The 134,803-nt window shown below is 48.9% G+C and overlaps 31 protein-coding genes across 31 annotated transcripts; 18 read left to right on the top strand and 13 right to left on the bottom strand.

Moving 5' to 3' along the window:
• Positions 1-10,823: 10,823 nt before the first annotated feature.
• On the bottom strand, positions 10,824-13,192 carry VC83_01715 (uncharacterized protein). The gene is made up of 8 exons (XM_024465389.1): positions 12,936-13,192; positions 12,434-12,437; positions 12,270-12,375; positions 12,131-12,208; positions 11,826-12,065; positions 11,455-11,776; positions 11,264-11,403; positions 10,824-11,209 (listed from the first exon to the last, which is right to left on the bottom strand). The coding sequence occupies exons 5-8, from the start codon at positions 12,062-12,064 to the stop codon at positions 10,924-10,926; spliced, it is 987 nt and encodes a 328-aa protein (XP_024326998.1). The 5' UTR covers position 12,065; positions 12,131-12,208; positions 12,270-12,375; positions 12,434-12,437; positions 12,936-13,192; the 3' UTR covers positions 10,824-10,923.
• VC83_01714 (uncharacterized protein) lies at positions 12,461-14,470 on the top strand (the record flags this gene model as incomplete). Its single annotated transcript, XM_024465388.1, has 5 exons — positions 12,461-12,653; positions 12,713-12,743; positions 12,798-12,898; positions 12,944-13,012; positions 13,602-14,470. The coding sequence occupies 5 exons, from the start codon at positions 12,461-12,463 to the stop codon at positions 14,468-14,470; spliced, it is 1,263 nt and encodes a 420-aa protein (XP_024326997.1).
• A 3,936-nt stretch (positions 14,471-18,406) lies between these two features.
• Positions 18,407-19,607, top strand: VC83_01713 (uncharacterized protein; the record flags this gene model as incomplete). The annotated part of the gene is made up of 2 exons (XM_024465387.1): positions 18,407-18,515; positions 18,571-19,607. 2 exons carry the CDS (start codon positions 18,407-18,409, stop codon positions 19,605-19,607), a joined length of 1,146 nt encoding a protein of 381 aa, XP_024327000.1.
• A 523-nt stretch (positions 19,608-20,130) lies between these two features.
• On the bottom strand, positions 20,131-21,060 carry VC83_01712 (uncharacterized protein; the record flags this gene model as incomplete). The annotated part of the gene is made up of 2 exons (XM_024465386.1): positions 20,652-21,060; positions 20,131-20,522 (listed from the first exon to the last, which is right to left on the bottom strand). The coding sequence occupies exons 1-2, from the start codon at positions 20,851-20,853 to the stop codon at positions 20,131-20,133; spliced, it is 594 nt and encodes a 197-aa protein (XP_024326999.1). The 5' UTR covers positions 20,854-21,060.
• VC83_01711 (uncharacterized protein) lies at positions 21,061-23,851 on the bottom strand. Its single transcript, XM_024465385.1, has one exon. The coding sequence runs from the start codon at positions 23,731-23,733 to the stop codon at positions 21,232-21,234; it is 2,502 nt and encodes an 833-aa protein (XP_024327002.1). The 5' UTR covers positions 23,734-23,851; the 3' UTR covers positions 21,061-21,231.
• Positions 23,852-23,988: 137 nt separating this feature from the next.
• Positions 23,989-25,148, top strand: CFD1 (cytosolic Fe-S cluster assembly factor cfd1). Its single transcript, XM_024465384.1, has 2 exons — positions 23,989-24,115; positions 24,167-25,148. Exons 1-2 carry the CDS (start codon positions 24,083-24,085, stop codon positions 25,043-25,045), a joined length of 912 nt encoding a protein of 303 aa, XP_024327001.1. The 5' UTR covers positions 23,989-24,082; the 3' UTR covers positions 25,046-25,148.
• VC83_01709 (uncharacterized protein) lies at positions 25,149-26,258 on the bottom strand. Its single transcript, XM_024465383.1, has 3 exons — positions 25,806-26,258; positions 25,510-25,736; positions 25,149-25,450 (listed from the first exon to the last, which is right to left on the bottom strand). The coding sequence occupies exons 1-3, from the start codon at positions 26,203-26,205 to the stop codon at positions 25,304-25,306; spliced, it is 774 nt and encodes a 257-aa protein (XP_024327233.1). The 5' UTR covers positions 26,206-26,258; the 3' UTR covers positions 25,149-25,303.
• Positions 26,259-26,451: 193 nt separating this feature from the next.
• Positions 26,452-28,029, top strand: VC83_01708 (uncharacterized protein; the record flags this gene model as incomplete). Its single annotated transcript, XM_024465382.1, has 1 exon — positions 26,452-28,029. The coding sequence occupies one exon, from the start codon at positions 26,452-26,454 to the stop codon at positions 28,027-28,029; it is 1,578 nt and encodes a 525-aa protein (XP_024327234.1).
• A 404-nt stretch (positions 28,030-28,433) lies between these two features.
• VC83_01707 (uncharacterized protein) lies at positions 28,434-31,053 on the top strand. The gene is made up of 2 exons (XM_024465381.1): positions 28,434-29,579; positions 29,636-31,053. Exons 1-2 carry the CDS (start codon positions 28,771-28,773, stop codon positions 30,396-30,398), a joined length of 1,572 nt encoding a protein of 523 aa, XP_024327227.1. The 5' UTR covers positions 28,434-28,770; the 3' UTR covers positions 30,399-31,053.
• A 6,631-nt stretch (positions 31,054-37,684) lies between these two features.
• VC83_01706 (uncharacterized protein) lies at positions 37,685-38,269 on the bottom strand (the record flags this gene model as incomplete). The annotated part of the gene is made up of 1 exon (XM_024465380.1): positions 37,685-38,269. The coding sequence occupies one exon, from the start codon at positions 38,267-38,269 to the stop codon at positions 37,685-37,687; it is 585 nt and encodes a 194-aa protein (XP_024327228.1).
• An 857-nt stretch (positions 38,270-39,126) lies between these two features.
• On the top strand, positions 39,127-40,650 carry VC83_01705 (uncharacterized protein; the record flags this gene model as incomplete). Its single annotated transcript, XM_024465379.1, has 5 exons — positions 39,127-39,261; positions 39,332-39,373; positions 39,444-39,703; positions 39,750-40,562; positions 40,623-40,650. 5 exons carry the CDS (start codon positions 39,127-39,129, stop codon positions 40,648-40,650), a joined length of 1,278 nt encoding a protein of 425 aa, XP_024327225.1.
• A 7,775-nt stretch (positions 40,651-48,425) lies between these two features.
• VC83_01704 (uncharacterized protein) lies at positions 48,426-49,152 on the bottom strand (the record flags this gene model as incomplete). The annotated part of the gene is made up of 2 exons (XM_024465378.1): positions 48,426-49,039; positions 49,107-49,152. The coding sequence occupies 2 exons, from the start codon at positions 49,150-49,152 to the stop codon at positions 48,426-48,428; spliced, it is 660 nt and encodes a 219-aa protein (XP_024327226.1).
• Positions 49,153-54,229: 5,077 nt separating this feature from the next.
• VC83_01703 (uncharacterized protein) lies at positions 54,230-55,714 on the top strand (the record flags this gene model as incomplete). Its single annotated transcript, XM_024465377.1, has 1 exon — positions 54,230-55,714. One exon carries the CDS (start codon positions 54,230-54,232, stop codon positions 55,712-55,714), a length of 1,485 nt encoding a protein of 494 aa, XP_024327231.1.
• A 456-nt stretch (positions 55,715-56,170) lies between these two features.
• Positions 56,171-56,898, bottom strand: RET3 (Golgi-to-ER vesicle coat component; the record flags this gene model as incomplete). Its single annotated transcript, XM_024465376.1, has 3 exons — positions 56,171-56,414; positions 56,463-56,700; positions 56,775-56,898. The coding sequence occupies 3 exons, from the start codon at positions 56,896-56,898 to the stop codon at positions 56,171-56,173; spliced, it is 606 nt and encodes a 201-aa protein (XP_024327232.1).
• A 253-nt stretch (positions 56,899-57,151) lies between these two features.
• On the top strand, positions 57,152-61,111 carry VC83_01701 (uncharacterized protein). The gene is made up of 4 exons (XM_024465375.1): positions 57,152-57,571; positions 57,619-58,527; positions 58,577-59,835; positions 59,884-61,111. Exons 1-4 carry the CDS (start codon positions 57,238-57,240, stop codon positions 60,463-60,465), a joined length of 3,084 nt encoding a protein of 1,027 aa, XP_024327229.1. The 5' UTR covers positions 57,152-57,237; the 3' UTR covers positions 60,466-61,111.
• Positions 61,090-65,203, bottom strand: MCD1 (sister chromatid cohesion protein 1). Its single transcript, XM_024465372.1, has 3 exons — positions 64,628-65,203; positions 62,523-64,575; positions 61,090-62,453 (listed from the first exon to the last, which is right to left on the bottom strand). The coding sequence occupies exons 1-2, from the start codon at positions 64,889-64,891 to the stop codon at positions 62,869-62,871; spliced, it is 1,971 nt and encodes a 656-aa protein (XP_024327423.1). The 5' UTR covers positions 64,892-65,203; the 3' UTR covers positions 61,090-62,453; positions 62,523-62,868.
• On the top strand, positions 61,439-61,864 carry VC83_01700 (uncharacterized protein; the record flags this gene model as incomplete). Its single annotated transcript, XM_024465374.1, has 2 exons — positions 61,439-61,586; positions 61,695-61,864. 2 exons carry the CDS (start codon positions 61,439-61,441, stop codon positions 61,862-61,864), a joined length of 318 nt encoding a protein of 105 aa, XP_024327230.1.
• Positions 62,015-62,377, top strand: VC83_01699 (uncharacterized protein; the record flags this gene model as incomplete). Its single annotated transcript, XM_024465373.1, has 1 exon — positions 62,015-62,377. The coding sequence occupies one exon, from the start codon at positions 62,015-62,017 to the stop codon at positions 62,375-62,377; it is 363 nt and encodes a 120-aa protein (XP_024327422.1).
• Positions 65,204-65,346: 143 nt separating the features above from the next.
• On the top strand, positions 65,347-69,367 carry PMR1 (High affinity Ca2+/Mn2+ P-type ATPase-like protein). The gene is made up of 4 exons (XM_024465371.1): positions 65,347-66,035; positions 66,097-67,282; positions 67,338-68,693; positions 68,744-69,367. Exons 1-4 carry the CDS (start codon positions 65,871-65,873, stop codon positions 69,277-69,279), a joined length of 3,243 nt encoding a protein of 1,080 aa, XP_024327428.1. The 5' UTR covers positions 65,347-65,870; the 3' UTR covers positions 69,280-69,367.
• A 184-nt stretch (positions 69,368-69,551) lies between these two features.
• On the top strand, positions 69,552-72,243 carry VC83_01696 (uncharacterized protein). The gene is made up of 2 exons (XM_024465370.1): positions 69,552-70,801; positions 70,869-72,243. The coding sequence occupies exons 1-2, from the start codon at positions 69,557-69,559 to the stop codon at positions 72,078-72,080; spliced, it is 2,457 nt and encodes an 818-aa protein (XP_024327429.1). The 5' UTR covers positions 69,552-69,556; the 3' UTR covers positions 72,081-72,243.
• Positions 72,244-83,763: 11,520 nt separating this feature from the next.
• Positions 83,764-86,380, bottom strand: VC83_01695 (uncharacterized protein). The gene is made up of 4 exons (XM_024465369.1): positions 85,422-86,380; positions 84,994-85,366; positions 84,651-84,939; positions 83,764-84,596 (listed from the first exon to the last, which is right to left on the bottom strand). The coding sequence occupies exons 1-4, from the start codon at positions 85,902-85,904 to the stop codon at positions 83,843-83,845; spliced, it is 1,899 nt and encodes a 632-aa protein (XP_024327430.1). The 5' UTR covers positions 85,905-86,380; the 3' UTR covers positions 83,764-83,842.
• Positions 86,381-86,639: 259 nt separating this feature from the next.
• VTC4 (vacuolar transporter chaperone) lies at positions 86,640-89,752 on the top strand. Its single transcript, XM_024465368.1, has 4 exons — positions 86,640-86,774; positions 86,958-87,479; positions 87,539-89,191; positions 89,247-89,752. The coding sequence occupies exons 2-4, from the start codon at positions 87,027-87,029 to the stop codon at positions 89,517-89,519; spliced, it is 2,379 nt and encodes a 792-aa protein (XP_024327431.1). The 5' UTR covers positions 86,640-86,774; positions 86,958-87,026; the 3' UTR covers positions 89,520-89,752.
• A 422-nt stretch (positions 89,753-90,174) lies between these two features.
• Positions 90,175-91,222, top strand: VC83_01693 (uncharacterized protein; the record flags this gene model as incomplete). Its single annotated transcript, XM_024465367.1, has 2 exons — positions 90,175-91,164; positions 91,217-91,222. The coding sequence occupies 2 exons, from the start codon at positions 90,175-90,177 to the stop codon at positions 91,220-91,222; spliced, it is 996 nt and encodes a 331-aa protein (XP_024327424.1).
• A 162-nt stretch (positions 91,223-91,384) lies between these two features.
• VC83_01692 (uncharacterized protein) lies at positions 91,385-94,190 on the top strand (the record flags this gene model as incomplete). Its single annotated transcript, XM_024465366.1, has 2 exons — positions 91,385-91,706; positions 91,756-94,190. The coding sequence occupies 2 exons, from the start codon at positions 91,385-91,387 to the stop codon at positions 94,047-94,049; spliced, it is 2,616 nt and encodes an 871-aa protein (XP_024327425.1). The 3' UTR covers positions 94,050-94,190.
• A 2-nt stretch (positions 94,191-94,192) lies between these two features.
• VC83_01691 (uncharacterized protein) lies at positions 94,193-95,953 on the bottom strand. The gene is made up of 2 exons (XM_024465365.1): positions 95,423-95,953; positions 94,193-95,354 (listed from the first exon to the last, which is right to left on the bottom strand). The coding sequence occupies exons 1-2, from the start codon at positions 95,859-95,861 to the stop codon at positions 94,312-94,314; spliced, it is 1,482 nt and encodes a 493-aa protein (XP_024327426.1). The 5' UTR covers positions 95,862-95,953; the 3' UTR covers positions 94,193-94,311.
• A 449-nt stretch (positions 95,954-96,402) lies between these two features.
• On the bottom strand, positions 96,403-99,075 carry VC83_01690 (uncharacterized protein; the record flags this gene model as incomplete). The annotated part of the gene is made up of 9 exons (XM_024465364.1): positions 96,403-96,881; positions 96,968-97,075; positions 97,204-97,394; positions 97,447-97,647; positions 97,714-97,758; positions 97,877-98,390; positions 98,440-98,756; positions 98,883-98,973; positions 99,027-99,075. The coding sequence occupies 9 exons, from the start codon at positions 99,073-99,075 to the stop codon at positions 96,403-96,405; spliced, it is 1,995 nt and encodes a 664-aa protein (XP_024327427.1).
• Positions 99,076-106,401: 7,326 nt separating this feature from the next.
• On the top strand, positions 106,402-109,359 carry CAS42 (Triose-phosphate Transporter). The gene is made up of 3 exons (XM_024465363.1): positions 106,402-107,564; positions 107,626-107,981; positions 108,046-109,359. Exons 1-3 carry the CDS (start codon positions 106,930-106,932, stop codon positions 108,834-108,836), a joined length of 1,782 nt encoding a protein of 593 aa, XP_024327175.1. The 5' UTR covers positions 106,402-106,929; the 3' UTR covers positions 108,837-109,359.
• VC83_01688 (uncharacterized protein) lies at positions 109,360-112,166 on the top strand. Its single transcript, XM_024465362.1, has 5 exons — positions 109,360-109,832; positions 109,908-110,236; positions 110,316-110,629; positions 110,705-110,855; positions 110,931-112,166. Exons 1-5 carry the CDS (start codon positions 109,654-109,656, stop codon positions 111,128-111,130), a joined length of 1,173 nt encoding a protein of 390 aa, XP_024327174.1. The 5' UTR covers positions 109,360-109,653; the 3' UTR covers positions 111,131-112,166.
• Positions 112,167-121,714: 9,548 nt separating this feature from the next.
• On the bottom strand, positions 121,715-124,317 carry GND1 (phosphogluconate dehydrogenase (decarboxylating) gnd1). The gene is made up of 4 exons (XM_024465361.1): positions 124,164-124,317; positions 123,771-123,907; positions 123,248-123,699; positions 121,715-123,192 (listed from the first exon to the last, which is right to left on the bottom strand). The coding sequence occupies exons 1-4, from the start codon at positions 124,175-124,177 to the stop codon at positions 122,314-122,316; spliced, it is 1,482 nt and encodes a 493-aa protein (XP_024327169.1). The 5' UTR covers positions 124,178-124,317; the 3' UTR covers positions 121,715-122,313.
• Positions 124,318-124,594: 277 nt separating this feature from the next.
• VC83_01686 (uncharacterized protein) lies at positions 124,595-126,284 on the bottom strand. The gene is made up of 2 exons (XM_024465360.1): positions 126,127-126,284; positions 124,595-126,058 (listed from the first exon to the last, which is right to left on the bottom strand). The coding sequence occupies exon 2, from the start codon at positions 125,880-125,882 to the stop codon at positions 125,061-125,063; it is 822 nt and encodes a 273-aa protein (XP_024327168.1). The 5' UTR covers positions 125,883-126,058; positions 126,127-126,284; the 3' UTR covers positions 124,595-125,060.
• A 139-nt stretch (positions 126,285-126,423) lies between these two features.
• VC83_01685 (uncharacterized protein) lies at positions 126,424-128,070 on the top strand (the record flags this gene model as incomplete). The annotated part of the gene is made up of 4 exons (XM_024465359.1): positions 126,424-126,481; positions 127,041-127,369; positions 127,857-127,899; positions 127,952-128,070. 4 exons carry the CDS (start codon positions 126,424-126,426, stop codon positions 128,068-128,070), a joined length of 549 nt encoding a protein of 182 aa, XP_024327167.1.
• Positions 128,071-134,803: the final 6,733 nt, after the last annotated feature.

The following is a 134,803-nucleotide window of genomic DNA, read 5'->3' as shown; positions in this document are numbered from 1 at the left end:
GAGGAGGTCCTACGACAGTATAGAACCAACCGTAGGCAAGAGAGATTCACCCAGAAACCTAGGGGGGAACATGGAGTTTTCGCACTACAAGAGGATGACAATAGCGACCTACAGCCAACGCTCCAAGGCCGTACGAACAACCTACAACAAGGTCAGCAAGGTCAGAGAGGCAGAAAACAGAAAAATCAGGCTCGACTAGACTGCCCTTGCGGAACAACACACAAGTGGCGGGACTGCCTCTATGTGATGAAGTCAAACCGTACGAGGCAATGGCGCCCAAATAAAGAGATTGAAGCTAAAGTAGAGGCCTATATAAGTGACAAACCAGGATTCCAGTACGTTATCCAAAAGGCAGAAGAACAGAACAATTTCAACAACCCGAATGGAGTACAATCCCGTATGAATACAGATCCACCTATGTCTTTCACTACAGTCTTCCAAGTCTTCCAAGGACTAAAGCCGAAAACCTCAGCCTATGAGCTCTCTAAAAGCATAATTCTCGACTCTGGAGCTACAATTCACGTCTGCAATGACCGTAGGAGGTTCTACAATATCCAAGAATGTCAAGATAATAGCTACCTCTTAGCTGGAGACCAAAGGGTGAAGATTGAAGCATTTGGGTCTGTAGATATTACAGTCCAAAACGGGGAGGATAAGAAGACTCTACGGACTATCACCCTTACAGATACAGCTCTTGTTTCATCCTTCCACACTTCAGTCGCTTCTCTTAGACGATTCATCCAAAAGGGAGTTCATTGGAATAACACTATCAACCGTTTGCAACACTCCAATGCTTCATGGACAATGGGTTCTTGAATACATCAAAAATGAGCCTACCCGAGCTGTTTATAGCACTCAGGATCAACAGGACAACATTGTCCTATCTTCGTACGGACCTCGTAAGTGTAATGGTGGGTGCACCAGATGTGAGAATCTAGCCACCCAAGGAAGGGATGATTTTACTAAGACAACACACTGTCTTAGGAAACAGAGCCAAAGGGTTGTAGCTTAGACTATTCCACAACGCAGCAATCAGGTGTGTGATGTAGTGAAGTGGTTCAGACAAGTTGCAACAAATGTTGAGTCTGGGAACTCAGGGGTAAGTCAGAGGTTAACACCTCACTGACTTTTCAGAAACAAGGAGTAACAAGATGAATGCTTGGAAGCTTGGAAAAGACGTGGAAGTATGTGATAGTCGATTTACTGTATTGTCTGCTTGCCCTTTCTTAAGGAAAGGGCAATCCTATTTATGCTAAAGGAGTGTAGTTCTCTCATTTTCCATGACTTTCCATGACTAACCAGGCTTGGTAACTGTAGTCGACATAAGAGAATCCCATAGAACCATCTCTTGGGTTCCTAGCCTATAGGAAGTTAAAAGGAGGTCCAAGGTCAGAGTACCTATAGACAAATTATGTCATAACTTAACCAATCTTGTGGGTAACTAAGGAGCGATGACGTGTAATGAATCATAGAGGGTTGTAGAAGCTTCTAGAGCTATCGTTCATGTTCCTAGGCCTCTAGTTGGTAGAGATATGCCATGTGGTAGTATTGGCCCACCCCCTTAAGGAGGAGATTTTCTTAATAACTTGTTCAATGAGTGTCCAAATGATATGCCGTGATGTATGTAGCATAAACAGATGTAGTAGAAGAGTTTGCAGCAATCGTTGAGTAGTATTGCTTCTGTTGTTGGTGTGATAAGCCAAGATATGTATGGTGACTTGTAGGTTTGAGGAGGAGATTTCTAAGTTTGCTCTTGAGTTTGATAGCAAACTGAGTGCAACGAATGTCAGTATGACAGTAAGGACCTAAAAGGCACTGCAAAGGAATGGCATAACCGCATGGGACACCTAAACCAAAACGCCATTAGAAAACTCCAAGAGAAGACCGCTGGAGTTACCGTCACAGACCTAGACTCGTACGATACTCAGTGCGAAGTATGCCGACTTACGCATGCTACAAGGCAGATTTCTAGAAGATCTACACCACGCTCAAAAGTGCCATATGAGAAGGTCCACCTTGACCTAATCGAAATGCCAGAGGCGTACGATGGCAGCACACAAGCCTTACACTTCCTATGTGATAATTGCCGCATGAACCACGTCTATACTATTAAGGATAAAACACAAGGAACGCTCCTACAGATGATTAAGGACTTTGTGAGCTACGTACGGAGAAGATGGGGGTTCCAAATCTGCATATTCCACCTAGATGGTGAAGCCTCACTTGGAAATGAATGGGAGGGTTGGATTAAGGACGAAGGATATGAAATCCACATCTCTCCACCCTATACAGCAGAGCCGAACGGAGGAATAGAGAGGTCAGGCCGTACGATAATCACACGATCACGCGCACTTAAAGAATCAGCCAACTTACCAGAAGGAATGTGGCCTGAGATTTTCAAAACAGCAGGGTACCTCATAAACCGCTCACCATCATCAGTCATAAACGATGAGACCCCGTACGGACTTCTACTCCAGTCCTTACCTACAGAGAGCCAAAAGCCAGAGTTACTTAAGCCATTACTCTCTCATATTCGCTCTTATGGCTGTAGAGCCTATGCCCTTATTCTAAACAAGCCAAAGCTTGAGAGGATACAGAGGAACGCCCAAATAGGCTACCTAGTTGGCTATAACTCTACAAACATATTCCGCATTTGGGTTCCGCAACTTAAAAGGGTTATAGTTACAAGAGACGTTACCTTTGATGAGACAAAGGCTTATGACCCTTCGTACGAGGCTCAGCTTGTCCAAACAGAGCTCGAAAAGACAGTTCAGGTCATTGAAATACCAGATATTCAAGATCAAGAAGATGAGAAGTTTGAGGGGGAACAACAGCCTCAGAACGGGACAACAATTCCGTACGAATCAGAGGCAACAAACACCTCCTCTCCTTAAGAAGAGCCGCCTACTCAGAAGGACCACGGAGCTACAGAGCTACAGGAACAACTTCAAACGCCTGAAATGACACCGGAACGCCCTGAGGACACCGTACGAAGACACGACGTCTACCTAGCTACAATAGCGATACCAGAAGCAAAGCTAAGCTTACACCAAGCTTTCCTAGTAGGAACGGAGTTCAATTGACAGAGCATACACCGTACGGACCTACCAGCTGCTCCAAAGTTCTGGAATCAACTCCAAACTCATCCACATCGAATAGGATTCCAAGCTGCAGCTGCAAAGGAAATAGGAGACCTTCGAAAGCAAGGAACGTTCACATCTGTCAACGACAGCTCCGTACGGAACTTTGTGATACCCCTTATGTGGGTTTTCACATACAAATTCAATGACAATGGCTACCTTCTTAAATATAAGGCTAGACTTGTTGTAAGAGGTGACCTACAACGCTATTCTATCCATGATGAGACGTACGCAGCTACGCTTGCTTCGAAAACCTTCCGAGCCTTAATGGCAATCACAGCCTACTTTGATTTGGATACACAACAATTAGATGCTATAAACGCATTCACAAACAGCCGTATTGACGAGGAGGTCTACGTACGGTGTGCAGACAGCTACCAGGAGCAAGGAAAATGCTGGAAACTTAACAGGGCACTCTATGGACTTCGAAGGTCCCCCTTACTCTGGCTTCGAGACTTCTCAGAGACACTCAAGGCTCTAGGCCTCGTACAGGTCCCAGAAGCACAGTGCCTATTTGTATCTTCAAAGATTATTGTCTTCTTCTATGTTGACGATATTTGCATCCTTAGCCATCCTAGCCACAAAATGGAGGCAACACAGTTCCGTACGAGACTGATGGAAGCGTATGAGTTTCGAGAAATAGGAGAACTTCAATGGTTCTTAGGCATAAGAATTGTGAGGGACCGCACCCAGAAAACCCTATGGCTGTGCCAGGACTCCTATATCGACAAGATCACAACTACGTACGGAGTAGCCTCTATTCGATCCACCCGAACGCCAATGGTTACAGACAACCTAACCCAATTTGACGGCCAGGCAGATAAGCAACAAATCCATCTTTACCAACAGAAAGTAGGATCAGCAAACTACGCAGCAGTCGTAACGAGACCTGATATAGCCCGTACGACACAGAAACTATCGGAATTTCTCATCAATCCAGGCCCAGACCACATGGCTGCAGTCGACAGACTTCTACTCTACCTTAAGGATACTAAGACCCTAGCTCTTCAGTTTGGACCTAATATTCAAGAGGCTCGCTTTCAATGCTCTAGTGACGCTTCGTACGCAGACTGCGAATCAACAAGAAAGAGCACAGAGGGTTATTTGTTTACCTTATTTGGAGGGGCAATAGACTGGCGCTGCTCAAAGCAGAAGACTGTGTCAACCTCTACAACAGAGGCAGAGCTTCTAGCTTTGTCCCACAGTGCGAAACAGCTCTATTGGTGGCAGCGTTTCTTCAACACAATCAAACTCGATCTAAACGAGCAATACTCACTTAATTGTGATAATTTGCAGACCGTACGGATCTTACTTAAGGAGTCTCCAAAGCTAGTTACAAAGCTGAAGCATATTGACGTCCACTCACATTGGTTAAGCCTTTTGCCTCCACCAAGCTTAATGAAAATGGCGATGCATTGTAGGGAGCGCTGTATGAAGACAATAATATTATGTAGCTTTCTAAGGGCGCCTTTTGAATGCCATTTATCCAATTCTAGTACTGTCACATCAAGTGAGATATTGTATTTGTTGTCATCAAATAGGAAGGCTTGTACAGTAAGATTGATAATATGGCCCATGTAATGAAGCCTATGGTGTTTCCTATCTATTCAATTTGGTGGCTTCTTAGAAGATCTATAAAACAGATTAGACTAGAGAAGATTGATAAAAATAACCCTAAATCAACGTACCTTTTTGTAAATGGCTCATAAAAGTGTCATTATTTAAGGCATTAAGTATGAAGTAACTAAGCTTTGAAGTAATACCAAAATCAACAATAGCTTTCATCACATACCCTGTTCTTTCATCTCATAGAAGATAAAAACAGGCACCTTGGGTTTGCTGTGATGATCGAAATAGTGTGTAATAACACTGATGTATACAACACCACCACTGCTCCAAAGATCAATAGAAAGATGAATGTTCTAGGTGACTAGTCAGAGCTCAAGTAATAGAGTCTTATGCTAGGTATGATATTGCTGAATTGGCAATGTTCTAAGTGTATTTCGAGTAGGTAGAACATTGCTAGCATTCTCATTTAGATATACCAAAAGAGCCTTAAACTACATCGATTCACAACTCTTGAAACTAATAGAATTGACAGCAATCCACTTAATTAAAAGCTCCTCAAAGACCCTTGGATCAAATGAGTCACCTCCATTAATAACTTTGCATCTCTTATGTGAATTTAAGAGTGATCGCACAAAAGCCAGCTTAATGTGCTGCCTAACAGGCCTAACAGCGCCATTAGTAGTGCCTTTGGGTCTTTTTTCCCATGCTTGCAGTTGAGATGACTCGCAACTGTTTATGTACACCTAGTGTATTTGTATTTGGCCAAACAGTGTAGACAACGCCAATAGATATCATTGCCTACACTCTTAGCCCAGTTTGTAGAATGTCAGACTAATAGTCTTAATAGTTTGGGTGTCATACTGACATTCATTGCACTCAGTTTGCTATCAAACTCAAGAGCAAACTTAGAAATCTCCTCCTCAAACCTACAAGTCACCATACATATCTTGGCTTATCACACCAACAACAGAAGCAATACTACTCAACGATTGCTGCAAACTCTTCTACTACATCTGTTTATGCTACATACATCACGGCATATCATTTGGACACTCATTGAACAAGTTATTAAGAAAATCTCCTCCTTAAGGGGGTGGGCCAATACTACCACATGGCATATCTCTACCAACTAGAGGCCTTTACTAAGGCCCTACCCCATCAGAAGCACAAGGAGTTCATTAAACATTTGAACCTTGTAGACATAAAGCATCTCCTATAGGAGTGCATACATACAACACAACCCCGTACGAAGCACTGGCTACCTTTGTACTATGGAAAGCAGCCCCCTAGACCAAAGAGTCTAGTCTTCTACTTCACTAACTGAAAAGTGAGGCAAGACAAGAATAGCTAATGGATGAGTTCCGTACGGAGGTAGAACTCTCAAAAGCACCAAAGCCGCCTACAGTTACACCTAGTTTTACTATGCGTTCTTATTTCAACTTTCCCAATGGAATATCTTGGGAAATAATAAACATACACTCATTTGGAAGACTACACAACTCCGTACGACATAGATGCAATATATGCATGGAGATTTCACATTCATTTTTCGAAATTCCAAACCCATTTCAACAAAGGGGGGAAGGCAGCAAGAGCAGGAGAAATCCCTGACTTTTACTATACAAAAACAGGAGAATCACCCATTTTCCCACACTCACAACTACGTACGGACCTGTCACATTAAAATTGCAGAGAAATCCACTGTCATTTAGGCCTCATTCACAACTGAGAGCACCAGAACCCGAGAGCACCAGAACACTGAGAGCACCAGAACACCGAGAGCACCAGAACACTGAGAGCACTAGAAGTGAGGCGTATGGAGATTACCCACGAAGCTGAGCAGCAGCTTCTTCATCAATAGCTTTCTGTCAGGCGAAGGCACGGGTGCCAGATCTTTTCCCAGCTTTGGGAGATGGCGGAGGTGGTGGCGTGGCAGGTCTCCAAGTTTTCTTGTGGCCTACTATGTGTTAGTGTCGTACGCAGCATAGGAATCAACAGAAAGGTACAAACTTACTCAAGGAACAAGCAGCTGACTTGTGCTTCATTGCACAGTTACCACAGGCTCCTTCCTGCAGCTCGCCATAGTGATGGCAGGCAGAGAAGAAGGGACGAGCCCGAGCACTGCCCCGATCGTGTACACACTGGTCACAGCCAGCATCCATGTCTCCTACAGCCTGGATGTACCAAGCCGTTGTCTGTTGTGGGTGGTCAGACTCCACCACACCAGCAACACCGTACGGACGGGCCAATTCCACGCCAACCACAATTGGGGGTAGGGATGGTATTTTGACCCTCTCATACTCCGGCAAGTCATCATGGAGGTCAGCCCTGATCTCAACCAGAGCCATGTCTTGAGGCTTGATTTCACCAATAACAGTCATTGTGAGTCACGTACGGAGCTGTGCGAGAGTGGAAAGTTGGTGCTTGGTAGTGGCGGGGGTGGGGGTAGAAAAAGGTTGTTGGCCCAGAACTCCAAATTCAGACCCATACGTATTTGCCTGCGAGCCTTCCTACTTAGTATGCAGTACTGGGATACATGGGGGGGTGTGTTGTAATATGTCACATGATCTCAGCACCACTTCCCCACAATTTCAGGCAGCAATAGATAGACAGGAATACACACGCATATTACTCAACATAATATCCATGATATCCAATGTTATCCATCACGTGAGGTTGCAGCTGTAAGCGCTAGCCATAGCACTAGCACTTTTCTAATGCTAAGGGAGCTTATTAAGCATGGAGAATGTTGTAGGAGACAACTAAGCCTGAAAATTCCTTGCAACCACTAGCGAAGAACAGAGAGGTGTAATGGTGGGTGCACCAGATGTGAGAATCTAGCCACCCAAGGAAGGGATGATTTTACTAAGACAACACACTGTCTTAGGAAACAGAGCCAAAGGGTCGTAGCTTAGACTATTCCACAACACAGCAATCAGGTGTATGATATAGTGGAGTGATTTAGACAAGTTGTAACAAATGTTGAGTCTGAGAACTCAGGGATAAGTCAGAGGTTAGCACCTCACTGACTTTTCAGAAACAAGGAGTAACAAGATCAATGCTTGGAAGCTTGGAAAAGACGTGGAAGTATTTGTTAGTCGATTTGCTGTATTGTCTGCTTGCCCTTTCTTAAGGAAAGCGCAATCCTATTTTGCTAAAGGAGTGATGTCATGTAATGAATCATAGAGGGTTGTAGAGATATGCTATGTGGTCATATCGGCCCAGTAACTAAGGAGCAATTGTAATGAATCATAAAGGGTTGTAGCAATCGTTGAGTAGTATTGCTCTTGTTGTTGGTGTGACAAGCCGAAATATGTATAGTGACTTGTAGGTTTGAGGAGGAGATTTCTAAGTTTGCTCTTGAGTTTGATAGCAAACTGAGTGCAACGAATGTCAGTATGACAATCTGGGATGTCGTATAAGGTCTCGTTAAGACGGTCAGCCCTATCTCTTTCTTCACCTTGTTGGTAGCGCATTTGTCGTTCTTCATGTGCGGCTTGTGATAAGTCTTGCTGTTGCTGTGACCGCTGAGGGTTAAACGGAGGATATTGTACCTTTGAATATGTCTCTTGGATATGTGTATTTGATCATAGTTCTTCTTCATCGCTGATATATTGTAACTCGATAGAATTGCACATCCGTTGTCGTTGTGCCTCATACTCTTCTTCTACTTGCTCCTCAGTCATATCAACGACGTCCATCATATCTGCAAGCTTGTCACGATGACATTGACGATTCTTGTATTGTCGAGAGTAATATACAAGCATAATACTCTTAATCGTCTCAGGATTAAGTTGGCCACGTCGGTGGCCACACACATCCCTTGCAGCACTAAAGACTCGCTCAACTCTAGACTCAGCAGCAGGAATACAAAGTATATCACGAGCCATTGCTGATAGACCAGGAAATTGCTCTTCCTTTTGTTGCCAAAATAGCAATATCTTTGTGTACACATGTGCTATACAAGTTAGAATAAGATTACTAGAAGATTACCAGAAACTTACGAGCATCAAGATAGAGATCAGCCTCATTCACATATTCCTCTCTCTGGCCCCGAGTCCCATTTAATGTCTGACTTTGCTGCAATACTAAGGCTAATGGATCCATATCTGCATCTCGTAATCCTAATTGACTCGCAACTCGCACTGTAGAGTATTGCTCTTTATAAAGAGTCTTAAACTGTTGTTCAAACTCTGTCTTCCAGTTTCGTTGAAAAGTCAAGCTTGCAAACCTTTTTGTTAAAGTGTGAGAGCTTCACACTAGGATTTAAGATACTAGCAAATGCGAAGATAGATCCAGTATTTGTGTATAGCTTGTTATAATACTTCTTGATCTTCTTCTCTGCAGCATCGATTGCTAAAGTCATCTTTGCTACCCATGGATATGCCTTATGCCATCGCCGGTGCCGAGTTCCTTCAAGTGTTGATAAGAGTTTTTGATATACTCTGAGTGTATAGCAGACAGTAGGTCCAGCTGACAATCCAATGTTGTTGTAAAGAAGTTGAATGGTCTGGTAAGATCAATGATGTATTCGATGTGCTTCTATTCTACCTCGCCAAGTCTAAACATATGAGCACCATGATCGCCTCGGGTATATTGATTGATTGTTAACTTGAGTTGCTGTGCTCGCAGAAGCATATGGCATGTCGAATCCCATCAATCGAAGAAGTCTCTGAGATGGTTGACCCCAGTTCATGTTTGCCTTTTGCAAAGTCATAAACCTGTTCCTTCGAGTATGACTTGAATTAACAAAGATAGTGAGCTTCCGGAGCTATGAGATATTAGAAAAAGCTACCAGAAGATTACCAGAACTAACAAGAGAATATATACCTTTCCAAGTGTAAATCCTATACCCTTGTCTTTTTGTAACGTTGCAAGGCCCTCCATCTGGTTCTCTTCTTCCCAGTTCATTAAGATCTCTTGATTTGTTGGCGTAATCCGGATTCGGCCAAGGAGAGCACTAAGGGCAAGTTGAATAACATGAGCTAGGCAGGGTATGTTATGTACCTTTCCTCCAATAAAATGCTCGTTGTCCGCAATACTATCAAGCATTATTTCCACATCTCTCATCATCGAAGTGTTGTTTGACGCATTATCAGTCGTAATGGATATAATTCGTCCTTCTAAATGCTGCCTTGTGATAACTTTTTCAAGTATTCCACATAACTCAGCACCAGTATGCTCTGTATATATAGGTTCAAAGCCAATCAAGACCTCTTGCATTTTCCAATGACGGTCGATAAATGATGCAATAACACCCATAAACGAAATTCGAGTAACACTTGACCAACAGTCGAGCGATAATGCAATCTTTGAACCAGGAACAACATCTTGTAGCATCTCTTCTTCGATTTGTGTGAGCTTTGTTGTTAAGAGGTTTCGAATAGTTGTTGCTGAGGGTAGTGGATAGTGAGGATTCTGTAAGATAGCAAGCCTTTTCCATTCAGTATCCTCGACTGAGCGGAACGAGCTATGAGTCGAGATAACTGTGTATAGAACTTGTTCATAAAATGTCTCTTGTGTGAGAATATGATCCTATTATAGATATTAACCTACATGATTCTGGTAATAATCTGGTAATCCTTACTTGTTGAGGTCGCATTTGATTGATTCGCATTTGATAGAGACTATCCTTACCCATCCGTGACTTTTGCAAATGTCCGATGCAAGATGTGTTGTCATAGACTTTGGGCCAGCAGACTTGATTGCAGGATGCGTAAGGGCCTTCCAACAATAAGTACAAATGACACATGGTTCTCCAGAAAGCCGGTCTGCTCCTTGGTGATAACTTCTCCAGTATTGAGAACTCCGGTTCGTTGAATCCCATGCAATCTTCGTAAGGAGTTTTGTAGTATGATCTGAGTGTTGTTCATACCATCGTGATAGCTTCCACCACTCAATGAATACATCGTGTGTATCCTTAGTCCATTTGATGAATTGGTTTAATTTGCCAATATATTCAAGGCCTGCAGGGACTTGATTTAACGAGGATAGTCGTTGAGAAGATGGAAAAGAGTCTGAGAATACATCTGCAATAGGATTGTCAGAATCAAACAACTCTGAGTATTGAGATGACATTTGGCAAATTGCTCGATTATCAGAAGGTTACCAGAAGTCTGGCTACAATGAAGTACTTAAATTTCTCTATAGCCCCTATTTGCGTTGGAAAACCAGGTACTCCGGCGCTATAACTTTAGCAAACTCAAGTTCTCCTCTACTCTAGCTCCAGGAACAACATATCCTGCGCAGCTGATACCTTAGCCCACTTTTTCTTATCAAACTTCTTAGAGTAGACAAGTAAGAATGCCTCTTTGAAGCTAGAACTATGGGTGGAGACTTGCAACCATCCATTGTCGACAAGATTGTAAGACTTTGGGTACCACTGCGCAGGTCCTGGTAATTGGGCCCACTTTCCAAACTTCCAAGCTGTAAAGTTTGTCCAAACTGCCTGCTCGTACAAACAGAAATATTTATGTGGTGGGATAACCTCATGAAAAGTGCTATAATAAACAATTAGTATTGCCAGAAGATTGCTAGGATGATTAGAGACGTACCCTTCCTCTACATCAATCCACAGCATATACTCAAAGAGACGCTCAGGCTTTTTTCTCAGCTTTCCAGTCTTTCTCGTATATGAGCAGATAAATCTATCCCAGAAATGTTGCCACTTGCGGAAATTGGACTCTTCATGGGCCTATCAACTATGAGTATTACCAGAAGATTACCAGACTATGAGGTAGCATACATCAATGCGCGCTTGAGTTAAGAGAGCCTGGATGCTAGCGATCTCTTCATCGGAAAGCTCATCTGGTAGTACAGCCTCGTGATTTAAAATATCGTCGCGCCGTAACATAAGCTCCAACTCCAAATCGTCTTCAACCTCAGTATCCTCCCATTCGCTGTTATGATCGTCATTGATTGGGATACTTGAGATACCCTCAAATGCAGCAAGCTCAGACAGAAGTTGTGGCGGAGTAGATGGTGGTGCTTGTGGAGAAGAAAAAGAGGCGCTAATATTCTTGACTTTCTGATTCGCAATGCAAGATGCATGGGTACCCTTCTCAGTCCTATTTATAGTTAGATTGAGGCTACCAGAGATTACCAGAAGGAACTTACCAAACACGAATACGCTCAACCTTCAATTCATTCTGTAGACCTGTCTTGTCTTCAGTAGAGGCAGCGATATACTTTGCAGACTTATATAACTTCTTTAAGTAGTAGCTCAGATCAGCATGGTCAGCCTTGAGTGCTAAGTGAACAGCTTTCTCATCTTCAGTAAGGTTGGAGATGCAGTTGCGAGTTTTGATAGTATTCACATTAGTGGAGAGTTCTTCAGGTGCCTTGCGTTTCGCCATACTAAACACATGATTAGCAGAAGATCGCCAGAAGTTCTGGCTATAGAATCAAGATAATAAACTTACTTGAAGTCCTAGTGAAGAGGTGAAGGCGCAAAAGGGAAGAAGAATGTGTAGATCGGAGAGTAACCAAGGAAGGTCGTTCTAAGGTCGTGGTTATTTTAAAGTTGCAAACAAAAATATTCGTGAAGGAATATTCACCTACAAAGAATTACTGTTCCAAAAGCAACACCACAACGCGCACCTTCATATAAAACATATACCTTTCAACCTCTATCTCTTTTCTATACTCTTCTTCTGCAATATTCTTCCTACAAACTCACTGTAAGTACACATATATTTTGATCTACTTCTTTGTCTTGTGTTTACTTCACTAACTCACCTTGATATTAGCAAATGGCTCATACCAAGCAAACTGCTAGATCAACTGGCGGCACAGCACCAAGGATGCCACTTGGATTACGGGTTGGCTCTGGGCTTGGTGGAAAGGGAAAGGAAAAGGCCGTTGGCACAGCAAGAAAAGCTCCAGTTCGCTCATCTCAAGCTAGCAAGAATCATGCTCAGAAGGCCACGCGCCGCGCAAAGTCTGGTAAGAGGATTGCCAGAGGATTACCAGAGGATTACCAGAACTCTCTAATAAACATATAGGCACCAAGGCTCTCCGCGATATCAGAAGACAGTAACTCGATACTAGCTTAATTATCCCAAAGCTCCCATTCCAGCATCTTGTTAGGGAAATTGCAGAAGACTTCAAGTCCAATCTTCGCTTCCAGCAATCTGCTATCCTAGCTCTTCAGGAAGCTGCTGAATGTTTCCTCATTCGAGAATTTGAGAGTATGATGTTTAAACATAGTGACAGGGACATACTAACAGTTATAGTGACAAACCTCATTGCTATTCATGCGAAGAGAGTGACAATTCAGGCAAAGGATATGATATGGGTTTGGCGTTTGCGGGATATGATGTTTAATCATGGAGCTGTGGGCTTAATTGATGGAAATGTGTCTCACCCAGGAATGAAGGTCAGATGAGTTCTGGCAACCTTCTGGTAACCTGGTACCTAAAGGCCAAAGGTTATAGTGTGGAATAGGACACCAACAATATGGGAATGGAGTTATGGAGTTATGGAGTTATGGCGTCTTGATCAATGAAGTCGCGCCCCGTTTTTAACATAAGTAATGGCTAATCAAACACGTGATGTAACTGAGTTGCCAAGACCCATACTAGGTACTCAGCAAGTGAGTAATCCTCATTCAACAATACTCGGGACATGAGTGAGTAACTCAGCTGGGTGAGTAAAAATTCTACTACTCGACTCGTGAGTACCCAGTGCGCAGCCTAGTCACCCCACATAACGTACTCCTGGATTTCGTGTCAATTGTTCAATACGACAATCCAAGTATACTTTGAATTACCCCGCAATTTTATCATGTAGCATCTGACTCCATAGTATAGTGTTTATCCAAAGTTGGCTGGAAGCGAATGTAAGCAACATCAGTATCCATGTTTCCATAAGATGTTGGCTTATCATATCTAGAGGATCCCGGTGATGGAGGAGGTGATGGAGAGGGGGGAGTCGTTGTTGTCAGGTGGTTTGAAACCACTCAGCATCTGTTGAATGTCACAAAGACGTTAGAATCCATCCAGCCAGGTGGCCAGCGATGGCTCGACTACGTGCGTGTGCGCCTTCTCCACGCCTCTGTTCGCAGCAGGATTCTCGGCATGGCCAAGACTAGGCCATCATACTACGATGTTGAAAGCTGTGGCATACCTATCAATAACCAGGAGACAATAGCCACGATTGCAACATATTCATCTCAGGCCCTCTGGCTTGCACTGCCGTCGCAGGGGATCTACTTGAAGCAACAGGAAATCGAAGACTACATCCAGCTATCGCGTCTTGTGGGTTACTTTCTGGGCACTCCAACTAATGTGTTCAAGACAGCAGTGACTTCCAAGGCCTATTTCGATAGTGTCCTGGAGGCAGATGTTAAACCGACTGAGATCAGCAAGGTCCTTGCGAACAACATCATCACTTCTTTGACAGACCAACCTCCGCACTACCCCTCGAAAGATTTTCTTCACGCCCAATCGCGCATGTACAATGGAGAAGAGCTCTGCGATGCCCTGGCCATCCCCAAAGCCTCTTACCTTGGCTATGTAAAGGCATATCTGCAGGTTGTTCTTCTCATGACCGTTGGGTACCTTTTCAGGTCCTTCTTATTCTTGGACAAGTGGAGAATTCGACACAACAGGAAAAGCTTTTGGGAGATGGTTATTACAGGTATTCACAGCCTTGGCCGTGAGACAAATTTCAAAATGCAGTATGTGCCCGATTTTGATGCGATTTCCAAGCTGGAGAAGGTGGGTAGCGGAGCGAGCGTCGTTACAATGGCCAATTATTAATCTTGCAGCAAATGCATACATTGCTCCGACTGCCCCCATTGGAATCACAACTGCTAGCATCGTTATGAAATTCTTTGTCGCGAAGACAGTATTGCTTTGTATTATATAGAATATGGCAATCCTCTAAAGCTATACTAATGTTAATATTAATAGTATAAATATAGGAGAGAGTACTAACAAGCTGAAAGGCTATGCATCATTGTCTCATTGTTTTCTGCATTATCCATCATAAAATACCCAACTTTGTTTGCAATACCAAACTCATCAATTACTTTTACAATAAGCTGTGATTGGTTTGTCCCTGTATGCTAACCTTCTGATTCTTATAGTGCTAGACTGACTGTTAAAGCTGACCATCTTTAGCAAAGTAATGTGCTATTATTCCAAGTAGAGTGAGGGAGTTTGTTGACGTCCATAAATCAACTGTGAAATGAACCTTTGAAATAGCCCCATGAACGGCTTGTTGTACTTGACATTTCTCTACATGAAAGGACTCCATAGTCTAGTTACACACAGTTTCATGATTAGCTAGAAGTGCACTCTTAGCTTCTAGGTTTAGAAACATAAGAAGCTCTTGGAATTCTAGCCTTTCTGACTTTGTAGAGGAAGAGAACAGCATGCAATCCATCGTATAAAGAGCTGTTGAAAAGTTGCAATATTCAAAAGACTTATGAACCTTACGATGCTTCGTGTAAAGCAAGGCCTCTTGACCTCATTCAAAAGCCTCTGCAATTGACATGGTTTGTGCAAGCAACTTAGTCTCTTCCTTTGGATCCGTAATAGAGTGATACTTTAACAAGTGCTTCTTTAGGCCTCTCGTTCCACCTGCCTCATGATACTCCTTCTTGCAAATTCCACAACGCCAAACAATCACTTGTTGACCATTGAAATATACTGTATTTGGATCACCTAGCATATGCAACTAGATAAAGGAAGTGCAAGAGCACTTCTGGTTTGGAGTAATGGAGCCGAGTTGTGATGATGAAGCTTGGTTTAATAACAGTATACTAGGAGATAGTAATTGCTCAGTTGAAGCCTATGACGACATTTTAGTGACTTATCAAATATAACAAAAATGCGCCTGTGAGCATCCAAAAGGCCTAGGGAAAAATTAATTTCAGCGCTAAAAGCTATGGTAATATATCATGTCTCATGGGGAACCTAGACCACCGGTTCCCCTAAACCAGACTGGACCATGGTCTGGTCTAGTCCCAAATTCTCAGACCGTGGTCTCCTACGGTCCCCCGCTACTGCCCCTCACCCTGCTTAATATCTTATAGGATATTAAGCAGGGTGAGGGGCAGTAGCCTCTTGTCATACTGACATTCGTTGCACTCAGTTTGCTATCAAACTCAAGAGCAAACTTAGAAATCTCCTCCTCAAACCTACAAGTCACTATACATATTTTGGCTTGTCACACTAGAGGCCTAGGAACATGAACGATAGCTCCAAAAGCTTCTACAACCGTCTATGATTCATTACACATCATCGCTCCTTAGTTACCCACAAGATTGGTTAAGTTATGACATAATTTGTCTATAGGGGTACTCTGACCTTGGACCTCCTTTTACTTCCTATAGGCTAGGAACCTAGGAGATGGTGCTATGGGATTCTCTTATGTCGACTACAGTTACCAAGCCTGGTTAGTCATGGAAAGTCATGGAAAATGAGAGAACTACACTCCTTTAGCATAAATAGGATTGCGCTTTCCTTAAGAAAGGCAAGCAGACAATACAGTAAATTGACTATCACATACTTCCACGTCTTTTCCAAGCTTCCAAGCATTGATCTTGTTACTCCTTGTTTCTGAAAAGTCAGTGAGGTGCTAACCTCTGACTTATCCCTGAGTTCTCAGACTCAACATTTGTTATAACTTGTCTAAACCACTCCACTATATCATACACCTGATTGCTGCGTTGTGGAATAGTCTAAGCTACGACCCTTTGGCTCTTTTTCCTAAGACAGTGTGTTGTCTTAGTAAAATCATCCCTTCCTTGGGTGGCTAGATTCTCACATCTGGTGCACCCACCATTACAATAGCATCCGTTTAGCCTCCGACTCGCACTCTCATATGCTATTACTGTGAGCTGGGTGCCCTGTGTCCTTACAACTCGAGCCCAAAAAACAGTACTCTACGTGAAGATCTCTGAGTAGTACTCTGAGTAGTACTCGGGCAACACTGTCTAGAAGAGGAATTTATAGCTAAATTAATACTCTAAGTAGCATTTAAATAGATTAATATATATTTGGTTTCATTTTCTACTAATACTAGATAATTACTTAGGCCACGTGATTCTAACATCATGTGATAATTATGAATATCCATGATTATCAAGAACTCATAATTATAATAATGAATAATCATGCTTATGTAATATTTGACTATTTGAATAGTCATGGTTATTATGATTATTTGTGCTAACCCTGTATGTGCTTCACCACGGCCGGTCGGGGGCGTGGCGACGTGATTATGATGCAGGGCGTTGTTGGTGCAGACCGGTGATGTGAGGGGGATGATATACGGTGAGGGAGTCAATCAATGCCATAGCCATCGCGCTCAAGTTACTGCAATCTACTGTCCGTCCGATGAATCCCATCCTCCATCCTCGGGGGGTACCTTTATTGAAACCCATCCTGCCGCCCACATTGAAACACCGATCTCCCCCCCCCATCCCAATCCGTTGCACGACAACGGGTGGGCGAGTCAGGGAGGAATACAGCGCTGCAGAGAGACGGAGGAGCCAACGGCCACGACATACATTGCTGCAGAGAGATGGCCGAGCCAACAGGCACGACATCCTCGCGGAATTCTTTACATGTCGTGTTTAAGGACGTGATTCGGTCGCCGATGCATTGGTAAAGGGGGGGGTCGCGAGTGTGACGGCCAGCCACGAGGAGCATGAGGATGAGGATTTGGCGTGCGTGGTAGAAGAGGTTATGTACGTACTGTAATTCTCGGTGAAAGATTGAGAGTGAGAATTGATAATTTAGATTGATCCAACACATTCGCCGTTTGCGTCAGGGGGAGTCCAACAGTTTTTGTTCATCTGGTAATTTTAGTGAGTCGTGGTGGTGTTGAGACAGGATGGGGACGAGTGAGGACGTGCCGCCGCGTCGAAGTGGGATTGAATGACAACCTCACGTAGTAAAACTCTCTCCTGGTTCTTCTTACTCGTACATATACTCCAGTTTCATCGCGTACCCAAAGGCCACGGATACTGGATTTCCGTGCATATCTATACCATCTATACCTCTTTCGCGCCGTGGTCGCGTTGATTGATTGAATTCGGTCCATCTGGTCCTCTATAACGCGTCGCTCCGTCGGCCGTAGGACCGCCTTGCACCACAGAAACACCGCCTAGCACCAAACGAGCACCTTCCCCACGCACCGAGCCACTCAGCGGCCGTGGAGTCTCCGACTCCTAAATGGCGCTGATGCACAGCCAGGTCTACTGGCTGAGACCACTTTACCTGTGAGTGTGAGGAGAATTACTCCCCTGCGTTCATCGGCCTTCATCGGTGGGTAAGCTGCCGCGAGTTCATTGGTAAGGACGCGTCGAACACGCTCACTCTCCAATCCCTCCAACACGATGAGCGAAAGAGGGCTAATTTCTTCCACCCAGACATCAGCCAGACCAGACACCAAGACGCTGTTTTGACCGTGAGGCAGAACCGACGCGAGACATACCCCCTCTTCTCTTCCTTCCTTGGTACGAAATGTGTGAGGGGCCGCAATAATAGGTGCCAATCCCCCCCCAACTCCTACGACTCTTGCTTCTTCTTTCTCCTCACTTCATCATTACACTCATTCTTCTTGTGTTGTGGTCGTGGATTGATATAACTCGGATTGTTTGTTGACGACAAGAAACAGCAAATAACACACATACAATCTCTTGTCCATCGAACTTGTTCGTCCTCGTCAATCAATCCTTCGTGATGGCTTCTACACTCTACCAACCCGCCGTCGGTGCTGTTCGCCAGCCCTTCGCTCCCCTCAACAGTTCGCGTCTGCAGACTCTCACGAGCCTCAAGAACCGCCAAAATGGTAATTCCCTCCTCCCCACGCCCACTCTGCCTTCACCGCGTCTAACACCCAAAAGCCCTCCCCCAATCCCTCGCCTCGTCCACAAAACGCAAGGCAAACTCCTACGACGATGACATCGACGCCGAGAACATCGACCCCACCCTCTCCACCAAACGCTCCAAAGGCAGCGAGTCCTCGATCTCCAAACCATCCGCCTTCATCCTCACCAAATTCCATCTCGAATACACCCCCGCCTCGCCCACCACACGCACAACCCTGACCCCCAAATCCCCGGCCCGCATCCACACCTCCTCCCCGCACCCCGCCCTCTCGACCCCAGCCGGGCGCTCGCCGACACGGAAACGCATCGGGCTTCTCAACCGCCGCAAGACTGGCTCCGCGGGGTTCACTCGCGTCGACCCGCCTAACTTCTCATCCTCGTCATCCTCGTCCCTCCCATTCTCCCTCGCCACAGCACTCAGCAGCACAACCCCCCTCTCACGCCCTACACTCCCGCCGCTGGCGAGACCATCTTACAAGCCGAGCTGGGAATTCGCGATCCACGAGGACACGCAGGAGGAGACGCTGACGAACCTCATGGAGCACAGCACATACACTCTGGATATCAGCAGTGACGAGGAGAGCGCGAAGCGTCCCCGCGATGAGGGGAGGGGGAAGGAGAACGTTCCCCCCACCGAAGATGAGGGAGTTGCGCCTCGTCCACAGCAGGTGTCCGCTCAGGGTGTTGAGGGGAAGACATGCCTTGGACGTCGTAAGAGAGAGGAGAGCGAGATTGAGGTCGATAGACAGGTGTTGGGGGAGGTCCCGATTGGGGATCTGTATGCGGAGGATGCGGCTGGGGAGGTTATCGTCCAAGCTGATGATCTGGTTGAGTTGGGGCCGTCGCCGTTGAGCGCACCGGAGTTTGAGTTCAGCTCTAGTGCTGTGGTGGAACGGAAGGTTGCAGAGGAGGAGGTGGATGTTGTCGCTGCTGCGGAGGAGCTTATGGCTGAGGTGCTGGCGCCTCAGTCGGCCGCGCTGCTGGAGCCTATTGAGAAGGCTGAGGAGGGGTGGTCGGTGTGGGAGAGTGGGAGTGTTGGGGGTGATGAGTAAAGGTGTCTGTCTGTTGCGGGTTGGGATAATACTGGCCTCCGTCCTTCGGAACTAGGATGGAGGGTGGGTGGTATATATTGTTTGGCGTTTTGTTGTTGGGGTTTGGGTATACCAAGGCGGGCGTTTTATGTTTTTGATTTTGATCTGGCTTTGATCTTGGGGATGCAATGTATGTTGCTGCTGCTTTTTGTTTTTGTGCTCGAAGATATGTTTGCTCTGCTTGACTTGCTGTACTTTGCCGTACTTTGCTGTCCTGGCTTTTTGTCTAATCTTCCTGGCATATAGCTTAAAATTGAAGTTGTTTTGAGGAGTTTGATCCTTGTCGAGTATTGAAATGGACGGACACTTCGCCCTAGAAAAAAGCACATGCACCTCCGTGAACTGCTCACCTGATAGGACAGCAAAACTCGTCGAAAAGCCCATAATAGAGCTGTATATACGTAAATTCTCGTCCGTCGCCTCTAATGCCTGCTCTTTTTAAACGCCATAAACTCCCCTCTCCCCCCACAAGCCCACACCCCCCCTACACCTCCTCCTTCTCCTTCCCCTTCCCAACACTCAACCCCTCAACCGCCTCCTTCAACCCCTCCATCCCCTCCGCCTCCCCCCCCATCTCCTCATCCCCCCCCCCCGCCGCCTCCCCAAGCTCCTCCAACCCCTCTCCCCCCTCCTTCAACATCCAATCCACCGCCTCCTTCCTATCATTCACCTCCGCCTCGTAGATCGCGTCATGCCCGACTCCATTCTGTATATACGGGTCCGCGCCGGCCTCGACGAGTACCTGGACCGCGGCGAGATGGCCGTTTAGTGCGGCCCAGTGGAGGGGGGTGTTGCCGGCGCTGTTGCGGGTGTTGAGGAGGGTGGGGAGGGAGGCAGAGGAGGGGGGGAGGGTGGTGAGGAGGTGTTTGAGTATTTCTGTGGGGGGAGGTGTTAGCTGTGTTCATCTCATCCTTGATCCCTCCATTCATCCACCATCCCCCTTCCAGCCACACCAGAAATCCCGTTGAAGGAGGGGGGAGACCAAGAGTAGGGAGGAAAACTAACCACTATGTCCATTTGCAGCCGCCATATGCAACACTCCATTCCCCGACTCCCCATCCACAGCCACCGCCGCCAGAATCTCCTCAACCGCACACCCCTCGCGCTTACACAGCGCCTCGAGCTGCTCGCGGAAATCCGCCAGCTCGCCCGCGCGCGCAAAATAGATCAGGTCATCGGTATCGTCTTCGGAGAGGGTGGGCGCCATTGCGTATGTATGTTGGGTGGGTGTGTATTTGTTTAAAGAGGGAGGATTGGGGAAAGGGAGGTCGGAAAGTTGCTGGCGGGAGGTTTCGCGGGGTTGCTAGTGGGGTTTTTTTGTGGTGGGTTTGGGGCTGCTTATCGGGATGGATCCAGGGCCGGGATTGTTGGTTTATGATGGGAGGAACGCGGAGACTGCAGTGTAAGTATGTATAGTTTGTTATTTGTTATATTCAATTTATGTAGATTGGTTTGGTGGTATATTACATATGTTCATTTGAAACGCCATATATCCCCGTTGGCCAGTACAAATAACCCGGGCGTCAAACCTACTGGTATAGGTCCTCCATTGGCTCCACTTTTACACTTATTACGTTCAACCACATTAACGAAGCATGTATGAAAGGTCCGGTAGACCGTTAATAATGTCCCTGACGATCTGATCCTGCTCTAATTCCACCCTGGACTTCTGGCCGACAGGTGGTTCAGATGGAATCTGTGGCGAGGTGGCTTTGGCCGACTCCGTACTCTTCAATGCTGGTGTAGCCTTCGGTGCCACAGGAATGGGTTTCGATGCAAATGAAGATGGCTTAGAGGTATGCGACAACGGCTTGGATGCTGGTACACCCGGTGGCGCGGTACTTGGAGACTCAAAGAATGAGAAGTCTGCGTTTGCCCAGGGATCTTCCGAGCCAGACGTTAACTTGGACAAATCCCCAAGACTTGATCTATTCGATGCTTTTGGAACGAAATCGTCCATGTCAAACGGTTTCGCAGGGGTAAACCCGCTGGCTTGGCTCCCGAGTGAGGCATTCCTGAAGTGTTTCCCGACGTGATTGTTGCTCATACCAACATGGCTTAAGTCTGGTGTAGTCTTTGGCGGCGCATTGCCCTGACTTGAGGATGGAAAGCTAGACATGACTGGGAAGTTTGAGGTAGTAGGGGATGCCACCATTTCGCCCCATTCGTCATCATCGTCGTTTGCCTTTGGAATGTTTCCCGCCCGCTGCTCTGGTGGGTGCGGCGCAGCTGCTTTGGGTTTCAATGGCTCTATAGGAACGGGCACTGGGCTGGGCGATTCAAAAGCCTTAGAAATAGGAGGTATAACTGGGTCCTGGCGGAAACTTTTAGGGTGAGAATCGCTGGATGCCGAGGTAATGGCCGTAGCTGGGTCTGGAGATTCAGGTTGCGCAGTGCTCCAACTGAAACGCGGGCTCGGTTCCACTGGTGAGCTTACGATGCTCTTGATAGAGCCCATGGAACTCTTCTGCCGATTGTGGACAGGCATAACATCGGGTGCAGTCTGTCGGGGAGGTGAAGTATGCAAGGCTGGTTGCCTTGCCTTGGTCGATTGCGACGCTTTGCGCGGTATATGCAGGGCTTCGGTATTTGGAGCTTGCCCGGGTTTACCCCAGCTGAACATATCCTCGACCCTCCCTCCACCAAGGGCCATGCCAGCACCTAGGCGACCCTCCTCCATCCATTTGTGTACAATATCAAGTGTCTTTTCTCGAACCTTGGAATCTTGCCAACCCATTCTAACATAGGCATCATCGTCCCCAGAGTTGTGTTTTCGCATTGTCCCATATCGAGAGATTCGATACCACACCTTTCGCTGCTCGACGGTTAAAACTGAGTCGGTTATCGGGATGTCAATATTTGACGGCCCATAATTGGTAGACTCTGGTAATGACTCTTTATACGAATAGAGCTGATCCACGATAGACTTGTCGATGTCAAATTTTATCGACCCGCGTTCGAAAGTCCTTCGCTCTTCTGGCCGTGAAATAATAGGCTTTTCTGGAGTTTTCGACGACTGCACTGAAGTCGGAGCATCTGTCGACACTTCCGGCTCGTCAGAACCTGCACTAGCACTGACAAAGGAGACGCCATCTTCAAAATCGCCAAAATCGTCCTCCGTTTCTGCGGGACAAGGCTCTTCGAGCGTCGGCTCTGATGAAGCTAAAGGCAAATCTTCATTGCTGCGACCATCGGGGGTGCTTGGAGATTCCACAGCTAAGCCATCAAATAGCTGAACTAACTCCTTGACCTTTGAAGTGTCCTTAGTTTCAACTGGTATGGGCCGTGATTCTCCATCAGGTGAGGTATGTAGAGAATCATTGGTCGTTTCATGGCGGTGGCTATGTTCCGAGAGTGATAAGGACGGCCGAGAAGACTGGGGCGCATCCTTATCTGGGGTCTCTGAGGAAAGAGGCTGAGAGACGTTATCCCCTGCATCGGACTCTTCATGGCCGGGTGATTCTATAACGGGGGCTTTCTTGCTACTATCTTGAGATGGAGATGTTTCGGGTTGTGGAGACTCCACGACGGACGAGTCAAGCTGGCGTTCTTCTTGTGGAGAAACGTCACCTCCAATCTCACTAGGCTCCCCGTGGGGGTGGTATGAGCCCGCATCGAGGGTTTTGGCTGGTTCTAAAGCTTGTTGTGTCAAATTCGGCGATAACTCGCCTTCTGTTTGAACATCTGGTTGTGCCCAGGGGTCGTCAAAACTCTGTTCCCCTCTTTTTCCTTGTAGATTTTGTTTGAGCGATTCTTCTGCCTCGTGCGAGTGCAGGACCCAGGGCGATTCGACCGTCGTCGCAGCCGCCTTATCCTCTCCAAGAGGCTCGTGTCCGTTGCTCTGATGGTAGCTCCAGCCCTCACCCCCACCCTGTATTATCGACGTACGCTGCGACTGGACTACATTATCAAGATTCGCCGACCACTGTTCATCATCCTCATCATCATCCCAAGGCGATCTTGGCCCCGAGTCGAACGGGAGCTCCTTTTCCGTAGCTATCACAATCGGCATCGGCCTCGCCTCATCTAATTTTGTAGCTGTCCCTGGCGCCTCATCTGCCCATGGCGAGCCCCAGGGGTCATCCATTGCGGCTCGAAGGTAAGCGCGACTTTCATCGTGTCCCGAGCTTGCGAATTGTTGCTCGGATGGCAAAACCACAGCGCCTGGCAGTTACCTGGATTCGAAATTTGGGGCCGGCGTGAGATGCGCGTCTACCTACGTCGATGATGCAGGGGTGCTGCTTCGGAACATCCGGAAGCCGCAAAAACGTGGTGCCGATCGGGTGGGGCCACGGGCGTTGCTTGCTAATCTGTAGCAAGGTATCGATAACATAAACCCCAGGGTCTCTGAATTTATTTCTATGGATCACAATGATATGACTAGACATCAAAGTATATAACAGAGGATTTCTGGCGAGACAGCGGTATAATACACAATGTCTCTAGACAAGATAAAAAATATTGTCCTTGTAAGTTACATTCATCACCACCAGGAACCCCACTAATCTGTTGTGTTACAGGTCCTCTCAGGCAAAGGAGGGGTCGGCAAATCCTCGATCACAACCCAACTTGCGCTCTCCCTCTCCCTCGCCGGATACTCTGTCGGAGTCTTAGACATCGATCTCACCGGCCCATCTATACCCCGCCTCTTCGGCATCGAGTCCGCGAAAGTCACACAAGCCCCAGGCGGATGGGTACCAGTCCCAGTCCACGCCGCGGACCCTGAAGCCGGCATCGGGGAGCTGCGATGTATGAGCTTGGGCTTCCTACTCAGAGAAAGAGGTGATGCGGTGGTATGGAGAGGGCCGAAGAAGACGGCTATGGTGCGTCAGTTCTTGAGCGATGTGCTTTGGGGCGAGGTTGACTACCTCTTGATTGACACGCCACCGGGCACTTCAGATGAGCACATAAGCTTGGCGGAAACACTGCTGAAGAATGCAGCGCCTGGACAAGTCAAGGGGGCTGTTGTTGTCACGACCCCACAAGCTGTGGCTACAGCGGATGTGAAGAAGGAGCTGAACTTCTGCGTCAAGACGGCTATCAACGTGATTGGCGTGGTGGAGAATATGAGCGGATTTGTGTGTCCCAGTTGCTCGGAATGCACAAATGTGTTCAGCTCTGGGGGCGGCGCGGTGATGGCGGAGGAGTTTGGAGTTAAATTCCTCGGAAGCGTTCCGATAGACCCCCAGTTTGTCATGCTGGTGGAGGCGGGCAGGACACCTTCGTACCCAGCGGGCACGTCGATTAATGGCCAGGCAATGGAGAGCGCAGATGGGCAACCAACAAATGGTGGGACTGAAGAGTCTGGGCAGCTGGTTGCGAAGTACCCCAAATGCTCGCTATCCCCAATCTTTAAGGATATTACAGCACAGGTTATCGGGGCTTGTGAAGCGCGCTGATGGCCGTACGAGATTTGAAGTTATTGCATATAGTTATAAAAGGGGCATAGCGAAGGCGTTTATGGTATAAAAATGACGCTCTTCTAGCGCAAATATAGAGCAAAAAGTTAAATATAGTGTCCCGTTTGATGATTCTCCCCATTATCCAGAGTCAAACTAAATCTTTTGAACATTCAATATCTATATTCTAATTTACAATACTCGAACATCCAGACGCCAATAAATGCTCATAAAATGTATAATACACAACCGCTTCGCCTACAACAGACTCAAGGGCTTCAGGACCTTCTCTCTCGCGACCTGGCCGGCGAATTCGCCGCCCTTCTGTAACGCCAGTGCTCCGATTATAGCGTACACGGAAGTCGTCAGGACGACATCGACACCGGATGCTCCTAGTCTCAGCGGCTATTAAGAGTTAGATTTGACTTGTTTGAGGCCATAGGGGGGTATCATGAGGGACATACGTTTCTCGGCTTCCACCTTGTGACCTGGTCGATGCCATATGAGCGCGCGAGTTGTCCTACTCTCTGCTTGGACAGCACGTCCCCAAGGTCGACTGCCTGGACCTTGGCAAGGCCATCGAGGGATGGGTGGTTGAAGGGTTCGCGGTTATAAGTATCTGTCGATGGAGGAGGCGGTGCCTGGGACGTAAGCAGCACCGTCGTGCCCTGAAGCACAAGAATCCTCTTCCCTGTAATCATTGTCAGCCCCATTCCCCCATACGCAGACCGCCACCGGTCCCATGCAAGACATCACATACCCAAAAAAGCCAGCTTATCGTTAAACCCTCTCCTCCCCTGATCAAAGCTCTTATGCGTAACCGCAAGCCACTTCACCTCATCCGTGAGCGCATTCTCCCCACCCACACCCAAAAACTTGGTATACATAGCATCCAACAGCGCCGGATCCTCATTAACCGAAAACGCCATCTGCGGGTTCTTAACACGCGGCTGGAACGGCGCCTTCATCTTCTCCGGCGTAAACGACCATCGCGGCCTCTCGCTCAGCTCCTCCGCGCGCGCGGCGCTCGTGGAGAACAGCTTCTGTGCTTGTGCGGGGGCGACCCGGGACGCGAGGGAGGAGAGGGGCGTGCAAGCGCTGCAGAGGGAAGGGCGTTGGGCAATCGCCTGGAGGGAGCGGAGGGGCGCTTTGGTGGCCATTGTTGTGGTGGAAGGGGCGCACTCTTTTGTTGGTTTGGGGCGGTCGTTCCTGGTTGGTGAGGGTGTTGAATTGGTGGTTTGTCGAAATTCTGGAGTTTGAATTAGCGCTAGGCGATTTTGGGACCTGGCGACCGGGGCGCGTCATTTGGGGCAACCTTATCTGGGCGAGGAGCTCCAGCTGCTGCGCCCGCAGAACACAAGCATTTCTTAGGAGTATGAGGTTATTTTTGGTTTATTGCTATACTTATGGCGGCGCTTAATGGCTTACTTGCTGGAGGGAAGAATGGGAGGAAGTCGCTGGAACAATTGCTGAGTGAAACTCTGCCAAAGGACACAAGCTTCAAGGTATACCATCTATCCACGCCACCAACGTCCACTTCAGCGATCTACTGTGCTCCCCAAGGAAAGCGACCCAACAGGACATACTGCGAGAGTCATTTCCTGTCGGTGTCGATAAATTCAAATGGCAAGGCCACCTCAGGTTCACCCGGCGAAGTGCTCGTCTACGCTATCGAGATCCTCATTTATTCGACCGCGCACTCCACCACGCTATTCGTATCGAAAGCCGATTCCAGCGGATACCTACACCTTCTGAACCTGCCCAAAGGCAGTCCGTCACCGCTCAAGGAGATCAGCTCGGCGTTTTTGTCATACCTAGTGGAGCGACGCAGGAGGCCTGGCATCCAAACTATCGTTTCGCTGTTCGCCCGGGCGCAGGATCAATATCTATTTGCGAGGAGCATTGATAATAAAGGGAAGCATGTCTTGGATGACAGAGGCTTGGTGAAGTGGTGGTGCCGGGTGCTGAACCCGTTACTGGCCAACGAGAAAGACGGAGGGTGGCATAACATTCATGGATACTTGACGGTGCCGGGATTGGATACATATGAGACGAGGGCATTCCTACCACCAAAGCCCGGAGAAATGAAGACTTGGACGGTTGGCCACCCGCTACGAGAGATTGCGCTGTTCCCGGGTGCGCCTCCTCGGTGCCTGATTCCCCACTTCCCAGACGATCCGAAGTCGAGATTTCTTGATGAGTTGGATGATGAGCTTTCTGGATCTCAGGGGAAGGATAATGGGCAGTGGAAGAGTGTGAAGGACTTGGATATGTTTTGGGAAATGATGGCTTTCCGACAGGAATGCAGTGCCGGCCGTCTTGTGGGGTTCATATGGGTTGTCTTTGCGCCCACTCCTCCATCGGAAGCAGAAGATACGGCTAGCAGTCAGGCATTGACGGGTCAGGCGAGCTTTGCAAGCAGTTTCACGGAGCTAGATGATAGTCCTGTCAAACCACAACGACCCTCTAGGCAGCTGAATCAGACTGACGAAACTCTCAAAGACGAAACTAGGTCTCCATCCCGTACAAGACGCCGAAAGGCGAAGAAGGCGCCCACTCTGTCTGGGCGTATTGTTCCCCGGAAACCGCGAGTCAAGGAAAATAACAGTGGCCATCGGCCTTCAAAGCCCGAGAGAACGCTATACTACATATGGCCAGCCGACAGCAGAGGGCAAGTTGTGCTCGAGGAGAAGGACTACCATCGCTTCCACGAACTCCTCTTATCTCTCGACTTCGCGAATCTCGGCCTGGCATGCGAAGCCACGAAACGATGGACCGGCGAGGTCCTGGGAGGCTCTCCGGTTGAGACGCTTGGATGGGGGACTACAGTTGTCGGTACGCGAGCTTTTGAGGCGAGAAACTTGCCGGGTCGCGATACGGTCACGACGCTGAATGTTGGGCTTGTGAGGAAGAAGAGGCGAGCTGGCGATGATGGAGGAGTCTCTGCCGAGGCACACGCCCGAGGAGCGTGTGCAGGCCCCTGAGGTCAATGTTCTGGGTGCTGGGATGGTTCGGCAAAGCCGTGAAGGGTGGCACCAGGGCGGCTGGCGTGGGTTTTATGACGGAGCATTTACTGGTGTTTTGAAAGGCGCGCGGGGTGTTAACGTTTGCAATAGTACTTGTGCCACTCAAAAGTCCGAAGGGGGACTGTGGATGGCAGTAGTGGTTACAGCAAACTATAATTGAAATGAACATTCGCAGTTACTGACGAGTATAATTGCCATATTAGTGCCTTCGGTCGTTAATAGGGCAAGGTTATAGTACAGGGCATCCCCATTGTAGCATCTGTCACTTCAGGCAGTAAACACCTTATTTCTGGGCCACATCGAAGGCTTATATAAAAATGAGATGACGCCGGAAATGACGCTGTAAATACCACTAAATACCACTACAGTAAATCCCATAAAATACCGCTAAAAGTCACTTAATGCCAGTCAAAGGTCCCCTTAATCTCGGATACGTCAGGAACATCAACGCCCCCATTCTCTCCCTCGCACCTCCCCCCTCAAAATAAATCCTGGGGGTCCGAGTTTGGCGTCATCCCAACATACCATACTCCCAGCATACTCGATACCGCCCAGATACTGCCCAGCACCCCTCTCCTCGGACCCGTTTCGAACCTCATGCTTTCTTAATATACCCTCGTTTTTTCACACCGTTTCTCAATAATCTATCTCGATTGACCGAATTTACACCCCGATCAATTACCACACCCTCTATCCGCCATGTTACCCAATCTACGTGGCCTCGTAGGCCTCTCCCTCGTCGCTCTCCTCGGCTTCGCGACAGCCCAAACCACAACAACCTGCGATCCTACGAAGGGGGATTGTCCCGAAGAGCCTGCGCTGGCTATGAGATACAACTTCGACTTCACCCAGGAATCCAACGGCTCTACCTGGAATGTGGAGGCAGGCAACGCCGACTATCAGAAAGACGGCGTTCTTCTCCCAATCAATGCAAGGAAGCAGGCGCCGACGCTTGTATCGCAGTTCACCATCATGTTTGGCAGAGTCGAAGTCCACATGAAGGCTGCCCGTGGGAAGGGAATCGTCTCGGGAATCGTCTTGCTTTCCAAGGATCGCGATGAGATTGACTGGGAATTAATCGGTGGCAACGAAACCCACGTCCAATCGAACTACTTCGGTAAGGGAAACGAGACATTATTCGACAGGGCCTTCTGGCACCCTCTCAACAAGCCCATGGACGAGTTCCACAACTACACGCTTCTATGGACCGCGAAACAATTGGACTTCTTCGTCGACACTGAGAAAGTCCGCACTCTTATGTACAAAGATGCCCTCGATGGCAAGAACTACCCCCAGACACCTATGACCGTCAAACTGGGCGTCTGGGCAGGCGGCGACCCTGGCAACACGAAGGGCGTCATCGAGTGGGCAGGCGGCGAGACCAATTTCGACCAGGTGCCCTTCCACATGTACGTGAAGAGCGCCGACATTGAAGATTTCGGCACCGGCGCCAAAGCATACAAGTACGGCGACCTCACCGGAAGCTGGGAGAGCATCCAATCCATCCCGTAAGTCCATTTCCCACCCTTTATAACCCACCAAAGCAACCCCTAACCCCACCCAGCGGCAACTCCACGCAGCGCCTCCTCCTCCTCGACATCAAGCCCCCCCCAAAGCCCACCATAAGCGACAAATTCAACGCCCTCCCCTCCTCCTCCAAAGTTGCCATCTACGCCTCCGCCGGCGGCGCCTCCTTCCTCCTCGCCGGCGCCTGTCTCATCTCGTGCTGCCGCAAGCGCCGCCAGGGCAGCCGCGAAGCCAAAGCCTTCCGCGCCAAACAAGAAGCCATGGACCGCGAAGACGAGGCCTACCAGATCGAACTCAAGGCCGCAGGTATCAGCCCCGACGCGCTTGGTCCCAGTGGTATGACGGCCCAGGAATTCGCTAGTGGTGGCGTCGTAAAGTCGCCCGGCATCGATCGCTCGATGGACCCGCCTATTCCTACCGTCCCAGCTGTGTATCAAGGTGCAGGCGCGTCTATTAAATCACCCACTGGCTCTCTCCGCCCCGGCGCTGCGCCCTACGGCGATGCAGCTGGATTGCGCAGTCCCGCGCTCGCGTCCCCCGGCTACGCAGGCGGTGGGCAGTTCGACAACCCCCGCTCGCCTGGGCCGGGGGGGTACTCGGTGAACTCGCGGAATGGGAGCGGGGGCGGGTATGTGCCGGCGGCGGCGCCAAATAACTCGACGGAGTATTTTGCGCCGCAGCCGAGGAGCAATACGCAGGGCTCGTGGAATAGTGCGGCGGCGGAGAACATGGGGAGGTCGGGGATCTCGAATTCGCAGAGGCCGAGGGGGAATGGGGGGTATGGTGGGGGTGCGTTTTAGGGGCCCTAAAGCGTGTTGGCCGCAGAGCTGGCGGTTACGAAGATTTGGGAGTGTAGGGGATTAATGACTGGCGTTGGGATGTGATCTTTTTTGTAGGACTGAGGGGTTAGTGGTCGTGCGGTTTTAGTACTCCAGGGCCGGGTGATAGATACCAGACGTGTAGACGTTCGTTCTCGAGTGCCTCGATTAGGCGATGATGGATATTTTCTCATCCATATTTGAAAATGGAGACTTTTATCTCAGTGGTAGTAACTTCCTTCTAAACCGTGATACTTCCTGTGGTGGTTGTGATAACTGGGAAGCTCCAACCACCGACATCACACCCAGAAGATGTCGTAACCCCCAGTCTTGGCCATATTCAAAGCTTTCTCACAAGCAAACAATCATTTACTCTCCATTTAACACCCCCCTCATTTCTGGCAACCCCATATTACCCCGCCCACTACAACCATGATCTAACACCCAACGCGGCTACCCGCCCCAACCGCGCCACAGGCCCAACCGCCGACCGCGATGGGAACGGCACCAACAACACCAGAATCGGGAGGGTAGCGCCAACGAGGGGTAGGCAGCGCCAACACGAGGCAGACTGGGTGGTTGACGTAGGCAGACAGGCAGGTAGGTAGAAACGTGGGACGGGTGTGTTCGGTGGTAGTGCGGGTTGGGCGCCTACAACATGGGAAATTTGGTATAGATTATAACCTTTTATGGGCCCACGGGTCGGTTTAGGTCCATCACTCCAGACTGGACCGTGGTATAAATATACTTATCATGTGACCTTCTCAATATAAACGTACCTGTTATAAAAATGTGATAGCATAGTAAAGCAACCAAGTAGATTTAGAAAATAGATAGCCTCTATCTCTCTACCTTCTCATTTTCCCGTCTTCGTCTTGTGGGTTGCTGTGTTGTTACTGGTGTGGTCTCTAGCACATGTCTGAGTATATCAGAATCACGAAGATTACGAGTATATTTGTACTCGAGCATAAATGTACTCAAGCACATGTCTACTCATACCGAACTCTGCAATGGAACATGGAGCAGTTTCGGTAACGTAGTTCACAAGCGAGTCGCCTACACAAGCTCACCGCCGCCGATTATTCCTTGGCATCGTACGAAATCATAAAATATCTTACAATTAATTAATGGGCAAAAGTTTTATATACCCTGCATTTGACGTGATAAGTTTTATATACCCTACATAATATGAAACCCCCTGCGACCAGTAAAAACCCCCCAATTCCCCCCCCGTAGCCTCCCGTAGCCCCCTCGCCGTCGCCCCCTCGCTGTCGCTCCTTTCGACGGCCTCATTCGGCCCAGTCGTTAAGGACTCAAGGACTCTCGACCAGGCGTCTAGGTCGAGGTAGAGCTGACCGTTCATAGGAACGGTCAGCTCGCCAAGAGAAGCCATCCTCGTGGGCCTGAGCCGAGCTCAGGACTTCCGATGCCTCGCGACGAGGGCTTCCGAAGAGTCGTCGAGTGCCTCACTGAGGGCAGCGGCTAGCGAGTCAGCTGGGACAGCGAGGAGGGCGACGGCGAGGGGGAGCAACCGCGAGGGAGGCAACGCGAGGGAGGGAGGCAACGCGCCGAGCGCGTTGAGTGGTTTCCTGCTTAGTAAGAATCACCATGGTATATAAAACTTTTGCCCTTAATTAATTAAACTATTCTAACTCTTCGGCATTTGAATCATCAGATATATCTACAATATTTGGACAAGTTCGTACGTTGTGACCAATTTGTCCGCAACATCTACAACAACGTTTTTGCGGCTCAGTTTGCTTCATACGACCCCTACTTTCTTGCAAATCAGCTTGTAATTGTATATTAGCCTCTCTTTGAGCCTCTGAGTCTTGGACAGCTTCGACAGTAAGTACTCCCCCTTCTTGCAATCGACGTTTCTTCGTACGACGACGTCGACTAAGTAAGTCATTTGCTTTGCGAAGTGCAGCGTTTTCTTCTCGTAATAACGTCAATTTGTGTATTGCACTCGCTGCACCTTTCGCAACCTGATCAATGCTTCGTAAAAGCAAAGTTGGTGAACTATTCTGATGTCGTATAATCCGGTCTTTAAGGTATGTTGATTGAGATTGTGTCTCAAGTACATTGTGCGTAGTTTTAGGTTCCCAAATCACAGGTAGAGTTGGCGTAGGCGTTGGTGTTGGCGTACGAAGTCGAACATCAAGCTTTGAGATTGCATAGTCTGAATCTGACAGTGCATTGATGTATGTGATGTTGATTAATTGAGGCAAGAGAGCTGCTATATGGAATCTCTACGTGTGGAGGTGCTCGCTAGTCGAGTTGACTCAACCACGTCGTGCGGGCTCAATACCCAGAACCTCCAGAGTTCCTCACACCCCCCAGGCCGCATAAGACGTGCCTCTGTATTGTTATGCTTCGTACGTGCATGGAATTGAATAGGCTGAGTGAGTGAGATAGCTGGTTTGTTGTCTCCATGAATGACAACAGGGTGAAGGTCAGGACCGAAGTATTTAAGCTCTGTGAGCAATTGTTGAATCCAGGCAGCCTCCTTGGCAGCGTAGGTCATGGCAATATACTCAGCCTCTGTTGATGAAGTAGCGGTAAGAGTCTGTTTACCGCTTTTGTATGTTACAATGCCACCTGCAGCTTTGAAAACATATGCATGAGAGCTTGCTCTGTTGTCGGAGTTGTCTGCAAATGCGGCATCGCTGTAGCCCACGAAATCAAGTCCTGGTGGACCAAATCGACCATCTTGAAATTGATCAAGGGTAAGAGTGGTTTGTGGAGCTTGAAAGCAAATTGCAAGGTCTGGAAAGCTCTTAAGGTATCGCAAGACATGTAAGGCGTGATCCATATGTTGCTGGCTTGGATTGTTTGCGAATTGACAGAGCTTATGAGTTGCAAAAGCAATGTCAGCGCGTGTAGTATTTGCAGCATAGCCAAGAGCACCGATCATACTCTGGTATTCCTGACGTAAATTCTCATCTATTGAACCGGTAAAAGGCTTAAGATGAACGCCATCAGGCTGCATAGGGTGAGAAGCTCCTTTGCAGTCTTCCATATAGTACTGCTTGAGAATTTTCTGAATATAGGTCTCCTGCGAAATGTGCATGGTTTTGCGAGTGCGATCACGGGTGATTTTCATTCCGAGGTAATGGTTAAGTGGACCAAGGTCACGGAGTTCGTATTTATCGCAGAGCTGTTGCTTCATCTCTGTGACAGTTTGGAGGTTGCAGTGGATGAGTATAATATCATCAACGTAGATGATGATGATTCCACCGTGCTTATGATGTTGAAAGACACAAGGATCTGCATTAAGAGGCTGGTATCCGAGAGAAACGAGGAATGTAGTGATTTCTTGTTGCCATAAAAGAGGTGCTTGCTTAAGTCCATAAAGAGCCTTAAGAAGACGAGCAACAAGGGCACGGCCGTGTGCATCTGTAGATTGAAATCCAGGTGGAAGGCGAATGTAGATATTATCGTTGTCGATGGGACTATTAATAAAAGCACAGACAACATCGAGCTGAATACATTCGAGGTCATAGATTGTAACAATGGCCATGAGGAGTTTGAAGGTGGCTGCACGTACAACAGCTGCATATGTCTCGAGATAGTCTAATCCCGGACGCTGTTTGTCACCACGGACAACAAGACGAGCTTTGCAAGAAGCTAATTTGCCTTCTGCATCAGCCTTGTATTTGAATACCCATTTCACAGGGAGAACACGTTGGTCTTTATGATGTAGAGTTTGAGTCCAAGTGTGATTTTTGACGTGTTGAGAGATCTCCTTATCCGTAGCTTGCTTCCACTGTTCACTAAAAGGATGGGCCATAGCCTCTTTCCAAGTGCGTGGTTCAAGAGGAAGATCTTGAATGTTTGGTTTATGATCCATTCCTGCAGCAAAGCAATATGCGACTGTAGGTGGAAGAATACAGAGAGCGTGTCCGTGGTTTTGACGCTTCTTTGCAAGATTATCTTTTTGTTGTTGCAAAGCTTGAGTATATTGCTGACCTTTCTCTGTCTGTTTAACTTTGCGTTTTGAGTGAGAGGAAGAGGAGACAGGTTGATCCTGAATATGGAGACGGTGTTCGTGTAAGGCAGGTTGAGGTAGATCAAGTTGTTGCTGTTGAGTAGGAGGTGGATCGATGAAAGACATGTCTTCAAATTCCTGCTCGAGAAGAGTCTGTCGACCAAGTTGTGGGAGTTGAATCTCTTGATTTGCAAGCGGAGTAGGATCTTCATGAGTAGATTCACAGTCTGATCCTGGTGGTGAAGAATCTTGAGGCGAAATCACCCCCCCATATGTTAGAGTGTGAAGATCAAGAGGAAGAACACCCCCCGAATCTACAGGGAGATCTGGATGGAAGTGGTCAGCATTAAGAGTAATATATCCAGAATCATCTTCGTCATCTGTATCCTCGCTGTCGAAAGTTGCAAGCGGGTGCACTGGATTGATTTCGTTCTCATTAAATGTGACGTGAGAGGTGCGGATGACTTTGTTTTGCGTGAGGATGTAGATTCGATAAATGTGATCACCTTCGTAGCCAACGAGTTTGCCCTTCTGAGCTCAGACATGGAACTTCTGTCCTTGAACTCTCTTTTGCTTTGGTATGTAAACATAAGCTGTACAGCCAAATGTACGCCAGTGAGCAATGTTAGGGAGAATATGAGTTTGTTCGCAGAACTCAGAAAGCACTTGATGTGGTGTCTTTGAATTTTCGTTCTTGCGAGTAGGTGTTCTGTTCATGCTTTTGAGAGCTGTTATGAAAGCTTCTGGCCATATCTTGTATGGAAGTCCACTGCCTTGGATCATGGATCTGAGACGGACTTCCGTAGTATGGTTCGCCGTCTCGGCTTTGCCGTTCTGATATGAGTGGTATGGAGCCGATGGTTCATATTTGATTCCATACTTCTGACAAACCTCTTGAAGTTGTTGTTGTGAGAACTCTGTTCCTCCGTCAATGCGAAGTCTCTTGATGTGAGATCCCATCTGGTTGTGGTAGAAGTTGATGAACTTAATCAAAGCAGGAAAGGCATCACTCTTATTATTATAAGCTTCTCCCCATCGGTATCCTGAAAAATCATCTGTAAAAAGAATGAAGTATTTCTCTCCACGGTGTCCAGTGTTTGTAAGTGGGCCAACTGTATCACAGTGGATAAGATCTCCAACTGCAGTTGTCTTCTCTTGTGGTTGGTGAGAGATCTTCTGTTGTGCTTTTGTAAGATGGCATGTTTCACAGAACTGTTGTTCTCCAGTAAGCTTGTAGCCAAGTTGCTTTGCAAGATTATGGATGGAATCCCATCCTGCATGTGCAAGGCGTCGATGAAGGAGATTGATGTTAATGGAGATGATGGTGGGAACAACAGGTAAAGCAAGTGTACCCTGATCGATGTGTTGATCGCCAATGCCCATGACTTGTGGGCAGTAAAGCTGAAGAGTAGGATGGAATGGTGTGTACATGACTTCGATCCCTGTCTCCTTAAGACGGAACGTCATAGTGTCTCCCATCCAGATGATTGCATTCTCTGTTCTAAACTGCAACACCTTGGCTGAGATGATGCTAACAGGAATGGTGGGCGCGTAGTAGACTTCTGTAATCTGACGCGTAACATGGTTGCCATCTGTATCAACAGTGATAAGTTGAACTGTTCCCTTTTGATGTGCAAAGACAGATCCATTTGCGGATTCAACTTGCAATGGGACGATATTTTGTAACGAGATGAAGGCATCTTTGTTGTTGCAAAGATGATAGCATGATCCGGTATCGACGATCCACATCTCCTTATACCATGATTGTGAAGTAGAGAGAACAAGTGAAGGTGTAGATGCAGGAGATGGAAGCATTGCCATAGTTATGATGCCTCTCTTAGAGTTCTTCTTGGCCGTCTTCTGATTGTTGTATTTCTCTACCCATTCTGCCTTTGGTGTGAATCCTGCAATTGTGCTCAACTCGGGGTGGAGATGAAAGCATTTGTCAACTGTATGGGATTTGCCACAGCATGGACACTTGTCACGTGTGTTTTGACAGTGTTGTGGTTTTGACTTTGTATGTTCCTTGTTGTGACCATTAAAGTTGACAAGGTTTCCATCATTCTTCTGCTTTGATTCATCAAGAACAGTGTTGATGCAGTCGTTGATGTCTGGCACTTTGCCATTGCGAAACTCTTGTCTCATAGTAGCAGCCCAAACAGGATAGAAGTTGGAGAGGATGTGGATAAACTGGAGAGTTCTGACGGTGTCGGTAATGTCGCATTTGGCTTCATTTGCTGCAGCCAGGAGTGATGACCATTTGTTGATAAACTTATCCAGTCCCTTGCCATCCCATGTACAGTTGATCCAGTTTGTATAGTGCACTAGCATCTGCACAGGACCTTCTGTATCATAGCGGGTTGTGATGAGGTCGAGCATCTCCTTTGCACTTTCAAGATCTTGGATTTGTGCAGTGAGTGTAGCTGGAACTGAAGTGACGATGACGAGTCGAGCTTTTGCATCGTTGGCTTTCCATTTGTTGTAAGTGAGACTCTGAGCTCCGATGCGAGCCTCAATCTTTGAGTCTTTGAATTCGCCATCTTCATCGAGGTATTCTTCGAGGATGTTAGGCTTTTGGGGTTGAGTTGTATGGCCTGAGACGATGTCCCAAAGTGAGAGTGATTCGAGGTACATGCGCAAGGTTGCTCTCCAAGTCTTGTAGTTCTTGGAGCCTTCAAGTTTCGGAATCTTGGGGTCTTTCTCCATCTTGACCGTTATTTTGAGTTAGCCAATTTTATCTGGAGGAAAGGGTGGGGTTGAGGTGGTTGTTGATGTTGTTGTCGACACGCCTTGGTTGAGGTGAGATCGACGGGTTTGTTGATATGTGATAAGTTGTGAGGATACTCAAAGAGCTTTCCAATGACTTCCACAAAGTTGATCGTTGAATCAAACCAATGACTGCTTTGTTATATGGGTGCATACGCGACCCGGGCTCATAACCTGACAGTGCATTGATGTATGTGATGTTGATTAATTGAGGCAAGAGAGCTGCTCTATGGAATCTCTACGTGTGGAGGTGCTCGCTAGTCGAGTTCACTCAACCACGTCGTGCGGGCTCAATACCCAGAACCTCCAGAGTTCCTCAACTTGTTAATCATGAGTGCTAGATTTTTGAATGGCGATAATTATGTGACGGATAGTGTCATGAAGTTGCAGAATTTGTAACTTAGATATCTTATGAAGATAACGTTGAGATGAAGGGGCTTATCTACATCATCAATATAAAACTATTCATGCCCTCGCAGATCTATTAATACCAATTGCCATCTACTTGTGTCTATGCTAACTTCTTTAGTGTTAGAGCATCTGGGAAGGAAGGAGCTTGAGGAAGGAGCTTGAGGAAGGAGCTTGAGGAAGGAGCTTGAGGAAGGAGCTTGAGGAAGGAGCTTGAGGAAGGAGCTTGAGGAAGGAGCTTGAGGAAGGAGCTTGAGGAAGGAGCTTGAGGAAGGAGCTTGAGGAAGGAGCTTGAGGAAGGAGCTTGAGGAAGGAGCTTGAGGAAGGAGCTTGAGGAAGGAGCTTGAGGAAGGAGCTTGAGGAAGGAGCTTGAGGAAGGAGCTTGAGGAAGGAGCTTGAGGAAGGAGCTTGAGGAAGGAGCTTGAGGAAGGAGCTTGAGGAAGGAGCTTGAGGAAGGAGCTTGAGGAAGGAGCTTGAGGAAGGAGCTTGAGGAAGGAGCTTGAGGAAGGAGCTTGAGGAAGGAGCTTGAGGAAGGAGCTTGAGGAAGGAGCTTGAGGAAGGAGCTTGAGGAAGGAGCTTGAGGAAGGAGCTTGAGGAAGGAGCTTGAGGAAGGAGCTTGAGGAAGGAGCTTGAGGAAAGTGCCCCGAGGAAGGAGCGTTAGTAAGAGGACATTAGAGGAATGGAGCATTAGGGAAGGTGCATTAGACGAGCATTAGGGAAGGAGCATTGGGGAAGGAGCATTTAAGACTAGTTCGCGGATAGGAGATAGAAAAGAAACATAGCTTCTGTATCAGCACTCGATCTATTCTATTCACCTCTACTACTTGAATCACTAGGTTCGTTTACTATCACCCTCGTAGTTATCCCTATTCCGCTGTCTTTTTAAGGCAATTGTTGTCTGAGATGTCCGGCCCACCGGAAGCCCGTTTTATTTGCCGTACATTCTAGACAAGATATATAAATACCTACAGCAACGATGCTTTATTTCACTGCCTGCCGCACCCCTCACTTGACAACAAGTACTCATGGGGCAAGTATAACTCTGCTGCATTATTAAAATGCCTAATTCTGTAACTCCTCATTATTCAGTACGTATTCACCACATTCGATCTTTACTGGGCGATGCGAGAGCCTGAATTCTCATCAACGGTTACACCAGACCATGGGCGGCGGGAATGGGGGCGATGGAGGGGGGTCATGATCGGCTCCCGAAGCTGTCCAAGGTATCCACTTGGCCACGATTAGCTTCATAACTACCCCGCCTGGGCCTCCCCCACCTGCCTCAAACCTCAATTATATCATAACTTGCACAAGTTTCATCGCGATTATCTTGTGAGACCTCATCCAGAACAGCCCCGGGGAATATTCCGGAATAATTGATTATCTTTCCATGGTCACCGCATCGTGCCAGGTTAAATCGCATTACCTTGGAGGGGAACAAATTCAACACCTAATGAACCAACCTTCGGTCTTCCCAGTTAAGCTTCTTACATTTCGTACACTGCTGCCAACTGACCTCTTGATCATCTCCCTGGATAATTTATAATGGCCACTACATTATCAGGACGTGGCCAACGCTCCTTTTCTGCCTACGACGTCAGCATCCCGGAAATCACCGACAATGTCTATGATGGGAAGTCAAATCCATCAGGAGTGATATCTCTTGGTTTATCTGAAAACGTAAGTTTTAATGCTATGATGCTTTGATGCTTTGATGCTTTGAGAAGCCATAGCTGACAGGAATTTTAAGCACTTAATCCACGGAAACGTTGTTGACTTCATCAATAAGCATGTAAGTAACATAAGCTCATCTGCACTGCATAGCTGGTGCCGCTCTATTTAAGGCTAAAACTTGTCTGCAGTTCAAAATCGATGAATTCACCGCTACAACATATACAGGAACCACTATTGGAGGTGTTGATCTGAGGAGAGCGGTAGCAAAGCATATCAACAAGTATTTCAATCCTACCGTACCTGTGGGTATTAAGGAAGTTGGTATTGCAAATGGCGTTACGGCAATCTGTTCAATGCTGGCTTTCATGTTGGGAGATGTTGGAGATGGCATCCTACTTATGCGGCCAATTTATGGAAAATTTGAAAATGACTTGACGATCGTTGCTCAGTATATATCCGTCCCAGTTTCTCATTTGCCAAGCTAATTAAATTAGATGCAAAACGCTATATGCCAACATGGATGATACGGATCCATTTTCAGAGACTGTGGTAGAGAAATACGCTCTCCGTCTTGCTCAAGCCAAAGCAGATGGTACCAATCCTCGGGCCATCCTAATCTGCAACCCACACAATCCCTCTGGCCGGTGCTATCCCAAGGTTACCCTTATTGCGCTCATGAAATTCTGTGCCCAGCACAATCTGCATTTAATCTCCGACGAAGTGTATGCTCTGACCGCCTTTGAAACAGCTGATCCTTCAAGCGCGCCGTTCACCTCTGTCATCGAGATCGATACTATTGGAATCATCGACCCGAGATACCTGCACGTCGGGTATGGTTTTAGCAAAGACTTTGGTGCCCCTGGCCTTCATATAGCGGCCCTAGTGACCAGGAATGATGAAGTCCAGCAGGCCTTTGAAGCGATTGGTCTGCTCCATGCACCTAGCGGGCCGAGCTGTGCAATTGTGCTTGCGATGTTAGAGGATGATAATTTCGTAGAAGATACTATTAAATTGTCCCACATCAAACTGGCGGAAAACTACGAGCTGGTGACCCGCATGCTGGATAAAGTGGGGATTACATACTGGAAAGGGGGCAGGGCGGGGTTCTTCCTGTGGATCGATTTGTCCAGGTTTTTACCGCTGTCAGAGGGGACCCAAAAAGATGCCGAGAGGGAAAAGATGCTTGCTGGGAGGTTGTTGGAAGGTGGTATTTTTCTAAACCCGGGGGCTGAATGGGCAGAGAGGCCAGGTTGGTTCAGGTTGATCTTCTCACATGAGAAGGGCAAGGTAGAGGAAGGGGTGAAGCGGTGAGTTAAATAGCTATATGGCGGCCTCTTGAGTGTGAAACTGACTGGATATTTGCGCAGGCTTATTAAGACACTCTGTGGGGAGTAAAGTACCATGAAGAGGGACCGTCATCTCTGACGGTTGATATCGGCAATTTAAGCCCATAACATTTATCCTTTCAGCCCTGTTTACGAGTAACTAGCGCATTGATTATAGCTCTGAGTGAGGGAGCGCCTTTGATTGAAATAAAACACCAACTACTCGGTGTTCCACCCACTCGCTTCGCTCATAGGTGGCGACAGCAAGTTGTGCGTGCGACAGCAAGATGTGCGACACATAAAACGAAGAAAAAGACGCCTTATAAAGAAACTATATAACTATATAATTCAAACATAAAATCAATAGAACTACTATCGCTATCGCTACTGCCACTATCGCTACTACTATCACTTTGATCCTTACTATACCGTAAAATTATCACTTTTGATTTCAACCATTCCTTCTTCCGCTGTGCTACCCGCTTCCTCTCAACCTTACGCTCTTAATTTCGATTTTACGTGCTTGCGCTTGTAGCTGCTTTACTACTTGGTCCGATTCACTTGCTGCTCTTGCCCGTCTGCTTTTGCTTGCAACTTTGCTTCCTTCTCTTCCCCGAATTTTCCGTGCATCTGATGCATATAACTGCCCTCCTTTCTGTAGTGATTTCCGTGCCCTTGCCTTTGCTGCCTTCTGCTCTACTGCACGTAAAGTCATAATATCTAGCTCAGTCTTATAGAGCTCTGCCCGGTGTAGAACAACTGTAGTTCCACGTGCAAATGATTGAAACCCTTCTCTTGAAGGCGATGTTACGGCTAAGTGCTAGTGCTATGGCTAGCGCTTACGGCTGCAACCTCACGTGATGGATAACATTGGATATCATGTGTTGGAGGTAATTGCGGAATACGGGGAACTACACACAAATTTGTGTGGTAATCTCCGACTACCGTAATCAATCCTTCGGGCAACGGAGCAGAAACTTCACAGTAGAATACAGCAAATATAGTATATAGATCAATTGAATTACTACACTATCTACGGAGCCTACGTATTATTTATGTTATTCGGAGGACCTACCCAAACGCCCTAAGTAGCAGAAGGGTTTGGGCTCAAAACCCAATGCGTCGGGGTTCTGAGGCAAGCGGCTCACGTCAAGCACCAATTGGGGAGCCCGACGGTAACACTGGGAAAAGCCGTCATTTTAGGGCCAAAATGCCACCGTATCCCACGGTGCCCGTCCTCTTTTCCCAACATCATGGATATTGTTGTAATAGTCACATGATCTCACGTGATCTCCATAGGGATTATCGGTAAAGCCAAGTATAGGTTACATAGTCAGGAATACATACATTTATTACTCAACAGTTATGAGCCCGGAGCACATCTAGGTCGCATTTTGAACGTCTTCAAACATCGTACAGACCTCACACCCCTCCTAGGAGTCGATCACCATCATAATGGCGACCCTACAGAAGGTGGGGGTGGTCCTTACCAACCCAAAAGACTGGGATGAGTGGCTAGAGACGATTAAGACAGCTTCAATGGAGACAGGAGTGTGGAGTTATATTAATCCAGCATTAGATGACCCCCCTATTCTCGTACCACCTGTTAGGCCAGTTCCTAACTTCGTACAGACTGCAGCTCAGGCCAGTAGTGGCGTGGTCCCTCAGACTACTCCACGGGTGTCAACAAGAGCAACATCAAGTCAGACAGCCCAACCATCAATCGAAGCCTCCCAACCAATCATACCAATTACATACGGATCTCTCACAGACGACCAGAAGGAAGAGCTTCGAAACCTACAAGCGGACTTCCAATATGATCGAAAAATATGGGAGAAACATGTAAGGACGCCTCCTTACCTAGATACTCGAAGAACCTGCCTCAGAGCTGTTACGGTCACTACAAGCATGAAATCCGACTCGGTGTGGTTTCGAACCAGTAGAGGAGCACATAGCGAGTTACAGCATGGGGGACGGTAAGGGTGTAGGGTTCAGGGTCGATGCCGACCTGTTGCGGTGGAAGGTTCAGGGCTAGGGTTGGGACAACCGAGTCGGGCCCGTTTCGCGTACTTAAGGAAACAGACTCAACGGGGTTCCCCCTTCATCTTTTTTGTATCCTTCGTAGTAGACCTATAGGATAGCTGTCATACTGACATTCGTTGCACTCAGTTTGCTATCAAACTCAAGAGCAAACTTAGAAATCTCCTCCTCAAACCTACAAGTCACTATACATATTTTGGCTTGTCACACCAACAACAAGAGCAATACTACTCAACGATTGCTACAACCCTCTATGATTCATTACACGTCATTTCTCCTTAGTTACTGGGCCGATATGACCACATAGCATATCTCTACAACCCTCTATGATTCATTACATGACATCACTCCTTAGTTACTGGGCTAATACTACACATGACATATCTCTATCAACTAGAGGCCTAGGAACATGAACGATAGCTCTAGAAGCTTCTACAACCCTCTATGATTCATTACACGTCATCGCTCCTTAGTTACCCACAAGATTCGTTAAGTTATGACATAATTTGTCTATAGGTACTCTGACCTTGGACCTCTTTTTCACTTCCTATAGGCTAGGAACCCAAGAGATGGTTCTATGGGATTCTCTTATGTTCACTACATGATTAGCAAGCTAGTTGTGGGTCGCACTTGATTTCTAATACATTTACCAAGCCTGGTTAGTCATGGAAAGTCATGGAAAATGAGAGAACTACACTCCTTTGGCATAAATAGGATTGCCCTTTCCTTAAGAAAGGGCAAGCAGACAATACAGTAAATCCACTAGCACATACTTCTACGTCTTTTCCAAGCTTCCAAGCATTGATCTTGTTATTCTCTGTTTTTGAAAAGTCAGTGAGGTGCTAACCTCTGACTTACCCCTGAGTTCTCAGACTCAACATTTGTTGCAACTTGTCTAAACCACTTCACCACATCATACACCTGATTGCTGCGTTGTGGAATAGTCTAAGCTACAACCCTTTGGCTCTGTTTCCTAAGACAGTGTGTTGTCTTAGTAAATTCATCCCTTCCTTGGGTGGCTAGATTCTCATATCTGGTGCACCCACCATTACAGGGACATCGTCTCAGGCCATACAACTCAACCCCAAAAGCCTAACATCCTCGAAGAATACCTCGATGAAGATGGCGAATTCAAAGACTCAAAGATTGAGGCTCGCATCGGAGCTCAGAGTCTCACTTACAACAAATGGAAAGCCAACGATGCAAAAGCTCGACTCGTCATCGTCACTTCAGTTCCAGCTACACTCACTGCACAAATCCAAGATCTTGAAAGTGCAAAGGAGATGCTCGACCTCATCACAACCCGCTATGATACAGAAGGTCCTGTGCAGATGCTAGTGCACTATACAAACTGGATCAACTGTACATGGGATGGCAAGGGACTGGATAAGTTTATCAACAAATGGTCATCACTCCTGGCTGCAGCAAATGAAGCCAAATGCGACATTACCGACACCGTCAGAACTCTCCAGTTTATCCACATCCTCTCCAACTTCTATCCTGTTTGGGCTGCTACTATGAGACAAGAGTTTCGCAATGGCAAAGTGCCAGACATCAACGACTGCATCAACACTGTTCTTGATGAATCAAAGCAGAAGAATGATGGAAACCTTGTCAACTTTAATGGTCACAACAAGGAACATACAAAGTCAAAACCACAACACTGTCAAAACACACGTGACAAGTGTCCATGCTGTGGCAAATCCCATACAGTTGACAAATGCTTTCATCTCCACCCCGAGTTGAGCACAATTGCAGGATTCACACCAAAGGCAGAATGGGTAGAGAAATACAACAATCAGAAGACGGCCAAGAAGAACTCTAAGAGAGGCATCATAACTATGGCAATGCTTCCATCTCCTGCATCTACACCTTCACTTGTTCTCTCTACTTCACAATCATGGTATAAGGAGATGTGGATCGTCGATACCGGATCATGCTATCATCTTTGCAACAACAAAGATGCCTTCATCTCGTTACAAAATATCGTCCCATTGCAAGTTGAATCCGCAAATGGATCTGTCTTTGCACATCAAAAGGGAACAGTTCAACTTATCACTGTTGATACAGATGGCAACCATGTTACGCGTCAGATTACAGAAGTCTACTACGCGCCCACCATTCCTGTTAGCATCATCTCAGCCAAGGTGTTGCAGTTTAGAACAGAGAATGCAATCATCTGGATGGGAGACACTATGACGTTCCGTCTTAAGGAGACAGGGATCGAAGTCATGTACACACCATTCCATCCTACTCTTCAGCTTTACTGCCCACAAGTCATGGGCATTGGCGATCAACACATCGATCAGGGTACACTTGCTTTACCTGTTGTTCCCACCATCATCTCCATTAACATCAATCTCCTTCATCGACGCCTTGCACATGCAGGATGGGATTCCATCCATAATCTTGCAAAGCAACTTGGCTACAAGCTTACTGGAGAACAACAGTTCTGTGAAACATGCCATCTTACAAAAGCACAACAGAAGATCTCTCACCAACCACAAGAGAAGACAACTGCAGTTGGAGATCTTATCCACTGTGATACAGTTGGCCCACTTACAAACACTGGACACCGTGGAGAGAAATACTTCATTCTTTTTACAGATGATTTTTCAGGATACCGATGGGGAGAAGCTTATAATAATAAGAGTGATGCCTTTCCTGCTTTGATTAAGTTCATCAACTTCTACCACAACCAGATGGGATCTCACATCAAGAGACTTCGCATTGACGGAGGAACAGAGTTCTCACAACAACAACTTCAAGAGGTTTGTCAGAAGTATGGAATCAAATATGAACCATCGGCTCCATACCACTCATATCAGAACGGCAAAGCCGAGACGGCGAACCATACTACGGAAGTCCGTCTCAGATCCATGATCCAAGGCAGTGGACTTCCATACAAGATATGGCCAGAAGCTTTCATAACAGCTCTCAAAAGCATGAACAGAACACCTACTCGCAAGAACGAAAATTCAAAGACACCACATCAAGTGCTTTCTGAGTTCTGCGAACAAACTCATATTCTCCCTAACATTGCTCACTGGCGTACATTTGGCTGTACAGCTTATGTTTACATACCAAAGCAAAAGAGAGTTCAAGGACAGAAGTTCCATGTCTGAGCTCAGAAGGGCAAACTCGTTGGCTACGAAGGTGATCACATTTATCGAATCTACATCCTCACGCAAAACAAAGTCATCCGCACCTCTCACGTCACATTTAATGAGAACGAAATCAATCCAGTGCACCCGCTTGCAACTTTCGACAGCGAGGATACAGATGACGAAGATGATTCTGGATATATTACTCTTAATGCTGACCACTTCCATCCAGATCTCCCTGTAGATTCGGGGGGTGTTCTTCCTCTTGATCTTCACACTCTAACATATGGGGGGGTGATTTCGCCTCAAGATTCTTCACCACCAGGATCAGACTGTGAATCTACTCATGAAGATCCTACTCCGCTTGCAAATCAAGAGATTCAACTCCCACAACTTGGTCGACAGACTCTTCTCGAGCAGGAATTTGAAGACATGTCTTTCATCGATCCACCTCCTACTCAACAGCAACAACTTGATCTACCTCAACCTGCCTTACACGAACACCGTCTCCATATTCAGGATCAACCTGTCTCCTCTTCCTCTCACTCAAAACGCAAAGTTAAACAGACAGAGAAAGGTCAGCAATATACTCAAGCTTTGCAACAACAAAAAGATAATCTTGCAAAGAAGCGTCAAAACCACGGACACGCTCTCTGTATTCTTCCACCTACAGTCGCATATTGCTTTGCTGCAGGAATGGATCATAAACCAAACATTCAAGATCTTCCTCTTGAACCACGCACTTGGAAAGAGGCTATGGCCCATCCTTTTAGTGAACAGTGGAAGCAAGCTACGGATAAGGAGATCTCTCAACACGTCAAAAATCACACTTGGACTCAAACTCTACATCATAAAGACCAACGTGTTCTCCCTGTGAAATGGGTATTCAAATACAAGGCTGATGCAGAAGGCAAATTAGCTTCTTGCAAAGCTCGTCTTGTTGTCCGTGGTGACAAACAGCGTCCGGGATTAGACTATCTCGAGACATATGCAGCTGTTGTACGTGCAGCCACCTTCAAACTCCTCATGGCCATTGTTACAATCTATGACCTCGAATGTATTCAGCTCGATGTTGTCTGTGCTTTTATTAATAGTCCCATCGACAACGATAATATCTACATTCGCCTTCCACCTGGATTTCAATCTACAGATGCACACGGCCGTGCCCTTGTTGCTCGTCTTCTTAAGGCTCTTTATGGACTTAAGCAAGCACCTCTTTTATGGCAACAAGAAATCACTACATTCCTCGTTTCTCTCGGATACCAGCCTCTTAATGCAGATCCTTGTGTCTTTCAACATCATAAGCACGGTGGAATCATCATCATCTACGTTGATGATATTATACTCATCCACCGCAACCTCCAAACTGTCACAGAGATGAAGCAACAGCTCTGCGATAAATACGAACTCCGTGACCTTGGTCCACTTAACCATTACCTCGGAATGAAAATCACCCGTGATCGCACTCGCAAAACCATGCACATTTCGCAGGAGACCTATATTCAGAAAATTCTCAAGCAGTACTATATGGAAGACTGCAAAGGAGCTTCTCACCCTATGCAGCCTGATGGCGTTCATCTTAAGCCTTTTACCGGTTCAATAGATGAGAATTTACGTCAGGAATACCAGAGTATGATCGGTGCTCTTGGCTATGCTGCAAATACTACACGCGCTGACATTGCTTTTGCAACTCATAAGCTCTGTCAATTCGCAAACAATCCAAGCCAGCAACATATGGATCACGCCTTACATGTCTTGCGATACCTTAAGAGCTTTCCAGACCTTGCAATTTGCTTTCAAGCTCCACAAACCACTCTTACCCTTGATCAATTTCAAGATGGTCGATTTGGTCCACCAGGACTTGATTTCGTGGGCTACAGCGATGCCGCATTTGCAGACAACTCCGACAACAGAGCAAGCTCTCATGCATATGTTTTCAAAGCTGCAGGTGGCATTGTAACATACAAAAGCGGTAAACAGACTCTTACCGCTACTTCATCAACAGAGGCTGAGTATATTGCCATGACCTACGCTGCCAAGGAGGCTGCCTGGATTCAACAATTGCTCACAGAGCTTAAATACTTCGGTCCTGACCTTCACCCTGTTGTCATTCATGGAGACAACAAACCAGCTATCTCACTCACTCAGCCTATTCAATTCCATGCACGTACGAAGCATATTGAAGTTTATTGGCACTACATCAGACAGCAAGTCGCAAAGGGAATGGTCAAATTGGAATACATTGCAACAGATGATATGGTTGCAGACGGTCTTACAAAGCCATTGTTTCCTGTCAAGCATGCACGTTTCATTCAACAGCTGGGTTTGGTCAAAATGACAGATATCGAGAATATCACAATGTAAAATAGTACAATGCAATACAGAGGCACGTCTTATGCGTCCTGGGGGGTGTGAGGAACTCTGGAGGTTCTGGGTATTGAGCCCGCACGACGTGGTTGAGTGAACTCGACTAGCGAGCACCTCCACACGTAGAGATTCCATAGAGCAGCTCTCTTGCCTCAATTAATCAACATCACATACATCAATGCACTGTCACAAGTAATCCGGGTTATCCATGACTCTTAGATGTCTTGTGTAGGCTCTTGACTGCAGAGTCGAGTACATGACCCAAGAGTCTGCATTAATATGGGGACGAGGTGGAACGATTCCCCCCACATTGAGGATTTGCCCTGGTGCCGAGTCAAATGTGAGGGGGCTGGAGATAATACGTTAAGATGAACGCTCCGCTGCCCGTGGGATTAGGGCCTAATCCGTATTCATAAGTTATGATATATTGGCCGTTGGGCAGAGCTGCGACGGTCGGCATTCTAGGGCGATGTTCATAGGTCGAGTATGCAATATCGTTGACCACGGGGCCCCAGGTCACACCATCGGCGCTGACTTCGTGGACAATCTTTTGGCCATATGCTGGGTCGCGCTGGTCGGAGTAGTACATGACAAGCTGGTTGTCGTAGACCATCATGAATGGCTCCCATATTGGGGTCTCGCCATTGTTCGACAAGGCAACTCCCCCAGAAGCGACAGTAGAGAGAAATGACCATGTCTTTCCGCCGTTCACGGATGGATAGACATCGATCTTGGTCTGACTAAGATCCGTAGGGATAGAATACGCCGAACAAATAACTGTTCCCTTGCCGATTGCCTGTGGGAGGAGATACAGATCCGGCTGGTAGCGCAGCCCCCAGCCGTTCACCAGGTCAGTGACAGTAGAGAAAGGAGCCCAGGTCTCGCCCTTTATCAGTACTTTTGTATATAGGGAAGTAGACCAAAGGCGGTTCGGGGGAGTAGTTTTCCCTTGAAAAAAACGTGTCAGTCAAGCTCAACGCTGGATTCATACTGGAAAAAAGCCAATGATACTTACCATGTTGCCAGAAGAATCCCATCCTCCAGTTGAACTGTGCACCCATAAAGAGTTTTTGGAGTATTGTAGTTCGTTGGTGGGACATAGATTGTTTTAAAGGTCACCTCGTAGTCTGCAACCTCACACTCTTTGGCAGGAGGTTGGTTTGCCAGTGCATCTTGTTGTTTATTTCTGGGTTCCCCGCGAATTACCCCCTCAGCTTTTGTTTCCCCTCTGTCTATCGTTCAAGCATTGGTTGTGATTGGTGCGTAAGTTCAAGAAGATCTGCTATAGCTACAGGATGCTGCATGCCCCTCATATAGCTCCGTGAAAGGTTTCGCCGCAACCCACCGCTGGAGTATTTAAAGATTTAGCCCTGGACTGGTAGATTTTCTCCGGCCAGTCATGCCATCATATTTGATCGTTTGCCCGGCGCCCATTTTTGGCCCTAAACCTTGTGGCTTCAAGCGGGCTATTGGCCATCAGTTATATTTACGTCCTGGGTGTTGTATTAATCCAACTTCGTATTAGCCCGACCACTTGTCATTATCCGGATGCTGTTGTTGATCGTGTCGTTGAAAAGGCCAAGAAAGGGACCATGCATGTGATTAGGCTGCGCACTGGGTACTCACGAGTCGAGTAGTAGAATTTTTCTCACCCAGCTGAGTTACTCACTCATGTCCCGAGTATTGTTGAATGAGGATTACTCACTTTCTGAGTACCTAGTATGGGTCTTGGCAACTCAGTTATATCACATGTTTGATTAGCCATTACTTATGTTAAAAATGGGGCGCGACTTCATTGATCAAGATGCCATAACTCCATAACTCCATTCCCATATTGTTGATGTCCTATTCCACACTATAACCTTTGGCCTTTAGGTACCAGGTTACCAGAAGGTTGCCAGAACTCATCTGACCTTCATTCCTGGATGAGAGACATCTCCATCGATTAAGCCCACAGCTCCATGATTAAACATCATATCCTGCAAACGCCGAACCAATATCATATCCTTTGTCTGAATTGTCACTCTCTTCGCATGAATAGCGATGAGGTTTGCCACTATAACTGTTAGTATGTCCCTGTCACTATGTTTAAACATCATATTCTCAAATTCTCGAATGAGGAAGCATTCAGCAGCTTCCTGAAGAACTAGGATAGCAGATTGCTGGAAGCAAAGATTGGACTTGAAGTCTTCTGTGATTTCCCTAACAAGATGCTGGAATGGAGCTGGATTCCAAGCCGATTTGAATAAATGCGAGTTCAACGTCACCAGGACAAAATACTTGGGTTATGTTCTCACTACCTCCGGTGTCGAAGCGGACCCTGACACAATTGAACCCCTTCGTAACTGGATCCAACCGACCACTGTTACGGGTGTGAAGTCCTACCTGGGATTCTGTGGCTTCTATAGACAATTCATTCGCAACTTTGGCAAAATAGCAAAGCCCCTCACCACCATCACTAGTCCCTCGGAGCCGTTCCGATGGACAGACGAATGCGAGGCTGCTTTTGAGGAATTGCGCTGGCAACTCCTAGCAGTACAGGCACTTCACCACTTCAACCCCGAATTGCCTACGAAGCTGGAGACAGATTCCTCCGATGGAGTCGTAGCTGGTATCCTCTCTCAAGAACACCCTGACAAGCGGTGGTACCCCGTAAGCTTCTACAGTCATGTCCTATTCGGACATGAGATCAATTTGGAGATCCACGACAAGGAACTATTCGCAATAGTAAAGGCCTTCGGAAAATGGAGGCCCGAGTTGGCTTCGGTGCGCCACCGAGTTGACGTGTACACTGACCACCGTTCGCTGGAATATTTCATGTCTACCAAGGTTCTCACCGCGAAGCAGGTTCGATGGATGGAGCTACTCTCTGACTTCAACTTCTGCATTACGTACACCGCGGGCAAAAATAACCAGAAGGCTGATATTCTGAGCCGAAGAGACCAGGACTTGGTAACGCAGCAGAAAGTCAAACTTGATAGTAGGGCGAGGGTATTGTTAGGTCCAAGCCGCCTACACCCCCGAATCAGCACCGAACTCGCCGAGAGCTACATAGCATCCATTAATTCGATGGACACCCCCAAGCCCCAGGTGCCCTTCAATTTAATAGAGGCGCTATGTGCGGACAATCGGAAGTCGTTCACCGAGACTCACGCGAAACAACCCCTACCGGACGGATTCGTGATGAATGACCAGCTCCTCCTGTACAAAGGCCGCCTATGTGTGAATCGCCACACTGACCTATGTATGAAACTGATCCGGGAAGCGCACGATCAAGTGTCGTCAGCACATCCAAGTGGCAGGAAAACCTACCAATTGCTCGCCCCAAAGTATCATTGGGTCGGGATGGAAGCGGACTGTTTGCGGTATGTACGAAACTGCGTGACATGCCGGCTTTCTCACACCAATGTCACTAAGCAACAAGGATTTCTACACCCACTACCCGTACCCGAATACCCTATGCAACACCTCACCATTGTCACAGTTCACCAAGGCATAGGGCGCCAGTTGGGTATTATGAATTCACTCCACAACTGAAAACTTCGCTCCAACCCCGGAAAGCTCCCCACACCCCTGAACCCCCACTCGAGCTGCAAGGCGCACTTGATATCGTAACACTACCCCCCCCCAACTCCAGAGTTGATCTCCTGATCAAGAAATCCCATTTTCAAAAAAAAACAATTGTCTCCAGCTCTCATTTTGGTTTCTGAGGGTATTTTCTGTGATATGCTTGGGTAACTTCTGGAGAATTTTCAAAGCTCTCTGCAGTATACCATGTCTCATCCGGTGGATAGTTCTTCCAAGCTGCCTTGTAGAAAAGCTTCTTTCGAATAACTTTTGAGTCGAGGATTTCGTCCACTTCCCACTCCTCTTCGCCATTGACAATGACTGGAGGCTCTGGCTCCTGTTGCTGCCCTTCGATTGCATCATTCGAGTCAAGTCTTAATAGATTGGCATGAAATACTGGATGAATCTTCATGCTGTTTGGAAGTTTGAGCCGATATGCAACTTGCCCAATTCGCTCTAGAATTTCAAAAGGTCCCACTTGCTTGTGGTCTAGCTTCTTTGATGGCCTCTGTGTCTTTATATTTCGAGTTGAAAGCCATACTCTGTCTCCCACTTGATAGCGTGGTGCAGGTTTCCTTTTCTTGTTCGCGAAATGTTCCATTTTTGCTTGCGAGAGCGTGATTTCATCCTGCAGAAACTCCCAAACCTTTGCCATGGTCTGAGCTATGTTCTTGTGCTCTTGTTTGGCTTCGTGATTAGTAGACCTATAGGATAGCATCCGTTTAGCCTCCGACTCGCACTCTCATATGCTATTACTGTGAGCTGGGTGCCCTGTGTCCTTACATTCGTGCTCAACTCAATATAGCATTCTTTACAATACTGTAACGTGTTACTTGGAAAGCCTTTGTGTCTAATCCCCTGCCTCCTCTGTCAAGTCAACCTTACGCAAGAAACCTCTGTGTCTTCTATTGTTTAGAATCAGCATTACTGTAATGGTGGGTGCACCAGATGTGAGAATCTAGCCACGCAAGGAAGGGATGAATTTACTAAGACAACACACTGTCTTAGGAAACAGAGCTAAAGGGTTGTAGCTTAGACTATTCCACAATGCAGCAATCAGGTGTGTGATGTAGTGAAGTGGTTCAGACAAGTTGCAACAAATGTTGAGTCTGGGAACTCAAGGGTAAGTCAGAGGTTAACACCTCACTGACTTTTCAGAAACAAGGAGTAACAAGATGAATGCTTGGAAGCTTGGAAAAGACGTGGAAGTATGTTATAGTCGATTTACTGTATTGTCTGCTTGCCCTTTCTTAAGGAAAGGGCAATCCTATTTATGCTAAAGGAGTGTAGTTCTCTCATTTTCCAAGACTTTCCATGACTAATCAGGCTTGGTAACTGTAGTCGATGTAAGAGAATCCCATAGAACCATCTCCTAGGTTCCTAGCCTATAGGAAGTGAAAGGAGGTCCAAGGTCAGAGTACCCCTATAGACAAATTATGTCATAACTTAACCAATCTTGTGGGTAACTAAAGAGCGATGACGTGTAATGAATCATAGACGGTTGTAGAAGCTTTTGGAGCTATCGTTCATGTTCCTAGGCCTCTAGTTGATAGAGATATGTCATGTGTAGTATTAGCCCAGTAACTAAGGAGTGATGTCATGTAATGAATCATAGAGGGTTGTAGAGATATGCTATGTGGTCATATCGGCCCAGTAAGTAAGGAGCAATGACGTGTAATGAATCATAGAGGGTTGTAGCAATCGTTGAGTAGTATTGCTCTAGTTGTTGGTGTGACAAGCCAAAATATGTATAGTGACTTGTAGGTTTGAGGAGGAGATTTCTAAGTTTGCTCTTGAGTTTGATAGCAAACTGAGTGCAACGAATGTCAGTATGACAATTACATATTAATCATATGAGGGACTGTTCACATGATGCATAAATCTTACACGTGATAGCCGAGTACTCACTGGGTTTTTACAGAGTAACTGAGTATTGACGTCACTCACTGAGTCGAGTAAAAGGTTCAGCTACTCACCCAGCTGAGTAACCCACTGAGCGAGTGAGCTGAGTATTGAGCGAGTAGTGCGCAGCCTACATGTGATATTCCCTTCTTTTGCCCAATTCGTAAGAAACTCGCCAATACAACAGCTGTAGTATGATAATCCAACCCAAGATTATCAATAGCCTATATTTTATTCATAATTGCTGTAAACTCTGAAAGCGATGACGAGTTTCTCCGAGCTCCTGTTGCGAGGGTCCCTGGACTTTGAGCCGTTCAGGCAGCTTATGAACATTGACAACTGTCAGCCTCGCCAAGCTACAGCCTCGCCCCACCTAGAAAATTATAATTTTGAGTCAACAACGCGTCATTGGAGCCCAATACAGCACTCTCAGAACCCCGCCTCTTAGTTTGCTTGAAGTTATCCGAAAGTTACAGTACAAGACGAAAGATGCTCACTGCTGCGACTGTCTTTGCCCTTCGAATCCGTGGACCGGGCACTAATCCCTAGATGCTCAACCTCTGGCCGCACAGGTACCTATTGTCAAATTCATCGAGTATATACTTTCGCTCAAGAACGCAAATCACATATTCCCTTCGCCATCACAGTGCAATGCATTCTCAAGCCACCATGGATCGATCTCACCAAAGCGAGTCTGCCTCAAGTGGAAGCTCAATAAACCGCGTGCAAAGTGAACCAAGTGACAAACCAGTTGGGTGTGGAGAGACAAAGGTTCTCAAGGTCGGCCCGCATAAATTCGGGGAGTTTCTACAGACGGCCAATATAAGATCAAGTCTCAAAACATGGACAGTGGATAGCGACAACTCCGAGACCATGCGGCACATGGAGACTGCGGCAAAGGCTATACGTGATGGTAATTATCCAGTTGCCTTCCCAACAGAAACAGTATACGGCCTGGGCGCAAACGCAAGAGACAGCAGAGCAGTTCAAGGGATATACAAAGCGAAAGGCAGGCCGTCAGATAATCCTCTAATTGTCCATATATCCGACCTCGACATGTACACAGAGATGGCGAAGGGCTTGACAATATCACGAGAGACGAGCCTTTATGTGGCTCGCTACAACGAGCTGGTAAATAAGTTCTGGCCCGGTCCGCTCACTCTACTTTTCCCGAAACCGCCGAATTACCTCGCCCCCGAAGTCACTGCTGGACTGGACACGGTTGGCCTACGTATGCCCGATTCTGCTCTTGCGCGGACCCTGATCAAGTTATCTGGCGTCCCGGTCGCAGCTCCATCAGCAAACTCGTCGACGAAGCCGTCCCCGACTACTGCGAAGCACGTATTACACGACTTGAACGGGAAGATCCAGTATATCTTGGATGGTGGGCCTTGCAATATTGGTGTCGAGAGCACAGTCATTGATGGGCTTCGAGATCCACCACTTATTCTTCGCCCCGGCGGAGTCGGCATCGATGATATCAGGGAGTGTTCTGGTTGGGAGAACGTGCAAAAAGGCTATAAAGATGAGAGTGAAATCGGAGGGTCTGCGCCCCGTGCTCCTGGTATGAAGTATAAACATTATAGCCCGAACGCCACCGTTATATTGTGCGAAGACGGGTTTTCCCCAACTCCACAATCAACACCCGGCATGAAGTTTCTTCATCTCGACCACAGAAAGAGAGCCGGTGGCAAACAGGAGCTAGGAAAAGTTGAACTCATTGCAGAGGCTCCATCCACTAATCTCAACGTTGGCATACTACGTACCAAGCACTGGAATAAATGGCTAGGTTGGGAAAGAAATTCGAGTGGAGAAGCCACCAAAGTTCTAGAGCACTGTAGGAACGAGACGGCCACAATCGATGGTTTGGCGGAATTGGACTACTCCACAGCCAATCTCTTTAACTGCGATGGTGCAAACTCTTTCTGTATCAAACTTGTCGACTTTCATCTCGGCCGCGATACCCAAACCATAGCAAGTGGATTGTTTGCGGCGCTCAGGGAGATGGACAAGCGCGGCGTGGATGTTATCTTTGTTGAAGGGATCGAAGAAGATGGCGGCGGTATCGCAGCGGCGGTTATGAATCGGGCGAGGAAAGCTGCGTCGGAGCGACGGGGGCACAGCGATGACGGCATAACGAAACATATTTATTGATTATAATACATCTGAAGATGCTCGCATGGACATGATGGAGGATACGGCGTTGATTACATGCGGCTCATATTCTTGTTTTTAGGAAGCCTCATTTACACCTATGGGTGCTGGCGTTTTGAATATTTATAGATGATATCACCCCTCAAATATAATTGAGAGCCAAGTTTACAGAATTGCAATGTTAGCCACTGTCTAACTACAGGCCTGCCTGGAATTAAAACCATGAGCAAAATCCAACATTATCACGTTTCACACCATCGGCTTCTTAACTGGGGCCATCAAAGATACGGTATCGAGTCTTAAATTCCACCAAAACGCCCCCATTTTCCAGTCTGGCTCCATGGTCGTGATAGAGCTCTCATGCGCTATCGTCTATGGCACTCTCTATGCTGCAATACGGCCAGTTGTACCGAGGTTCACCTTTCATCTGAAATCATGTTCGCATCTTGACACCCATTACAGGCCTTGCCTTAACCAATCCCCCAGCTTAGCCTTTCCGAACTGTGCCAGGTTATTCATGCCCTGCTCGCTGAGATCAATGCCCTTCAACTGCGCGACGTCTTGCGCCGGCGCCCTGCTGACACGGGTCGTGATGATAAGGGGATCGGTCTCGAGGATGATTCCGTCGTCAACAATCTCATCGATCGCGAGGGACACCAGGTCGTAGTTCTCGATGATTGTACGCTTGTCGACAGATTGCCTGGGGGAGTTAGCTGGGGACACGCGAGGGGTAGGTGGGGATTCATACTTGAATAGCAAGTGTAGTGAGTCGCGGAGGGCCAAGACGACATTGTAGAGCATGATCTCATTCTCCTCCATTCCTCCCACTACGTACATCATAATATCCGACTCGCACTTGTACAAGACTATTCTATTGTCGTATAATATGATATCGGCTGTCTGCTTAGCTGTCTTCTCCAGGAGGCCCTTCTCGAATGCTTTTTGGGCCTTCACGTCCGGGTATGGATTGGTCGACGGCGACACAGCTGTGATATAATTAGAAAACGTTTCGCAAGTTGGTTATAAGATGCTCTGGAGAGCAGTCTATCGGATTACGCACATTGGCCATGTGAAGCTGCGGTTGGATGAGGGGCATTGAAGTACTTGGCGAAAATGCGGTTTCCGTCCTCGGTCCCGAGGATAATTATCGCCTGGACAGAAAAGAGAGACATATTGGGCGCCATCGTGTCAGAGGTTTTGCGAAGCCAGAAGTAAAAAACAGGGCGAGTGAGGCGTTATAGCAGCTGGCAGCTTGGTATTGCGGCTCTTTGGGCAGTTGAGGCCCGTGTTTCTGTAATCTGGCACCGTCAAAGGTACGCTAAGCTACAAATGGATGGATCCACCATAGGCTCGTTTGGGGAGCGCTAATGCAAGCTCTCTACGCGTCCAAACGCGACCCTTTTCGCGACGCGTCTTATTTCCCCCCATCACTCCTTGGCCTCGACTCCAGTTCATCTCCAAACATCGACACAGGACTCTTTTCATTGGCAACAACGCCGATATAAACAAAAGTAATTATCGCAATGTCGTCACCCGCAAAACGACGACAAAAGGCCTCCGCCTCTGGAACTCCGAAACGCTCATCACAACGGACTTCCCAGGCCCCTCTCAGTAGCCCTCCAGACCCGTCTGCCGCGCAATTGCTTGGTGAAGCTGCCTCTTCCTCCCAGGCCAGCCGTGGCCATGGTACTCCTAGACTCCAGACAAAGTCATCATCGCCCATGAATTTCCAATCCTCACCGGTCGCTGGGCGACAGGATGCCGCTTCCCCCTTCAGTCGCTTCAGTCGGGGAACTCCAGATATTGCTATGACAGATGGCGACCGCACCCCTCGGGCCAGTGAACAACTAATGAGGGGTGAGTGGTTTTTGATGTGTTTTGATCTCATTGTCTAACGGAACTAGATTCGTCTCCTATTCGATATGCTTCAACGTCTAGTCCTGGCCGAGATTTGCGCCAACAATCCGATGCCCCAACAGAGAGCAGTGGACTCTTTCTTCGCTCTACGCAGTCCATACCGCCAAGTAGCTCCGGTTTGAATAGGTCTAGCCGCGGTGATATTAATCCCGACCGTAGCGCAGCTTCTGGAGTTCGAAAGCGTATTTTCCTCGATGAGAATGGGAATGTCGTCCGCAATGTTCCTGACGGGTCAGATGCTCCGACATTCTCAAATAACGATCCTACAACTTCAGATGCCGACGCTCTTGGAGGGGGTTCCGGCAATATCTATAACACCGTCTGGGGCACAAATATCTCCGTCATTGATGCTTCAAAAACATTCGAAGGTTTCTTGCGTAATTTCACCAAGAAGTATCGAATGTGGGCGGACGGCATGACTGTAGCAGAAACTCAGGAGGACGAAACATCGGAATCGAAAGTATACATGGACAAGATGAAAGACCTCCTGGAGCTTGCCCACTCCAGTCTACACATTGATTTTAAAGATCTCAAGGCATACCCCCCTACCCTCAAGCTTCATCATCAGACCCAGGCCTATCCACAAGAAATGATTCCATTGATGGATCAAGTTGTTCACAATATCATGGTACAGCTTGCAGAGGAAGAAGTGAAGAGAGAGAGAGCCGCAGAGTCTCAAAGCACGAACGGCCTATCCCAAACGCACCAGATTCCCAGCTCCGACATGCCTATTCCAAGCTCTGACAGAGGTGACATGGAGCTAACGCCAGGACCAACGCAACCAACCCAACTAAGAAAGAAACGCGATATTTTAGCTGAGGTGGACGAAGCAAAATATAAAGTTCGCCTCTTTGGAATTGAATCCACTATCAATCTCAGAGATCTCGACCCCTCTGGTAGGTCTATGACTACTTTCACCTGATGATTGCCGCTGACCTCTTTTAGATATGGATAAGATGATCTCGATCAAAGGTCTTGTCATCCGCACGACACCAATCATCCCTGACATGGCAGAGGCCTTTTTCCGTTGCCAAGCATGCAACCATACAGTTACGGTAGAAATCGAGCGTGGCAAGATTGCAGAGCCTACTCAATGCCCTCGGACAGTCTGTAAATCTCCAAACTCGATGCAGATTGTGCACAACAGGTCAAACTTTTGTAACAAGCAAGTTATCAAGCTTCAAGAGACCCCCGATTCGGTCCCGGCTGGTCAGACGCCGCATTCCGTTTCTCTCTGCGCATACGATGACCTCGTTGATCTCTGCAAGGCTGGTGACCGAGTCGAAATCACTGGTATCTTCCGATGCAATCCGGTTCGGGTAAACCCCGCACAGCGCACGCTAAAGAATGTGTTCAAGACTTACGTGGATGTCCTCCACATCCAAAAGGTAGACAAGAAACGCATGGGCATCGATGTGTCTACTGTTGAAGGCGATGCCAATGCAGATGGTGACGTCGAGGGGAAGCGAAAAATTTCAGACGAGGATATCGAAAAGATCAAGGTCACTGCTGCTAGACCTGACATTTACGATCTTTTGTCCCGCTCTCTTGCGCCAAGTATTTTTGAGATGGATGATGTAAAGAAGGGAATACTTCTGCAACTTTTCGGTGGCACAAACAAATCGTTCGAGAAAGGAGGTAGCCCGAAATACCGCGGCGATATCAATATCCTTCTGTGTGGCGATCCGTCGACGTCCAAGTCTCAAATTCTTAAATATGTACACCAAATCGCTCCTCGAGGTGTCTACACCAGTGGAAAGGGCTCTTCTGCCGTTGGTTTGACAGCCTATGTCACTCGTGACCAGGAGACGAAGCAGCTTGTTCTCGAGTCTGGTGCTCTAGTCCTCTCCGATGGAGGCGTCTGCTGCATTGACGAATTTGACAAGATGTCTGAGTCTACTCGCTCGGTGCTGCACGAAGTCATGGAGCAACAGACAGTTTCCATCGCAAAGGCTGGCATCATCACCACACTGAACGCTAGAACCAGTATTCTTGCCTCTGCCAATCCTATCGGTAGCAAGTATAACCCCAATCTTCCTGTCCCTCAAAATATCGACCTCCCGCCTACTCTTCTATCCCGTTTTGATCTCGTATATCTCATTCTTGACCGAATCGACGAGACCAATGATAGGAGGCTAGCGAGGCATTTACTCGGCATGTACTTGGAAGATACGCCACAAAGTGCTGGGAATATGGAGATTCTTGTAAGTCACATCCTGTAGTTATTTTGTACTGTACTAACAGACAACTAGCCAATCGAGTTTCTCACGTCCTACATTTCTTATGCCCGCAACGTATGCCAGCCACGCATCACTGAAGAGGCTTCAAAGGAGCTTGTAAAGGCCTACGTCGACATGCGCAAGCTGGGCGAAGATGTCCGCTCCGCAGAACGCCGCATCACCGCGACGACAAGACAGCTGGAATCAATGATCCGTCTCTCTGAGGCCCATGCTAAGATGCGTCTCTCACCGGAAGTCACGCGCGACGATGTCCTCGAAGCTGTCCGTTTAATCAAATCGGCCCTGAAGCAGGCTGCTACGGATGCACGAACTGGACTTATTGACATGAGCTTGCTCACCGAGGGAACAAGCGCTAGTGAGAGGAGGAGAAGGGCTGATTTGAAGAATGCTCTGCTCCTCTTATTAGACAACATGGTTAGGCAAGGTCAAGCCGCTCGGTACAGCGAGGTTCAGAAAAGACTCAACGAGGAAAGTAGCATCCCGGTTGAGGCTCCGGAGTTTTCAGATACCATAAGATTACTTGAGCAGGAGGGTTCCATAATGGTGGTTGGTGAAGGGCCAAGAAAGAGCATCAGGAGGGTTGCGGGGGCTTAGATATTGGCAAAGTGCATTGTGCTATGAGGTGGCGTTTGGGTTGGGTATGATGAACGACGTGATTGTGTTGGAATTATATATTCCGAGTTATGGTGTGCATGATATTAGACGGTAGCTGTCTGGGATGAAATGGAATGTCGGGGGTAAGGCGACGGCACGGGAAGCTGGGTTGATGAATGCTAAACTAGAGCTCCATATGAGCCAAGACAGAAATCTATATGATGTTAAGACATGTGTCCAGGAGGGTTTGGAATTGAGTTGCCTCGTCAAACGCGGCTTTAACTCGCATCAAAGGGCTGAAACCTGAACGATCCATGGGCCAACATCGACTATTTTCATGTTCTGTTCAGTTTGATCGGCGGAGCTTTCCCCAGCTTTCCCGTGCCATCTGACGCTGATTCTCGGGAAGATTCGAACCGTGGAACTATTTGGCTTTTAGTCATAATAACTGTTATATGTTTCGGATTTACGATGGATGCGAAGTTGCTGGCCCACAGACAATTTCATCGCAGAGGACGATTTGAAGAAAGGACACCGTCCGTCGAGACAATTCTCTACGAGTTTCGAGTTTACAACACTGCTATCAGACTTCAAAATTTTAATATGAAAATAATAAATCCTCTGATCCTTCATATCTTTGACCGTCACTAGAAATCAATCTGCTCTCAATCTACATTGACAGCCCTCAACTGCATACAATAGAAGATTCGGGCCGGCCTCCGTCACTAACCCATGCCACTCTCCCATATTACCCAACACAGAACTTAACTCATGCACCTATTGCATGACATGTACGACCCCTTCAAGCCGGGATCCGAGAAAGGAAGGAAGCTTGGACATCGCCGAGTTCACCATGCCTTCCCTAGTCGCGCCTGACTTGGCGGGCACTTTCATGTCTTCATCTTTGACTGTCGTTACGCATTGTTCTCTTTGAAGTGCCTTCAATTGGCGCGAGTGAAGCTTCTGAGTCGCTATGTTGATGCCCTTGACTCTTTCCGTGGCGCTGGCTGCGCTCATGCTCGCTGCCACCGCACACGGCGATAACTTTACAATTATCAATGGCCAAATCTTTACACCAGGACTGGCGAACGCGCCCCAGCCCAACACGCCGCTCGGTGGTGGTAAGTTCTCCATTGCCTTCACTTGGAATAATATCCCATTCATCGCTCCCATCCTCTCTCATATCACGCCCTCACTATACATGCTACTGCCCAACTAACCCCCCCCAGAAATCCTCCAAGTCGCCATCGACGTCTCTGGCAACGGCAAGCTCGGCCTCCCCCCATATAAAGACTCCGCCCCCAGCCAACTCCACGCCATAACCATCTTCCTCTCCTCCTACACCACCGGTCTAAACTCACCATCGCCTCCTCCAACAGCGAAGATGGCGTCGTCATGACCCAGGAGCCCGGCAGCACAGTCAAGCACGTGAACTGGCTGTGGCCCGCCTATCTTTCCGGCGACAGACAGCCCAAGACGCAATGGCTCGTGCGCCAGGGGGGGCCCGAGGGGCGCGTATAATGTCTCGATTCACCAGAGCTTCAGCTTAATGATACGGAGCTCTATACTGTTTTTAACTTGCCTATTGCGGTCACGAATAGGATTTCGGAGAGCGCGAATCAGTCGTCTTGTGAATCCGCTGGTGGGGTGGGAGAAGGTCGTGGAGTCGACGGTGGTGTTGACGCCGAATCAGTATCCGTGGACGGATGGGAGTGGGGTGCAGGTTTCTGTGCCTAGTGGTGATGGGGGTGGGAGCAACAGTGGTGGGAGCGATAAGGGTGATGGAATTGGTGGGAGCAGGCCCGATGCCAATGCGGGTGATGGGCTTGGAGGGGGTGCGGGGATGGTGGCTATGGATGAGAGGTTGACTGTTTTGGCGGTTATTTTCGCCTTGGGCTTGGTTGCTATGTAGAAGTAATATTTCTCAAGAGTTAGTTGTAATTAATTATATGGTAATCTTACATGGAAGGGAGAGCTGTTACAGTGCCCTGCATCACAGTATCATAAGTCATATTGCATCTGTCACAATCACAAATATGAACGAATGTGAAACCCACCTTCTTAATCAATGCAATTCTCATAACATTTAAAGTTCCTTCTCAAGGAACCCACCGCAGGATTATACTATCCATTCCACCTCATATGCCCCTCATGCGTGAACACATGCAAACTCCCCAACACCCCTTTTAAAAAAAATTGGAATCTTCGCATCTCGATAACCACCCACCATAAACGCCGTTTCCAGCGATGAGCAACTAAGGAATAGATACACATACGCCCAAATCCCAGAACGCCTCCTCCCTCCACGGTACTCCCGAACGAAGACAAGATTGGTGCATTTGGAGTCGATTTTCCGTCTTCCATAGTCGCCGTAAGAAATGAACCCTCCCTGGAAGTAGCCATTTACGCATCAACAGAAACGAGTCCCCTCGCCTGCTCCAGGATCTGATCCATATCCCCCAGCTCCTCGGCGATCTCGCCACCAGCCTCCCTCTCCGCCCAGCTGCCCCAAAGACCACGCTTGCCTCTCACGCGTATCGGTCCTCCGAGCTCGCCTTGCGTCTGCTCCACCTTGACCGCGTCCTTAGTAGCGAGCACCAGGACCTCGAAGAACATCTTCGTCGCGTCCGCCTTGCTCGTGCCACGTTCCGGGAGCAGGTCTTGGAACATCACGCTGGCCTTCTTGCGCTTCTCTGGGCTGTTGGCGGCCTCAGCTCCGAAACGGTCGCGGAGCAGATGCACAGCGTGGGTGGTACCTAGGGAGACTGGTCCAGAGTCGGTGGGGTGGACGAGTGGGGCTCTGGTCTCGTCGAAGTTGTGCTCGGGGTTCTCGCTGCCGTCTCTTTCGCGTTCGCTACCGCGGGAGTCTGGGCGTCCGAAATTGTTGTCATCATCATTCATTGGGACGAATCCATCATCGGCGGGGATCTCAAGGATCGTACCGTTCGCTTGTGACTCAGCGCCGAATCCGGCCGCAGCGCTGATGTTGCCGAAGGCATCTTCCTCGCCGAGATCAAGGTCTAGCTGAAGGCGCGGCGACTTGGCAGCATGTTCGTCCTCATCGCCGGACATATCTGCAATGCCGCTGTCACGCTTGCGCTTCTGGGCTCGGGAAGATAGTATGGCGTCGAGGGAGAGGATGCCGCGGAGCTCGGGTGCCCAGCCGGAAGATCGGCCGTCTCTCAGGATGTTGCTGACGAAGCCGCCGTTGCGCTGCATCTCCACCAAGGCAAAGAGCGTAGGATCTCTTGGTAGGAAGGACTCAGGACGCAGGATCTTAGATCGATCTTGTTGCTGGGCCTTGATAACTGCTGAAGGGATAATGGTGTCCTCGTCGGGCTTGAGGAGCTTGAGCTTTCGGGCGCGTTGGGCGGGTTCCCTGAAAATAGATGTGTCTGTCTCTTCGATAGGCTCAAAAAGAGCAGATTCTTCGTTGCGCGCATGTTCTTCTAGTATCTCACGCTCCTGTTCGGGGTCGATATCAGAGAGCGGTGACTCTGAAATGCGTCCACGGTCAGGAAGGCCGGTCATGTGAAGACTCTCATCACCGAGGGGGAAGTTGTTTGCATCGCCCATGTTGATATCCCCATCATCGCCTTGGAAGTGAAATCCATCGTCGTCTCCGGCTATGCTGACTTGAACGGATTGCTGTCGGTCACGGCCGAGAAGGGTAGTATCTTTGCCGAAGATATCAAGTTGGGTGTCTCCGATATCATCACCGAGTTCGCGTGCTGCAGGTGCGTCTCGGCCCATTTCAAGGCTTCCGTCAGCGCGTAGATCGATGTCCTCTCCAAAATCTAGGTCCAGCTCGAGGTCATCCGCCATGATAACTTCATCGTCTGGGTATTTCTGTGATTCGACCATGCTATTTTGGAGGTATTGGCTTTGGTTGAAATCTTCATGTAGGTTGATATCGCGGCTTCCTGCGCGGCGTTTGCGTGGTGTATTCAGAGTGTCATCCTCCATTTGCGATAATAAGAAGGATGCATCTGGCAGCGGTGGCATCTCGAGGTTATCACCTTCAGTCAAAACATCAGGAAGCAGAAGAGTGTCGCGTGATGGCATGTGAAGTCCAGCGGGTATATCATTGTTACTGGAGATTCTGAATGCCTAGGAGGTGTCAGTAGATGTGGTTTAGATAACTTGAGGTAACAAAACATACCATCTTAATCTTCATTAATGCCTCATTACAGTCATCGAGAAGATAGCGCGCCTTCCTGCTGTAAATTCGCACCACGCCGAGAAGAAGCTGGCCGCTGAGACGCAATGCCATTGGCGCTTGGCCAGGGTTAACGATGGCATCGACGCTGTCCTTGACGCTTGATTGCAGAATGTGTGTTTTGGAAAGTTTGCGTTCAAGGTTGGCCGACAGCCAGACGCGAGCCAGAGGCCCCGTCTTGGACAGGAGAGCCTCCGAATAAAACATTTATGTTGTCGGTATATGCTATGAGCTATAGATGTCTTGAGCAATGGCTGGTAGCACCCTCGGGATGTCGGGATGATATGTGGAGTGGGCTAGACGCGACAGTTTGTTGTTTTCATTTGCAGCGCGTCGCGAGCGATGACGGATCCCAGCAAGCGACAAGTGCAACGGGCAGTCGCGACGAAGATGGTAATGCGATTGTTCGGGCTCTCTTTGTTATATATTGTATGCGACGACAGGTCTAGCAATAGCAAGAGTCGCAAGTATTGTTGGTGTTGATGTGGTTGGCGGTATGGAGGTGCGGGTGGTTTGGTGGTTTGGTGGGTTGGTGGTGCAATGAGAAGTGGCTGGGCGTAAATCATAGGCTAGCCGAATATGGCACTATTATAGAACTATTTCCTTATTTGTTATTTTCAATCGTCACTGTGCATGGCCTCACTTGCTGTGTATTGTTTAACATATCCTTATATTTACTTTGATTTTTGATTTTCTACCTACATAACCCCGTTGTTGTGTTCTGTTTTCGCTTTCTTCTTATAGAAGCCAGGACCTACCCAACTAAGCAACAACCCCCTCCCCCGCCCCCCTTGGCTGGCAGTCACGTTCGAAGCGGATCTCATTCTCCATCCATGATCCCCATGTCCATGTCGGTCTCTGATCGTCAGAACGACAAAGCTCCAAGTACTCCGTATTGTTTAGAAATTGTTGCAGTTGGCCACGTACCCTGCTCATGAGCCCATGCCCACGATCACCTTCACACGACGACGTCAAATCCATACCCGGACATACTGGGACTGTAATTGATGTAGCAACAACATCATCCATTGACGACCCCCTCAATCCACCCAAACGTTCTCCGCCACTCTGTCCCTCTCGGTCCTCATACGACTAAGGTGTCGCATGTCTTAGCACAAGGCTGTGGGCAACGACAGCAAGGCCTTGCTGGTCGCGCAAAAGAAGAAGCATTTCTGGGTCATAGAAGATGTCCTGGGCACGACTACAGCCATCTGGGAGTCCAGGGGCGCCTCTGCTCCCTCTCCAGAACCTCCCTATTATAAAGACGGAGGGCCATGAGCCAGACACTCCTTCCCGAGAGCGCTCACGGCCAACTCGCCACCACACTCGCTCTCCATCCTCGGTATTGAAGGTAGGTTGAGCCAGGACCAGACTTTCCCACGGTACGAAGCTCGGAAACTGATCAATTATAGACTATAGCAGATGATTATGCGACTTTAACGCCCGCCGAAACCGCCGCCAGGCTCCAGAGCAGCCTCACCCATGGCTTGCCCACTTCCGAAGCATTCAGACGATTACAAGACCATGGACCAAACGAACTACCTCATGCGCCGCCGGAGCCATTATGGCTTCGCTTCGCCAAACAATTCATGGAGCCCATGATCGTGTTGCTCCTCTGCTCCGCGGGGCTTTCATTACTTGTCGGGAATAAGGATGATGCGCTCAGCATCAGCATTGCAGTGACAATTGTTGTTGCTGTAGCGTTTGTACAAGAATACCGGTCTGAGAAGAGCATCGAGGCATTGAATCATTTGGTTCCCAACCATGCACATCTCATTCGGGCGGAGCAACCACGGCAACCACAAGCTGCCTGGTCGCCCCTGAACGAGGGTGCCCCAAATAACGGATTGGCAACGGATTTGCAGGATGAGACAGCTGTCGAACAGGCGTCCACGAAAGTAATGGCGTCAACTCTTGTGCCAGGGGATCTCGTCTTGTTCACGACTGGCGATCGCATTCCAGCCGATATCAGGGTCACAAAAGCCTCGGATTTAACCATCGACGAGTCTAACCTGACTGGCGAGAACGAACCTGTCCGGGTTATGGCAGATGCGAAACGTCGGGTCCCCTCCAGATCCCCTTCGAGGGCCAACAGCTACGGGTACAATCTACAACCAGCCACACAACCTCACCCAAATGGCCCAGAAATCGCAGATCCCGACACTCAGTCATCTAATCGTACAAACATTGCCTATATGGGGACACTTGTGAGGTCTGGATATGGGCAAGGAATTGTTTATGCGACTGGAGGACAAACTCACTTCGGCGCAATTGCTGCCAGTGTCACTGAGACCGAAAGTCCCCGCACTCCCCTCCAGGTTTCCATGGATGCTTTAGGTGCCCAACTTAGCCAGGCATCCGGCGTGTTCATCGCGTTGATTGCACTTGTTGGCTGGTTCCAGGGAAAGAAGATCCTTGATATCTTTACCATTTCCATATCGCTGGCTGTTGCAGCTATCCCTGAAGGCTTGCCGATCATTGTCACGGTGACATTGGCTCTAGGTGTTCATCGCATGGCTCGCCACAATGCCATTGTTAGAAGACTACCTAGTGTTGAGACCTTGGGTTCTGTCAACGTTGTTTGCAGTGATAAGACAGGTAAGCTTTTGTTCGAATAGCAATTGATTGTGACACAACCTCTTACACGCAATAGGTACTCTGACCATGAATCATATGACTACTACAAAGATGTGGTATTTTGGCGCAAGCAAGATGTTAGATGTAGAGACGGACGATTCCGAGTCCTCGCCAGACTCTGTTGCTTTACGCATTCTTCGCATTGGCAACATAGCAAATAATGCTCGAGTGACAAATCTCCATACGGCCTCGGTCTCGGCATCATCCAGAGCTGTTCTCTCATCTACTCAGAGTAACCACTCGCCTTCAGATATTCTGCGAAGTCGATGGGTTGGCGCACCCACCGATGTTGCCATGATGGACCTTGTGGACCGCTACAAAGAATCCGATATCCGAGATGCACTAGGGCACCGCCTCGGCGAAACTCCATTCAGCTCTGAGAGAAAATGGATGGGCGTCACGCTTCCCGGCGACCGTGGCAGAGATACAAATCCTGGCGACCGAGAAGTCGCCTATATGAAGGGCGCCATCGACAGAGTGCTCAGTCGATGTGATACGTACGTTACAAGTGAAGGTCGAGAAATCGTTTTGGATTCAGCACGAAGACAGGAGGCTTTAGAAGCTGCGGAGAAGCTGGCGGCGGAGGGCCTTCGGGTGTTGGCATTTGCAAGTGGCACAGTTCCGCGATCTGCGAGACTGTCTGCAACGTCTTCACGGAGCAACACACCCATGACCAAGGCCCCATCGGGACCTCATCTGCCTGCAACACATGATGATGATGTGTATAACGGGCTCACTTTTGCAGGTATTGTGGGCATGAGTGACCCCCCGAGGTATGGTGTGACTAAGTCTATAAGCACGCTCATGAAGGGCGGTGTGAGAGTCATTATGATCACAGGTGATGCTGAGGCAACGGCGGTGGCAATCGCAAAGAAGCTAGGAATGCCCGTTGCGGCTCCTAGGCAGCACACTTCGAGCTCCGTCGCTGTTAAGCCTGTCCTGAGGGGCGATGAGATCGATGATATGACTGATGAAGAATTGAAGGGGGCTATTGGCAGCACTTCCATCTTTGCAAGGACAAGTCCAGACCACAAGCTGAAGATTATCCGCGCACTTCAAGCTCGCGGCGATATTGTGGCTATGACCGGTGACGGAGTCAATGATGCACCTGCGCTAAAGAAAGCCGACATTGGAATTTCCATGGGACTACACGGCACGGATGTCGCTAAGGAGGCTGCGGATATGATCCTTACCGACGACGACTTCTCAACCATTCTTCATGCGATTGAGGAAGGAAAGGGCATATTTTCAAATGTTCAAAATTTCCTAACATTTCAACTGAGCACCAGTGCCGCGGCGCTGAGCTTAGTTTTTATCTGCACGTGTTTGGGGTACAGAACACCCCTAAACGCGATGCAGATTCTCTGGATAAGTACGTATTCCCCGACCCTTACATTTATCACAATGCTAACAATGTCTTAGACATCATCATGGATGGTCCACCTGCTCAGTCATTGGGCGTTGAACCTGTCGACGCCGATGTGATGGCTCAACCACCACGCCGTAAAGGCGCGCCAGTCTTGACAAGGACTCTCATCCAGCGCGTCTTGACTTCTGCGTTTATCATCATGGCTGGCACTATGCTAGTCTACACCCACGAGATGCTCGACGGTACCGTTTCGAAGCGCGACACTACCATGACATTTACCTGCTTTGTGCTCTTCGACATGTTCAACGCCCTCTCTTGCCGCTCGGAATCCAAATCGGTCCTGCGCGGTGAGGTTGGCTTGTTCTCGAATACTTTATTTAACTGGGCCGTAAGCCTGTCACTGATCGGCCAATTAATGGTTATATACTTTCCGTGGCTGCAGGAAGTATTCCAGACCGAGGCACTTGGAATCTTCGACTTGATATCGCTGGTAATGGTAACCAGCACTGTATTTTGGGTTGACGAGGGACGAAAGTGGTATAAGGGCCAAAAGAAGAGGGGGATTGGAGGATACAGCCAGCTTGTGTAGCTGGAGTTCTACGATTATAGCATTGGAAGATCTTGTATATAACGTTAGAAAATCGACATACCATTGAATGAATAATGCAATAGAGACATACGTGCGACTATTTATAAAATCTTCACAAGCAAGGAACAAAAGGGGTTTGTTTTACTCCGTACAGGAACTGTTCCTGTCAGCCTAGTGGTTTACCCCTCAGCCTCGTATATAGCCTCGCTTAAGCTTGAATTGACCACGACGTCCCCAACCTGTAGATGAGCTCCGCTCATATCCCCACACAGCTCCAATGTCGCCCCTTATCCTCACCAACGGCGACAGAGATGGCGCAGCCGAATCCCCCTCAGACGCCTCTCTCAAGGCACCCCCGAATCTCTACGAATCCTCCACCGTAGCCGAAATCCGCGCCTCCCTCGCCGCACTCCACACCCGCGACTCCCACATCACCACACAGTTGCGCACGCTGCTCAATTCGCAGGCTGACCTGTCGCGCGAGCTTGGGCGCCTCGATCTCCTCCGCGCTCACATCGGCACTCAGGTTGTCAATTCGCGCAGCATTAGCCATGGGATGCTTGACAGCGCCGCGCGCTCGGCCGCAGGGTTGAGCAGCAAGGTCAAGGCACTAGATCTGGAGAAGACAAGAGTCGAAGAGACACTGGGGGTCGTCGAGCAGGTCGCCGAGCTGAAGGCATGCGTTCAGGGCGTCATGGGCTCCATGGGCGCACCGCAGGATTGGGAGGCGGCGGCGTCGTACCTAGCTCGGGCATCGAAGATTCCGGATCATATTATTACAGGGGCGTTTGCGGCGCGGGTTGTGCCAAGCGTGGAGATCCCGGATCCGCCGGCGGTGACGCTGGAAAATGCGAAGGAGAGTCTGTGTGGGCTCTTTTTGCGGGAGTTTGATAAGGCGGCGAAGGAGGGGGATGGGGGGAAGGTTACGAGGTTCTTTAAGTTGTTTCCGCTTATTGGGAGGGGCGAGAGGGGATTGGATGTTTATGGCACATATGTATGTGGTGGTGTGAGTGAGCGCGCGAGAGCGACGCTGAGGGAGGCTACTGGGAAGCAGATTGATAGGGACCGTGCGGGAGAGGGCAAGGATGGTTTCTTCTATGCGAATGCGTTGACGAAATTGTTTGAGCATATCGCGCAGATTGTTGATGGGCATGGAGGTTTGGTCGAGAGGCATTACGGTGATGGACGCATGGTGAGGGTTGTAGAGAGGCTCCAGCAAGAAGCGGATGTCCAGGGGGGTATCCTGTTGGATACCTGGGGCGATGAGAGGGGCATTGAGAGGCGACTGACGGATGTGAAGAGTTACCCGTTCTCGTTCCTGGTGCAAAGCTTCCTGCCTAGCCACCGTGCGGCTATGGGCACGACACGTACGGCGGGCCTTGGCGTTGGTGGAGATGCAAATCCGAGACGAAGCGAAGACGAGGGTGTGGATATGAAGGAAATTGACGGGATTCTTAATGAGACGGGTATGATGCTTGGGCGATGGTCTCTATACTGCCGCTTCCTGGCAAGCAGAACTAAGGTATTTTCCTCCCTTACCCTTCTACTTCTGCCTATCTCCGGTATTTCAGCCTACTCACAGCCACCAGGAACCTGGCACTTCTGAAAACGCGCCACTGTCCATGCCACCCTTTCTGACCAAGTCCGCCCTCTCCCGGAAAATCTCATCCCGCCTCACCACTCCATTCGACATATTGAGCACTTTCTTCTTTCGCCGCTCCGTCGAGAAGGCATTCCAACTTGATGAGACCCCATCTGGATTATCTCTCAACCCTTCAAGGCCGCTTCAAGGGCAAGCTCCATACATTATCTCCGCTGTCGACGATGTTATGTACATCGTCTCCACTGTCTTGCAGCGCAGCGTCAGCACAGCACAGCGTGACGTCGTTGCGTCCGTTATCCCAACAGTTGGGCGAGTTCTAGGCAGCGACTTCGTAGGAATGGTCCAAAGGAAAATGCGGGACGAATCCTACCCCAAACCAGCTGTACAAGGCGGTCTCCCTCCAGAAGACAAAATCATCGCCTTCATAGTCCTCATCAATTCCCTGGATGTGAGCAACGAGTACATCTCGCGCATCATCGCAATCCAGCTCAAGCCTAGCGAGACAGCCGCCAATGAGGCACCCAAGACCGAAAGCAAGCTCCACGACCTCTTCCCCTTCGACCACGATTCCGTCTTCGTCGAGAACACTCTCCGTAACCTCGAGACTACATTCTCAAGCAAGACAACTGAGCTTCTCAACGAAGCCCTTACCGTTCTCTTCAACAACGTCGTGAAGCCGCGCCTACGCCCCATCATCTCCGATACATTCCGTGACATCGACTACTCCCTTTCCCCTGGTGAGCTCGCCGACGTCGCCCTAGCACACGATCTCGAAGTAGATGACGACGCCTTTCGGCTCATGGTACCCCGCCGCTTCAAAGCAGGATGGGACGCGCTGATGCGCCCGCTCCAGCGCCTGATGACCGATGGCACGTATGCGCAGCTGCTAGAGAGCACTGCGACGCACCTCGGCCGCGCGCTGGGGAAGCGCATAATGACTTATGCGGGCAAGGTGAATGGCGTGGGCGGTGTGAGGATGGAGCGCGATTACGCGGGCGTGGTGTCGTGCGTGGCAAAGGGAGGGAGTTACGCGCTGCGTGATGGGTTTGCGAGGGGCGCGCAGGTGCTGATGGTTGCTAATATGGAGGAGGATGAGTGGGAGGAGGTGCTGGAGGCGGAGAAGGATGGGGATGAGGGGATTACGTGGGTGATTACGCCGGAGGAGAGGGCGAAGGCAAGGGGGATTGTGAGGGTTTAGATGGGGCTAGCCCGCAACATGTGCGTATTTTGGATGTAGATAGAAAAAAGCTAGGGGAAGCTATAAACTGCGCCATCGGGGAAAGTCCTTGGTGATCGAGAGAATGCATTTTTCTTACAGTTACTGTAAACGGTGCCATTATGGCCAGTCACTAGTGAATAGGATCATCTATTTTACTTACAGTCACTATACCAGCACCATTATGGACAGTCACCAGTAATTAATAATATTTATTTTATTTACAGTTACTATAAACAGAGCCATCATGGATGGCCCCTCTCCAGACTTTTAGGCAGCACGAGTATCTCCTTGGTATATTTCGAATTGCAATTAGATTGTCTGTTAATGATTGATTTTCTGTCACAAAATGCTACGTAGGAGCGATTCTTCAAGGGCGCTACACCATGCCAGTGTTCGGCAAGGATCGTATATGACCTGAGCTGATCCGGATACTGATCCGGATATATCCTATCCGCCAGGCCTACAACCTATCCTTGCGATCTAAGGATATATCCGGGTCTTGAGGATATTGCCAAGAGTAGCTAAGAGTAGCTAAGGCTGCACAAATGCCAACGTGTAAATCTATAATACTGGTTCAAATACTATTATTTGTGATGATTGTGGTAAAAATGAGTGACGCGGAGTTATCAGATTTGCCATCAGATCATGAGAGCTATTCTCAAATAGAGGAGCTATCGTTACCATCTCTTCTCCATATAATTCTGTGCAGACCATGCATCCGTTGTTATTGATATCCGGCCTCCTCTCTTAATATGAGAACAGAGCTTAATTTGTAGCTCTCAGTAGTTCTCAGTGTAACATCCGCGCTAATAATGTTATAGTCGTTAGGCTTAAGAATTAGATTAATTCGCGAAATGAATAGCTTTCAACAAGGTGTATCGATAGATTATTTGACACAATAAACTAGAGTAATAACTCTCTAACGTACATGTATAGCGAAAGCGCCAAACAAGCGAAAGCGCCAAAATGATGCGGTGACCAAACCCCCCAACTAAATGTTAAATTCCTCAACAACAAAACATGCCCCATAAAAACGATGAAAGCCAATTAGTGCTAGCTATCCAGGCTATGCAAAGCGACCCAAAGTTACGCCTTCGAGTTGCTGCTAGGATCTATTCTGTGGACCACCGCAAGCTAGGTCGTCGTCTAGAAGGTGTACCTTCACGACGCGATATCCAAGCCAACTCACGGAAATTAACTAACCTAGAGGAGTCCGTCCTTGTTCAGTATATACTCGACCTAGCTGCCAAAGGGTTTCCTCCTCGGCTGTCTGTTGTTGAAGATATGGCAAGTCGACTACTTGCAACACGCGACGCGTCACGCGTTGGGTCGCGTTGGGCTTCAAACTTTGTTAAGCGGCGTGTAGAGCTCCAGACACGCTTTCAGCGCAAATACGACTACCAGAGGGCTAAGTGCGAAGATCCAGAAGTTATTAATGGCTGGTTTGAGCTTGTGCGTAACACAATTGCGAAATATGGTATCGATGAAGCAGATATCTACAACTTTGATGAGACTGGGTTTATGATGGGCGTTATCTCAACTGCTATGGTTGTAACAAGCTCAGACGGGCGGGCAAAAGCAAAGAAGGTACAGCCTGGTAATCGGGAATGGGTTACAGTAATCCAAGGCGTTAGTTCTCAAGGTTGGGCAGTACCACCATTTATCATTGTTGCAGGCAAAAACCACCTTACATCTTGGTATGAGAATAGTGGATTTTCAAGCGATTGGGTGATTTCTGTTACTGAAAATGGCTGGACTACAAACGAGAGAGGCATGGATTGGATTCAGCACTTTGAGAAGCATACAAAGGCCCGGAGTGTTGGTGGTTATCGCTTGTTAGTCCTTGATGGTCATGAGAGCCACCACTCAGATGAGTTTGAGGAGTACTGCAAGGAACACAACATTATTACGCTTTGTATGCCTGCTCACTCTTCTCATCTACTCCAGCCACTTGATGTTGGCTGTTTCGGCCCGTTAAAGCAGGCCTATGGTCGGCAAATTGAAGATATGATGCAGGCTCATATTTCTCATATTACAAAGGATGACTTCTTTCCTGCCTTCCACGCTGCATTTAACACTACAATGACGGAAAGTAACATTTGAGGCGGGTTCCGAGGGGCAGGGCTTCTTCCATTTGACCCTGAGAGAGTGATATCTACACTTGATCTTAAGTTAAGGACACCAACGCCTCCAAGCTCCCGCCCAGGTACTGCTCAACCTTGGGTTTCTCAGACACCAAACAACCCAATTGAAGCTATGTCACAGTCTACATTTATTAAAACTCGGATTTCACGCCATCAAAATAGCTCTCCAACCTCAATCTATGCAGCTGTTGACCAGTTTACAAAGGGTGCATCGCAAATAATGCATCAATTAGCACTGCTAAAGGGAGAGAACCAAAACCTACGACAGGCAAATGAAGTACTAAGCAAGCGCCGGAGAGCTAGGAAAACACGACTACAGCAAGGAGGATCACTTAGTCAACAAGGGGCGCAAGAGCTACAGGATGAGAGGGATGTTGTGCAGCAGGTAGAGCAGGAAATAAGGGCAAGCCGTGGTCGGAAGCCAAGGGAAGAAACCCGTGCCCGTCGCTGTGGCAAGTGTGGTGAGACTGGGCACAATGCGCGCACGTGTCAGATTGTAATAGACACCTCTGAGGAAGAGGACTCCGAGTAGTTTCAATTGATTTCTAATGTTGTGGTAGATTTATCGCAATGTTTGTCGTGAGGGTAGATAATTTTGGCGCTTTCGCTTGTTTGGCGCTTTCGCTATACATGTACGTTATACTTTGCAGGATTACCAGGTTGCTTTGGTAGAGCTGATAGGCGTGGGTTGAAAAACGACGATATACTACGTGATGCACTAGACGAATGTCTATTATCATTTTTGAGGGCGTATGATATCGCTAGATGCTTTAAAGAATAATGCCTCTAAAGATTGCCTGTTGATGATTGCTTTAATCCTTGTGGCAGTAGTGAATATCCACAGCCTAGTTGTAGGCATATCATCTTTACGGTTGGAGGCTAAGTATCAAGCAATTCTCAACGATATAGGCCCTTTGTGAATAGCTTCGATGCTGTTGGTGGTAGTACTAGCTTAGATACCGAGGTAGATTAACAGATACTTTAATCTGCCCCTTTGTACTCCTGGACCTCGGAGCACAAGATGTGATAATTGGGAAGAAGCTTTTCAGCTGCTTCTGAATACTACTCGACTCTGCAAAGAGCCAGTTAGTATGGCCAAAGGAGTACCTGCCGACTCCTAGCTGGAGCAAGGAGATCACCTTGCCCTACTACACGCGAGAAACGTCTATTCGACATCCCGCATACCAGCCGGATGCGAATCACAGGGATGCTGCAATCCACCGCGAAGACAGACGCCGCGCAGGCGGACGCTTGATGAACATGAAAGTGATAACTTCAGGCTATGAAGAGATCACCGATATGCCACCGATTCCTACCCGAAACCAAGAGGTTTCTCCCCCACTACTAGTGAAACTGGTACCTAGTTTCACACCCATACGGATATGCGAAATCAGTGCCGAGATGATGCGAAGCGACACCAAGTTCTTTCAGACTAGCATCTACGAAATTGACCAGATCATCCATGAAAAGGAGTTGGTAGAGGACGAAGAAACGCTCCGCCTCATCTAGCAGAAGCTTCCGCATATGAACCGGAAATACACCGATGTCTTTTCGCAGTTGGAATCATATCGAATCCCCCCACACCGCATATACGACCACAAGATACAGCTCGAAGCCCCTTTACCAAACACTTTCTCCTCGTTATATCGACAGGGCACCGAAGAGCTTAAGGCTACTAAGCAATACCTGTTAGAGAACCTAGAGGAAGGCTTCATCGTCAACAGCAACAGCCCCTTCGCGTCCCCTATCATATTATAAGAAAGCGGATGGCAAATTAAGACTTTGCATCGATTACCGGAAGTTAAATGGTCTCACCCGGAACGATCCCTACCCCATCCCGCGTATCGACGAACTACTAGGACGGGTGTAGAAAGCAAAAATCTTCACAAAGCTAGATATCAGACAAGCCTTCCATCGCATACAGATGCACCCTGACTCGGAAGAGTACACGACCTTTTGGACTCGCTATGGATCCTATAAGTGCAAAGTGCTGCCGTTTGGACTGACGAACGGTCCCGCAACCTATTAGCAGTATATGAATGACGTCCTGATGCAATATTTAGACGACTTCTGTACCGCATACTTAGACGACATCCTAATCTATTCAGAGGACCCTACGGAACACATAGAGCATGTGCATAAGGTCCTACAGCATCTCTGAGAAGCTGGATTCCAAGCCGATTTGAATAAATGCGAGTTCAACGTCACCAGGACAAAATACTTGGGTTATGTTCTCACTACCTCCGGTGTCGAAGCGGACCCTGACACAATTGAACCCCTTCGTAACTGGATCCAACCGACCACTGTTACGGGTGTGAAGTCCTACCTGGGATTCTGTGGCTTCTATAGACAATTCATTCGCAACTTTTTCACCACCATCACTAGTCTCTCGGAGCCGTTCCGATGGACAGACGAATGCGAGGCTGCTTTTGAGGAATTGCGCTGGCAACTCCTAGCAGTACAGGCACTTCACCACTTCAACCCCGAATTGCCTACGAAGCTGGAGACAGATTCCTCTGATGGAGTCGTAGCTGGTATCCTCTCTCAAGAACACCCTGACAAGCGGTGGTACCCCGTAAGCTTCTACAGTCATGTCCTATCCGGACACGAGATCAATTGGGAGATCCACGAAAAGGAACTATTCGCAATAGTAAAGGCCTTCGGAAAATGGAGACCCGAGTTGGCTTCGGTGCGCCACCGAGTTGACTTTTACACTGACCACCGTTCGCTGGAATATTTCATGTCTACCAAGGTTCTCACTGAGAAGCAGTTCGGTGGATGGAACTACTCTCCGACTTCAACTTCTGCATTACGTACACCGGGGGCAAGAATAACCAGAAGGCAGATATTCTAAGCCGAAGAGACCAAGACTTGGTAACGCAGCAGAAAGTCAAGCTTGATAGTAGGGCGAGGGTATTGTTAGGTCCAAGCTGCCTGCACCCCCGAATCAGCACCGAACTCGCTGAGAGCTATATAGCATCCATTAATTCGATGGACACCCCCAAGCCCCAAATGCCTTTCAATTTAATAGAGGCTTTATGTGAGGACAACAGAGAGTCATTTACAGAAACCCGTGCGAAACACCCCCTACCTGACGGGTTCTTGTTGAACGGCCGGCACCGAGCTATGTATGAAACTAATCCGAGAAGCGCACGACCAGGTGTCGGTGGCACATCCTGGCAGCCAGAAAACCTATCAATTGATTGCCCCGAAGTACCACTGGGTCGGGATGGAAGCGGATTGTCTGCGCTATGTGAGGAATTGTGTGACATGTCAGCTTTCTCATACCAATGTCACCAAGCAACAAGGATTCCTACACCTGCTGCCCATACCCGAATATCCTATGCAACACCTCACCATGGACTTCAAGGAGTTCCCAATGGACAAGCATGGATATGACAGCATCTTAGTGTTCATGGACTGACTCGGAAAGAGTTCGGTGACCATACCTTGCTACAAAACCACAACAGCCCGGCAAATGGCACAATTGTTCATCGAATGGATATACCAATTCAGACACACTCCGGAGTCGATTGTAAGTGACCGCGGACCCCAATTCATTTCATCCTTTTGGCAGGAGTTCTGTCGAATTATCAGCGTTAAGGTTAAGCTGTTGACTGCCTATCATAAGCAGACCGACGGACAGACAGAAATCATGAACCGATACATCGATCAGAGACTGAGGCCTTTCGTATCTTACTACCAGGATAACTGGAGCGAACTCATCCCCATAATGGACCACGTGCAAATGACACTCCTCCATGCATCCATTGGCATGACCCCCTACCGACTCAAGTATGGAACCGATCCGCGTACGAGTTGGGATTGGAACACCCCGAAAAGCACCAACCCCTGGGAGACTCTAATTCGAGATGAAGCCAAGGCGGTTGCAGACTGAATGCATAACGCATGGGTCCATGCAAAGGAAAACATGTCAAAGGCACAAGAGAAAATGTCTAAGCACGTGAATCGACGCCGAAGGGCCATCGACTGGGACATAGGAGATAGAGTGTACCTATCGACCAAAAATTTGAAAAACTCTCGCCCTAGCCGCAAGTTGGGCCAACAATGGGACGGACCATATACGGTGTTGGAACAGATTGGGCATGCATTTCAATTGAAACTACCTACCGGTTCTCAAATACACAATGTGTTCTCACCAGACGTCCTCATGAAGGATCCGAACAACCCCCTACCTGGTCAAGATCCTCCTGAGCCTAGCAGCGAAGTGATAGATGGCGTAGAGGAATGGGAAGTGGAAAAGATCCTTGCCGTGAGGCTCCGATGGAAGCAACTACAATACCGGGTTAGTTGGGTAGGATACGATCCGGACCCGGAGTGGTACCCAGCGTCGAACTTCATGAACTCTCCCCATAAACTCAGAGTTTTATACAGAATACCCAGATTTACCAGGTCCACCTCAAGAACTACTCGGATGGGTTACGGCATGGAAGGCGGGCGAGGAACAAAACTACGATCACGGGAGGGACGACAAAGCAGGAAAAACAGAGTCGTTGCTACCTACGACCCTAAACTAACTACCCTCTGAGCCAGGGCGCACTCACCACCGTAACCCTTGTGGGAGCCACCCTTCCCAAACGTCTCACCGGCGTCGCAACAAGCGGCTACCACCATGAGAGACGAAGGGTCGAAGCGACCCCATGCGAAGAGTCGGGTCCGAGTCCCCTCCGACACAGGCCCCCCCCCCCCCCCCCTTTTTACCCCCCCCCCCCTCACTCCCCATACTCTGCACCAAAGGTGCCCTCCCCCTCCTTCCTCCGACCAGCGCGGACCGGAACCATCGCGGCAGTGGCAGCGACCGCAGGCAGCTTGCCCACGGCCGCCACCACTTCCTCCAGGAGAGCCGGCACGCCCCCCTGCTCCGTCCGAAGACGACGCAGAGACGACTGGATTTGCTACACCGAGTCAGCACCGAAACAGTACGGGGGAAGGGGCATGCTCACGGCGAACCCCGCCTCAATGGCGGCGCGCGTGGCACGAGCCTCCTCGTAGGAGTCTCGCTCTGCCGCGGAGCGGAACTTCGGAACGCTCTGGGTGGCCACCCGATTTGCCTCCACGGCAGCAGCGACGACGTCGGCGGTGACGACAGGGAGGGCTGCTTTGGCAGCGACGAGGCCGCGGTACTCCTCATCGAGGAACCAGGGCAGCTATCCACCCGATGGTCAGCTACAACCAACCAACCGAACACCACAAGGAAACGCACCGAGACGCAGGGAGAGTGCTGGTCAGTGCAGTACTCGCACTTTGACGACGAGGGAGACCAGATGCAGGCATGCGCCTGGACTCCCCGAGCTTTGGCCCGAAGGCAATGCAGACAGAGGATGCAGAAAGCGACCGACAAGGCTAGGAGGCGGGACTGGCATCTTCAAGTTGGGATCTATAATCCCGTCAGTCGAGCCCACATTATCACCCGCGCGCTGAGCGCGTTCCCGTCACCTACTCGTTCGTGTGGAATTGTATATTCTAAACAATCAATTAGTATACAGATATATGAATGGAGGGGGGCCACTTACCAGTCTCGGATTGGCGTTCGCTGGCGTTGTGGTTGTAAGGAAACAAACAAGAGAAAATGGGCGAAGCGGAGTACTCAAATGTTGGCTTACAACAATAAATTCTGAATCGGGCTAGCGTGACCACTCCCCCTTTCACGTTTAGAAAGGTTCAACTCAAACGCTTAGCGGATACTTCCCGGTGCCCATTCGGACCACGAAGATGGAAGTGAGATCAAACAAAGCCAACTCCAGTGTCGCATTCCACGAGGTGGTGTTACGGTACCCTTCACAAACAGCCACCTCCGCAGAGAAGCACCTTCCCGACACATTTTACAAACGGAGAGGTTACGAAAAGGACCCTGATGGCGTGCTTTGCGGACAAAGCACCCTCTTAGAAGGGGGGTAGTGTAAGGATGCCTTCTCGTCTCTCACTCTAAGGAGCAGACTCTGAGTAGCTGCGGGTCACGTGTGATCATTTGGGCGGGCTAACCGAGTCGGATGGGTTTCAGGTACTTGAGGGAAATGACTCACGAGGTTCCCCCTGGTCACGTGTGATCATTGGGGTGGGCTAACCGTGTTACGATTATAGCTTACAACTTGTTACGGTTGTTACAGGTGCAGCCTTAGCCACCAAGGCTACAACCGCTAAGCGGACAACTGTATATTACTGTTACGACGGAACAAGAAGGCTGGCCAACTACAGGACAGGAAGGAGGGAGGTCGCATGAGACCGGCCCTGGTACCTGGAGGGGCAGCGGGGAATAGTAGTTCTGAAAGTATCACGTGACGGACTCGCAGGATGATGAGAAGAGTCCTAAGAGTCCAGGACTCCGAGGACTCGAGTGAGTTCCCAGGAGTCCACTAGGCACGTGACAGACTCGCAGGATGATGAGAAGAATCCTAAGAGTCCAGGACTCCGAGGACTCGAGTGAGTTCCCAAGAGTCCACTAGGCACGACGCCACTATATAAGTAGATAGTATTTCCTTAGATAGGAGCTTCGTGCTCAACTCAATACAGTATTTGTTATATACTAGTAACGTGTTACTTGAAGCCTTTGTGTCTGATCCCCTGCCTCCTCTGATAAGTAAACCTTTATGCAAGAGAACCTCTGTGTCTTCTATCATTTAGAAGTCAGCGTTACAATTACGAGGAATAGCCTCACCTTCCTTCTTCTTCTCCTTCTCTCTTTAGATTAATCTAGCTTATTATTCTCCGGACTGGCTTCTTGACCTCCGTGACCATCGTAACAAACCAAGTCGGATGGGTTTCGGGTACTTAAGGGAATTGACTCACAGGGTTCCCCCTTCATCTTTTTTGTATCCTTCGTAGTAGACCTATAAGATAGCATCCGTTTAGCCTCCGACTCGCACTCTCATATGCTATTACTGTGAGCTGGGTGCCCTGTGTCCTTACACATACATCGCATTTGCTCAGCCACTAGTGTAATGGTGGGTGCACCAGATGTGAGAATCTAGCCACCCAAGGAAGGGATGATTTTGACAACACACTGTCTTAGGAAAAAGAGCCAAAGGGTCGTAGCTTAGACTATTCCACAATGCAGCAATCAGGTGTATGATGTAGTGGAGTGGTTTAGACAAGTTGTAACAAATGTTGAGTCTGAGAACTCAGGGATAAGTCAGAGGTTAGCACCTCACTGACTTTTCAGAAACAAGGAGTAACAAGATCAATGCTTGGAAGCTTGGAAAAGACATCGAAGTATGTGATAGTCAATTTACTGTATTGTCTGCTTGCCCTTTCTTAAGGAAAGGGCAATCCTATTTATGCTAAAGGAGTGTAGTTCTCTCATTTTCCAAGACTCCATGACTAACCAGGCTTGGTAACTGTAGTCGACGTAAGAGAATCCCATAGAACCATCTCCTAGGTTCCTAGCCTATAGGAAGTGAAAGGAGGTCCAAGGTCAGAGTACCCCTATAGACAGATTATGTCATAACTTAACCAATCTTGTGGGTAACTAAGGAGCGATGACGTGTAATGAATCATAGAGGGTTGTAGAAGCTTTTGGAGCTATCGTTCATGTTCGTAGGCCTCTAGTTGGTAGAGATATGTCATGTGGTAGTATGAGTGATGTCATGTAATGAATCATAGAGGGTTGTAGAGATATGCTATGTGGTCATATCGGCCCAGTAACTAAGGATCAATGACGTGTAATGAATCATAGAGGGTTGTAACAATCGTTGAGTAGTATTGCTCTTGTTGTTGGTGTGACAAGCCAAAATATGTATAGTGACTTGTAGGTTTGAGGAGGAGATTTCTAAGTTTGCTCTTGAGTTTGATAGCAAACTGAGTGCAACGAATGTCAGTATGAGAACTAGATGTTGTGATATTTGGCCTGCTAAAAAAGCGCCTAACAGCAGTGCTCTCCCTACTCAACCAAGCGCAACTTGCGCGTACACGGAAGTATAAATGGATAGAGGCATACATCTAGGCACGGCTTAATTTATGCAACCATTAGAATATTAAGTCAGCATACCGTGGTGTTAACTTGTTTCCTTTTAATCCCTAGCAAGCGTTGCGTACACTGCTTAATGATGAGCCATTAGTTGAGGTTGACCGACCAAAAACACCCCATTAGTATGATATTTTTGACTAAGTCTTTATTAACAGCTCCCCCCTAGACGGAATGACCTTACGCTCTGCAAATGTGCACCTTACAACTACGATTAATAGTAGTAGGGTGCCGTCAACACTAGAGCAACTTAGAGCACGTAGCATTGTTCACCAACTCGATGCTAACAACTTGCGATCAGTTATGAAGCAACGTATAGTACGTACGAAGGGGAGAAGGGTTGTTCTAAAGGGTCACTTTCATGTTTCTACACAAGAATTGTGTGATGCGGTGATGGAGGCGGAAAAGGCAACACATAACTAAAGTAAGAAAAACAAAGGACAAGGACGCCTCCTTAGACATTGAAATTGACAAGTATATTGAAGAAGAAGCAGGGGAACAATCTGAGAGTGACGGTGGATCATGTATTATTGTTGATTGTAGTTAAATTTACAGATTTGTTACGTTCTCTTCAAAATTCCACCGCGTTACGCCATCCCCCGCGTTACGCCACGACTTACGTTAGTCATGATTATTATGATTATTTGTGCTAACCCTAGGCGCATCCGATAATTAATGTTGTTTTCACAGCCACCATCGCACCGCGCCGTAACGATATGCAAGCATCCGCGATGTGCACCTTGGATCTATGAGGAGCAGCTACGTTTTATTTTATACGATTATTTATATTTTAGTATCTCCATTTATTTATCTATACGTCCAATTCCTTCCTTCCTTTTCATACACTTCTTCCCGCCAACCGCCCCAACTCCCCCTTCGTCACCGTCTTTAACAACAGACTCACCGACGCCGCATCCCCCAACGTCAATACCGACGCCCTCTGCGCCACGCCCACCAGCGCCTCGTCCAGCGCCACCCCCTCCGCAAGCCCCGCAACCAAAACACCCAAAAACGTGTCTCCAGCCCCATTCACACTGCTAACGCCGCGGGCACCTAACGCCTCAGCGGGAAAATGCCTCATGTACACGCCGCCGACGAAGTCAGTGCCGTTGTTGCTCCAGGCAAGGACGTAGGGTGCGTGTTCGGGGGCTGTGAGTTTGGGGGAGTCCGGGGTGAGGAGTTCGGTCAGTAGACAGCCTGGGAGGTGTCAGTTAGTCCCTCTAACATGCAGGGATAAATGCGAAATGGGCTTACCTCCGCTGCCGAGTTTAGTAACAATCGATGGGATAAACGGCAATAGCTGCACAGTCATTTGCGGCACGCCGGCGTCGACGAGGGCACGCGATGTAAGCTGTACGAAGCGGTCGCGGGCTCCGGTGCTAGGGATGCCGAGGGCGTCGATTACCTCCCACCAGTCTTGGCGCTCGAGGTAGGAGCGGTCGCGGGCCGCGGAGTGGAGGGCGGTTAGTTCGAGGGTGTTAGGGGCTGCGAGGGTGATTGCATTGGTGGGGAAGACTGGGAGGGGGAAGCTGGTGTTGTTAGATTATGGACGATAGTTGGGTAAGGAAAAAGGGGCACAGAGCAGATAGGGCTGGCAAGAGAGATTGAAAGGTGACTTACCCTGCAGTTGATGGTTCGGGGAAGAGAACTTGTGACTTGGCTGTTGAGACAGGCTCGAAGGCCACTTTGGCCCCTGCTGCGCTGGCCGCAGTAATCCATTGCTTGAATGCAGACGGGTGCCAGTTTGCATCGACGACAACCCACTTCGGTTTCGCAGCATCGATCTTACTTTGCCATTGCAGTTGGAAGTCATCGCGTGCACCACCAAGGATATCCATATCCGCCATAGCGACGAATAAGTCGTTTCCTGTGGTGTTGACTGCCACATACCTTGCGGTCTTCGTGTTTGCATCTGCTGCGAGCGTAGTGATTCCGTCGCTTCTAAGGCCGAACTCATTCATTGTCGAGAGCGCGAGTTGGCCTGCTGTGTCCGTGGCTATGAGGCTGCATAGCTGCACAGAATTGGTCTTGCTGGCATACTGAGCTGCTGTGGCGACGTTGAAACCCACGCCTCCTGTGGTTTCTGTTATAGAAGCAGGGTTAGATGTGTGTATCAGGGGTTGCGAATCAGCGGCCTTGTCGAATGGTTTGTAGTTGCACGATACGTCCACAGCAACAGCTCCAGCTACAAGTATGTCTACCTTCTGTTGTGGTGAAGCGGGCTTTGAAACTTTGGGGCTCGCTTGGACTGGCTCTGGCGTCGGAGCTCTAAGTGTTGTCTCTGGGGATTCGATTTCCACCCCATACAATGCGGCTTCTTTAGTGTATCGAAATTCATTGGGAGATATGACGGGAGTGTGTAATGCAAATCTACGACTTAATTAATCGCTATCCCTACTAAAATATATGGAAGAATAATCTCACGTGTTCGACTCGGCATTTCTTAGCTTTGCAAGCTCAACGGCAACCCTGGTAGCTATAGCCACATTCGACTCGACCAAGGCTCTGTTCGCTGGCACACTCTTTCCTTCAGTAAGCTCCTTGATGCGAGACAGAATAAAAGGTGTATTTCTGTGGCCGTGGAACCCCTTTTCGGCTGCCTCTGCAACAGCAGCTTCGATAGCCTCGTCTATTTTGGATTTTTCCAGCGCCCACTCTTTGGGGATAGGGTTTGCAAACAGCATGCCGTTGGAGCGGAACAATTCCGACGCGTCTAAATCCTCAAGTCAGATGCTATTTCAGCGCTACGAGAAAAGATAACACCCACGTATGATTGCGGCAGCTTCTTCCGCATTTTGGATAACCATTGGACTCCGAACGCCGCTTTCTCGTGTCCAAAACGCTGGAAAATCTATGTCACCTTTCCGGCCTCCTGCAAACGTAGCTACGCAGACGCCTTGCGTTTCCAGATACTCCAAGGTGCGCGGAATGTCAATGAAGCTCTTGCAGCCACTGCTAACAACTGTGACGTTTGTTCGCCCGAGCTCTTGGAGGTCTGCAGATACATCCATGGTGTTCTCTCCACCACGGTGAACTCCGCCAAGGCCTCCCGTTCCAAATACGGAGATATTTGCTAGTTCCGCAAGGAGCATTGTGCCTGCGATTGTAGTGCCACCGTTTATCTTCCTCCCTGTTAGTCCCTGTACTTATGTTAGTGCTTGTTAAGCAAGGCCAATAAGTTCATTGGAGGCTTACAAGTCCCGCAATGTAGGGCAAGTCTCTCCTGGAGACTTTCATGAGCTCCGTCTTGCTCGATGGATTGACAAGTTCTGTTAGCTCTTCCTCGCTGAGGCCAACTCTGGCAACTCCGTTTAAAACTCCGATTGTTGCTGGTATCCCTCCTTTACGCCTCACAACGGACTCTAGGTGCGTTGCCAGCGCTACATTGTCAGGATAGGGAAAGCCATGGGTGTAAATAGTGGTCTCTAGTGCCACGACCGGCTTGCCAGTTTCGATAGCTTCTCGAACCTCATCTGAGACCTTGAAGATTTTAGAGTTGGCGGAAGCTTTCTTCTGGACTTTCCTTGGCGTCTTCTGGTCACCCCTTTGCGCTCTGGTAAGAGTCTGATCATTCCCTTGAGCTCTGGCAGAGAAAGGGCGATATGAGACCAGATTCTCGGTGTGTTTTGCCAGGTTTGGCCGGAGAGCTCCCAGGCGACACAGACGTGTTGGATGCATGACAGCGAATTGAGCTGTGAAAATTCAACCCAGCGATGGGTGTTCAAGATACAAATGATTCGGATTTATGTGGAAGACGTGAATCTTCATGAATTGCTCACGTTCAAGCACTGTACTTGCGATTGATAATAGCTCACAAGCTGCGCGGGGCAACTCCGCATGTATACCACTAACGGTGTGGTCACAGTGTCCAAACAAGAGCCGGAAAATGAGGCAAGCTACTGAAAGATGAAGACGCTGGAAACCAATGCACACAGAAAAAAATATAATACAGAGATCCTGTGGATGTTGTAGTATGACAGCTGAACAAGTGGAGGAAGGAGGAGGACGTTCCGCTGAGCAAAGAGAAGAGCAATAGAAGGTCATGTGACTACACTGAGAACGGCTGTCAAACTGCTGCTGACAAGAAATAAATGACGCTAAACCCGTTAGAGACGCGTAATATGGACATAACAATATGAACTGATCAAACCTTGCGTTTTTTGATGATATAAAGGTCATAAAAAAAGGAATAATATTGAAATAATATCAGAGTAGTATTTTAGAGGTTCATAGTGATAAGTTATATATTTGTTATAAAGGTGTCTCGACCATTGTAATCCGGAGATCGGAGATACTATTAATCCAGGGTCTCAATCACGTTTTCGGACGGAGAATTCTTATTGGCCAATGCCATAGCTATTGACGTGGGAATGATGGCAGGAAGCTTCACTAACTTACTGTGCTTCGCTACGCTTCGCATCCAAGGCCGATCTCGTTTTACGTTGGTTGGAGGCACTATTTATTTATTTCTGCTCTATATACTCTGTTTCTTACAGAGAGGGGTTATATCCCATACTATAACACACATCAGTACTGTGAAAGCTCGATGTATGTGCTATATTATTCCCCACACTCCACTCCTGTCTCAGTGCTCATCATGACCCCCACCCCCCACCCCACGAGCGAGCAAAAGCAAATGTCCATGAGCTCCCGCACTTCTGACGCAATTCCACTCCAGATGGACCTTATGCATACCGTGGATTCCACATGCTAATTATACACGACCTCCAGAACAGGTCTTCCAAGTGGGTATCGAACAGGATCCAGGGAGGCTACAACTTCCGACCAGGCCTCATCGTCATGAAGTTCGGCGAGCAGCTCCGCACGAGCGTGATCAGGGAATACCAGTGGTACTACATAGACTATGACGGCCTCAAGGCGCAGCTGAAGACCGACACCGCTCCCTCGACGGATGGCGGAAAGGGAAAGCGCGTAGAATGGACTTCGGAGAACGAAGAGGGGTTCATAACCACTCTCTACCTTGAGCTGGAGAAGGTACACACAAAGCAGAGGGTCAAGGCCAATGAGATTGGCCGACGCATTGCCGCCAGTGAGCGTGAGGTCACTGAGGTCGTGGGCAGACTCGACAACCAAGGACCAGTAACAGCCGAGGGCCACTCAGATGCACCGACAGAAGAGGAGTTCATGCTGCTGGAGGAGGACTTGAGCGATATTATTGCCGATGTGCACGACCTTGCCAAGTTTGTCCAGCTCAATTATACCGGCTTTTTGAAGATTATCAAGAAGCATGATGTAAGTGCCAATGCGGTGTTGAAAGCAATTGGGGCCAGACTAACAGTTGGGCGGCGTAGAAACAAACAGGGTGGCACCTTAAACCGGCCTTCGCCACTCAGCTGAAAGCGAAGCCCTTTTTTACCGACAACTACGATGCCGACATCGTTAAACTCTCGAAGCTCTACGATATTGTAAGGACGAGAGGAAACCCGGTCAAGGGAGACAGCGCTGCTGGTGGAAGTCAAGCAAGCTTTATCCGTAACACGACGAAATACTGGGTTCATCCAGACAATATTACGGAGCTGAAGCTCATAATTCTTAAACATCTTCCAGTACTGGTGTTTAATGCTAGCAAGGAATTTGACAAAGAGGACTCCGCCATTACATCGATCTATTATGACAACCCAGAATCATGGGATCTTTACGAAGGGCGTCTAAAGAAGACTGAAGGTGCGGAGGCCATTCGTCTCAGATGGTATGGTGGAATGGCAACGGAGACGATATTCGTGGAAAGGAAGACCCATCGCGAAGACTGGACTGGCGAGAAATCTGTGAAAGCCAGATTCGCCATGAAGGAAAAGAACGTGAACGCGTATATGAAGGGTGAATTACTTCCGCCAGCTATATTTGAAAGGGCTAGGAAAGATGGTAAGAAGCCGGAGAAAGTAATTGCAGAGGACGAGCGACTGGCCAAAGAAATCCAGTATTCAGTGCTGAAGAAGGGTTACGTTCCTGTCTGTCGTTCGTTTTATAACCGTACGGCCTTTCAGTTGCCTGCCGATGCTCGTGTGCGAATTTCGCTGGACACGGAGTTGACAATGGTCCGAGAGGATAATATGGACGGCAGGAAACGATCGGGCAACAACTGGAGGAGAATGGATATTGGTATCGACTGGCCGTTCTCACAACTGCCTTCTGAGGACGTTGAGCGCTTTCCGTACGCTGTCTTGGAGGTCAAGCTACAGACGCAAAGCGGCCAGGAGCCTCCTGGATGGGTGCGGGAGCTGATTTCGAGCCATCTCGTCGAAGCCGTTCCGAAATTCTCGAAATTCATTCACGGCACGGCGACGCTTTTCCCAACACGCATCAACCTGCTTCCGTTCTGGATGCCGCAGATGGACGTTGACATCCGAAAGCCAGTCACCCACGATTTCGGTATTCGCAGACCAGGCCAGTTCGCAAACTCGTCAACGAGCGAGGACGACCAAGACGATGAATCTGATGACGACGATGGACATGGCTTTGGGCATGCATCGCAGGATTCCACCGTCCGGGATGACAACTCCGAGGAAACCGTGCGTCATATGCTTGAGGCACGGAATGTTTTGGAGCAGCAAGACCTCCGAAGGAGAGCCCAGATGTCAACGGGTAATACACTCGATGACGAGGAGCAGATTGCCAACCGCCCCTTAACAGATGCATATGTTATCTATGAATCCGACGATGAGGACGGGCCAAATGATCTTGAAGAGGCAAGACGTGTTGGTGGGTGGCCATACTACTCTTCATTATTGAGGCATGAAGCTCGGGCAGTACGCGACAACACGGCCAAATTCGTGAAGAAGTTGGTGGCAAGGCCTGATGTCTCGATGGACAACGCGATACAAAACAGACTTGGCCAGACTGTGACCGAGCGGATGTTCAAGGCGCCAAAGGGGAAGAAGATCCACGTCCCCGTCAGGGTAGAGCCGAAGGTCTACTTTGCCGCCGAGAGGACGTTCTTAGGCTGGGTAAGCCGTCCTGTGTATCTCCCCATTATTTACTCAACCATACTAACCTCTCTAGCTTGAATTTTCTATTTACATCGGCACTGTTGCCGTCACATTACTTAATTTCGACGCGAAATTAAACAGCATGTCCTTCGTCGTCGCCGGCGCGTTCACGGTTGTAGCCGTCGCATCGTTGCTATATTCGGTGGCGATCTACTTGTATCGTGCACAGGCGATTAGGGAGAGGAAGGCTGTTCAGTACCATGATGGTTGGGGACCGAGTGTGCTTTGTGGGTGTGTGTTCATAGCTATTTTGTTGAATGGGTGGTTCGAGTTGAAGGAGAGGTAGGGGGGTAGTCACAACGAAATCGTGGGGTAGTACAGTACATATATATTATTGTAACAACGGTAGAATGCATCTTTAGTGGTGCCGAGGAGATTCAAGAGGTTTGCACTGGAGGAGATATGGGGTGCTTTTTGGGTATAGCAAAGCATGCTGTGTACAGGAATCTTCAGAGAATATATGCTACATATGTCTTAAGTCCCTTGTTTGAGTCTCCGCCGGGTCACTCATATACTCGTGTCGCCTAAAACGGATAGGGGGACCAAAAGTAACACCAGTGTTTATAGCATCTGTAGTTTTAAGCAAAGGCGTTCAGTCACTAAAGGCCATATTCAAGAGCCCAGTTACTCACAAACGGAACTAGAAAGATAAATTTTACGAGTCTAAACTACTAGTATTAATCCTAGGCCATACATGTCCCTCTTCAGACATTTGGGCGGCAGTACTGCACCATTAGCTAAAATGTCATCCAACCGTGGTTTCCAAAATGATATTGGGCAAGTTAGTGACAGTGACACGCCGATACTTATGTGGAGATGTTGTTGACCGGGCAACAAACAACATAGGGAAACATAAACATCAATGCCATCTCACCATCTAAATTCTCAACACCAAGGACGACAAACAACGACAACCTGGACGACACGACAAATCCACCAAGATGTCGGCTTCCGACGACCTAATCAACTTTGACATTATTGAAGCGCAAAAGGAAAACATCCAAGCCATCCCCAGCGGCCGCTCCGCCCGCGCCCTCGCAAACCTCTTCTCCGCCTCCCCCCTCCAACCCCTCGCTACACCCAACCCCTCCGACACCAAAACGGTCAACGACGCCGTGCGCGCCAACTTCGAGGCCGAACTCGCCCTTTTCGCAGAGTCTGATGACCCCCTAGACATCTACGACCGCTACGTGCGATGGACTATGGACGCGTACCCCTCCGCGCAAGCGACGCCGCAGTCGCAGTTGCTCCCGCTGCTCGAGGCCTCCACCAAGACCTTCCTCTCCTCTCCACAGTACAAAAATGATCCGCGCTACTTGAAGCTGTGGTTATCGTACATCCGCTTCTTCTCCGATAGCCCGCGCGAGACATACGCGTTCCTGTCGCGCCATGGCGTCGGTGACGGGCTAGCGCTGTTCTACGAGGAGTTCGCGGCATGGTTGGAGACGGCGGGACGCTGGACGCAGGCTGAGGAAGTGTATAATATGGGGATAGAGAAGGATGCTAGGCCAGCACCAAGGTTGCTGAGGAAATATAATGAGTTCCAGCAGCGGTTTGCGGCACAGCCGGAGGAAAGCCGTGCGCCTTCTTCGCCGGCACTGCCAATTGTGCGTCCAGCGCTCGCCGCAAAGATTGATCCGTATGCGTCTGCTGCAGCGCCACCGGTGGATCCACAAGCACCTCGCCCGAATTCGGGGGTTGGTGGCTCGCAGACAACGCGAAATGGTCGCCCGAAATTGGCGGTGTTTTCGGACGCAGATGAACCGGCACCTGTGGTTGGTGGGAGTGGTGCCAAGGGCTGGGACTCGATCGGTTCCCTAGCAGAGAGGAGGAAGGAAAATGTAGTTGAGGCGAAACCGTGGGCGGGGGAGACAATGAAAGCCGGGGCCAAGAAGAGCACTGCGCCCAAGATGGCGGTTTTCAAAGACCAGGTAAGATAATCATTTTCTCACTCCCACATCTGTCATATGTTGATGATCATAGGACTAATGTTTTGGCTGTTGTGGCGTTTTGTAATTTCAGTCTATACCAATTTCTAAACCTCAAATATCAAGTTCCGAGGCGCATTCAAATTCAATCATTGCGGTGAAGGAGCAGGTGACTATTAATGCTAAGGGCAGGAGTGAACGTATTTTTGCTGATCTCGAGGCGATGTACCCCACGCCCGAGATAGTCGGGAGTGAGCGGTGCTCCGAGGAATTAATAGCTGCGGAGAAGGGCTGGCTCGACATGAACTGGGAGCCGGAAATTAGTCATGTGGTGGTCGATCAGGAAAACGAGAGGTTTGATGTCTTTATTAGAGTCGAAGGGATGCTTCCGAAGCAAGAACTTTCTTTGGACAGATCTTTCCAGGAAAAGTTGGTGATAGCGAGAGATCCGCCTATGGTGGATGAGAATGGTGTGGCCATAGAGCCACCGAAACATGGCAGAGGCAGGAGGATAAAGACTATGGAAGTCAACGAAACGCAAATTAGTGAGTGCTATATCCCAATTTGTTTTTATATGACTAATAGGATGGCTAGTCAAAACCAAGCTCTCATCTCCTTCTGCTGGAAAGAAGGTCAAGCGGAGGGCCAACGCAGAACCCACCATGACTTTCCATACCAAGGCGGCCACTGATGACATCTATGAGCTATTTAACCAGCCACTTCAGTCGGAGGAGGTGTCGGAAGAGGAGGAGTCAGAAAGCGAAAGTGATGACGATGAGACGGATGGCGAATACACGACTGAGGCTGAGAGCACCGGCACCGGAAGGCTTGTGACTACGAGTGAAGCTGTTGATGACGAGACTACATATACCAAGAGCGAGGTTGCTGCAGAAGACACATCAGATGCCAAGAGTGTGAGTGAATGGTCGGAGTTTACGGCTAGAAAACATATTCCTGGCATGGAAGACGAGGATGACGATGATGATGATACACGAGCATCTCATCTCTCCGAGGACGACCACGACGATTCCATTGTCGAGTCTAGCCAAGACCATGACGATGCCATTCTTGAGTCCAGTGCTATTCTCGAATCCAGTCGAGAAGCTGACTCGACGTCTCATGACGACGAGGATGAAGTTGATGAGCAAGAAGAGGTCTCTACGCCCATATCCCCAGAGCATCCGGAGTCAGCCGTCCGGACAATGTTCGTCCCTATACCTCCGGAAGACTATGTAGCACCCACACGACCATTCCGCGATGCATCTCAGGTATCTCAAAACCGATTGCCTTTCATGACTCCCATCGCCGAGAAGACTGAGTCATCTCTCAGTGCCTTCACGGCACGTGCTGAGAAGGAAGAGTTTATCTCCAAAACTCCGTCTAAAGCGAATGGGCAACAAGCGTCATCCATCTTCCGCAGCAACGATAGGCTCGATTCCAGTCCGTTCCAGGAGGTTATTGATGAGCCATTGCCTCTCACTGAGAAAATTCCGCCTCCGGCTCTTGGTGTCGTAACCAAAAATAAGGCGCTGCCATCAACCAAGCCAGCTACAAATGGAGCCGCTTTCTCAAGGGACATCGCGACGAAGGGTCCCATAATCCAAGACCAACAATGTAACCCGGTCGATGACTATACACGAACCCAAATATTCGCGGCCCTGCAACCTCCGTTGACGACGTACGAGGGCTACTATGACCACTCAACTGAGGCGCACGGCAAATCCGCAGAGCTAAAGAAGTTCGCCAAAGCAGTGGCCAAAATGAAGAAGAACACCAGCGAAAAGACCACCACAAACATCGCCATGCCCCCCATGCTACGCTTTCCCGGCGTAGAAAGAGAGTACATGGTCAAGCGCGAGTTAGGCGCCGGCGCCTTCGCACCCGTCTACCTCATCGAAACCGTCACCGACTCCGACGATACCACCAAGACCAACGAAAACGGCGCCATCATGGGCCGCGGCGCCTTCTCCCTCCACCACCGCCAACCCCTCGAGGCGCTCAAAATGGAAGACCCTCCCACCGCCTGGGAATTCTACATCATGCGGCAAGCCTCGCGCCGCCTCGGCGTCTCGCGTGCAGCCGACTCTCTCATCCACGCGCACGAGTTCCACCTCTACCGCGACGAATGCTACCTCATCGAAACCTACCGCGACCAAGGCACGCTCCTCGACCTGGTCAACATCGCGCGCGCAGACAGCCAGCAGGCAGGCGGCGTGATGGACGAGCTCCTCGCCATGTTCTTCGCCATCGAACTCCTCCGCACTGTCGAGGCGCTGCACAAAGCCGGGATCCTGCACGGCGATCTCAAGGCGGACAATGTGCTCGTGCGGCTCGGCGCGGGGGGGGTAGGCTGGAGCACGCAGTACGCTGCTGATGGTTCGGCGGGGTGGGCGGAGCAGGGGGTTGCGCTGATTGATTTCGGGAGGGGCGTGGATATAAAGGTGTTTCGGCCTGATGTGCAGTTTATCGCGGACTGGAAGACGGGACCGCAGGACTGCGCGGAGATGCGCGAGCTGAGGCCGTGGACGTTCCAGATTGACTATCATGGCTTGGCGGGGATATTGCATAGTATGCTGTTTGGGCGGTATATGGAGACGGTTGCGGATGCGCGGGCGGCGCTGCCGGGGCAGGGGGCGGGGAAGAGATGGAGGTGTAGGGAGGGGATGAAGAGGTATTGGCAGGGTGAGATTTGGGGGGATTGCTTTGATTTGCTTTTGAATCCGACGGCGCATGTGGAGGGGGAGGAGGGGGGGAGGATGCCGGTGCTGAGGGGGTTGAGGGGGGTGAGGGAGAGGATGGAGGGGTGGGTGGGGGAGAATTGTGAGAGGGGCGTTGGGTTGCAGAGTATGTTGAGGAAGTTGGAGAATAGTATCCAGGGTAGGAAGTAGGGGGTGTGTGTGTGTACGTGTGTGGAGTTTTGGCTGGAGATACCCTGGGTGCATGGAGATGGAGTTGTGGCGTTTGAAGAGGTATTGGGGATGATATTATGAGTTATTGTGGCATTTTCTATAATGAGAACGAGTTCAACAGACTTCTGATTCCGGTTTTCTTATTAATGTAGTATATATCTATACATAGGTATGCATCCCGATACCTTCCACCCAACGCCTTTTGCCCTTCACACCCCTCGCATCTCAGCCCCAAAACCCATCAATGACTACACCCCCCCTCACTCTCATCATCCGTCTCCACCTCCACCTTCTTCTTCCCCTTCCCATTCCCCTTCTTAAACATCCCATCCAACGCCTTCTGCGCCTTCCTCTCCACCTGCCCCCCACACCTCTCCCTCTCCTCCCTCCCCTCCTCCTGCAGTCCCACCTCCACCTCCCTCTCCCCCTCTCCCCACTCCCTCCCCACCATCCCCTCCAACAACTTAATCTCCCTCGCCCACACCCCCCTATCCTCCCCCCCCACCTTCTTCCCCCCCACCATCTTCTCTATCGGCGTCTCCAGCACCATCGGCAGCCCCTCAAACCCCGGGTAATTAACCACATTCCAGAACGCGCGCAGCCCGAGAAAGCCAGTCCCGATGTTGGCGTGCAGGTCGCGGCGGCTGCCGAGGGGGGTTTTGGAATCGTTGAGGTGTAGGGCGCGGAGGTAGGACGGGCCGACGATGTCGTTGAATTCGTTCAATGTTTTGGAGAAGGCTTCGGGGGTGCGGAGATCGTAGCCGGCTGCGAAGGCGTGGCAGGTGTCTATGCACACACCCACGCGGCTCTTGTCGTCTACTAATTTGATAATATCCCTCAGATCCTCAAACCGCGAACCGATTACGTTCCCGGCGCCTGCCATATTCTCCAACAGCGTCACGACGGACTTCGTCGCTTTGTGCGCGCGATTCAACATCCGCGCAATCCGTCCAACCGCCTCCCCCCTCGACTGCCCCCCCGTATTCCCGGGGTGGAAATTATACAACCCAATGCCCAGTGCTTCGCATCTCGCCAAGTCATCCAGGAAACACGTATACGCCTGCTCCGCCTTCTCGGGGTCGGATTGCGCGAGGTTGACGAGGTAGGAGCCGTGGGGGAGGATGTGCCGGGCTGGGTCGTAGGAGTGGGTCTTGGAGAGGGAGAGAAAGTTGGAGGTTGCGCTGGCGGAGAGGTGGGGGGAGGACCATTTGCGTTGCGATTTTAGGAAGAGCGCGAAGCTGTTGGCGCCGATGTGGAGGGCATTGGGGAGGGAGTTTTGGACGCCTGGGGGGAGGTTAGCTGGGGGGTTCTGTGGGGGGGGTGGGGTCTGGTTGAGGGAGGGGGGGGGGTACCTCCTGCAGCGCTGATATGCGCGCCGATGTACATCTTCCTCTTCAGCGTCGTGACAGCAGTGCGTGCAGCGACAGGCATAGCGTCGTTTTCAGTCTCCTCTTTCGTTTTCCGCTTCTTGACTGCCTTTTTCGCAGGCTTCTCTACAATCTTCTTCTCGTCGTCTGAGTCTTCGTCTTTGATCTTCCTCTTTGTCGGCGGCGGCGAGATCTCCGCTTCTTGCTTTCTCTTCAAAGCGGTAGGTTTACTGGTCTTTGCAGCTTCAGTCTTGCCGTTCGCTGCTGCTGTTGTGGCCTCTTTCTTCACCACCGCTTTCCCGCCCCGTTTCTTGACTTCCGTCTCTTCACTCACGGCCTCGTCAATCTCGGCGACCGCCTTCTCAATATCTGGTGTCGCGGCGTACGAAGCAATGGCAGATTTCCTGCTCGAACGACGCGACATTATCTCCCTCCTCTTATCAAAAATTCGTTAATCCGTCCTTTGAGTGCGAATATGCTTTGGTTTTTTAAATTGTCGTAAGCCAATGTGTTGTGTGACCGGAGTTGAGAGTGAGAAGGTTTTTTGATCTTGGGGTATTGGATTGGGGGGACGCGTTAGTAAGCTTCGCGAGAAAACGCGGTGTCACGTGTTTCTCTCTTAAAAGCTTTGGTGGGAGCTGGGAGGATAGGAGGGAATAGAGCCTATATTTTTTTGGTGTGTAATTCGCAGTGTTTACTGATCTAATGGAGATTGTGAGGTTGTGCAAAATCCGGGTTTTTGTTATTTTATTTTGTTGATTGTTATAAACTCAAAATATTTCGCAAAGAGCTCTCTCGAAACTAAAATAAAAGCTAATGTTTTTTGTAATAGCACTTAGAAAAGGGCTATAGTTTAAACCTAGCCATATAGAAGAGCAAATAATCCATAGTATACGCCAGCGTAGCAAGAATCCTCAAGGCTCATCACCAACTCCTCACCCCTCTCCAACGCCCCCTCCCTCCTCTCACCCCCCATCCGTCGTGCGATCCAAATTAAACGCCGCACTAATCAACGCCAAATGACTAAAAGCCTGCGGCGTATTCCCCAACTGCTCCCCACTCCTCGCAATCTCCTCCGAAAACATGCCCAAATGATTCGAGAAACTCAGGATATTCTCAAACACATTCACCGCCCTCGTCAAATACTTCTTATCATACACGCCAGCCCGCGTCATCGCTTCCACCAGCCAGAATGTGCACATGCTGAATGCGCCCTCGTGGCCGCCGACCCCGTCGTCGGATTGTGCGGTGTTGTACCGGTAGACGAGGCCGGTGCTGGTGAGCCCGCCCTTCTCCGGGGTGAGCAGGATGCGGTCCATGGTGCGTAGGAAGCGGGGGTCGTTGGGGGAGATGAAGAAGACGAGGGGGGCGATGAGGATGGAGGAGTCGAGGGCGTCGCCGCTTTCGTAGGATTGGACGAAGCATTTGAGGGTGTGACTGTAGCCTGTGGAAAGGGGAAGGAAGGGGGTATTAGTTTTGCTGGTTCTGAGTAGGGGGAGGCGGGGGAAAGAGAGGCGGGGAGATAACTACCTTTGTTCATTATTTCCTCGTAGATCTCGTCGCGTGCCTTCATCCATGCCGCGCGATTCGGGCATGGTAGACACCTCTTCTCCGACAGTCTAAGGCCGCGATCAAACGCTACCCAGAGCATGATTTTGCTGTACACGAAATTCTGCTTATTATTCCTCACTTCCCAGATGGACATGTCGGGATCCGTAGGCCAGTTAGCGCGGTCTAAATGTCAGTGGATGATGGATGGCTGGTACCTTTCCAGATCGTGAGCACGTAGTCCAGGATCTCCCGAACGGACACCCATTGCTCCCAAGTCACGGGTTTCCCGTATTTGTTATAGAGATATATGCCGTCCATGAGCTCGCCGTAGATGTCGAATTGCTGGTGGAAAGCGGCGCCGTTGCCGATGCGGACGGGTGCGCTGCCTCTGTATCCTGAGAGATGGCTGTTGTCAAGATGTTAATATTTGTAAATCCTTAGGTAGGGGTGCGACCAACCTCAGCTCTATCTCAGGGATATCAGTCTCGCCCCGGATGGTAAACATAATCGGCAGAGCCCCCTCAGGCGATCTCGACTTCCTAAACCGATCACTGATGAAATCCATATACGAATCCGCCTCCTCCGTGAACCCCATCCTGAGGAGAATATAAATTGTAAAACTAGAATCTCGGATCCAACAGAACCGATAATCCCAGTTCCTGCGCGACAGTTAGCAGCCAAGCTCAACACACAAGGTTTCTCTAGAAAGAAGTCGTGATACTAACGAATGCAGAGGATAGGATTTCTCGTGTTCCAAGCCCCTTGGGCCACTATCATATTTGGGTGTGAGACATTCATGTTCAAAGGAAAGCTACACTACATGCATGCATGGACATGGTACGAAATACGAGGGGAAATGGTAGGAAAAAATAGCTCTAGAGCACTTACCGAACGCCTCCAATGGCTTCTGGGACGGAAAAGGTGGGCGAGGCGATGATGGCGCCAGTTGGTTCGTAGGTTAGCAGTTTCAGGATCATCAGACTCCGGTTGACGACCTCGCGCCAGCGGCCCTTGTACTTGGATTTGGAAATCCAGTTGTACCAGAATGCCTGGGTGTCATGCTGCTGCGTGTCCAGCACTTCGGTGGTGACGTCTGGGGTGACGTGGTCGGGGATGTCGTCGCGGAGGACGAAGGAGATGGCCTGGCCCTCTTCGAGGTGGATGTGAGCTACGACACCTTCGCCGAGCAACTTGTCCTTCTTGACGGTGGTGAATATTAGTAATGGGCAGGTTATGGAATCCTCGTCTCCTTTGTCAATGGTGACGTCTAGCTGTAACTTCAGGTTCTTCGAGGAGAAAGTGACGGTCTTGGATTCTGGCTCGGCGTGGCCACGGTTTGGGATGTGGATTTCCACCGTGTGTTCGGCGCGGGCGTAGTCGAACGCTGGGAAGATCTCAACATCTGGGTGTATATTAGCTTGAGTACATTTTTTCCGATTGGGAGGATATACCAATATCAACATATCCCCTAATACACTCAACACGTCTCACCAGCCACTTCTTCACTTCATCCTGGACAATCACCGTCTCCCGGAACGGCAACTGCTTCTGCTTTGCCAGGACAATCGTGTTCTTGGGACGCGGGAAGAAGTCAATCAGGTCCATGGCTCCCTCTTCGTGAATGTATCGGGTCTGGAGGATGTTTGACGAGGGGAGATATTGCTGCTTGGTCGTGTATTGGACGCCCTTGGTCGGGGAGATATTAAAGTAGCCGCCATGCTCCGCATCGAGAAGGCGGCCGAATACGGTGGGGGAATCGAAGTCGGGCCTGACTTCGTGTTAGTGGTGTGGTTTTGTGAGACCGGATGAAGCGGGACTTGGGGGGGAATGGAATTAAGTGGTAGATGAGTAGATATGCCGCTCTGTGAGGAATATGAGAAGATGAGAATCTTACCAGCACATAAAGTCCAGGCTCCCGTCGATGCCCACCAGGGCACATGTTCTCATATTACCGATGAGGCCATAGTCTTCGATTGGGAGGTAGCCTACAGAGAAGCAGAAGTCAGTGAGATATTCACCAAGGGTTGGAGAAGCTGACCACCTGTCCCTTTCCTCCTCTCGCCCTCAGACAGCCCGGATGGGGACATGATGGAAGTGCTTGTCGAAATGGCCAGCGGAAGCTTGGGGATACTGGTGTGATGTCGGCGGTGGGATTGTGAGAGTATACAGAAGAACGGAGGGATTGGAAACGAAGAGGAGAGTTCTCCTCGCTCTAGGCAGGAGCTCTCTTTGTTATTGCTGGGGGTTTTACGAGGAATGCATGAAGCTATTGATGGGATGTCTGTGTATCGATGGGATTGGGGCTGAACATAGTAGTAACAGAGTAGTAATGATGACGGACGGTACATGATGGCATTGAGGGAAGCTTCGGGACGGGGCCAATCAGAGGAGCGGGGGGAGCTCGAGGTGGGGGAATTGGGACCAGGGGCAAGATCCGCGCAGGAGGAATAAATATACGCTGTAATTTGACCGTAATGAAAATTATACTCCGTACCCTGTTGTGATTACTAACCCACCACGTGACGCTTACAGCCAGCTCTTCCAAAGTGATAATTGTACAACACTCCACCTGACTGCTACCTCCCCTCGCCGTCCTGGTGTAGCTTCGTCCTGCTGATTCGCCAGCCGCCGCTCTCATTGTGGCAAGATGGCTTCGTCAAGCCACCTCAGACCACAACGCTAGGAGCTGCTGCTGGCCTCATATGTGATAGAGGCATCAGAGAGGTTAATAGGGGGGTATAGGGTGCTTACAGGCAGCAAAGGGTGGAGGAGTAAGGGAGGTAGTCGCTGTCGCTCTTCATGTGGGGGACGGTGAGCGTCACGTGGTGACTTATTAATCACGACAGGGTCCACCACCCCGGAATCACGATGAGCGATTTTTCTGCTGCCTCAGGTCGCACCCCACGGTCGCAACGTCGGTGCCAACTCAACCGTGGCTTTCGCGATTCTGCTCGGTGGCAGCGACCGTATATAGCCCAACCTTGGTAAAAAGCTGTAAATAGGCTCTTATATGCTGTAGTACCGTACACTACCTACGTAGCGATATAAAACAAGTGCTAGGGTAAACGGTAGAAGCCTGTAGAAGCCTGTGTTCTGGTTGTAGGTGCTGTAGGCTTCGCTGCGGTTTCGGTACCATCGACGCTCTCCTATAAAGTTTTGGGGCCACCAAGTCTACGATGACGGTCCAAAATGACGATTCTCATCGTGATTATAGCTAGTTCCGCACCTTTCGCTACTACCGGTATTTGTACGGTAAATAGCGGTGAAGCTGAGCGAAAAATCACGTGTATGCCTCAGGACCCTACGTTTGCACTAAACAACGACCTATTCCTACTATTCCACCGTAGCATATATACCTTAATATATAATACACCATTACATTACCGATATAAGAATGTGCTTGGGACCGGGATATGAATAAGAATACATGGGGTATTCTTAGCTTCCATAATCTGACTATATCTAAACATCATAAAGCTTCCATTATAGTGATTTTTTCCTGCTCAACATCGCCATCATCTTCGCTTTCCCCTTCACTTGCTGCTCGGTAACTGTAACGCTCGACCACTAACGTAAATATTTCTCTATCATTATTATTGACAATTTCACTAGCAGGTTCAATGAACTTAGCGAGTGACAGGAGGTATATAGGGTTGTAGAAGCTTTTGGAGCTATCGTTCCAAAAGCTTCTACAACCCTATATGATTCATTACACGTCATCGCTCCTTAGTTACCCACAAGATTGGTTAAGTTATGACATAATTTGTCTATAGGGCTACTCTGACCTTGGACCTCCTTTCACTTCCTATAGGCTAGGAACCTAGGAGATGGTTCTATGGGATTCTCTTACGTCGACTACAGTTACCAAGCCTGGTTAGTCATGGAAAGTCTTGGAAAATGAGAGAACTACACTCCTTTAGCAAAAATAGGATTGCCCTTTCCTTAAGAAAGGGCAAGCAGACAATACAGTAAATCGACTATCACATACTTCCACGTCTTTTCCAAGCTTCCAAGCATTGATCTTGTTACTCCTTGTTTCTGAAAAGTCAGTGAGGTGCTAACCTCTGACTTATCCCTGAGTTCTCAGACTTAACATTTGTTACAACTTGTCTAAACCACTCCACTATATCATACACCTGATTGCTGCGTTGTGGAATAGTCTAAGCTACGACCCTTTGGCTATTTTTCTAAGACAGTGTGTTGTCTTAGTAAATTCATCCCTTCCTTGGGTGGCTAGATTCTCACATCTGGTGCACCCACCATTACACTCTCAAACCAGAAACCAGCACAAACCTTTGAGCAACAGAACCTCCAGAACCAGAAATCAAAACTCAGACCAACCAGAGCTACACATTGAACCAGAGCCAGAACCAGAACACCAGAACATCAAATCCAGAAACCACAAGTCAACTCAATACCACACTCATGTAATGCTGACTTCTAAACAATAGAAGACAAAGAGGTTTCTTGCATAAGGTTGACTTGACAGAGGAGGCAGGGGATTAGACACAAAGGCTTTCCAAGTAACACATTACAGTATTGTAAAGAATACTATATTGAGTTGAGCATGAAGCTCCTATCTAAGGAAATACTATCTACTTATATAGTGGCGTCGTGCCTCATGGGTAATCTGGATAGTTGGCGGATAGCTAGATATTCAGGATAGTTCGTGGATAGCTCAACTAGCCAATATCCACTAGTTTCTGCAACTATCCATTAGCCCCGTCACATGGCAGCCTACCCCGCTTGCCCCCTGTGACTCACATGTCACGTTACTAGGCCCTGGTCCTGTAACCATGATGTCACGTTACCGTAGCTGTAACAGCTGGGCCAATACTACCACATGGCATATGTCAACCAACTAGAGGCCTGGAAACATGAATGATAGCTCTAGAAGCTTCTACAACCCTCTATGATTCATTACACGTCATCGCTCTTTAGTTACCTACAAGATTGGTTAAGTTATGACATAATTTGTCTATAGGTACTCTGACCTTGGACCTCCTTTTCACTTTCTATAGGCTAGGAACCCAAGAGATGGTTCTATGGGATTCTCTTACGTCCACTACATGATTAGCAAGCTAGTTGTGGGTCGCACTTGATTTCTAATACATTTACCAAGCCTGGTTAGTCATGGAAAGTGATGGAAAATGAGAGAACTACACTTCTTTGGCATAAATAGGATTGCCCTTTCCTTAAGAAAGGGCAAGCAGACAATACAGTAAATCGACTAGCACATACTTCTACGTCTTTTCCAAGCTTCCAAGCATTGATCTTGTTATTCTTTGTTTCTGAAAAGTCAGTGAGGTGCTAATCTCTGACTTACCCCTGAGTTCTCAGACTCAACATTTGTTACAACTTGTCTAAACTACTTCACTACATCATACACCTGATTGCTGCATTGTGGAATAGTCTAAGCTACAACCCTTTGGCTCTACAGTCAAACACCGTTAAGACGATGGATTCGAGCCACCATTTTCATATCGTCTTAAAGCATATATCGTTTTATACACACTTATGTAAGCCAATTATCTAGTGTCCTTTGCATGCGCCCATTCTGATCCAAAGCCTCTAATTCCTGGTCAAGACTCTCAATAGCCCGTAGATGACCTGTTTTGATATCTCCACTACTTTCCGCAAACTCAATAAGAATATTCAAGGCATTCCTAGCAGCCTGAATGGTAGGTACTAGTGGCTGTAGTACCTCTTCTTCTTCTTCTTCTTCTTCTTCAGGAACTTCAAGATGTTCTGATATAATCTCTTGCAGAATCTCATCATGATTTAATGCTCCTTCATCCTCTACTATAGACTCTTCAACTGGGTTAAGAAAGTTAGATATTGCCATAGAGTCCTGGATATTGCCAGCTTGTGCCACCTGTGCATATAGCTCTGATAGATTTGGTGGAGTTATTAATGTAGGAAGAGATATTGGGTTGCTAAGGAGTCTTGATTTCCGAAAGCAGTTATAGATAGTTGTGTTTGTTATGTGGTGATTCCAACTCCGAACAGTCCAGCGAACTGCAAGATGTAGATTCATCGACTTCATTGGGTCTTGATTTGTGTAATGGTGGGTGCACCAGATGTGAGAATCTAGCCACCCAAGGAAGGGATGAATTTACTAAGACAACACACTGTCTTAGGAAACAGAGCCAAAGGGTTGTAGCTTAGACTATTCCACAACGCAGCAATCAGGTGTGTGATGTAGTGAAGTGGTTCAGACAAGTTGCAACAAATGTTAAGTCTGGGAACTCAGGTGTCATGACACTCCTTCGATATTTGTGTCACGACCCTTCGATTCGCTTTAGTCTCTAGTACTTATTTCACTATGTCATTCACTTCACCTGCTTCGCTCACTTCGCTCACTTTGCTCACTTCGCTTCACTTGCTGACCTAGATCAGCCCAAATGTTGACTACTGGCTTAGGCTCTCTGTTATTGGCTTGCTGCACTAGGGCTCGCTTAGCTAGGGTTCGGTTAATTAGTGCCTTCTTATTTGGCACTAGGGATTTTTACTGTTATATAAGCACTTATTGCTCATGTCTCTTATTGATCTTTAGCTAGCAAATTATATACTACTTGGCCTTCTTGCAATTCCTCCTGCTTCGACTTACTTTGCATTTCCTTACTTCGAGTCGAACCACTTGGCCTACCTGTTAGTCTCACCACTTGACCCCTGTGGTATAAAGTATATGCTTTGGAGCCTGAACTACTATACCTTGTCCTACTGCTTCGAGTATCGAAGTCTTCACATTATACTTCGGATACTTCTGCAGACTTGAAGGTCAGCCTCGGTTCGAACTGTCCTTACATCAGGGGTAAGTCAGAGGTTAACACCTCACTGACTTTTCAGAAACAAGGAGTAACAAGATCAATGCTTGGAAGCTTGGAAAAGACGTGGAAGTATGTGATAGTCGATTTACTGTATTGCCTGCTTGCCCTTTCTTAAGGAAAGGGCAATCCTATTTATGCTAAAGGAGTGTAGTTCTCTCATTTTCCAAGACTTTCCATGACTAACCAGGCTTGGTAACTGTAGTCGACGTAAGAGAACCCCATAGAACCATCTCTTAGGTTCCTAGCCTATAGGAAGTAAAAGGAGGTCCAAGGTCAGAGTACCCCTATAGACAAATTATGTTATAGACAAATTATGTTATAGACAAATTATGTTATAGACAAATTATGTTATAGACAAATTATGTCATAACTTAACCAATCTTGTGGGTAACTAAAGAGCGATGACATGTAGTGAATCATAGAGGTTCGTAGGAGCTTTTAGAGCTATTGTTCATGCTCCTAGGCCTCTAGTTGGTAGAGATATGTCATGTGGTAGTATGAGTGATGTCATGTAATGAATCATAGAGGGTTGTAGAGATATGCTATGTGGTAATATTGGCCCAGTAACTAAGGAGCGATGACGTGTAATGAATCATAGATGGTTGTAGCAATCGTTGAGTAGTATTGCTCTTGTTGTTGGTGTGATAAGCCAAAATATGTATAGTGACTTGTAGGTTTGAGGAGGAGAGTTCGAAGTTTGCTCTGAGTTTGATAGCAAACTGAGTGCAACGAATGTCAGTATGACAATTTGATTCAAAGCATTGAAGCATAAAAGAGAGCCACTGCCATCGATAGTAGCCTTTGAAACTCTGTATAATGCCTTGATCAAGGGGTTGAAATCGACTTGTCAAATTGGCTGGAAGCCAGAAGATTCGAATATTTGAGGGCGGTGGTGATAACTCTAGGGCAGTGTAATGAGCAGAGAAGTTGTCCATTGTTAATAGAATCTCTCGAGTCCTCCCAACGTGTTGATAGAAGGCTTGAAGCCACTCACTCATAATCACTGTATTCATCCAAGCCTTCTTGTTCCACCTCCATTCTCCTCCCATTGTCGTAACATTGATGCGTCGAAAAGCTCGAGGGTTCTTTGCCTTGCCAATTATCCAAACAGGTAATCGGTCATTACCTGTAGCATTGGTGCAGAACACTAGAGATATTCGGCTTTTATCCTTCTTAAGACCAGCGTGAGAAGTTGTTGCTAGACCTCGAGAAGGTGTCATTCGCCAGAAGAGCCCCGTTTCATCCATATTATATATATCCTCCTCTTGAAACTCCCCTGCCAAGGTTTGTAAACTCTTCATTTGTTCCTCTGCTGACTCTGGCACTGACCCAGCTTCACCGTGGAATATATGCTCAGAAATGCGATGTCATTTCTTGAATCGTTGAAGTCAGCCAGTGCTAAAATCTGGGCATTCCTGGCCAGAGTATTGTGGCAACTGACACCAGACTTGTCGAGCTTTCTCTGGGATGAGATCGCCACTTGTAAACCCTCCTTGCTCTTCGATTCGTTTCTGCCAGAGGACGAGCAGATTCTCAAGGTCTGGCCACTGCCCTAGGCGAATTCGTGAGCCTTCAACCTTGTTGTCTATGCCATCGAGAGTTGAAAAACGGTCGCTGAGGGACTCAGAAACAGTGGATTGGCTTAACTGGTGGTTGAACTGCTGCTGAAACCATGCGATACAGGCTCGTTGAGAAGTGCGGTGGTGTTGGCTTCGAACCCAGGTGCGTAAAGCTCGTCGCTGCTCGAGAGTTACACGCTGCTTTCGAGGCATTCTATGTGTGTATAGGACGATATGTTGGAGGAATATAAGGATATCGTGAATATCGATAAATGTATGGTGTTTGAATCCGTCCCAGAAAATAAATCGCACAATCGAACATATCGTCTTACATAAGATCGTCTTAACGGTGTTTGACTGTATTTCCTAAGAAGTGTGTTGTCTTAGTAAAATCATCCCTTCCCCTAGGTGGCTAGATTCTCACATCTGGTGCACCCACCATTACAGTTTGATATTCAACGGCTATTATGGCCAGGTAATTCGCCTGACCTTAATATGATTGAGCCTTGTTGGCCATTTATGAAGCGGGTTACTACTCGTAAAGGGCCTCCTACAACTCGGAAGACTGCGGAAATCGTGTGGAAAAAGGCATGGGAGGAGCTTGAACAACTCTCAATCCACGCCATATTCAAGAGGTTATTAGACTCGAAGGAGGAAATGGATATAAGGAAGGGGTTAGTGATATATCTACACATGGCAAGGCACGTAGGAACTATTAACTATTATAATTGATTCTCATTTAATGAAGCTACAGGTGCAAGTATCGTGAGTGCTCATTGACTAATTACAACAGATATAGTAAATTGGAATTCGTGGTCACGGGCATGGCGTCATCATTTACATCATAAGTTACTCATCATCTCTGTGTCGGTACAAGCCCACAAGTATGGACGCAAGTACAAATACAAGTACAGCCACAGCCACAGGTACCTACTTACCTCCTCCTCCTCCGCTCCTCTGTCCTCCTCCCCGAACAACTTCCATCAATACATACATATTTATACAAAACCCTCACACAGGACCTCACCGTCGCTACGACCCATATACTACAATACCCACCGCCGCTACGACTCGTATACTACAATACCCACCGCCGCTACGACTACAATACCCACCGCCGCTACTCGAGTACGACTCATATACAATACCCACCGCCGCTCATAATCTCGCAACGCAAGCCTGACGACATAACCCGCCGAACTGCGCCTAACGACGCCAGAGACCGCGGCAAGAGGAGAAAAAGGGGAGCACATGGCCTTAGGGTACCAATAGTATCTCCACTACCCTCCCTCTTCCCTCCTCTCATCCTCTCATACCTCGAATACCTCCACAACGGCCCCAGTACAGCTGTACAGCTGTACAGCTGTACCCGCAAAAGTCTACGCAAAAGTCTACGAGTACTCCAGTACTGAACCTCCGTACTGTCAGAGTACTCCGTACTACTGCACCTGTACCTCCACCTCCATACCTCCTCCATCCTTTCCCCCCCCCCGATCTGGTCCCACAAGACCCGACCGAGATCTGCTCCCCCATCTCCTCCCCCTATTCGATCATGGACGTCAACACAAATCAATTCAAGCTCGAGAGTCTCCCTTCAACATCTACGCCTGCGCCCACTGCACGACCAACCATCCCCTACGCCCAGTTCCCGCGCCCGACCCTCCACGATCCGGACGCAAGCTTCGACGCCCCCGACCCCGATCACTTCGACTACGACTACGACGACCACTCGGATGCCAGCGCGGCCTCGAGCAGCACCCTTCGACGCGGCTCCTTCGCAGCCATGGACTCCACAACCACCTCCCAGCACCGCCGGCGGCGGAGCACGCTCACCAGCCTGCAGCCCCCCAACGCGAGGGGCCAGCGGTCAACACGGATACGGGATGGGCTCACCGAGGAGCTGAGCTGGTCGCAGGAGGAGGAGCCGTGGCTGCAGGACGAGTCCAAGTCGAATAGCGACGAGGCGGGGGTTCATGGGAATAATAGCTCGGACGACGACAACAATCTGCAGGACGACGAGGAGACGGGGTTGACGGGGACGAGCCGGCGGCAGAAGCGGCGGCGGAGGAACACGTTGCTGGATCAGCGCGTCGCCAAGGAGTCTGAGATCACGAAAGAGGAGCGGAAAGAGGCCGACCAGAATGTGATCAAGGATATGGCCATCAATGGGCTGTTCATCCTGTTATGGTATGACCCCCCAATTCCCACCATGCGCCTCGGCGCGTTGCTAATCTGACCCCCCTTCTAGGTACATTTTCTCCCTCTCCATCTCCATCTACAACAAGTGGATGTTCTCGGGCGAACACCTCAACTTCAAATTCCCCCTCTTCACAACATGCATGCACATGCTCGTGCAATTCTCCCTCGCCTCCCTAGTACTCTACCTCTTCCCGCGCTTCCGGCCTCGGGCAGACTCCCTCGCGCACCCAGACTCCGTCTACACGCCCGAGGAGCAGCGGAGACGCGATCTCGATGCCGCGGAGCACAAGCCGCTCATGACGAATTGGTTCTACTTCACGCGGTTGGGGCCCTGCGGTCTCTCCACCGGCCTTGACATTGGCCTCGGTAACATGTCACTACAGTTCATTTCCTTAACTTTTTACAGTACGCCCCCCCTCCCCTGTTTACCCTAGGTTTTACCGAACATGCAACTAACCCCTCCCCCCAGCAATGTGTAAATCCTCCGCCCTAGCATTCGTCCTCATTTTCGCCTTCCTCTTCCGCCTCGAGACCCCCTCCGTCAAGCTCATCGCCATCATCGCCACCATGACCATCGGCGTCGTCATGATGGTAGCCGGCGAAGTCGACTTCTCCCCCATCGGCTTCACCCTCGTCATCAGCGCCGCCTTCTTCTCCGGCTTCCGCTGGGCCGTAACCCAAATCCTGCTCCTCCGCAACCCCGCAACCTCCAACCCCTTCGCCTCCATCTTCTACCTCGCCCCCATAATGTTCATCTCCCTCCTCGCCATCGCCATCCCCGTCGAAGGCCCTAGCGCCCTTTTCGCCGGCCTCAAGATCCTCATCGAGAGCAAGGGACCCGTCCTCGGCCTAACTATCCTCCTCGCACCAGGCGCGATCGCTTTCTGCATGACGGCTTCTGAATTCGCCCTCCTACAGCGGACATCTGTCGTCACCCTCTCAATCGCGGGCATCTTCAAGGAAGTCGTCACTATCCTCGCGGCGGGGCGCGTGTTCTCCGATATCATGACACCGGTCAACCTCGGCGGGCTGGCAATCACCATCGCGGCCATCGCGGGGTACAATTACGTCAAGATCATGAAGATGCGTCACGATGCGCTGGCTGCGACGCACCTTGCGAATCTGGGTGTTGGGGGCCGCCATGAGCCGCTATCTGCCGATGACGAGGAGGATGATGGCGCGTATGGGATGGGGCAGCGCCAGGGGGGGAAGGCGCAGGAGAGCCAGGGACTTCTTGCGCAGGGATCGGGGACGCACTGATGTGTGCGTAGCGCCTAGCTGGATCGAAAAAGATGCGGTGCTGGGCGCTGCGGAAAAGGGGGGAGGAGGGGGGGTCGGTTTTTTTGTTGGCATGTATGTATATTGTATATTGGAGTGAACACTACTTGGGCAGATGGGCGTGCATAGCGTGGATGTATGATGGGTTTAGATAATAGAGATGGACACCAGGCAAGGGTGTTGACGAGCTGAACTACTCTTTCCTTTTCCGTCATAAATGGATACCTACCTACCTACCTTGCCTACCTAGAGAGGCTTTTGGTGATGAGTTCGTGCGTGATATGTGCTGGGGCTTGTGCGGAGGAAGGCGCGAGTGAGTGAGTGACGCTCGTTCTTTGTATGTTCTGTTTGTGTGGAAGGGAAGGCGCGAGTTAGGGAGTGACCGTCGTTCGTTCTTTCCGTCTGTTGGCGTGCGCCACATATGTCATCACACCCCGCCCGCGTTGGGGTCCTCGCCTTATCTAGTCGCGAGGTGGCTTCAACGCATCGACGACGCCACCGAGGTAGAATAACACGTCTTGATGAATTGATACGGTGATTTACTCTATATCTCATTTTTGAACATAACTGCTCTATCGCTCTCGTCACCATATATCGCGCATCGGTCACGGCAATCAAGTATTCGACGCCCCTTGCTTCCCCTTTCTGGGGCAATCCGTAATCCCAATCCGCAAGCACGACTTGACCGCTCTTCTTCCATCACATCTCTACCCATAGCCGCGGTTGCGGGCCAGTAGTCGAATGATAATCCTGGGTCGGGATCCCGCATGAGCACGCTCCTTCTCACAAATCCCCAAAAATGACATCCCTCACCTCCACCAACGCCATTGAGGAGGAGACATATGATGACTACGTAGCTGAGCAATTTTACCCTGCCTACATTGGGGAGGTGGTTAAGTCGCTTAGGGGGGAGTATGAGATTATTGGGAAACTGGGGTATGGACGGCATTCTACAGTTTGGCTGTGTCGAGAGAGAGGGTGTGTATATATACCGCCCCCCTTCCCCCCCCGCCTCCAATTATCTATTTGTTAAGTAGGTACTAATTAGGTCAGGGAAAACACATTCTACACCCTCAAAATCACCATCTCCCACCCCCCCAACACCACCAACCGCGAAGCAGACATCTACAACCACATCCAATCCCTCTCCTCACAGCACGAGGGGAGGGGGTACGTGAGGGAGTTGCAGGAGTCGTTTGGGATTGAGGGGCCGGATGGGAAGCATTGGTGTCTTGTGCATCAGCCGCTGGGGGTGAGTTTGCAGGAGTGGCAGAGGGGACTTCCTGAGGGGAGGTTGACGGGTGTGGTACTTCGGGGGGTGGTACGGAGTCTTCTCCAGGCGCTGGACTTTCTGCATGAGGAGGCGGGGGTTATACATACTGGTACTATTATTCTCCCTTTCCCATTTCCTCCCCCGTCCAGCTTCCCAAAACGATAAACACTCCGCTAACACCCCCCCAGATATCCAAGCCTCCAACATCCTCCTCACCCTCACCACCCCCTCCCCAATCCGCACCTTCATCGCCGCAGAACAAGAGCACCCCAGCCCCCACAAAACCGTCGATCAGTACCGCACAATCTACCGCTCACGTCGCTTGTCAGTCTCGCTCGATCTGCCGCCGGGGGTGGCGACGCTGACGGATTTCGGAAACGCGGTGCAGAACGCGCATAAGCCGCATGCGGGGCTGATACAGCCGTTGATGTGTAGGGCGCCGGAGGTGGTTTTGAGGATGCCGTGGGATGGGAGGGCGGATGTTTGGAATTTGGGTGTGTTAGTGAGTTTATCCGTTGTTATATGCGAGGGGGGTAGAGGGAAGATGGGAAGAGAAAGAGGCTAATTGTGAGGGCAGATGTGGCAGCTTAGGTTTAACCAACACCTTTTTGATGGGGTGACGGAGGGGGAGCAGTTGAGAAATATGATTGCGTCACTTGGTCCGCCGCCGAGGGAATTCGTGTTGCAGGGCCGGTTGGGGGTTAGGGAGTTGTATTTTGATGATGATGGTGAGCTTCCCATTGCTTGGCACGGGGGTGTTGGGGGGGTGTGTTGATGACGATGGTGATGCTGACTGCATGTAGGCGTGTGGAAAGGGGAGACGGTCAAGCCGAACCCTATTGGGGGGTCGCTCGAGGGGGAGGAGGCAGAGGGGTTCCTGGATTTGCTGAAGGAGATGGTGAGGTGGGTGCCGGAGGAGAGGAAGAGTGCGAGGGAGTTGTTGGGACATGCGTGGTTGGCTCCTGGCACCAATGGTACGGATAAGGAGGCGAGGAAGCAGTGATTGACTGGCGTCCACCTCACGGCAGGCACAGGGGACGAATGTGTATTTGACCGAGTAAGTTAGGTAACCTTGTTCTCCGCGGCATCGATAGCCGAAAGTGGTTTTATTGCTGGCCAGACATTATCGAAAGAAGATATATCTACCCCAGAAAGGCGCCACCGCCCCCTCCCCTTCCTCCCACCCGGTCTATTGTCGAACAATGCAGATAATGCACTTTGATGGTGGAAGGGTACGTTGGGAAAATGGCCGGGGGGCGGTGTTTCGGTAGCCCAATTTGGGCGTGGATATGTCTTCTTCGGATAGTGTCTGACTGTCAAGAAGCCGATTAGTTGATGTGATGGTGATGAATGGCAGAGGAGAGGTTCTCTACTCACTTGATGGATTACGCATTCGTCCCCTGTGCCTGCCTGATTGTGGGGTGGGTGCTAAGCGGATGGGACTGTGGGGAAGTTTCTGAGGCAGTCTTAGGTGAGCATAAAGCTTCGACTTTATCCTGGGGTGAGAAGGACGGGGGTCTGGAGGTTGGGGTCCGTGATGATGGGCTTTTAGAGGGAGATTGGGGGTTGAAATGGGCGTCGAGCATTTGGAGGCAGCTGCATGGTTATAGTTATTGGGAGGTGGCTATCTGTGTGATTGTCGGTGGCTTTTCTTCATGGACGCTGATGCTGATGGCTGCGGCATAAATGTGATACCCAGTGTTTCCAGTAGTATTGCCCGTATACGGGAGGCTCTCGTATACGGGCCCGTATTATACTTAAGTATTCATACGACCCGTATCATAACACCTCTCCGCCGCTAGTATTATACTTAAGTATTGCTGGCCATATCTACGGCAAGGAGTCCTGGTGTTTGCAAGTTCTGTTCTAAGGAGTATACTGTTGGTGGGGGCACTAATATCATCATCAAGCACTTAAAGAGCGCCATTCCATTGACTTGAAAACACCACAAGAGCAACGCATTGATGGATATCAATCCACAATAGCTGTAGCCTTTGCCAGGCCAGACACAATCAATCATAAACGCCGTAAACTCAACGATATCACTGCTGTTAGGCCTTTAGATCCACGTGTTCTTGAAGATCTCTATGTGCTGGATAGTAGCATGTGGAATTGCATTCCGAATGGTTTCAATCCCCGAGTTCCGCACGTAAGTAGTATTACCTTTCATGATTTAAGGCTTTTATTAATATATAACGTAACGTATGGGGTAGTCGGACATATGGGGTAGTCGGACCAAGTTTATTCTACTCTAGTTGACCGAGTCCTACGTGCCACACACTCCTCCAATTCCAATTCTGGGTCGCTTGAATCGTTCTCTACCTCTTCCTCTTCAACTTCCTCGTCTACTTCTTCAATTGGCCGTTTGCGTGGCCTTCCACGTGGTCTTTTCTCGGTTGACTTCAACTCTGCCTCCCGGACAATTTTCAACACTTCCTCGGTACAAAACCTGTCTCATCCATATTATAGATGTTGCATGGCTTTCTTCAATTCGTGCTTTAAACGCGTCAAACCAAGCTGAAATCTTTATAGGAGTGGCTTCTTTATGTCGTGCAGACTCTAGTTGTCTTGAGTAGACCCCTTTAAAGTTTGGATGTCGTTTAAGAATCTATAGATCCATTCATGGCCTATGGGGGTAGGATTGGTCCGAAGAGTGGTTTGAGAAGACGCGATTTGGACGCGTCGTACGCGAATTTCTTCAGCCATTTCCTTGATCAACATAGGAGTTGCAGGAAAACCCGTGGCAGTGAGACGTGTAATCCATCGTGCTAGTGTATTTTCTTCTGCATTGAGAGAGCTTGTTCAATTTCGTGAGCTACAGCACGCGTTTTCTTCCCAGACATCCTATCAGCAAGAGTTGACTTAGGAACTTCGAAGTGGTCTGCAGCAAGTCTAATTGATTTGAATTCTTTCAATTGGAGTGCAATGACAGCCTTTTGGATGTCGTCTTAAATCTGAGCACGACTGTATGGTTGTGGGATGTTCATGGTGGAAGGTATGAAGGTTCTGAGTTGGTAGTCGGGCATTTTTGTCCGACTACCCCGTATGTCTGACTACCCCATACGTTATGTTATATAGCATGCTTCACTATTTAAATCCAGCCATCAATGAATGGCTGCCTCATAGCTCGACAACAATTCACGATTGGGTCCTTCATAAATATACAGAAGAGAAGGTCATCATTCGACAGGCTGTTCAAGCTGCCCTTACAAATATACACTTTACAGTGGACTTATGGACTTCTCCAAATTCCCTTCCAATCCTCAGCATTGTCGCTCACTATATATCAGCAACTGGATAACTCTGTTCTTGCACTACGAGAAGTTAATGGCGAGCATTCTGGTGAGAACCAAGCTGTGGAAATTCTTGATCTTATCAACGACTATGGCATTGCTTCAAAAGTTGGTTATTTTGTAATGGACAATGCAACAAATAATGATACAATGATCAAGGAGCTTTCGAAAAAGCTGAAAGAGGAGCATGAGATAATATGGGACCCTAGGCGACATAGATTACGGTGTAATGGCCATGTGATCAACCTCGCTGTTCAAGCCTTTCTCTTTGCAAGTGATGAGGAGGACCTCTCACAGGATAATAATACGGAGCTATTGTCGTCGCTGACAGAAATAGAGATGGAGCAGTGGAGAAAGAAAGTGTTACGGCTATAGTAACATGATGTCATGGTTACAGGGCCAGGGCCTAGTAACGTGACGTGTGAGTCACAGTGGGAAGTGGGGTAGGCTGCCATGTGACGGGGCTAATGGATAGTTGCAGAAACTAGTGGATATTGGATAGTTGAGCTATCCACGAACTATCCTGAATATCTAGCTATCCGCCAACTATCCAGATTACCCATGAGGCACGACGCCACTATATAAGTAGATAGTATTTCCTTAGATAGGAGCTTCATGCTCAACTCAATATAGTATTCTTTACAATACTGTAACGTGTTACTTGGAAAGCCTTTGTGTCTAATCCCCTGCCTCCTCTGTCAAGTCAACCTTACGCAAGAAACCTCTGTGTCTTCTATCATTTAGAAGTCAGCGTTACACTTTGAGCACCACTTCCACGAGGTACCGGCTTACACACAAAGCAACATGGCTGGAGACGATACTGGATCAAATGTTGGATTGAAGGGAAAGGCTGCTACTGAACCTACCATCGAAGCCCCACAGGCTCACCCTTCAGACAAGTTGAAGATTGCATTCCCAGACACCTTTCATGGGGATCGCAAGAAGCTTAAGAGCTTCATCATCCAGACAGAGCTATGGATGGCGTTTAACGCCAAACACTTCAACAAAGAAGTGGAACAGGTCCTATGGGCTGTGGCACTCTTTCGAGGACCAGCCTCAGAATGGATCTCTAACTACCTCGCCGACTACATGAACCATCGAACACCCGACGGAAAATGCAACACCTTAGCTAGCCAAGGAACGAAGGAAATTTTTGTATCCTGGAACGGATTCCTCAAAATGCTTAAGGCAAACTTCGGAGACATTGATGAACGACGAAATGCAGTCAGGGCACTCCAGGCTCTCAAGCAGAGAGGGTCAGCAGTTGCATACACCGCTGAGTTTCAACAGCATGCAACACTCACCAACTGGGGAGACGAGGCTATCTGTGACCAATTCTACGCAGGTCTGAAAGACCATGTGAAGGACGAAATCTCAAGGTCTGACAAACCAGATGACCTTAGAGAGATGATTGAATTGGCTCAGAAGATTGACAATCGTCACTACGAACGGCAACTCGAGAAGAAAGGGGGACCACCTAGTCAACACTGGACTCAGAAGAGAAGACAAACAAAGAGTCATTGGCCCCAACCTATGGAACTTGACGCTACTTTCAAGCCTAATGGCAAACCCCACAATCCCAACAAGGAGCGACAGTTCCAAGAACGGCTCTGTTTCAACTGCAATAAGCCTGGACACATAGCGCGAAACTGCAGACAGTCAAAGAAAGGGAATGGAGGACGAAAGTATGGCAAACAGCTTAATGCTACTTGGCAAGGTCAAGGCGGGTGCAAGCCCCCACGAGGACAGCTATGTGCCACGTTAAAAGGAAAAGAGAACTGGAGTATTACTACTCAGGATCTCGAGGAATTCCACTTGTCAAACAGAGAAGACAAGAATGATGACAAGGAGCTCACTAGTTCTCAAAAGCAACGGTTACAAGCATTTGAGAAGACAGCAAGTAAGACTCTCTTCAAGGAACAACTGCCAGGAGCAGTAAGAACCTTCAAGGAAGCCATGCTTCAGGAGATGGTCGATCAAAGAATTCCTGTGCCCAAGCCACCAATGAGCTGGCAGGACACTACACAATACTGGGAGGTTGCAGTTCGCACAGTGAGGTGCCGACCGGAATACCCTCACCAGCAGGAAAGCATCCCAAGAGAAGAAAAGGGAACACGAGTGTTAGAAGCACACGAACGCCTACGCCGTGAAGCAGAACGAAGAAGAGAAGGGACACCACTTCTACGACCATTAGAATATGGTGAACATGATGGATTTTCCTCAGACGGTTATTCCTCAGACGATTCAAAAAACTAGGAGTCCTCGGCAGTAGGCCACTGGCGAGCGACACAGAGAGGCCTAGTACAAACCAGCTATGCGCCACAATGGGCGGCATGCAGCTATATGTGGTTGCTAAGATACAACAGCAACACCTCCGAGCTATGATAGACTCAGGAGCAACGGGCAACTTTATGACAAAGAAAGTAGCAGACACACACGGTTTCAGGACGCAGCTGAAGACCGATCCATACCCATTAATGGTTGTAGATGGAGAGCCCATCTCAACTAACGGTGACCCACGAGACGGTCCCATTAGAAATGGTCATGCTACGCGGACACAAGGAAACGATACAGTTTGATATCGTGCACATGGACAATCATGCATGCATACTTGGTGTACCGTGGCTCAAGAAACACAACCCCCAGATCGACTGGCGGAATGAGAAAGTTGTGATGAGCCAATGCGCATGTGAACAACGAACGGACATGCCGCAGAAGGAGAAAACCTCCAAAGACCGGAAGGAGTTATGTGCGACCACCGAGTCTGATGACCCAGCCCAGGCATCCTCACTGAAGCAAATACCAGTGGAGTATAAGGAATACGAGCAGTTATTCCGGGAAGGCCCTAACGAAGAGGCGCTTCCTAAGCACCAACCATGGGATCATGAGATACCTATCATGGAAGGAAAGAGTCCACCGTTCGGACCAATATATCAGATGTCAGCAGCAGAGCTGGACATACTGAAGGAATACATTGACGAGAACCTCGCGAAACGGTTCATTCGACCATCGACATCACCAGCAGGAAGTCCAATACTATTTGTGCCAAAGAAGGACAAGAAGCTAAGACTCTGCATGGACTATCGAGGAACGAATAATGTCACTATCAAAGATAGATATGCCTTACCTTTGATAAGCGAACTACACGATCGGTTCTAGGGAGCCAAGATATTTACCAAGCTGGACCTCAGAGGCGCCTATAACCTGATTCGAATCAAGAAAGGGGATGAGTGGAAAACAGCATTCCGCACCCGCTATGGCTTGTTCGAATACTTGGTTATGCCCTTTGGTCTAACAAACGCACCAGCATCCATGCAGAGGCTCATGAATGCAGCTCTCCATGAATACTTGGATGTGTTTGTTATCGTCTACCTAGACGATATCTTAGTCTACTCAGGAGACCCAACGGAACACATTGGTCATGTTCAGAAGGTATTACAGAAGTTAAAGGAGCATCGGTTACTCCTCAAGCCAGAAAAATGCAAATTCCACAAGGATCAAGTAGAATTCTTAGGCTACATTGTCGGAACGCATGGCATCAAAATGGACCAAGCAAAGGTCACAGCAGTGTTGGAATGGCCAACACCAACCACGGTCAAAGAAGTACAAGCCTTCTTAAGGCTTTGCCAACTTCTACCGGAGGTTTATTATGGGATATTCCAAGGTAGCTCAACCACTTACAGAGCTTACAAGGAAAGACCTTACGTTCGAATGGACAAGCAAGGCAGAGGCTACTTTTCAGGAACTTAAGACGAAGTTCACAGAAGCACCTATCCTAGTCACATTCGACCCTGCAAAGAGGATTGTCTTAGAGACAGACTCCTCTGACTTCGCGATTGGAGCCTGTCTAAGTCAGCCAGACAAAGACAAGAAGCTTAAGCCAGTTGCATATTACTCTAGAAAACTGTCACCTGCAGAGCTCAACTATGACATCCACGACAAGGAGCTGATAGCTATTGTCGTTGCTTTTGAGCAATGGCGAGTATATCTTGAAGGATCGACCTACCCAGTACAGGTATGGACGAATCACAAGAATCTCATATACTTCACCACAACCAAGGTTTTAAACCGCAGACAAGTCCGATGGGCAGAGACACTCGCAGCCTACAACTTCACGATTACATATCGCAAGGGCTCTGAGAATGCAAGAGCCGATGCTCTTAGCAGAAGGACCGACTACATCGGCCCTAAAGAGGAAAGACCTAGAGCCATATTGAAGAAAACAGATGCAGGAATGCAATACAACGAGTTGCTAGCCACGATTGCCACTGTGGAGAACTTGGAGTTGGAAGAAAGACTCAAGAAAGCTTATGCAACAGATGAATGTGCAAAGCGAGTCTTAATAAAAACCGAAGGCGACTTCGCCATTGATGAACAAGGATTGATCCGATTCAAAGGATTAGTGTATGTCCCAAACAAAATGAGACGCCCGCTAGTGCAAGAACAACACTCGCTACCAGCACACGGCCATCAGGGAGTAACACGCACCTTCGAACGAATCACCCGACACTACTACTTCCCAGGTATGAGGAAGCAGGTGGAAACGGTAGTAAGAGAGTGCGACATTTGCAGCAAATCCAAAACCAATAGGCACTTGCCATATGGACAGCTGAAATCGACTCCAGTACCAACAGGAGCGTGGAAATCTATAGCTTTGGACTTCATTGTCAAGCTACCACCCTCTCGGGACCCGTTAACAGGAGTAGTATTTGACGCTATCCTGGTTATTACGGAAAGACTCACGAAATATGGAATATTTGTGCCATATTTAGAAGCTAGCGATGCTGAAGCACTCGCATACACCTTCCTTCGAGTCATATTAGCCGATCACGGATTACCGGAAGAAATCATCTCAGACAGAGACAAGCTTTTTACTTCGAAATTTTGGAAATCTTTAATGGCACTTTTGGGAACAAATCATAAGCTATCAACAGCTTTCCATCCCCAAACAGACAGTATGACAGTAATCTGGATCTAGTTTGGGGATTTGGAATTAGATGGTAGGTGGTGGCATTATTGTATATATGGGGTTGGGGGGGTAGATAGATAGGAATGGATGAGAGCGAAAGTACAAGCCATGTAACAGTGGGATCGCACATTTCAGTTCCTAAAACTCTCATCTAATAGCATCATAACCATACACACTTGCCACCCTACGCAGACATAAACTCTGACTAATAGGATCTCTTTACCACTATTATATACACAAGCACTGCATCTATCTAGGTCATCCACAATCACTATCAAGACAACAGACACACACAATATAACAAACTATCCATCATCCATTCCTATCTATCTACCCCCCCAACCCCATATATACAATAATGCCACCACCTACCATCTAATTCCAAATCCCCAAACTAGATCCAGATTACTGTCATACTGACATTCGTTGCACTCAGTTTGCTATCAAACTAAAGAGCAAACTTAGAAATCTCCTCCTCAAACCTACAAGTCACCATACATATATTGGCTTATCACACCAACAACAAGAGCAACAGTACTCAACGATTGCTGCAAACTCTTCTACTACATCTGTTTATGCTACATACATCACGGCATATCATTTGGACACTCATTGAACAAGTTATTAAGAAAATCTCCTCCTTAAGGGGGTGGGCCAATACTACCACATGGCATATCTCTACCAACTAGAGGCCTAGAAACATGACGATAGCTCACAACCCTCTATGATTCATTACACATCATCGCTCCTTAGTTACCCACAAGATTGGTTAAGTTATGACATAATTTATCTATAGGTACTCTGACCTTGGACCTCCTTTTCACTTCCTATAGGCTAGGAACCCAAGAGATGGTTCTATGGGATTCTCTTACATTCGCTACATGATTAGCAAGCTAGTTGTGGGTCGCACTTGATTTCTAATACATTTACCAAGCCTGGTTAGTCATGGAAAGTCATGGAAAATGAGAGAACTACACTCCTTTGGCATAAATAGGATTGCCCTTTCCTTAAGAAAGGGCAAGCAGACAATACAGTAAATCGGCTATCACATACTTCCACGTCTTTTACAAGCTTCCAAGCATTCATCTTGTTACTCCTTGTTTCTGAAAAGTCAGTGAGGTGTTAACCTCTGACTTACCCCTGAGTTCCCAGACTCAACATTTGTTGCAACTTGTCTGAACCACTTCACTACATCACACACCTGATTGCTGCGTTGTGGAATAGTCTAAGCTACAACCCTTTGGCTCTGTTTCCTAAGACAGTGTGTTGTCTTAGCAAAATCATCCCTTCCTTGGGTGGCTAGATTCTCACATCTGGTGCACCCACCATTATAGTCCACCCTTTTCTACACCTCCCTGATCGTTTGACCTTTGCTTCTCGCTCTCGCTCTTGCTCTTCGATCTTCAGTTGGTTGAGCTTCTATCCAGGATCTACACCTTCTTCAGTGAGTGTGTCCTTCCTCCTTTTTTTTCCTTCCTCAGAGGCTGACTGGTGAAGCAGATGTTCCTACTTCCCTCGCTCGTGCAGTCCTTTACCATGGGACCCTGCCAGCCACCAGCCAAGAAGCTTCCCTTTATGAAGAAACGTTCTGCAGCAGAGATGCTTGGTTCCTCTGACTGTGAGGCGCCCATGATGCCCACTCCCTTTGGTTCTATCACGCCGAACCAACGTCCTGGATCTGTCGCATCGAGCCAACGCCCTCGCGCTATCTGCCCCTACCACTCTTCTTCTGTGGAGGAGGAGGTGGAGGGTGTCATACTGACATTCGTTGCACTCAGTTTGCTATCAAACTCAAGAGCAAACTTAGAAATCTCCTCCTCAAACCTACAAGTCACCATACATATCTTGGCTTATCACACCAACAACAGAAGCAATACTACTCAACGATTGCTGCAAACTCTTCTACTACATCTGTTTATGCTACATACATCACGGCATATCATTTGGACACTCATTGAACAAGTTATTAAGAAAATCTCCTCCTTAAGGGGGTGGGCCAATACTACCACATGGCATATCTCTACCAACTAGAGGCCTAGGAACATGAACGATAGCTCTAGAAGCTTCTACAACCCTCTATGATTCATTACACGTCATCGCTCCTTAGTTACCCACAAGATTGGTTAAGTTATGACATAATTTGTCTATAGGTACTCTGACCTTGGACCTCCTTTTCACTTCCTATAGGCTAGGAACCCAAGAGATGGTTCTATGGGATTCTCTTACGTTCACTACATGATTAGCAAGCTAGTTGTGGGTCGCACTTGATTTCTAATACATTTACCAAGCCTGGTTAGTCATGGAAAGTCATGGAAAATGAGAGAACTACACTCCTTTGGCATAAATAGGATTGCCCTTTCCTTAAGAAAGGGCAAGCAGACAATACAGTAAATCGACTAGCACATACTTCTACGTCTTTTCCAAGCTTCCAAGCATTGATCTTGTTATTCTCTATTTTTGAAAAGTCAGTGAGGTGCTAACCTCTGACTTACCCCTGAGTTCTCAGACTCAACATTTGTTGCAACTTGTCTAAACCACTTCACCACATCATACACCTGATTGCTGCGTTGTGGAATAGTCTAAGCTACAACCCTTTGGCTCTGTTTCCTAAGACAGTGTGTTGTCTTAGTAAATTCATCCCTTCCTTGGGTGGCTAGATTCTCATATCTGGTGCACCCACCATTACACCGTCCTCCTGTGGCAGTCGGGTCCCCTTCGCTAGTGGGTGGTGGGTCAGTTTCTGCGTTGCCGTTGTTGTCGCCCTCTTCTGAGGGTAGTGGTTCCTCGTTGGACTCTGACGCTTTCTTCTTTCCGTAGTCTATAGGTTACATACTACTACATTGTTCTGACTCTGTTCCTCTCTGCTTGCTCCTTGTGATATGCCTCAATTAACAGTAGCCCTACGTCAAGCTTTGAAACCCACTGATCGTCAGTGGCAGTGTATCCTGCCCACCTAATCAGGTATTCTTCTCGAGTTCCTCTGCCCTTTCGCACAGTCCTGTGGTCTAGGACTGCTTCGACCCTGTATTCTTCTTCCCCATCACACAATCGTTCTTTCCTTCATCAGTTGGCCGTTCCTTCCCTTTTTGACACGGTCGTTCCTTCCTCACTTAGTCGGTCGTCCTTTCCCTATTTTTACGCAGTCGTTCCTTCCTCACTTAGTGGGTCTTCCCTTATTAAGATATTTCAAGGGTCATGCCTTCCCTTAATAGTTGGATTAAGATATTTCAAGGGTCGTGCCTTCCCTTAATAGTTGGTCGTTCCTTGCTTCTAGAGGCAGTCGTTCCTTCCATTTTTATATAGTCGTTCCTTCCTCACTTAGTCCGTCGTTCCTTCCCCATCAAAATATTTCAAGGGTAGCACCTTCCCTCAGTAGTTGGTCGTTCCTTCCCTTTTACACGGTCGTGCCTTCCCTCAATAGTTGGTCGCTCCTTCCCTAGTTAACCGGTCGTGCCCTCCCTCCAAGAGATAGTCGTTTTCCTTCCTTAGTTAGTTCGGTCGTTCCTTCCTTCTGGAGCCTGTTGTTCGTTCTTTCCCTATTGAAATATCCAAAGGGGAAAGAACGACCAGCTATATTTAACTATTTCATCAACAGTCTCCATAAATAAAGTGAGATGGGTGATCGCCCACACTCGGCCTCTTTCTATCACCTATCCAGTCCACACACAACTTCACGCATCACGGAGAAGACATCTCACATCCAAAGGAATTCAATTGCATTGCATTCAATTTGATTCAATTCAAGATAAAAAAAAAGTTCTATCAAACTTAGTCCGCCTCCACACTACCCTTACCACGATCTTCATTCAGAATCTAATTTTCGACCTTTTTCCATCTCTCTTTTTCTCCAGAAGGCATAATACTTTTGCCTCCTTTCCCCATTAACCGACTTAAAAAGTCACCCTACCAAGCAAGCAAACCCCTCTAAGCCTGGTATGTCGACGCCGACACGTTTCCTCCACGTCCAGTCCAGTTAACGTGGATGTTGGTGTCAGCGGGGTACTTCTCGTTCGCGGCCTCGGGCTTCATCTTGAAGGTGTGGGCACCAAAGTAATCACGCTGGGCCTGGAGCAGGTTGGCGGGAAGATCCTTAGTGCGGTAACCATCGAACCAGGACAGCGCGGTGCTGAAGCAAGGGGTTGGGATACCAAGAAGCGCGGTCTTGGAGACGACGTCTCTCCATCCGGGCTGGGCAGTGTGGATAGCCTTGTTGAAGAAGTCCGAGAAGAGGAGGTTCTCGAGCTCCGGGTTAGAGCGGTAGGCCTCGGTGATATCCTTGAGGAAGACGGAGCGGATGATGCATCCACCGCGCCACATGAGGGCGATGGATGGCTTGTTGAGCTTCCACTTGTACTCCTTGGCGGCCTCCTGCATGAGCATGAAGCCCTGGGCGTAGGAGATGATCTTGGAGGCGTAGAGGGCCTGCTCGAGATCGGCGAGGAACTGCTCCTTGTTGCCCTCGAACTTGGTCGAGCGGCCGACGAACTGCAGCTTCTCGGACGCGCGGGTGCGCTCGCCCTTGATGGAGGAGAGGCAGCGGGCGAGGACGGACTCGGCGATCAGGGTGACGGGCATGCCGAGGTCGAGCGCGTTGATAGCGGTCCACTTGCCGGTTCCCTTCTGGCCAGCGGAATCGAGGATCTTCTCGAGGAGGGGCTGGCCGTCGGTCTCGTCGTTGAAGTACATGATGTCGCGGGTGATCTCGATCAGGAAGGAGTCGAGGACGCCCTTGTTCCAGGTGGTGAAAACGTCACCGATCTCCTTGTTCGACATGCCAAGAGCGCGCTTCATGATATCGTAGGCCTTCAGGGGTTAGCATTATGGCTCCCCACTCCACTTTAGAATTTAATAAACTCACCTCGCAGATCAACTGCATGTCACCGTACTCGATACCGTTGTGGACCATCTTGACGTAGTGGCCAGCACCCTCATCACCAACCCACTCGCAGCAAGGCTCGCCATCAGACTTGGCAGCAATGGCCTGGAAGACGTCCTTGATGTAAGGCCACGCCTCCTCGTTACCACCGGGCATCAGCGAGGGGCCGTAGCGGGCACCTTCCTCGCCACCAGAGACACCGCTGCCGACGAAGCGGATTCCCTTGGAGTCGAGGTACTTTGTGCGGCGGGTGGTGTCTGGGAAATGCGAGTTGCCGCCATCAATGATGATGTCGCCCTTCTCGAGGTGGGGGAGGAGAGTCTCGATGAAGTCATCGACGGGCTTGCCGGCCATGACGAGGAGCATGATGCGGCGGGGAGACTTGAGCTTGGAGCAGAACTCCTCGATGGAGTGAGCACCGACGATTGACTTTCCTGGATGTCATTTGTCAGTTTATATTCTTCTCCGGTTTTCCGGCGTGCAGGTTGGTGGGGTTTCGACTCACCCTTGGCCTCGTTCTCGAGGAAGTGGTCGACCTTGGTGACGGTACGGTTGAAGGCCACAACGGTGAATCCGTTATCGGCAGCATTGAGGATCAGGTTCTGTCCCATGACAGCCAGGCCAATGAGGCCGAAATCGCCGCTGGGAATACGCGCATCCTCGCCGACGTTGATGCCAGCAAGACGTGCGCTAAAGTCAGCAAAAAGAACGCAAGTCAACTTTTTGGAATCTTTGTCCTGATCGTCTGGAAGAGTGAAAGAGGGCTGGAGAGGGATATATTTTTTATTCCGGGCGTGGTTGTGCTTGGGGATGGCATGGCAGGCAGAATTCGTTGAGCTCTGAGCTGAGCCATGACGAAAGCGATAGCGGGGCAGTGAGGAGCGAGGTTTTTACTTACACTGGACCACTCATGTTGAGGGATTGGAAGAGCGAAGATGTATGGGTGGTATTTGGAGTAGATGGAATAGAGGAGAGAAGCCGATTCACAGAATTGGATTTCTATTCAGAAAGATGAAGGAAGTTTGAGGCTGTGGATGGGAGAGAGGATGAGCGATGAGGGGGGGGTGGGGGGTGGGGGTGGGGGGGGTGGGTGGGATGATTAGTGGTTAGTGGAGCAGGGAAATAGTACGGCGGCCTCAGACCTCTCAAAGGCAGCTATGGAGTCAACTTATGCCAACTCCACCAACATTCATAAATCATAATTTCTTGGAGTACTGGTAGGGTTAGTCTAGTCTTTGTTTTTTTTTATCGCGCGCGCGCAGGAGCGAACGATATGAAGGGAGGGGGCAATTCCAATACGTACACAGAAAAGGGTAACAGGCAGCTTATCGCCCTCTTACCTCTTACCCTCTACTCACTTTATCTCCCATTACCCTCAGTCCTCCTTCCCTCCTCCCCCGAGCTGACCCATAGGTTTTGAGGATGCATCACGTCATGGCACACCAGTGACAAAGATGTGTGGGTAGTCACGTGCTTTGGTGTCACGGGGTTGGGGGTTGTCTGACCAACGCGTTGGTGACGGGATGAGTGATGCTGTTTGTCACCGCCTCGATGTGACTGCGGACGGAGTCTTGATTCTATTAACTACCATACAACTATCCGACATAGCCACATTCCTTCCGTTCGCTGAGAACCTCCCATCTACAAACAACAACAACCCCCAAGTAATCCCCCACCAACTCCCACAAACCACCCAACGCCCATCACAACACTCCCCCCCATCCTCCCGGGCACTACCCCAGGATCTTCAACCCCCCCTTCGTCTTCTGCCCCGCCTTCTGCACCCCCCCCTCCTTCACCCCCTGCCCCCCTTCCCCCTATCCTTATCCCTATTATTCCTTCCCCCCTTCCCCCTCTTATTATCCCTCGGCACCACCGCCTTAATCTCCGTCGTGCTCCTCTTAATCAGCACGGGATGACTCCCAATATACTTCCCCTGCATCTCCCTCGCGGCCTGAAAGAAATCGTCTCCGTCCGCAAAACTCACAAACCCAAACCCCTTACTCTTCGTCGTCCGCTTGTCGCGCACCACGCGCGCTTTCTGCACGGATGGCCACCGCGCAAAGGCTTTCAGCAGACTCTCATCCGTCACCTCGCCGGCGAGGTTGCCGACGAAGATGCGGAAGTGCGCGGGGTCCCACTCGAGTAGCGATGAGTCGGTCCACTGTGTCCCGCCACCGGAGCGCACGACCGTAGCTTGTTTCCCATCCTTCCCGCCCACCACGGTCGCTACGCCTGTGTCGGCGTTGACTGCGGAACTCACGTCGCGACCTCCCAGCGGCGCGGCATTGGCGCTCGTCGCGGCGCCGCTGGTGCCGCCTGCTGCGCTGGGGTTTGTGGCGTATGTCGGTCGGCCGGTGGGCTGGGAAGAGGCGCTATTGTCTTTCGAGTATGCGGACTGCCATTGTGCGATCTGCGCTTCCATCTCTGGGTCAGCGGCGGCATCGTAGTGCCCTGCTGCGCCGGGCTGGCCGGGGAGCGGGAAGGGGTTGCGGATCTGAGGCGTGCCATATACGTCTTGTGGTTGTTCGGGTTGGTAGCCCTGTTGGGCGCCATAGTTGCTGGACTGGTATGAGGAATTGTATGATGGCTGTGCGCCGTAGGAAGGCGCACTCATGGCGGCGGGCTGGACACCACGAGGCACGAAGCCCTGGGACTGGTAAGGCGCGGCGGCATAGTTGGAGGGCGGGTTGGCGTAGTTCGGTTTGAAAGCTGCGGCCGGGACGGCGGAGGGGGGAGGGCGCGCGGGCAGAGATGACGGTTGAGAGGTTGATTTGGAGTAGGAGCTAAGGCCTGGAGGAGGCGGGTAGGACATGATGAATGACTGTGCCTGTAGACCTTTGTATGGTGGTTAGACGTACCTCTTGCGCCTGGGTAGGTGCAGTGGCAAATGGAGCGCGCAGGGCGAGGGTTGGTGATGATGCAAGGAGTTTGGGATAGGTGACACAGGTGAGGTGGTGTGAATCGGCGTGAGAGACGGTTCCGTGTCGGAGAACGTGGTGTTGTGGTCGTGGTGTTGTGGTCGTGGTGTTGTGGTCGTGGTGTTGTGGTCGTGGTGTTGTGGTCGTGGTGTTGTGGTCGTGACGATCTGATGGGGAAGGTGGAAGCTCAAATTGGCGCAATGCTGAAATTTAGACTGCATGTCACGTGCTAGCACGATGGCTCCTGCCAAACGCAACCTCACCTTGCCTCAACTAGCATTGCAGCTTACGACTGGTATGCGGTATCTGAATATTTCGAGTTGATTCTATAATGTGAATTCCTAGAAGGATTCAGATCTCCACAAATGATTTTCATCCTCTTGCCATAGCATGTTCTATGACAAGATTCCATCTTTGACGGCACTACGAACCGCCATGCGTCAGCAACTAAGCAAGTATAGTAAGTTAAGGATCTCAACAGGCAAGGAAGTTCAATTTGACTCGCACATTTATGTGACAAGGGCTCTTTTTGCTTCATAATCAAATAACTTTCCATTTCATCTCCTTGCTACTCAATTGTGTATAAAGCGCCTCACATTATGCATCCCGTTTCCTGCTGTGATACATTACACCTTGTTATACAATATCACCCATCCCACAATCCCAAACTCACACTCAACCCAAACCCTCGCAATGGCATCAACCACCCCCTCACCAGCCTCCCCTTCCCCAACCCCACAAAACCTTACTGGCAAACCCACCCCTCCCCATCTCCAACCACCGCACCACCCCCTCCCTCCCCCCCTCCACCAAATACGTAACCATCGGCTCCGGCATCACTGGCGCCAGCATAGCTTACAAGCTCCTCCTCGCCGAACCCTCCGCCTCTGTCGTCCTCCTGGAAGCCCGGCAGGCCTCCAGCGGCGCCACCGGACGCAACGGTGGGCATTGTCGCCCGGGGGACTACTTGGGGTTCAAGAATAATGTGGATCTCATCGGCGTCGAGGAGGCGCTGCGGGTGGAGAACCTCGAGGAGACGAAAGTGCGTGCCGTAGCGGCGTTGGTGGAGGAGCATGGCATCGATTGTGATTTTAGGGCGCGAGAGTCGTTGGATGTGTTTGTGGATCCGAAGCAGTGGGAGGCAGCGCTGGAGGCGTTGAAGGCACGTGACCTGATGGAGTTGGTGCGATCTTGTACCTGGCGTACATATTCTCGCCGTATAAGCTTGTGTGTGCTCTGCTCGAGATGGTATTAAGAAGGGGATGAATCTCCAGACGAACACAGCAGCTCTTGGGGTCTCGCAGGATCCGGAATCGAAGCTGTGGACCGTTCGAACGGATCGTGGTGAAATAAAGGCGGAGAAGGTATCCTGGCCACAAATGCGTATACAGCGGCCCTGTATCCTCCGCTAGCAGACTTCATTAAGCCGGCAAGGTGTAATGATGTACGGTTACGCTCGCGCTACATCCCACTGAGCCAAAAAGACTACAATATTCCAGCTCGCCCGGAATACGCGTAACACGCTATATATACTGTAACGGTCGCACTCTGCCACCCCGTTACACAAGGGGCCAGATGCTGCTGTGCGCCCTAGGTTGAAGATAGCAGGGAATCCAGCGCTTAGGCGGACTGCCGCAATCCATACTACTCATGCTTATCCCTATTTCCAGTCCCGAGGCGACGGTGTCTCTGGTGATGGGGATCTCATATTTGGTAAGTCCCCCTTGGGGCTCTAGGTGGATACCTGCACTAACGCGACCAAAAGGCGTCGGCAGCTGGCACAGAAAGGTTGGAATACAGCGGACCTTTGATGACACCACGCTCCATCCCGAGATCTCAGAGTATCTTACTAATGCAGCGACGAATTTATTCGGCCTGGGGTGAGAAGGGCGCGGGAGTGGACTGGGATTATGGGGACCACAACTGATCATCATCCTTTGGTCGGCGAGGCATCTGGAAAGGACGGGCTTTAGATTTGTGCGGGGTTTAATGGACATGGTGAGTCTTGGCTATTTTATGGGAGTTTTTCAAACTGACGGAACTAGGCATGGGACTCGCATTTAAGTCCGCGGAGGCGCTGGTTGGACTTGTCACGGGCAGGGAGAAGGATGCTGATTAGTGGCTACCAAAGTGTTACAGGCCGTTCAAGGTGCTTTAGAGGCATTGAGGGAATTATAGGCAGATGTCTTCGTTATTCCACTGCATTTCTCCGCATTGAGAGATTATGCGTCCAATAAAGATCTAATACGACCTCCTAGTTAGATGCCACCAGCCTTGCGTGATGTCTGAACCTCTGTTGCCTATTCCAACATTCCAACATTTAAAAATGTGTGGCTTGTGTAACCATATCACTAAATAGACAATACTCTCTAGTGAGTCATATTTGCACGAGGCTGAGACTACGATAGAGTTATATTAGGCATAGCTACTTCTATTTACTAGGGTCTATGAGTGCTACAACCAACTGAGCCTAGGCTATATACTACGCCTGTATAGTGGCTTGGCACCTTCTTCTTTAGGCCTTGGTCAACAACTGTTTGGCCTAGCTGCCAAAACCCTCTAATGCAGGGCAAGCATCGTCAAGACCGATAGGAGCTACGATGTTAGAACTACATGCAATGTTTAAGATAGGGATTAGTTATATTAGATATACAAGTAACTACCACATACGACCATAGACTCAAGAGAATTGGGCATCCTGTCCGCTCTGCCATACACAAGCTTGTAATTCAGTGGATTGATACTCTTAATCGTGCTAATAGGCATAGCGTGGAGTCTAAGCCCCTTGCCGCCTTAAGGGGTGAAGACGAGGGTGAGCAGGGTGAGCCAAGGGGTGAACTAAGCACCAAAAAGTGCAGAGGTGCTACATCAAGACCATAAATCGGGCGACTACATCATGCAGTTCAGGTAATTTGGAGAATTGGAATAGGAACCAAATTGTCATACTGACATTTGTTGCACTCAGTTTGCTATCAAACTCAAGAGCAAACTTAGAAATCCTCAAACCTACAAGTCACCATACATATATTGGCTTATCACACCAACAACAAGAGCAATAGTACTCAACGATTGCTGCAAACTCTTCTACTACATCTGTTTATGCTACATACATCACGGCATATCATTTGGACACTCATTGAACAAGTTATTAAGAAAATCTCCTCCTTAAGGGGGTGGGCCAATACTACCACATGGCATATCTCTACCAACTAGAGGCCTAGAAACATGACGATAGCTCACAACCCTCTATGATTCATTACACATCATCGCTCCTTAGTTACCCACAAGATTGGTTAAGTTATGACATAATTTGTCTATAGGGGTACTCTGACCTTGGACCTCCTTTTCACTAGGAACCCAAGAGATGGTTCTATGGGATTCTCTTATTTCACTACATGATTAGCAAGCTAGTTGTGGGTAGCACTTGATTTCTAATGCAGTTACCAAGTCTGGTTAGTCATGGAAAGTTTTGGAAAATGAGAGAACTACACTCCTTTAGCATAAATAGGATTGCCCTTTCCTTAAGAAATGGCAAGCAGACAATACAGAAAATTGACTAGCACATACTTCTATGTCTTTTCCAAGCTTCCAAGCATTGATCTTGTTACTCCTTGTTTCTGAAAAGTCAGTGAGGTGCTAACCTCTGACTTACCCCTGAGTTCTCAGACTCAACATTTGTTACAACTTGTCTGAACCACTTCACTACATCATACACCTGATTGCTGCATTGTGGAATAGTCTAAGCTACAACACCTTGGCTCTGTTTCCTAAGACAGTGTGTTGTCTTAGTAAAATCATCCCTTCCTTGGGTGGCTAGATTCTCACATCTGGTGCACCCACCATTACAAATTGCAGGAGGCTACATGCTTAGATTATACATACTATATTAAAGTTTAGAGCTCGTCTTTCCTTAGTTCAATCTGCTTCCACAAAAGGTTTTCATAGCTAATGTCCTGAACAAAGAGGGGATCTTTTTGGCTACTCTCTGTATCCTGTTTAGTAAAAATATTGTCCCTATGGTTGTCCTAGTGTAACGCGTAAGCCCAGGGTCTCATGGGAGTCCAGGGACCAGGTCAGAAGGCAGGAAGTGAGATCGTATTGCAAGACAGTAAGTCTACGTATGTACAGCGACTATCGGCTGGAGGCCTCCTTCTGAGGCTTCCAGCTCCTTATATCCTACGTTCCTACATGCCCTAGTTTACCGAGCCCTAGTGGCTCCACTGCCAGGCAGCCCCTGAGTTCAGGGTGGCCTCACATGATGGGCCGCCTTACAATTGCCTTCCCTTCTGCGGGATTGTCCTCAATTCCAAGGCAGTAACGAGTATGGCCTTCTGCTTTTGTTTGGGCTCTTCACCCTAATCCTTGGGGTGGTCGCTAGGCAGGGTGGTTCCGTGACCCCCTTGTTGTTGGTTGGTGACCGCTCCGTAGGCGGTCACACCCACCTTCCTTCTTCTTGTCCACCCTTTTCTACACCTCCCTGATCGTTTGACCTTTGCTTCTCGCTCTCGCTCTTGCTCTTCGATCTTCAGTTGGTTGAGCTTCTATCCAGGATCTACACCTTCTTCAGTGAGTGTGTCCTTCCTCCTTTTTTTTCCTTCCTCAGAGGCTGACTGGTGAAGCAGATGTTCCTACTTCCCTCGCTCGTGCAGTCCTTTACCATGGGACCCTGCCAGCCACCAGCCAAGAAGCTTCCCTTTATGAAGAAACGTTCTGCAGCAGAGATGCTTGGTTCCTCTGACTGTGAGGCGCCCATGATGCCCACTCCCTTTGGTTCTATCACGCCGAACCAACGTCCTGGATCTGTCGCATCGAGCCAACGCCCTCGCGCTATCTGCCCCTACCACTCTTCTTCTGTGGAGGAGGAGGTGGAGGGGCCTGAGCTACCTGGGTCTTCTTCTTGGACGTCTTACTGATCCTTCCCGCAGTTCGAGTGAGGCCCACGCCTCTTGCGCCTTCGCCAGCGGGCCCTATCCTTGTGCCTGCACCAGTGGATTGCAATCGCGCCCTTCTTGAGCAGATGTTTGTGGGACTAGAGAAATGGGTGTATAACGCCCGTCCTCCTGTGGCAGTCGGGTCCCCTTCGCTAGTGGGTGGTGGGTCAGTTTCTGCGTTGCCGTTGTTGTCGCCCTCTTCTGAGGGTAGTGGTTCCTCGTTGGACTCTGACGCTTTCTTCTTTCCGTAGTCTATAGGTTACATACTACTACATTGTTCTGACTCTGTTCCTCTCTGCTTGCTCCTTGTGATATGCCTCAATTAACAGTAGCCCTACGTCAAGCTTTGAAACCCACTGATCGTCAGTGGCAGTGTATCATGCCCACCTAATCAGGTATTCTTCTCGAGTTCCTCTGCCCTTTCGCACAGTCCTGTGGTCTAGGACTGCTTCGACCCTGTATTCTTCTTCCCCATCCACGATCTCTGGGTCGGGTGGAGCATCGGCCTTCTCTATGCCTTCCCAGTACCTCTCGAGTAGGGAGATGTGGAACACGTCATGAATCGCCTTATATCGTGGTGGAAGCTTCAGCTGGTATGCTTGTTTACCTATCTGCTGGATGATCTCATACGGCCCAAGCCACCGGTGCCCCAGCTTCCTGCTTGGCTGGGTGGTCCTGATATTCTTGGCCGATAGCCACACCTTCTCTCCTACCATATACTGCATTGGCTTGTGTAGCTTGTTATAGCCTCGTATTTGGGCTTCCTTCGTCTGTTTCCATGCCTCTTCGAGCTCCTGTCGCAATTCTAGGATCAGCTTGACACGATCTTTCACGACTGGCACTTCCCTTCTGGTGGGGTCGTCCTCGATCCCTTGTCTTAAGGTCTATATTAATGCCATATTGGGCCTGGTTTGGCGACATCTGGATGGAATCGTGGAAGGCGTTATTGTAGGCCAATTCCGCGAAGTGGAGGGGTTCCACCCAGTTGTCTTGGTGCTGATTACAGTGGATCCGCAAGTAGGCTTCAATATTCTGATTCTGCTCTCGGTCTGGTCATCGGATTGAGGGTGGAAAGCGGTGGACAGGTTACGCCGTACTTTGAGGTAGAAACAGAAAGCCGACCAGAAGTGGCATGTGAATACACTTCCCTTATCCGTTATGATCTCAGCTGGGATTCTGAAGTCCTTGCCCCAGAACGCTAGGAAGAGCCGCACCAGTTCTGAGGCTGTAATGGTTTTCCTACAGGGTATGTATTTGGACACCTTAGTATAGCGATCTACTATCACGAGGATGGAGTCTGAAGCCTTGCCTTGGTCTGCCCCTACGCTTGGGGGCAGATCCGTGATAAAGTCCATACTTATGGATTCGAATGGTTTCGAGGGCATCCTCAAGGCCTGCATTTCGCCATACGGCCTGTGTCACACAGGCTTGATGCGCTGGCATCTATCGCAGTCCCGTACGTACTCCCTGGTTTCCTTGCTAAGGTCAGGCCAGTAGTATTTGCGTTGGATCAACTCTTGGGTTTTCTTATATCCAAAATGCCCGGCCAGTGGGTCGTTATGGCAAATCTTGAAGATTTCCATCCTCACTGCCTGGTTGGGAGGTACGTATACCACTCCCTGGAAGCATAGGATGCCTGCATCATCTACTCTCCATCCTGGAGGGTCCTCTGCTCACGCCGTTCCTGCATCCTTGGCCCTTTTAACAGCAAGCTGTAATGGTGGGTGCACCAGATGTGAGAATCTAGCCACCCAAGGAAGGGATGATTTTACTAAGACAACACACTGTCTTAGAAAAAGAGCCAAAGGGTTGTAGCTTAGACTATTCCACAATGCAGCAATCAGGTGTGTGATGTAGTGAAGTGGTTCAGACAAGTTGCAACAAATGTTGAGTCTGGGAACTCAGGGGTAAGTCAGATGTTAACACCTCACTGACTTTTCAGAAACAAGGAGTAACAAGATGAATGCTTGGAAGCTTGGAAAAGACGTGGAAGTATGTGATAGTCGATTTACTGTATTGTCTGCTTGCCATTTCTTAAGGAAAGGGCAATCCTATTTATGCTAAAGGAGTGTAGTTCTCTCATTTTCCAAGACTTTCTATGACTTACCAGGCTTGGTAACTGTAGTCGACGTAAGAGAATCCCATAGAACCATCTCTTAGGTTCGTAGCCTATAGGAAGTAAAAGGAGGTCCAAGGTCAGAGTACCCCTATAGACAAATTATGTCATAGACAAATTATGTCATAGACAAATTATGTCATAACTTAACCAATCTTGTGGGTAACTAAAGAGCGATGACATGTAATGAATCATAGAGGTTTGTAGGAGCTTTTAGAGCTATCGTTCATGCTCCTAGGCCTCTAGTTGGTAGAGATATGTCATGTGGTAGTATGAGTGATGTCATGTAATGAATCATAGAGGGTTGTAGAGATATGCTATGTGGTCATATCGGCCCAGTAACTAAGGAGCGATGACGTGTAATGAATCATAGATGGGTGTAGCAATCATTGAGTAGTATTGCTCTTGTTGTTGGTGTGATAAGCCAAAATATGTATAGTGACTTGTAGGTTTGAGGAGGAGATTTCCAAGTTTGCTCTTGAGTTTGATAGCAAACTGAGTGCAACAAATGTCAGTATGACACAAGCTTGTCAGCCGCCTGAAGGGTTTTGATCAAGTCTGTCAGAGGTTCGCTCGCAGCACTGTAGGCACCATCTCCCCGTGCCATAGCTGTCACTATGACCCGAGGGACAACAGAACCTGAACTCTTGGTGTCGGTATTGTGGTTTCTGTCTGGTCTGGCGCCGCTGGCGCTTTCGCCCATACTCTGTGGGTCGATATTCTCTTCTTGAGGGCCCTGTGGGCTCGTTGTCACCCCACTTACCTGTGGGGTTCCTCCAGCCTTCATGGCCTTGTGGAGGGTATTCTGAAGGGTAGGCAGCATCACGTTCTGGCTACCCTTTTCGACCTCATAATCTGGTCTTCTTGACAGCCTGTCTGCCAGGTTCATCTTTCCAGCCCTGTAGGCTATATGGAAATCATAGGCCAATAACACCTGCACCCACTGCGCTTGCCTCCTTGTGAGGGTGGTGGTTTCCATGAAATACTTGAGGTTATTATGATCCGTAAGGACCTCGATAGGGGCTCACTTCAAAATAATGCCTCCACTGTTCGAAGGACCCCACGATCGCCAGCATTTCCTGGTCGTGGGTCTCATAATTGAGCTCAGCTGGTTCCAGCTTCTTGCTGTAGAAGGCCACAGGGTGCCACTCGGCCTTCTTGCCTGGCTCTTCTATTAATTGGAAGAGGTTCCCAGCCAGGCCAAACCCTGACGAATCGGCCTCAAGCCTGATTCTACGGCTAGGATCGAAATGAACCAACGTTGGGGCTGTAGTTAAGGCTTCCTTCAGCTGGTCGAAGGCACCTTGCTGTTCCATGCCCCAGACAAATGGGCCTGTCTGTTCACCTGCCTTGGCCCCCTTCATAAGGCTTGTCATGGGGGCCACAACAAAAGATTAGCTCTTCACAAAGCACTGGTAGAAGTTGGCGAAGCCAAGGAACACCTGGACCTCTCTGTAGGTCTTTGGTGTAGGCCACTCAGCAATCGCAGCAACCCGGTCGCTCTCCATGGCAACCCCTTCTATACCGTATACCCAAGGAAGCTTACCTTCTTGGTATTGAACTTGCACTG

The sequence above is a fragment of the Pseudogymnoascus destructans genome (genome assembly GCF_001641265.1).
Source record: "Pseudogymnoascus destructans isolate 20631-21 unplaced genomic scaffold scaffold_3, whole genome shotgun sequence".
NCBI lineage: Eukaryota > Fungi > Ascomycota > Leotiomycetes > Thelebolales > Thelebolaceae > Pseudogymnoascus > Pseudogymnoascus destructans.
The sequence above is the reverse complement of the archived record's forward strand: the minus strand, read 5'-3'. Positions and strand labels throughout refer to the sequence as shown.

What these genes read in the sequence shown, in the direction of transcription:
- VC83_01715 (XM_024465389.1), bottom strand. Translation starts at nt 12,064, where the DNA reads ATGGCGAAACGCAAGGCACCTGAAGAACTCTCCACTAATGTGAATACT. An exon ending in TAACTCAAGCGCGCATTGAT is followed by an intron (nt 11,404 to 11,454) that starts GTATGCTACCTC and finishes CATAGTTGATAG; the next exon opens with GCCCATGAAGAGTCCAATTT. An exon ending in TGGATTGATGTAGAGGAAGG is followed by an intron (nt 11,210 to 11,263) that starts GTACGTCTCTAA and finishes TGTTTATTATAG; the next exon opens with CACTTTTCATGAGGTTATCC.
- VC83_01711 (XM_024465385.1), bottom strand. Translation starts at nt 23,733, where the DNA reads ATGGATGACCCCTGGGGCTCGCCATGGGCAGATGAGGCGCCAGGGACA.
- CFD1 (XM_024465384.1), top strand. Translation starts at nt 24,083, where the DNA reads ATGTCTCTAGACAAGATAAAAAATATTGTCCTT. An exon ending in AGATAAAAAATATTGTCCTT is followed by an intron (nt 24,116 to 24,166) that starts GTAAGTTACATT and finishes GTTGTGTTACAG; the next exon opens with GTCCTCTCAGGCAAAGGAGG.
- VC83_01709 (XM_024465383.1), bottom strand. Translation starts at nt 26,205, where the DNA reads ATGGCCACCAAAGCGCCCCTCCGCTCCCTCCAGGCGATTGCCCAACGC. An exon ending in CGATAAGCTGGCTTTTTTGG is followed by an intron (nt 25,737 to 25,805) that starts GTATGTGATGTC and finishes CAATGATTACAG; the next exon opens with GGAAGAGGATTCTTGTGCTT. An exon ending in CAAGGTGGAAGCCGAGAAAC is followed by an intron (nt 25,451 to 25,509) that starts GTATGTCCCTCA and finishes AACTCTTAATAG; the next exon opens with CCGCTGAGACTAGGAGCATC.
- VC83_01707 (XM_024465381.1), top strand. Translation starts at nt 28,771, where the DNA reads ATGTTACCCAATCTACGTGGCCTCGTAGGCCTCTCCCTCGTCGCTCTC. An exon ending in GAGAGCATCCAATCCATCCC is followed by an intron (nt 29,580 to 29,635) that starts GTAAGTCCATTT and finishes AACCCCACCCAG; the next exon opens with CGGCAACTCCACGCAGCGCC.
- VC83_01701 (XM_024465375.1), top strand. Translation starts at nt 57,238, where the DNA reads ATGTCGTCACCCGCAAAACGACGACAAAAGGCCTCCGCCTCTGGAACT. An exon ending in CAGTGAACAACTAATGAGGG is followed by an intron (nt 57,572 to 57,618) that starts GTGAGTGGTTTT and finishes TAACGGAACTAG; the next exon opens with ATTCGTCTCCTATTCGATAT. An exon ending in CTGGGAATATGGAGATTCTT is followed by an intron (nt 59,836 to 59,883) that starts GTAAGTCACATC and finishes ACAGACAACTAG; the next exon opens with CCAATCGAGTTTCTCACGTC.
- MCD1 (XM_024465372.1), bottom strand. Translation starts at nt 64,891, where the DNA reads ATGTTTTATTCGGAGGCTCTCCTGTCCAAGACGGGGCCTCTGGCTCGC. An exon ending in CATTAATGAAGATTAAGATG is followed by an intron (nt 64,576 to 64,627) that starts GTATGTTTTGTT and finishes GACACCTCCTAG; the next exon opens with GCATTCAGAATCTCCAGTAA.
- PMR1 (XM_024465371.1), top strand. Translation starts at nt 65,871, where the DNA reads ATGTCCTGGGCACGACTACAGCCATCTGGGAGTCCAGGGGCGCCTCTG. An exon ending in CTCCATCCTCGGTATTGAAG is followed by an intron (nt 66,036 to 66,096) that starts GTAGGTTGAGCC and finishes GATCAATTATAG; the next exon opens with ACTATAGCAGATGATTATGC. An exon ending in TGTTTGCAGTGATAAGACAG is followed by an intron (nt 67,283 to 67,337) that starts GTAAGCTTTTGT and finishes TACACGCAATAG; the next exon opens with GTACTCTGACCATGAATCAT.
- VC83_01696 (XM_024465370.1), top strand. Translation starts at nt 69,557, where the DNA reads ATGTCGCCCCTTATCCTCACCAACGGCGACAGAGATGGCGCAGCCGAA. An exon ending in TCCTGGCAAGCAGAACTAAG is followed by an intron (nt 70,802 to 70,868) that starts GTATTTTCCTCC and finishes CACAGCCACCAG; the next exon opens with GAACCTGGCACTTCTGAAAA.
- VC83_01695 (XM_024465369.1), bottom strand. Translation starts at nt 85,904, where the DNA reads ATGCATCCAACACGTCTGTGTCGCCTGGGAGCTCTCCGGCCAAACCTG. An exon ending in AGAAGCTGCCGCAATCATAC is followed by an intron (nt 84,940 to 84,993) that starts GTGGGTGTTATC and finishes TTGAGGATTTAG; the next exon opens with ACGCGTCGGAATTGTTCCGC. An exon ending in AGAAATGCCGAGTCGAACAC is followed by an intron (nt 84,597 to 84,650) that starts GTGAGATTATTC and finishes ATTAAGTCGTAG; the next exon opens with ATTTGCATTACACACTCCCG.
- VTC4 (XM_024465368.1), top strand. Translation starts at nt 87,027, where the DNA reads ATGAAGTTCGGCGAGCAGCTCCGCACGAGCGTGATCAGGGAATACCAG. An exon ending in AGATTATCAAGAAGCATGAT is followed by an intron (nt 87,480 to 87,538) that starts GTAAGTGCCAAT and finishes TGGGCGGCGTAG; the next exon opens with AAACAAACAGGGTGGCACCT. An exon ending in AGAGGACGTTCTTAGGCTGG is followed by an intron (nt 89,192 to 89,246) that starts GTAAGCCGTCCT and finishes TAACCTCTCTAG; the next exon opens with CTTGAATTTTCTATTTACAT.
- VC83_01691 (XM_024465365.1), bottom strand. Translation starts at nt 95,861, where the DNA reads ATGTCGCGTCGTTCGAGCAGGAAATCTGCCATTGCTTCGTACGCCGCG. An exon ending in GCATATCAGCGCTGCAGGAG is followed by an intron (nt 95,355 to 95,422) that starts GTACCCCCCCCC and finishes ACCTCCCCCCAG; the next exon opens with GCGTCCAAAACTCCCTCCCC.
- CAS42 (XM_024465363.1), top strand. Translation starts at nt 106,930, where the DNA reads ATGGACGTCAACACAAATCAATTCAAGCTCGAGAGTCTCCCTTCAACA. An exon ending in GGGCTGTTCATCCTGTTATG is followed by an intron (nt 107,565 to 107,625) that starts GTATGACCCCCC and finishes CCCCCCTTCTAG; the next exon opens with GTACATTTTCTCCCTCTCCA. An exon ending in CATTTCCTTAACTTTTTACA is followed by an intron (nt 107,982 to 108,045) that starts GTACGCCCCCCC and finishes CCCTCCCCCCAG; the next exon opens with CAATGTGTAAATCCTCCGCC.
- VC83_01688 (XM_024465362.1), top strand. Translation starts at nt 109,654, where the DNA reads ATGACATCCCTCACCTCCACCAACGCCATTGAGGAGGAGACATATGAT. An exon ending in GGCGGGGGTTATACATACTG is followed by an intron (nt 110,237 to 110,315) that starts GTACTATTATTC and finishes ACACCCCCCCAG; the next exon opens with ATATCCAAGCCTCCAACATC. An exon ending in TTTGGAATTTGGGTGTGTTA is followed by an intron (nt 110,630 to 110,704) that starts GTGAGTTTATCC and finishes TTGTGAGGGCAG; the next exon opens with ATGTGGCAGCTTAGGTTTAA.
- GND1 (XM_024465361.1), bottom strand. An exon ending in CCTCGAGAACGAGGCCAAGG is followed by an intron (nt 123,700 to 123,770) that starts GTGAGTCGAAAC and finishes AATGACATCCAG; the next exon opens with GAAAGTCAATCGTCGGTGCT. An exon ending in ACATGCAGTTGATCTGCGAG is followed by an intron (nt 123,193 to 123,247) that starts GTGAGTTTATTA and finishes TAACCCCTGAAG; the next exon opens with GCCTACGATATCATGAAGCG.
- VC83_01686 (XM_024465360.1), bottom strand. Translation starts at nt 125,882, where the DNA reads ATGAGTGCGCCTTCCTACGGCGCACAGCCATCATACAATTCCTCATAC.